Source organism: Ranitomeya imitator, chromosome 6 (assembly GCF_032444005.1).
Source record: "Ranitomeya imitator isolate aRanImi1 chromosome 6, aRanImi1.pri, whole genome shotgun sequence".
Lineage (NCBI taxonomy): Eukaryota > Metazoa > Chordata > Amphibia > Anura > Dendrobatidae > Ranitomeya > Ranitomeya imitator.
Genome location: NC_091287.1, coordinates 322,906,195 through 323,050,373, shown reverse-complemented (window position 1 = coordinate 323,050,373; position 144,179 = coordinate 322,906,195).

Here is a 144,179-nt window from a genome sequence, read left to right as displayed (position 1 = left end):
TACTTCTTTCTCATCAGATATTTCTTCAGTTGTGTCATTATTGGTTTTCTCATTTTTTGTTTCAACTGAAATCATAATATCTTCATTCAAATCTTCAATGAATGTCACACTGTTACTCACCGTAACTCTGTTTGTTTTGGGATCTAGGATTCTGTATCCTTTGCAATTTTCACTATATCCAACAAATATTCCTTCCATGGATCTGTTTTGAAGTTTGGAACGTTTTTCTGTTGGAATGAATATGAAAACTTTACATCCAAAAACTTTTAAATGATTGACACTTGGTTTCATACCTTGCCACAGTTCATATGGAGTTTTCGTCAGTTTTCTGGAAAAAAGTCTGTTCTGTAGATAAGTAGCTGTCATTGCTGCCTCACCCCAATATTTCTCTGGTAGTTTGGAATCTGTCAGTATACATCTTATCATCTCTGTTAGAGTTCTGTTTTTCCTTTCTGCTACTCCATTTTGTTCAGGTGTGTATGGAACAGTTTTCTGGTGTTCTATTCCATTTTGTCTTAAGTAGTCTTCTATTCTGTGACTTGTAAATTCACCTCCATTATCACTTCTGATGACAATTGGCTTCCTTTGAAATTTGTTACTTGATCTTGTTACATAGTCTACAAGTTTATCAAAAACTTCACTTTTGTTTTTAATTAAGTATGTGACTGTGTATCTTGAGTAATCGTCTATAAAAGTCAACATGTATCTATTGCCTCCTGATGTAGTCACTTTCATGGGTCCACATACGTCAGTATGCACCAAATCAAGTGGTCTTTCGCTTTTCATCTCACTTTCTTTTGGAATAGATATCCTTGTGGCTTTGGATTTTATACAACAATCACATCTTATGGTAATTGAGCAATCTGATCTCTTTAAATCTTTTGTCAATTCTTTTCTCTGTAGTTCCCTTATACTGTCAGGGTGTCTATGTCCTAGACGTCTATGCCACATGTGAATACAGTTTTTGTGATCATGTGTACATACCTTCATCTGTTCCTTTGGTGTGTCAAAATGATATAATTGTTCATTTGCCTTGACTTTGGTTATCACCTTATTTCCTGCAATAATTGCACACTCATTGTCTTTGAATTTCACTGTAAGTCCTTTTGCTGTTAAACGTTTCACAGATAATAATCCGCCTTCCATTTTTGGAACATACAACACATCTTGTACAAGTATCTTTGAATCTTGCCCGAACTTGTTTGAACAATTTAGCATACCTTGTCCGATACCTTCTGCGGTTATTTTTCTTCCATCTGCGAGATAAATGGCTTCTTTCTTATCTAAATCAAGATCAGTAAAGAAATTCTTGTCACTTGTCATATGACTCGTTGCTCCTGAATCAATAAACCAACCAAGTGATGATTTCTTGTCTGTTACTTTAAACGTGCCATTCCAATTATTCTCACATGAATCGGAAATTGTGTTTTTTACTTTCTCTGTATGCTTTTTATGTTGTAATTTTTGTTGTTCTGCTTTCCATATGGTACAGTCTTTCTTTAAAAGACCTTTTTTCTTACATCTGAAGCATTCTCTTGTCTCTTTATTATAGGGTTTTTGGAATTCTGTAGCTTTAAGAGCGTTTTCACTGTCCTTTTCAGTAGAAGAATCATTTCTTTGTTCTTTTCTTCTCTGATATTCATCTATTAGTCTTGTTTTCACAAAATCTAATGTAATGTCAGTTTCTGGTCTCGTCTCAAGGGCATTTATCAAGGATGTATACGAATCTGGTAAACTGCACAACAATATAGCTGCTACATGACTTTCTTTAACATCTTCACCAATAGATCTTAGTTGTGATATCACTTCCATCATTGAGAATATGTGCTTCTGCATATCGTCATTTGCACTCAATCTCATACTGTACAGCTTTCTTAATAAAAATAACTTGTGATTCAAGCTAGGTCTTTCATACAGTTTTCTTAATGCTTCCCACATTCCCTTAGCTGTTTCTTCATTTCTTATATGTATTAATTGAGCATCATCCACTAATAAGCTAATGGTGGCTCTCGCTTGTATATCCTTCTTATCCCATGTCTGATTATCTTGATCTGGTCTTGCTGTAACAATTACTTCCCATAGATCATCCTTAGATAACAACATCTCTACTTTGAATTTCCATAACTGATAATTTTCACTATTCAGTTTAGCTACTGTAAATTTCAGTTCTGTGTTACTCATCATCTTTATATAGTCTTACTTGTTTAGAGAGTTGTACTGAAGATATTCTCCTGTATGTCCTGTGAATTCTCTGCAATTATATCCAGCTCCTGGGATGCTGAATTCCTCTGTCACTCTGTATCTGGATTTAGTTCCTTCTGTTTACAGAGCTTATCTGTGTGCTCCGTTATCTGGGCTATAAACCAGGATCCTTCTGCCTGAGCTTGTAGTGCAGACCTGTAGTGTCTGGGGTGCCTGGGGTGATCTGGGGTGCCTGGGCCCATAACCTGTTGCAGAGTGCGTCTTCTTGCAGTCACCACTGTACTTAGGAGAGCTTCAATCAGCAAGATATCTTGAGTAAACAGTATTTACTTCATACTGGATAAACATGAGATACAATTCAGTGTCACACAGTCCGTGCACTGAAGACAACACATTCATGAAGAAAAGCAAAACCGAAAGTAAGAAAACAAACAACCACTGAGAGCTTCCCTCCCCACATTACAGCAAGTATCCTCTAAACTGCATGCTCGCAAACGCCAGAAGCCTGACAAACAAGATGGAAGAACTAGAAGCAGAAATATCTACAGGTAACTTTGACATAGTGGGAATAACCGAGACATGGTTAGATGAAAGCTATGACTGGGCAGTTAACTTACAGGGTTACAGTCTGTTTAGAAAGGATCGTAAAAATCGGAGAGGAGGAGGGGTTTGTCTCTATGTAAAGTCTTGTCTAAAGTCCACTTTAAGGGAGGATATTAGCGAAGGAAATGAGGATGTCGAGTCCATATGGGTCGAAATTCATGGAGCGAAAAATGGTAACAAAATTCTCATTGGGGTCTGTAACAAACCCCCAAATATAACAGAAACCATGGAAAGTCTACTTCTAAAGCAGATAGATGAAGCTGCAACCCATAATGAGGTCCTGGTTATGGGGGACTTTAACTACCCGGATATTAACTGGGAAACAGAAACCTGTGAAACCCATAAAGGCAACAGGTTTCTGCTAATAACCAAGAAAAATTATCTTTCACAATTGGTGCAGAATCCGACCAGAGGAGCAGCACTTTTAGACCTAATACTATCTAATAGGCCTGACAGAATAACAAATCTGCAGGTGGTTGGGCATCTAGGAAATAGCGACCACAATATTGTGCAGTTTCACCTGTCTTTCACTAGGGGGACTTGTCAGGGAATCACAAAAACACTGAACTTTAGGAAGGCAAAGTGTGACCAGCTTAGAGATGCCCTTAATCTGGTAGACTGGGACAATATCCTCAGAAATAAGAATACAGATAATAAATGGGAAATCTTTACGAACATCCTAAATAGGCAGTGTAAGCGGTTTATACCTTGTGGGAATAAAAGGACTAGAAATAGGAAAAACCCAATGTGGCTAAACAAAGAAGTAAGACAGGCAATTAACAGTAAAAAGAAAGCATTTGCACTACTAAAGCAGGATGGCACCATTGAAGCTCTAAAAAACTATAGGGAGAAAAATACTTTATCTAAAAAAACTAATTAAAGCTGCCAAAAAGGAAACAGAGAAGCACATTGCTAAGGAGAGTAAAACTAATCCCAAACTGTTCTTCAACTATATCAACAGTAAAAGAATAAAAACTGAAAATGTAGGCCCCTTAAAAAATAGTGAGGAAAGAATGGTTGTAGATGACGAGGAAAAAGCTAACATATTAAACACCTTCTTCTCCACGGTATTCACGGTGGAAAATGAAATGCTAGGTGAAATCCCAAGAAACAATGAAAACCCTATATTAAGGGTCACCAATCTAACCCAAGAAGAGGTGCGAAACCGGCTAAATAAGATTAAAATAGATAAATCTCCGGGTCCGGATGGCATACACCCACGAGTACTAAGAGAACTAAGTAATGTAATAGATAAACCATTATTTCTTATTTTTAGGGACTCTATAGCGACAGGGTCTGTTCCGCAGGACTGGCGCATAGCAAATGTGGTGCCAATATTCAAAAAGGGCTCTAAAAGTGAACCTGGAAATTATAGGCCAGTAAGTCTAACCTCTATTGTTGGTAAAATATTTGAAGGGTTTCTGAGGGATGTTATTCTGGATTATCTCAATGAGAATAACTGTTTAACTCCATATCAGCATGGGTTTATGAGAAATCGCTCCTGTCAAACCAATCTAATCAGTTTTTATGAAGAGGTAAGCTATAGGCTGGACCACGGTGAGTCATTGGACGTGGTATATCTCGATTTTTCCAAAGCGTTTGATACCGTGCCGCACAAGAGGTTGGTGCACAAAATGAGAATGCTTGGTCTGGGGGAAAATGTGTGTAAATGGGTTAGTAACTGGCTTAGTGATAGAAAGCAGAGGGTGGTTATAAATGGTATAGTCTCTAACTGGGTCGCTGTGACCAGTGGGGTACCGCAGGGGTCAGTATTGGGACCTGTTCTCTTCAACATATTCATTAATGATCTGGTAGAAGGTTTACACAGTAAAATATCGATATTTGCAGATGATACAAAACTATGTAAAGCAGTTAATACAAGAGAAGATAGTATTCTGCTACAGATGGATCTGGATAAGTTGGAAACTTGGGCTGAAAGGTGGCAGATGAGGTTTAACAATGATAAATGTAAGGTTATACACATGGGAAGAAGGAATCAATATCACCATTACACACTGAATGGGAAACCACTGGGTAAATCTGACAGGGAGAAGGACTTGGGGATCCTAGTTAATGATAAACTTACCTGGAGCAGCCAGTGCCAGGCAGCAGCTGCCAAGGCAAACAGGATCATGGGGTGCATTAAAAGAGGTCTGGATACACATGATGAGAGCATTATACTGCCTCTGTACAAATCCCTAGTTAGACCGCACATGGAGTACTGTGTCCAGTTTTGGGCACCGGTGCTCAGGAAGGATATAATGGAACTAGAGAGAGTACAAAGGAGGGCAACAAAATTAATAAAGGGGATGGGAGAACTACAATACACAGATAGATTAGCGAAATTAGGATTATTTAGTCTAGAAAAAAGACGACTGATGGGCGATCTAATAACCATGTATAAGTATATAAGGGGACAATACAAATATCTCGCTGAGGATCTGTTTATACCAAGGAAGGTGACGGGCACAAGGGGGCATTTTTTGCGTCTGGAGGAGAGAAGGTTTTTCCACCAACATAGAAGAGGATTCTTTACTGTTAGGGCAGTGAGAATCTGGAATTGCTTGCCTGAGGAGGTGGTGATGGCGAACTCAGTCGAGGGGTTCAAGAGAGGCCTGGATGTCTTCCTGGAGCAGAACAATATTGTATCATACAATTATTAGGTTCTGTAGAAGGACGTAGATCTGGGGATTTATTATGATGGAATATAGGCTGAACTGGATGGACAAATGTCTTTTTTCGGCCTTACTAACTATGTTACTATGTTACTATGTTACTTTACACACTATCGCCATCTGCTGTCTGGTTAGTATAAAGTCCTCCTTTCACTTATAATAAGTCCCAATCTGTTGCATATGCCAACAACAGACACCCCTTATCAGTCTAATGCTAAGTATTTCCTTCAACCACTAAAAGAGTGTAAAGTGCATACAATCGAATCCTCCTCATTAGGGTTGAGTGACTTTTACTTTTATAGGATCGGGTCGGGTTTCACGAAACCCGACTTTTTCAAAAGTCGGGTCGAGTGAAATCGGCCGATCCTATAAAAAAGTCGGGGTCGGGGTCGGCCGAAACACGAAACCCAATGCGGTGCATTGGGTTTCCAATGGTTCCCAGGGTCTGAAGGAGAGGAAACTCTCCTTCAGGCCCTGGGATCCATATTTAAGTGTAAAATAAAGAATTAAAATAAAAAATATTGCTATACTCACCCTCACGCGAGTATATTCCTATTAGGTATATACTCACCCTCGGACACGCCCTGCTTCTTTCCGGCAGCCTTCCTTCCTAAGAATCAGCGCTTGAAGGACCTTCGGTGACGTCGCGGCTTGTGATTGGTCACGTGAGCGGTCACATGGGCGGTCGCGCGACCAATCACAAGCCGCGACGTCATCTAAGGTCATTCACGCGCTGATTCTAAGGAAGGAAGGCTGCCGGTTAGTACCAGGGCGCGTCATAGGGTGAGTATAGCAATATTTTTTATTTTAATTCTTTATTTTCCACTTAAATATGGATTCCGATACCGATTTCCGATATTGCAAACATATCGGAACTCGGTATTGGAATTCCGATACCAGATTCAGAAGATCGCCGACCTCATGGCCGACCCCACACAGGGGTCGGGTTTCATGAAACCCGACTTTGCCAAAAGTCGGCGACTTCTGAAAATGGCCGACCCGTTTTGCTCAACCCTACTCCTCATATTACCTCAAATGAAGTCCCACCAACAATTCCTCTGCCGAGTGACTAGCCGTGCCTCCGGACCCCTACGCACGTTTCGCTGTTGCTTCTTCCTGGGGGTATGTAAAAATCAGAAAAGTAACTAAACCACAAAAGACAAATTGAAGAAAGGCCCTAATCGCTTGATGAATTTATCGCAAATCAAAAGACTCACCAATTGGTTGGTATTAACACCAACATGTCAAACATGCAATAATTAATTGGGTTCTCTGAGAGCATCTTTACAGCCTTATGAACACATATCTGCCATGTAAATGAAGCCTTAAGCATTTTTGCCTTCTATAAGTGACAAGAGAGACTCATTTTTACATCTACTCACTCTTACCATATTGTTATTGAGTATCTTGAAAAGATGAGTATTCCAGGTTCAGATTTCACTCTATTTTCAGGTCTCTGTTTTACAGTGTGGGATAATTTATTTTAAAAATTGTACAGTCCGACGGTTTTACATAATAAAACACTCAACTTACACTATAATACTAACGCAATGAGCAGAGTAGTACGGTAATTAAACTAATACAAATACATGTAATTCTGTACATTGTAAATTGGTTTAAAAGCCACAATTTCTTGTTGTCTTCATTTAAGTTTTACGTATTATTATTTACATAGCACCATTGATTCCATGGTGCTGTACATGAGACATTCATGCATCAAATTGTTCGCGTCATCAAATAGAACAACCTAATTCTTTTCATAATTTGTTCAAAATGTCTTGAAAGTCAGCAGATAACAGATCCTTCTTTCCATTTATATGTCTGGAGCATATTGGATGTGCCAGTATAGAGCACACACTATTCATGCACAATAATTTGTCAAGTACATTGTATGTCTGATGAAAAATACTCTGGGACAATACAATTCCAGGCTGTCAAAATGACTTGAAATATTTTCTGTTTAAAAGAAAAAAAGTTGAATGTTGTAACTAAAATATTTGCCATTCATAAATGAGCATGATTGTCACATAATGCCTTTGCAAGTAAGGTGACAGCTGACTGACTTTTCTCTTTAGCTATAAAGACTGTGTAGACAGGCAACAAGACATAAAAAAAAACAGTCTTAAAAATGTTTATTTTTGCTGATCTTTTTAGAAATTGGTACAATGGAGTATTTTTTGTGAGTGATGCCATAACTGTTATACTTTTTTAATGTTCATATAGTAACCTGGGACAAGCCGCATGCTTGTGTCTTCAACTATGCAGAATGCACCCTTGATAAAGGCTAATTAAGCCGAAACATTGGGATGTTCGCTTCTGCTAAGAAATTCTCTTCTGTTTATCTTTGGCTGCGAAATTCCGGATTTAAATTTGATGAAATAAAACTTTTTTCAACTGCAACCTGACTTCTCTACTGAATGTGTGCCCGAGGTTACCATATGAACATTATTCAGTTTTTTTCCCTCGGTGGCACCAACTTCGTTCATTGAGTGTGCAAATCTAGATCCTTACTTCCAGTGTTATACTTTTTTTATGCATGGAGACTCAGTGGATAGCATTCCCACAAAGGACAACATCTTCAAGGAGTTTCTATGTTCTCCCTGTGTTCGTGAGGTTTTCTTCTTGGTTCTCCGGTTTCCTCCCACACTCCAGTGAGATACTGATAGGGACAGTGATGATGATGTTTGTACAACGCTGTGGAAACAATGGCGCTATATAAGCGAGTGAAATGATTAAATATATTGTAATTTTTTTGTGCTCACATGCCCTTCAGATGTTATGCTGTCCTTTAGAGATGTGTTTGAGAACACGACAGAAAAAAAAGTTTTACCAAGAACATTCGGCATTTTGAAAAAACTTCAAAATCATTAAATATGCACAGACTCAAGAAACAATGCAAAGGTAGAGATACGTTTCAGATTTTTTGATTGCCGTATAGCTAACATCTGGAAGCAGCATTATTTGTTGTTAAAAAAAGATGCCACAAATGCACAGAATTTAATTAAAAAAATGCTGGAGATTTAGAACCACCTTAAAATTGTTTTTTAGCCCTCCCATTTTATTTGAAGGTTCCCAGGAAATTATTCTGAACACAGGGTGTTTCACTGTGATCAACTGAAATCTGCACTGGAACCTGGTAACAAGTGTTTAATTCTCCTACAATTCAATTGCAGGCCAAATAAAACATTACCATATGCCTATCAATGCAATTTACAAAGAATGCACAGACATGCTATGTTATCCAGTGAGGAAAACGTTCTGTTAAGCCAACTCTCCACTGGGGCTTATAGACAAGGGTCATGAATAAGAGACTGACCAATAATAACTCATATTGCCTAAAATATATTTTTCACTGGGATCAAATGATTATAATGTATTTCCCTAAACAAGTTTTCCAGGATCTGCCATAGTCTCTGTATGATATGTACTTCAGCCCCATTTGCAAGTTTGGACTTCAATACCAGAAGCAGCCTTTGAACAGATGGTCCGAGTGAACAACATAAAATGAAACTGATGTCACAGTGGAGCAGGACTTGTTAGATGGCACAATGGATCAACAGGTACCAGGACACCAGGTTATGCAGGATGACAGTGTGACGGGGTGTACGGCAGAGCAAGAAGGGACAACAGGCCAAGGGATGATTCCACAGATTTATTATCAAGAACGCTGGAACAACACATGCAGGTAGATCTACAGAGTCCACAATTAGTCCAACGGAACAGGTTCGGGGCACCTCCCGATAATCCTTGTGCCAGGTAACAAAACAATAGTCCACAATTAGTCCAATGGATCCCAAAACAATCTCACGAACGACGAGATATGTCCTCAGCTCAAATCTCGCCCCGTTCGCTTCCGCAGTCCCAGATGGGCGTGGGGTCTTGCCTCAGCTAAGAATTCCCACTCCTTCTCCTTCAAGGATCAACTCACATCTGATCTCAAAATAAGAATGGATTGTCTGAGCTCCTGGGATCCGCCCATGAAGGGGGGTAGGGGTCACACCTTCTATTCAATGGTTGGGTCCACCAGAAGATTCTAGACTGGTGGGCTCCACTTAATCTATGTAGTATGTACATTTGACTAGCCACCTGCTGTGAGGAAGAATGGCTATTCCTCCACTAGTGATGTTGACAAAGCTTAATTACATTAGAGCTTAGAGGTACCGTCACACAGTGCAATTTTCATCGCTACAACGGTACGATCCGTGACGCTCCAGCATCGTAACAATATCGCTCCAGCGTCGTAGACTGCTGTCACACTTTGCAATCTACGACGCTGGAGCGATAATTTCATGACGTATGTGCGATGTAGAAGCCGTTGGTTACTATGCGCACATCGTATATGATATATGTTACACCATGCGATCATGCTGCCACAGCGGGACACTAGACGACGAAAGAAAGTTTCAAACGATCTGCTACGACGTACGATTCTCAGCGGGGTCCCTGATCGCAGGAGCGTGTCAGACACTGCGATATCGTAACTATATCGCTCGAACGTCACGAATCGTGCCGTCGTAGCGATCAAAATTGCACTGTGTGACGGTACCCTAGGGCTGCAAGTATTGGGGGAAGGAGACATATTGTTACAGGTGATCTCCCAGCACAAGAAAATACATAAATTACAGCTAATAGAAACCAGAGAACAGTTACATACATCAAATGGCATATTATTCAAATACAGGACAGGGCAAAAGTACATATCATGACAGACAGCCAGACAAGTGGAGCCGGAAACACCAGAAGACACAGCCGGAAGTCTGGATATATTCAGGATGTTTTTGAGGGCCGCACAGCCGTCTATTTTCTCACCAGAGGTGGCCTGACTGCCATTAGGCACCAAGATGGGATCCTCAGACCCCTTGTGAAACCATATGCTGGTGCGGTTGGCCCTGGGTTCCTCGTAATGCAGAACAATGCCAGACTTCATGTGGCTGGAGTGTGTCAGCAGTTCCTGCAAGATGAAGGCATTGAAGCTATAATAATAATAATAATAATTTTTATTTATATAGCGCCAACAAATTCCGCAGCACTTTACAATTAAGCGGGGGCATGTACAGACAAATTCAGTACAAGTTAAGACAATTTAAACAGTGACATTAGGGGTGAGGTCCCTGCTCGCAAGCTTACAATCTACGAGGAAATGGGGGGACACAATAGGTGAAAAGTGCGTGTTATTTCAGGTCTGGCAATTATAATAAATAGGGATTTTCATATAAAGCTGCATGATCCGGTCATCAGCCCGTGTGTTTAAGTGCAATAGTCAAGCATCAAGTGCAGTTATCATGTGCATGGAGGGTGTGGAGACAGATGAATAGTAGGGTGCAGATTCACATGCAGATAATATTTGGAAGGAGGGAACAGGACAAAGTTAGTTTACAGAGTAGTTGATTTGGTAGGCTTGTTTGAAGAGATGGGTTTTTAAAGCGCGCTTGAATAGGTCGGGGTTAGGTATCAGTCTGATCGTCTGGGGAAGTGCATTCCAGAGAGCTGGCGCAGCACGAGAGAAGTCTTGAAGACGGAGGTGCGAGGTTCGGATAATGGGGGATGTTAGTCTTAGGTCATTTGTAGAACGGAGGGCACGTGTAGGGCGATAGACTGAGATGAGAGAGGAGATATAAGGCGGTGCAGAACTGTGGAGAGCTTTGTGGGTGAGAGAGATGAGTTTATACTGGACCCTGCAGCGAATGGGTAGCCAGTGTAATGACTGGCACAAGATGGAGGCATCAGTGAAGCGGCTGGACAGAAATATGACCCTGGCTGCCGCATTTAAGATGGATTGGAGAGGAGAAAGTTTGGAAAAAGGGAGACCGATCAGAAGAGAGTTGCAGTAGTCCAGACGGGAATGAATGAGAGCGACAGTAAGAGTCTTAGCAGTTTCCAAGGTGAGAAAAGGTCGGATTCTGGAGATGTTTTTAAGATGCAGGTGACAGGAGCGAGTGAGTGATCGGATATAGGGAGTAAAGGAAAGTTCGGTGTCAAATATCACCCCAAGACAGCGGGCATGCTGCTTGGGAGTTATGGTTGAACCCTCCAGGGTAATTTCGATGTTGGGTAGAGTGAGGTTAGTAGAAGGGAGAAACACAAGTAGTTCAGTTTTGGAGAGATTTAGTTTCAGATAGAGGGAGGACATGATGTTAGAGACAGCAGACAGACAATCCTTGGTATTTTGAATTAGGGTAGGGGTGATGTCGGGGTAAGAAGTGTATAATTGGGTGTCGTCAGCATAGAGATGGTACTGGAACCCAAATCTGCTGATTGTTTGTCCAATAGGGGCAGTGTATAGAGAGAAGAGGAGGGGGCCCAGGACTGAGCCCTGCGGAACCCCGATAGTAAGGGGACGAGGAGAGGAAGAGGAGGCGGCGAAAGATACAGTGAAGGAGCGGTCAGAGAGGTAGGAGGAGAACCAGGAGAAGGCTGTGTCCTTGAGGCCTATGGAGCGGAGCATGGTGAGAAGGAGCTGATGATCCACAGTGTCAAATGCGGCAGAGAGATCCAGGAGAATCAGCAGAGAGCAATGACCTTTGGATTTAGCTGTTATTAGATCATTAGAGACTTTAGTGAGGGCAGTTTCAGTGGAGTGTAAAGAGCGGAAACCAGATTGTAAGGGGTCAAGAAGAGAGTTATCCGAGAGATAGCGGATAAGACGGGAGTGGACCAAGCGTTCCAGGAGTTTAGAGATGAAGGAAAGGTTAGAGACAGGTCTGTAGTTAGCCGTGCAGTTCTGGTCCAGGGATGGCTTTTTAAGTAAAGGAGTAATGATGGCATGTTTAAATGAGGAGGGAAAGATGCCTGAGGAAAGAGAGAGGTTAAATATTTTAGTCAGGTGAGTGGTGACCACTGGTGAGAGAGACTGCAGGAGAGGTGAAGGAATGGGGTCACTATTGCAGGTTGTAGGCCGAGCAGAAGCGAGGAGCTTGGAAACTTCTTCTTCTGAAACAGGCTCAAAGATGTCTAGTGAGCTTGAGGTGCGGCAGGGAAGGGGATCCAGGCACTGAGGAGATTGGGCTGAGATATCCTGATGGATGTGGTTGATTTTTTCTAGGAAATAAGTGGCCAGATCCTCACCACTGAGATTGGAGATGGGGGCCTGTACTTTAGGTTTCAGGAGGGAGTTTAAGGTTTCAAAAAGTCGTTTTGGGTTGTTGGATAGTGAGGTGATGAGGGTGGTGAAGTAGGATTGTTTGGCCAGAGAAAGGGCCGAGTTATAGGTTTTGAACATGAACTTATAGTGGATGAAGTCTTCTGCTAAGAGAGATTTTCTCCACTGCCGCTCTGCACACCTTGAGCAGCGCTGAAGAAAGCGTGTTTGCATAGTGTGCCAGGGCTGCCGTTGTCTGTGTCGGGTCTTTCTGCGTGTAGAAGGTGCTGCTTTATCCAGGGCATTCTTCAGTGTAATATTGAAGTGTGACAATGCTAAGTCTAAACAGGAGAGTGAGGAGATGGGGGCTAAAGATGTGTGGAGGTTGTCCATAAGCTGCTGGGTATTAATAGTACGTGTATTCCGATAAGTGTGGTAAGTGGGGGTATACCGGGTGAGGAGACAATTCTTGACAGAGAAGGAAAGAAGGTTGTGGTCTGAGAGCGGGAGAGGGGAGTTAGTAAAGTCGTGCAGCGCTCCGGGACGGGAGAAAACCAGGTCCAGAGTATTCCCGTCCTCATGCGTTGGAGAATTAGTAAACTGTGAGAGGTTGAATGAAGAAGTTAGAGAGAGAAGATGAGAGGCAGATTGGGAGAGGGGATCATTGATGGGGATGTTAAAGTCTCCCATGATGAGGGCGGGGATGTCACAGGATAGGAAGTGAGTAAGCCAGGTGGCAAAGTGGTCTAGAAACAGGTGGGAGGAGCCTGGAGGGCGATAAACGACCGCCACCCGCAAGGGGAAGGGCTTAAAGAGTCTGATGGCGTGGACTTCAAAGGAAGGAAATGTAAGTGAGGGAACCGGGGGGATGACCTGGAAAGCACATTGTGATGAAAGGAGTAAACCAACACCTCCACCCTGTCTGTTCTCAGGTCTGGTGGTATGTGAAAATTTCAGCCCACCAAACGAGAGCGCGGCAGCAGCAGTGGTGTCTGAGTGCTGGATCCAGGTTTCTGTAATAGCCAGAAGGTTAAGGGAATTAGAGATGAAAAGATCATGAATGTAAGTTAGTTTGTTACACACAGACCGTGCATTCCAGAGAGCACAGTGGAAAGCAATAGGAGAAGGCATGCACGGAATGTTAATAAGATTAGCAGGGTTTCTATATGTAGCTGGAGGAGAGTAATGTATGTTGGTGGAGGGAGGTCCAGGGTTTAGGGAGATGTCACCTGCAACTAGTAGAAGGAGAAAAAACAGAAACAGCAGGTGGTGGGATGATTTGTATGAATGTTTTGAGTGCTGCATGGCGGTAGTGGCTGGTTTGGAGTGGGTAAAAAATGTCAGTAGAGCCGCAGAGTTCAACATAGGAGAGGGGAGAAGGGAGGGGTGGATATAGAGAGAGTGACCAGAGTGTGTTAAAGGGCGGGCGAGTTGTGAGAAAGCAGAAGTAAAAACAAATAAGCAGATTGATATGATCAATGCATAATGTATTATGACTGACCAAGAAGCATGATTGTGTGAAAAACTTATGCACCTTACCTGTCTCCTGCCCTGTCTAACTGCCATTGTATAACTGCCACGCACTTTAAACTGTCGCACTTAAAATCTGTTGCACACGCGAACCCGCACGCGTGCTATCCCAGCCACACTAAATATATATGAAATGGAGTGACTGCTAGCATCAGGAGCCAAATGGTCCCAATCAGCAATCAACCAATTAGCATAAGGCCAGAGCAGGCATTACTATAGAGGGTGAACAACCAATGCTGAACAAAGCCATAAAACAGTGGGAAAGAGGAATAAAGAGAAAAAAAAAAAAAAAAGCTTTGAACACTTTAAATCAGAAACCAAAAACAGAGGGAAAAAATTAAAAAATAAAAACACAGGAGTGATGGATGGATAAAATACCCTGAGCAAAGCTTGCTAGATATGAATCTGTTCACACTTGCGGTCAGCACACAAATGGATCGATGGATAAAATACCCTGAGCAAAGCTTGCTAGATATGAATCTGTTCACACTTGCGGTCAGCACACAAATGGATCGATGGATAAAATACCCTGAGCAAAGCTTGCTAGATATGAATCTGTTCACACTTGCGGTCAGCACACAAATGGATCGATGGATAAAATACCCTGAGCAAAGCTTGCTAGATATGAATCTGTTCACACTTGCGGTCAGCACACAAATGGATCGATGGATAAAATACCCTGAGCAAAGCTTGCTAGATATGAATCTGTTCACACTTGCGGTCAGCACACAAATGAATCGATGGATAAAATACCTGTGTGAAGAAGAGAAGAAGAGAGGAACATCAGCTTCAAGGCCATTGTATAACTGCCACGCACTTTAAACTGTCGCACTTAAAATCTGTTGCACACGCGAACCCGCACGCGTGCTATCCCAGCCACACTAAATATATATGGACTGGCCCGCCCATTCCCCAGACCTGAATCTGATTGAACAAATCTGGGACATCATGTCTCGCACCATCCACCAACGTCACGTTGCACCACAGACTTTCCAGGAGTTGGTGGATGCTTCAGTCCAGGTCTGGGAGGGAGACCATCCACCGCCTCATCAGGAGCATGCCCAGGCATTGCAGGAAGGTCATACAGGCACATGGAGGCCACACACACTACTGAGCATCATTTCCTTGTCTTGAGGCATTTCCACTGAAGTTGGATCAGCCTGTAACTTCATTTTCCACTTTGATTTTGAGCATTCCAACTCCAGACCTCCGTGGGATATTAATTGTGATTTATGTTGATCATTTTTAGGTTTTATTGTTCTCAACACATTCCACTCTGCAATGAATAAACTGGAATATTACATTCAGCGATATCTTGGGTGTGGGATTTTAGTGTTCTCTTTATTTTTTTGAGCAGTGTATTTATGAAGAACTTCCGTCAATAACCAATATTCAGTAATCTGTAAAACTGTTATTAAAGATGTTATCTATTACTAGGACAACCCTTTCTCAATTTGAATGTTTGCCCCTGTTAAAATAAAACCGCTTATATTTAACTCCAGTGCCTGCGCCATTCCAGTGGTGATGGTACTCCCGTTCCTGGGGCTCTTGTGAGGCTATTACATCACGTGACCCTTGTGCCCAATCAGCATGGGCTTCACTGGCCATGCCTTCGTAAGAATCGAACATTAACAGGAAGCCTGGGCTTTAATGTAACTATGTTGGCAGAGTTACATCAAAGAGCTTTCTCTGATTTCTAGTCATGTGACTAATTCCTTTATGAATTTGTTCCTTGGAGGTCAAAATAGAAAAACCAGCAAAGAGATATAAAAAATTGTTGTTGTTCGGGATTTTTTTTATTGTTTCAGAACAGGCAGGGTCAGCATTAGGGGTAGGCAGAACTGACAGCTGCCTAGGGCCCTGCTCCTCTTTTGGCCCCCAGCCAGTGGCACACCATGCAGCCTCTATGGGGCTCATGAGTAAGAGGTGCCTGGTGCTGCCCCTCTCCCGCATTGATACAGTTGAAAGCAGTGATGGAGGAGAGAGCGTCACCTGACACTCCCTCTCCCATCACTCTGACTCAGTTGAGCTGAGATGCTCTGCAGAGTGCAGAAGCCAGAGTAGGGGGGAACGAGGAGGAGAGTTAAGCATTTTGTGTGCGTGTCTGCTGCACTATACTCTAAGTGGGGGCTGCATTACACCGTGTTCCAAATTATTATGCAAATTGGATTTAAGTTTCATAAAGATTTAATTGTTTTGCTTTTCAAATAAACTCATAGATGGTATTGTGTCTCAGGGCTCAATGGATCACTGAAATCAATCATAAACACATGCGATTGTTAGTTTTCCAGGTGATTCTAATTAAAGGAAAACTAAATTTAAAAATGATGTTCCATATTATTAAGCAGGCCACAGTTTTCAAGTAACATGGGAAAGAAAAAGTATCTCTCTGCTGCCGAAAAGTATCAAATAGTGCAATGCCTTGGTCAAGGGATGAAAACATTAGACATTTCACAAAAACTTAAGAGGGAGTGAAGAGATTTGTGACTGAAACAGAGCACAGACAGAGTTCATGCAGATAAAGGCATAATGAGGAAGGTTTCTCCCAGACAAATTCATTAGATTAAGAGAGCAGATGCCAAAATACCATTACAAAGCAGCAAACAGATATTTGAAGCTGCTGGTCCTCTGGAGTCCCTCAAACCTTAAGGTGTAGGATCCTTCAAAGGCTTGCTGTGGTGCATAAACCCACTATTCGGCCACCCCAAACCGTGTTCACAAGCAGAAATGGATGCAGTGGGCTCAGACATACATAAAGACTAATTTTCAAAAAGTCTTGTTTTCTGATGAGTATCGAGCAACCCTGGATGGTCCAGATGGATGGAGTAGTTGATGGTTGGTGGATGGCCACCATGTCCCAACAAGGCTGCAACATCAGCAAGGAAGTGGAGGAGTCATGTTTTGGGCCGGATTCATAGGTAAACAGCTGGTAGGGCCCTTTATGGTTCCTGAAGGTGTGAAAATAACCTCTGCAAAGTATATAGAGTTTCTGACTGACAACTTTCTTCCATGGTATAGAAATAGAAACGTGCCTTCAAGAGCAAAATCAATTTCATGCATGACAATGCACCATCTCATGCTGCAAAGAATACCTCTGAGTCAATGGCTGCTATGGGCATAAAAGGCGATAAACTCATGGTGTGGCCACCATCTTCCCCTGACCTCAACCCTATAGAGAACCTTTGGAGTATCATCAACCAAAAGATCTATGAGGGTGAGAGGCAGTTCACATCAAAACAGCAACTCTGGGAGGCTATTCTGACTTCATGCAAAGAAATACAAGCAGAAATTCTCCAAAAACTCACAAGTTCAATGGATGCAAGAATTGTGAAGGTGATATCAAAGAAGGGGTCCTATGTTAACATGTAACTTGGCCTGTTAGGACGTTTGGAGTTAGCTTTTTGTTCAGTGAATGTGACCTCCTAATGCTGCAAATTCCACAAATGAGAATTTTCAGTTCTTTAAAACATATCAAATGTTTAGAAATTCTAATGTGCCTAATAATTTGAAACAGTGCATTTTGAGTTTTATTCATTTTGGAGTTATACTGTTATCATTGGGAGGTTGCTTCAATAAAATTCAATGTATACTCTAATGGGTGATGATGACTTTTATTAGACTGACTGTCATTTGCACCAACCATTTAGGAAAATCCGAGAAAAATATCATTTGCATAATAATTTGGAACATGGTGTGCACTGTGTGTGTGTCTGCTGCACTATAGTGTGTGTGTGTGGGTGGACTGCACTATATTGTGTCTGTGGGGCTGCATTATACTGTGTATGTGGGGGCTGCATTATACTGTGTGTGAAGGGGGCTGCATTATACTTTGTGTAGGGGACTGCATTATACTGTGTGTGGGGCTGCATTATACCTTGACGGGGCTGCTTTATACTCTGGGGCTGCACTATACTGTGTGTGGGGCTGCACTATATTGTGTATGTGGGGGGGGCTGCACTATACTGTGTGTGGGGGGGCTGCATTATACTGTGTGTGAGACTGCATTATACTCTGAGGGGCTGCTTTATAGTCTAGGGGGCTGCATTATACTGTGTGTGTGGGCGGCACTATGAGGGGGCTGAATTATACTCTGAAGGGTCTGCATTATACTGTGCATGTGGGGGGCTGCATTATACTGTGTGTTTCTGGGAGGCTGAATTATACTGTTTGGGGGGGCTACTTTATAAAGTGTGTGTGTGTTTGTAGGGGGGCTGAATTATACTGTCTGTGGGGGGGCTGCATTATACTGTGTGTTGGGTGCTGCATTATACTCCGTGGAGGCTGCTGTATACTCTGGTTGGCTGCATTATACTGTGTGTTGGGGGCTGCATTATACTGTGTGTGTGGGGGTGCATTATACTGTGAGGGTGCTGCATTATACTTTGTGTGTGGTGTGCATTATACTTGAGGGGGCTGCATTATACTGAGGGGTCTACATTATACTGTGTGTGGGAGGCTGCATTATACTCTGAGGGGACTATGATTGGGCTGCATTATACTCGGGGGGCTGCATTATGCTTTGAGGGGACTGCATTATAGTCTGTGAGGGGGTCTGCAGTATACTCTGAGGGGGACTGCATTATACTCTGTGAGCAGGGCTTCAATATACTCTGAGGAGCCTGCATTATGCTATATGTACTATATGGGACCTGCATTATACTGTATCGATGACTATCTGTACCCATAATTCTTCCTCAGCCGGTGTAAAGAGGCCAGAAAATAATGGTCGAATGACTTCAATATTGTCGATCGCGCTCGTTTAGCGGCCTGAACTCAGCAGATGTAAATACAACAGAAATGTTTCTGTGTGATGGTGCAATATGCCCAGGGCCCCACTTTGTCTAAAACCAGCCCTGAGAACAGGGAATATATTAAAACAAGTAAATCCCTGCTGTTCTAGGCACTTTTTGTACTGCTGGGCTTTGTTGACTTGTCCTGCATACTTGACCACTGCAGCCAATCATTGACATCTGTGCATTCATGTATAGCACAAGACCACTGAGGCTACTGATTGAGAATCCAGTCTCGTTCACATATATCGCATGTCTTCACTGCAGGATAAGATAGCAAAGACCAGTGGGACCACCAGAGTATATGGGTATTTACTGAGCAAGTAATATTTATTTTATCGCATACTATGACTTTAGGAAATAGAAAAAGAATTCTGGTCCTCTTCTTTAAACTACATTACTGAAAAAAAATAAGTAAATGCTTAAAGGGAACCTGTATCTCCATTCTTGCAGCCAAAACCACCAGGGGCAGCATGAATCAGAACCTGGCTGCACCGAGGCTATTGATTGAGTGCCCACTCACATCCACATGTATGGCCTGTTATCACTTCAGGACTAGTCAGCAAAGACCATTGGATCCACCAAAGCATCTGAGTATTTACTGAGCTGATCATATTTATTTTACCACATACCATGCTTTCAGGCAATAAGAAAAACCTTCTAGACAACTTCTTTAAACTACTATTTAAAAAAGGACACTTTGGTTTTTGCATCAGAAAAATCTGCAGCAAATACTCAACATGTTCACATACCTTTTAAAGAGAGGATATCTTCGGATGCATCAGTGTTTCTATAATGAATAAGTCCAGAGATGAGTTTGATATGCTTACAGCAGATGAATGGTTAATCAGCAGGTGTGTGCCAGGAAGTAGATGCAGATTGTAGAAACCACAGAAATTTGCAGAAAGATAGCCAGCTGGGAGAACTGATGGTGGAAAGGAGCACAAGGTCACTAAAGTGTAGCTTACACAATACTCATACACACATGGGTGAGAGAGTTGGCTTTGAGGGGCCTTAGGAGATGTCACTCACTGGCGTTCATCAGGCGATCTGTGAAAGTGGTGTAGACCACAGTAAAGTAAAGCGGTCATAGGAGAAGGGAGCAGGGGGCATCACCACAGCTGGGGCAGTAATACCCCTTAAACTTCATGGATGTTAATTTATCCTTAAGTGATTGTGAATCACCTTCTATCAACTGGTTTGGTGGCCAAGCACAATTACTCTTTTTATCTTTTCCAAATGATGTTTCTCTAGTTTAGCATTTTGCTAGTGTTCTTGTCACTAATACATTACATAATACATAATACATTCAAGTTGCTTTGCCAGTCCTGCTCATTCAGAATGGCACATCTATAGATGCAGCACGAGGTTTGCTGTGTCTTTTGACACAGTTTCAAGAACGTGGAGCAGATACCAGAACACAGGCCATTTCATGAGAACAGTCATACAGGGATGTTGAAGGGAATCAACTCAACAATACTGATATTTGCTCTTCTGTGAGGAGGAACAGGGGGAGCACTGCCAGAGGTGTACAGAATTATCTTTATATCTTCAGCAGGTTGCTGGTGTGCATGTTTCTGACTAACCTATCAGAAACAGACTCCATGAAGACATGATGTCCTGTAGGGGGACCTGTGCTCACAGCTTAGTACCATGAAGCCTGATTGGTTTTCAGAGAGAATGATAATATTATCCAGTCCACCATTGATACCCTGTCCTCTTCATAGATCAAAGCAGGTTCAACCTGAGCATATATGACAGATGTGAAATAGTCTGTAGTTCCCAGGGTGATTGTCATGCCTGAAACATAATACTGCATGAGCGGTTTGGCAATGGGTCAGTGATGGTCTGGGAAGGCATATCTTTCAGGGGTCTCATAAATCACTTAATAGACAACAGTACACTGACTGATGTTAGACACCAAGATGAAATACTTGGGCTGTTGTCAGTCCTTGCGTTGGGGCAGTGAGCCATGGTTCCTTCCTGGTACAGGACAATGATTGGCCTAGTGGCCAGAGCTTGTAGGCATTTCCAGGATTACAAAGGCATTGATACCATTTACTGGTCCTCAAATTGTCCAGACCTGAAAACAATTAAAATCCTCTGGGACATTAGATATGAGTACATCCAGCATTGCCAAGTAGTGCCACAACTTTCCAGAATCTCACTGATACCCTGATCCAAGTCTGGAAGGAGATTCCTCCCGACACCATATCTGCTGCTCTCATCAGGAACATGCTCAGACGTCAGGAGTGGCACAGGGGGATCATACTCACCACTGAGTTACAGTGTTGCCATAATTAAATTCACAAAAGATCTGCATATGATTTCAGCTTTTTTACTTTGATTTTTGGGGTGATTTGGAATCTAGCTCTCAATTGTTTAATAGCCTTTAGTTCCCACTGACTGTTCATACATCCTTTTGTTCTCAATCAAAATTTTTCACCTTGAACCTTTGAAATACTGAGATTTAATGTACGAATTAAGTGTTCGCTTCCTTTTTTTTCAGTTGTGTATACTTTTTTATATATGGAATTTTATTCTGGCTAATTATACAGTATTTTCTTGTAGTCTCTAATGTCTTATCTGTTATATCTGTAACTAGATGTTTCAACAAAGTGAATTATTTAAAACTTTTTTGAAATATTAATTGTTCTCTAGTATAACTAGAGAGCTATAAATGTTCTTTAACTACTTAATTAGGCATTTTTTTATAAGATATACACTGTGCTCCTTACTAGTGTTACAGTTACTGACTCAGTAGGAGGCAACTTCACATCATTATATGCAGTGTTTTTTTTTTCAAATGACACACACAGGTGCAAAGTAAACTGGAGATTTATAATTGATTACATTTGCATATCTGCCAGATGATGATATGTTAATTTAAAAGATGATTGTTATTAGCTACTGTTAAAAAGTTTTATGATTTTCTTTTTCATTGATAAGTAGAAAGTTCTGTAACTCTCCACCAGCTGTGGTGGAAGAGAAAAAAGTAGAGTGAGACCCCACAGACTGCTGAGGGTGACATACAGCTCTGTACCTCTTAGGCCGGCGTCACGCTTAGCGTAGGGAAATACGGTCCGTATTTTACAGGCGTAATACGCAGAAAAGTTCCTGAACAGTGATCAGTATTAAACGAGAGGATGCTATTTTTTTCTCTAAATATTATCCGTGTGTCATCCTTTTGGCATCCGTACATCGAGTTTTTCTCGGTGGCTTGCAAAATGGACATAGAATGGATCCATGGGCTCAAATATTCGTGAAAACATATATACAGTCTATATACAGTACAGACCAAAAGTTTGGACACACCTTCTCATTTAAAGATTTTTCTGTATTTTCATGACTATGAAAATTGTACATTCACACTGAAGGCATCAAAACTATGAATTAACACATGTGGAATTATATACTTAACAAAAAAGTGTGAAACAACTGAAAGTATGTCTTATATTCTAGGATCTTCAAAGTAGCCACCTTTTGCTTTGATGACTGCTTTGCACACTCTTGGCATTCTCTTGATGAGCTTCAAAAGGTAGTCACCGGGAATGGTCTTCCAACAATCATGAAGGAGTTCCCAGAGATGCTTAGCACTTGTTGGCCCTTTGCCTTCACTCTGCGGTCCAGCTCACCACAAACCATCTCGATTGGGTTCAGGTCTGGTGACTGTGGAGGCCAGGTCATCTGGTGTAGCACCCCATCACTCTCCTTCTTGGTCAAATAGCCCTTACACAGCCTGGAGGTGTGTTTGGGGTCATTGTCCTGTTGAAAAATAAATGATGGTGTGGTAGCCATGCTGGTTCAGTATGCCTTCAATTTTGAATAAATCCCAAACAGTGTCACCAGCAAAGCACCCCCACACCATCACACGTCCTCCGCCATGCTTCACGGTGGGAACCAGGCATGTAGAGTCCATCCGTTCACCTTTTCTGCGTCACACAAAGACACGGTGGTTGGAACCAAAGATCTCAAATTTGGACTCATCAGACCAAAGCACAGATTTCCACTGGTCTATTGTCCATTCCTTGTGTTCTGTAGCCCAAACAAGTCTCTTCTGCTTGTTGCCTGTCCTTAGTGGTTTCCTAGCAGCTATTTTATCATGAAGGCCTGCTGCACAAAGTCTCCTGTTAAGGCTGGGGACACACACAACGTATAAAAATACGGTCCGTTTTACACGGACAAGAATCGCACAAATGTTTACAAAACAGTGATCCGTGTGCAGTGCGAGGATGCGATTTCCTCGCATCAAATTATCCGTGTGACATCCGTATGGCATCCGTACGGCTTGCAAAACGGACATAGAATGGATCCATGGCCTCAAATATTAGTAAAAACATATATACAGTCTAAATATATATATATATATATGTCAGTGAGACACATGTATATACAGTACATATATTTATATTTCATATAGCGCTGGATAGCAGAAAAGCCGGTAATTCAATTGCTGGCTTTTGCTATCTCCTTCCCAAACCCGACAGGATATGAGACATGGTTACATACAGTAAACCATTTCATATCCCTTATTTTTTACTTATTCCACACTACTAATGTTAGTAGTGTGTCTGTGCAAATTTGGGGGCTCTAGCTGGTAAAATAAAGAGTTATATCGCTGAAAAAAACTGGCGTGGGCTCCCGCGCAATTTTCTCCGCCAGAGTGGTAAAGCCAGTGACTGAGGGTAGATATTAATAGCCTAGAGAGGGACCATATAATATAGGCCGCGGTCACACTATCAGTATTTGGTCAGTATTTTGCATCAGTATTTGTATTATAAAGGGAAAAAGAAAGTGATTGTCCCTTAAACCTAATAACTGGAAGGGCCACCCTTAGCAGTAAGAACTGCAATCAAGCTTTTGCAATAATTGGTAGTCTTTTACAATGCTCTGGAGGAATTTTGGCCCACTCATTGTTAGGAGTCGAGTTTCCTCTGCTGCACAGGGGGAATCTCGATCCGTCTCCGCTGCAGTCTCCCATTCTCCTCCAGCCGCAGTGGAGCCTGCTCAGCAGGGACGTCGATCCCAGCGTCTCGCTCAGTCTGACTCTGTGAGAAGAGTTACTGCTGCTTCTCCAGCTTCTGCCTTTAAAGCCAATACTGGTCAGCAGCGAGTGGACTTCTCTGGGACTAAGTCCTTGTCTGCGCACACTGAGCATGCCCAGGGCAAGATCTCCCGTTGGAGATCGAGGGTCATGTGCTCAGACTCTGCAGCGCATTCTATTGGTCCTCTTGGCAGGTCTTGGAAGGGCAAAGTTTCTGTGGCCGCTTCCTGTCCTGCAGCTATATAAACTGCGCATGACCGCACGGCCATGCGCTAGTGTACAACATTATACGTGTGTTTGTTGTGAGTGCAAGTCGTCCTTTAAATACCCCTACCCTACTGTATGATTGTTCGCGTATGGTGTATGGCTGCTATCTAGCGCCCGACTTAACACTCAACGTGTCACACACGTGTCAGCGTCCTCTGCTGTGACCGCCAGTGCGGCGCCACGCGCCTGTGTGCGCTTCCTGACCCATGTCTGGGTACTTAGTGGTGCCTGCCAGCACGGCACAGTTTGCACTTCGGTGCCTCTATTGTATATACTTTTCACACCCAGTTGTGGTGTAGTGCCAGCAAGGGTCTAATCGGACTACTATCCCTGTTGGGGTCTAGTTCGCTGACCACTTGCTCGCGCTCTATGTGCGGTACCGCGATCCTGTGACGCAACAGGATCGCTTTCTTCACGCTGGGTGAGGTTTAACCCACGCGTGTATACTTATGAGTACCGCCATATCGTCTGTCATGTCCTAGCAGCAGGTTTCACCTGCACGGTGGACCCCGGACTGCGAACGCATCCATTACATCTCTCTTGGTGCGTTCCGCCAGTCCTAACACTCATCTTTGCAAAATTGTTGTAATTCAGCCCCATTGGATGGTTTCCAAGCATGAAGTGCCTTTTTAGGTTATGACACAGCATCTCAATCAGAAAACGGCCAAGACTTTGACTAAGCCACTTCAAAATCTTAATTTTGTTTTTATAAGACATTAAGAGGTGGACTTGCTGGTATATTTTGGATCATTGTCCTGCTATATAACCCAAGTGCACTTCAGCTTGAGGTCACAAACAGATGGCCGGACATTCTCCTTCAGAATCTTTTGGTGAACAGCAGAATTCATGGTTGCATTTACCACAACAAGTCTTCGAGGCCCTGAAGCAGCAAAACAGCCCCAGTGTCATGATACGGGTCGGAGTTTGCTTTCTGTTTCTCCTACTCTGGCCTGGTCATGGTGGCCTCTATTTGATTTGGGAGTGGCTATTTCTTGGTGCTCTTGCTGGCAGCTTTTGTCAGTGATCGTTTTGGGCTTGCTGGGACTTTTAACCTGTTAGACCCCAAGTTTTTGGCTTGCTGGGACTTCTAACCTGTTAGACCCCAGTGTTCCTTTTGCCTCTGACCTCCCTTACCGGTGCCTGACCTGTCTCCTGTACCTGACCTAGTGTGACTCTGGTGTGTATCTCCTCTGTTTTTTGACTCGGCTTGAACTCTGACTTCGTCTCCTGCCTCCCGTCTTTGCTACCACACGTCTGTCTGGCTTTTGACCTTCTGGCTTACTCTGACTCCGTTCTCCGTCTCACATCTTTGGTACCTTTGCTTCTGGCTGGTTCTGACCCTCGGCTTGTATTTAGACTACAAATTCTGTTTTCCCCTTTAAACTGTACGCTTACCGACCGTTACTGACTTGGTTCGTTTTGACCACTCTCTGTTGCCACCTGTGTGTGTGTGGGCGGGGGCAATCACTTTGTCACACAGGGCCCATTTAAAAACTGCATTTTGTATTTACTTGTGTTATCTTTGTGTAATATTTAAATTTGTTTGGTGATCTGAAACATTTAAGTGTGACCAACATGCAAAAAATAGGAAATCAGGAAGTGTGGGAACACTTTTTGCACCCAACTGTATCTGTCTGATCGGCATCTTATACAAGTCTTACCATTGTGCTTTTAAAATACTAGGCATTCACTTGAGTGGTTGTTCATCAGTATTTTGCACCTGTGCTACCTCCATCATTTACCATGGGAGTCTGACTGCATTCTACAGTGAACTCGTATTTTAATCCATATATTTGTAAGCTTGGCATGTTACGCATCATTAGGATTCAGCAAGCTGTAGCTAGATGGACTGACAGAAGGAAAAATATGCCTAGTCTGGAAAACCCTGCATTCCTTTTGCCATACCCGAGTGGAGATATCCATTAAGGGGCCAGTGTATCCATACTATTTGAAGGGTTACACCACATCACCCGTTCATGAAAGGGTTGGATGGATGAAGAATTGTAGAAAGCAAGATACAAGAACTGTAAATCAGGACTGTTGTAGGCAAGGAGGCCTGTATGTAATGCTGTCACCATCTACTGGTGAGAGATGAGCATTACACAGTAGATATTCAGTTCACCTTTTACCAGCATGTGGCAGACAATATTGCACACAGACATCAGAGTAGTCGGACAGATGAGGAGGGAGAAGAGAATAGGTTTTCTTCATGATTTAGACTAGATGAGCCTGAGATAGTCACAGCTCCTCCTACAGGGGTGTATTTATCACAAGGGAAATTCAGTCACTATCTGTCGAATTTAAAAAAAAAAACAAATCCGGCGACTGATGCCGCCAGATCAGTTTTTTTCTCATCGACTTGTGTTAGCGATGGATGGCCTCACGTTTCATCTGTCGTTCGCCGAATCCGTCAAAAAATTGTTTGTCTGGCGGAGATGATGGACAGAGTAACGTTTTTGTGAACGTCGAAAAATCGGATCCGTCGCCGTCCGTCGTTTGCTTCAATGGAAGCCTATGGGCGCCGGATCCGTCAAATGATGGAATCCTGTTTTTTTACTGAGCGTGCTTCGATTTATTTAGGATCCAATTAGCCAGCCCCCCAATTTTTTTTGCTTTCATCCGAACATAGTAAAAAAAAACTTCTCGGGGTTTCCTCTCAACTCCATATACACTGTGTTCCAAATTATTATGCAAATTGGATTTAAGTGTCATAAAGATTTAATTGTTTTGTTTTTCAAATAAACTCGTGGATGGTATTGTCTCAGGGCTCAATGGATCACTGAAATCAATCTTAATCGCATGTGATAATTAGTTTTCCAGGTGATTCTAATTAAAGGGAAACTTAAAAATGATGTTCCACATTACTAAGCAGGCCACAGGTTTAAAGCAACATAGGAAATAAAAAGGATCTCTCTGCTGCTGGAAAGCATTAAATAGTGCAATGCCTTGGACAGGGTATGAAAACATTAGATATTTCACGAAAACTTAAGAGTGATCATCATACTGTGAAGAGATTTGTTACTGAAACAGAGCACAGGCAGAGTTCATGCAGATAAAGGCATAATGAGGAAGGTTTCTGCCAGACAAATTCATTGGATTAAGAGAGCAGCTGCCAAAATACCATTACAAAGCAGCAAACATTTATTTGAAGCTGCTGGTGCCTCTGGAGTCCCTCGAACCTCAAGGTATAGGATTCATCAAAGGCTTGCTGTGGTGCATAAACCTACTAATCGGCCACCCCTAAACAGCGCTCACAAGCAGAAACGGTTGCAGTGGGCCCAGACATACATGAAGACTAATTTTCAAACAGTCTTGTTTACTGATGAGTGTCGAGCAACCCTGGATGGTCCAGATGGATGGAGTAGTGGACGGTTGGTGGATGGCCACCATGTCGCAACAAGGCTGCGACGTCAGCAAGGAGGTGGAGGAGTCATGTTTTGGGCCGGAATCATGGGGAAACAGCTGGTAGGGCCCTTTAATGTTCCTGAAGGTGTGAAAATGACCTCTGCAAAGTATATGGAGTTTCTGACTGACAACTTCCATGGTATAAAAAGCAGAAATGTGCCTTCAGGAGCAAAATCATCTTCATGCATGACAATGCACCATCTCATGCTGCAAAGAATACCTCGGAGTCATTGGCTGCTATGGGCATAAAAGGAGATAAACTCATAGTGTGGCCACCATCTTCACCTGATCTCAACCGTACAGAGAACCTTTAGAGTATCATCCAGCACAAGATCTCTGAGGGTTGGAGGCAGTTCACATCAAAACAACAGCTTTGGGAGGCTATTGTGACTTCATGCAAAGAAATACAAGCAGAAACTCTCCAAAAACTCACAAGTTCAATGGATGCAAGAATTGTGAAGGTGATATCAAAGAAGGGTTCCTACGTTAACATGTAACTTGGCCTGTTAGGATCTTTTGGAGCTAAATAGCTTTTTTGTTCAGTGAATGTGACCTCCTAATGCTGCAGATTCCACAAATGAGCATTTTCAGTCCTTTAACAGTGCATTTTGAATTTTTACTCATTTTGGAGATTATACTGTTATCATTGGGAGGTTTCTTCAATAAAATTTGATGTATACTCTAACGGGTGATGACTTTTATTAGACTGACTCTCATTTGCACCGACCATTTAGGAAAATCCGAGAAAAATGTAATTTGCATAATAATTTCGAACATGGTGTATAACGTAGAATACCCCCCCACGTGTCATTCTCAGTGCAGTGATTGGGTGGATCCAAAAAGGACACCGGCGCATATGCATGATTCGCTGCCTTTCTTGCTCCTTTTCAAGAATGATCGCTTCCAAACGATTCGCCTCGAAAGTGAAATCCACATAGATCTTCAGAATGTTCGCAATCACACCTTCCATTTTTGCCACTTGCTCTACAACCTGTCAAAGATGGGGTGTAGAAACACTGTATATATAGGTTTTCATTAGCCAATAACGTTTGGTAGCCTCCCATTGGGTGTTTTTAAAAAACGGTTCCGTCGTAAAACGGAAGAAACGGATGAAAAACTGATGAGACGATCCGTTGAAAAAACGGATCCGTTGCACCAGTTTTTCATAAAACGGATCAGTCGATCTGTCAAGCCATCGGATTGTGACTGGAGACAAAAAAATGATGTGTGAAAGGGGCCTAAAGCACCACTCCAGTGTTTTTTTTTTTATTGCAGCACTGGACTGGTGTCAATAATCTAAGTTCCCTGACCCTAATATTATACTTATCAGCTGTTCCTGGCCCGCTTGAGTTGGTCTCCAGAAGGTTGTGACCTGCTGGAATTCTCCAGTGTTAGCTGAAAGTCTATGAGAGCCAGAACAAGGCCAGAATTAAGCTCTGATAGACTTATGCTTAGGCCGGCGTCACACTGGCGAATTGGATCCAATGCGAGATCATCGGATGCGATATGCTAATGATACTCGGCTCCTGCTTGCAGCAGAGCAGGAGCCGAGTGTCATGCGTCTGTGCTCCGATTCTCTCGCACAGGGAGGATTGGAGCACAGCTGCGGAGGAGGCGGAGAAATGAATTTCTCCATCTCCTCCATTGCTGGGGACCGCTTATAACGCACACCACTCGGATGATATCCGAGTGGTGTGCACTGTCTCACTCGCACCCATAGGCTTATATGGGTGCGAGTGAGCCAAGAGTTTTCCTCGGTCCGAGACAATCACAGCATGCTGCGATTGTCTAGGACTGAGGAAAACGGCCGACAAAAAGTTGCTGGGAGCTGCCCCATAGCTTAACATTGATCCGAGTGCAATGCGATTTTTTTTTTATCGCATTGCACTCGGCCGTTTAAAACGCCAGTGTGATGCCGGCCTTAGTCAGAAGTTGTGGTCACAAGTTGGCAGTCCAGGACAGGAACGGTGCTGGGAAGAGCTGAAGACAGCGGGTGGTAAGGATAAGACTAGGGGCAGGGAACTTAGATTAGTAGCACCACTCCAGCACTGAAATCTAAAAAAAAAATCTGTAGTGGTGCTTTACAGTCAGTTTTACGTGTGGCTGCATTGCTGCAATTTGCTCTAGATTTGCAGATAGCCTCTTCACAAAGTAAGAAGACTAAATATGGCACAATATTCGATAAATTTAACACATCTTTATAAATCACTCTACAGCTGTTTTTGTACTTTATACTCCACTCTTTCTGAAGAAATTTGACTTTTTGCAACTTTTAAAAAAATCATGATTCATAAATCTGACATAAACCTTTTGTGCATTGCGAACCAAGTCCACTTTCCTCTTTATAAAGTATAGACAACAGCAGTAAAATAATAAAAAGTCGAAAACTAATGGACATTATTGGTTTTGACAAGTTTTGTGACTTTTGAAGACAAAAAAATACTATTGAAATTGCCTGGGTACCCCAAATTTGCTTGATTGCACAATATCACTGACTGGACATTACTTGCACATGAAGACCCAAGAAGAAAAACTGTGTGGTACCTAATTAAAATCTTACTCTTTATTTTATTACACATGCAAGATATACTTTTCACAAGCAAAGGAAGCAAAATTGCATGGATAACAGGTGTTTCATTATTCTGGTTTTGTTAAGGGTTAAGAATGGTAGTGGTCTCAAAACTTTGTCGAGGATACTGTGTGATGGTTCCTTTATTCCAATTGAAAAGTGATCCTGAGGATATGCTATAATTTTATAACATGTGAATACCCCCTTTACTCTTCAGCTATTTGTGCTGTAACACTTTTCTGTGAGCTAGAACCAGACAGGCTAGCCTTTATTTCGCATACATGTGATGAGTGTAATTGGAGTGATTGGGTAAGCAGGAAAGGTTATTGGGTGACACCATGCAGAATTCACCACCAAGTTAGTGGAGGCCTAACAGTGAAACAGAAGAGAGTTACACTCATCAATCTTGGCCATTGTCTGGTCTTCTGACAGCTCTTTTGCCTCTTCTTCCTGAATCTGTGTTAATCCAGCATTCTTGAGTGATATAGCAGTACAGGGCAAGTAATCCATGTAGGGTGGGGAACAGCCTGATATTAAAGAGAATGGTAGCGGTGGTCCAACACTTGTGCTGACACAGATCCAAAGTGTACAATGGCATGTAAAAGTTTGGGCATCCTTTTTCAAAATTACTCTTATTGTGAACAGTAGAGATGGGCAGACCCCTGGATGTTCAGGTCCGGCAGGTTCGGCCGAGTAGTTAATAAAGTTTGGGTTCAGGTACCAGAACACTACCCGGATGCCATTTACTTGAATGGGTAGCCTGAACACCCAGTGTTTGCTACACTGTCAAGTGAATGTCACTGCTTCTTATCGGCAGTAAAATCATTACCGCTGGTCACCAGTCGCGGTTCTCAAGCTGTCAAATAAATAAAGTTTATCTCAGGTCACTGGCGTGGGCTTAGAGGACTACTGCTCCCATCTGTCTATGCTGCCACTAATAGCAAGAGCAGGAGCAGCTGATGGGAGTATTCGCGAAACGCGTTGGTCGTATCATGTACCCAATCATTTGCTGTACCACTATGAAATAAGGATTTTAATGGATTTGTCTGAATAAATTGAACTTTTATTCAAGTTTCACGCTGGAGATTTACTTTCTTTTTTTTCTGTTGTAGACAACGTCTCTGATCCAGGCACCTCCTTGCGTGAATTACATTCTGAATCAATCAATACTTTTGTTCCTGAGCAAACTTGCACACAATAACTTCTGCTTCAAACTGGTGAGCTGAATTTTTTCCCCTTCCCTTTTTTCCTTTGCATACACATTAAAACAATGATATATGTAGCGCATATCAGCATGTGTTCATTACGCTGCTTTTCCAGAATATTTCCCAAAAATCGGGTCAAATTAAGATTTTAGATTTTTACTTCAATCTTATCTCGAAATATCTGTTTTTTGCATGTAATCCAACAGGCAGAAAATATCGGCTTTCAATAAGTATCTAAGAAATAAGTATCTAAGACTTGCACATTCATCAAGCAACATTGCCTGAAATCTCCCCATTGCCCTGTTATCATTTTTTTAAATCCACGAAGTTTTATCCATAATGATATAGCAATTATATTATATGGATATCAGATGCCATCCAATAATATAAATAGACAAATTTTATGATTAATATACCAATGGGAACCATAAACAGATTGGTGGTAATCTTACGCAATTATTTTTGAAAAACAGGTCACAACATACTGAAAAATTGATCATTAATTCTTAGACAATTAATTAAGCAATAACTTGCAATATATTTGTTGTTCCTATGGTCCCTTGTGCAGAAATGTTAACTGTAGGGTTGAGCGACCTTGACCTTTTTAGAGTCGAGTCGGGTTTCGCGAAACCCGACTATCTCAAAAGTCGAGTCGAGTGGAATCGGCCGATTATCGCGAAAAGTCGGGGATCGACCGAAACACGAAACCCAATGCAAGTCAATGGGGGAGCATAGTCGGCAGTGAGTAGAGGCCAGGAAAACATGTACAGAGCCCATTTTAATGGCAAAAACATCCATTCTTGTTACTGAAGCTTGTCAATCTTAATTTATCTTATAATAATTGTAAGGCATTTGAAATTGGGGGTCATTTGGCTAAAGTTGTGGGGGGTAGGGCTGGTTCAAGTAATTAGTGGGCCCAGTAAATCTGGACCACGTCACGGCAGTGGAGCAGGGAGAGGTAAGTACAGTTAGGTCCATATATATTTGGACAGACACAACATTTTTCTAATTTTAGTAATAGACATTACCACAATGAATTTTAAACAAAACAATTCAGATGCAGTTGAAGTTCAGACTTTCAGCTTTCATTTAAGGGTATCCACATTAAAATTGGATGAAGGATTTAGGAGTTTCAGCTCCATAACATGTGCCACGCTGTTTTTAAAGGGAACAAAAGTAATTGGTCAGATTCAATAATTTTAAATAAAATGTTCATTATTACTACTTGTTTGAAAACCCTTTGTTGGCATTGACTGCCTGAAGTCTTGAACGCATGGACATCACCAGATGCTGTGTTTCCTCCATTTTGATGCTCTGCCAGGCCTTCACTGCGGTGGTTTTCAGTTGCTGTTTGTTTGTGGGCCTTTCTGTCTGAAGTTTAGTCTTTAACAAGTGAAATGCATACTCAATTGGGTTGAGATCAGATGACTGACTTGGCCATTCAAGAATATTCCACTTCTTTGCTTTAATAAACTCCTGGGTTGCTTTGGCATTATGTTTTGGGTCATTGTCCATCCGTAGTATGAAACGACGACCAATCAGTTTTGCTGCATTTGGCTGGATCTGAGCACACAGTATGTTTCTGAATACCTCAGAATTCATTCGGCTGCTTCTGTCCTGTGTCACATCATCAATAAACACTAGTGACCCAGTGCTACTGGCAGCCATGCATGCCCAAGCCATCACACAGCCTCCGCCGTGTTTTACAGTTGATGTGGTATGCTTTGGATCATGAGATGTACCACGCCTTCACCATACTTTTCTCTTTCCATCATTCTGGTAGAGGTTGATCTTTGTTTCATCTGTCCAAAGAATGTTCTTCCAGAACAGTGCTGGCTTTTTTAGATGTTTCTTAGCGAAGTCCAGTCTAGCCTTTTTATTCTTGATGCTTATGAGTGGCTTGCACCGTGCAGTGAACCCTCTGTATTTACTTTCATGCAGTCTTCTCTTTATGGTAGATTTGGATATTGATACGCCGACCTCCTGGAGAGTGTTGTTCACTTGGTTGGCTGTTGTGAAGGGGTTTCTCTTCACCATGGAGATTATTCTTCGATCATCCACCACTGTTGTCTACCGTGGGCGCCCAGGTCTTTTTGCATTGATGAGTTCACCAGTGCTTTCTTTCTTTCTCAGGATGTACCAAACTGTAGATTTTGCCACTCCTAATATTGCAGCAATTTCTCGGATGGGTTTTCTCTGTTTTCTCAGCTTAAGGATGGCTTGTTTCACCTGCATGGAGAGCCCCTGTGACCGCATGTTTACTTCACAGCAAAGCCTTCCAAATGCAAGCACCACACCTCAAATCAACTCCAGGCCTTTTATCTGCTTAATTGACAATGACATAACGAAGGGATTGCCAACACCTGTCCATGAAATAGCCTTGGAGTCAATTGTCCAATTACTTTTGGTCCCTTTAAAAACAGAGTGGCACATGTTAAGGAGCTGAAACTCCTAAACCCTTCATCCAATTTTAATGTGGATACCCTCAAATGAAAGCTGAAAGTCTGAACTTCACCTGCATCTGAATTGTTTTGTTTAAAATTCATTGTGGTAATGTCTGTAACCAAAATTAGAAAAATGTTGTCTCTGTCCAAATACATATGGACCTAACTGTATTTCAACTTTGCAAGTGCTGTGATCCTGAGAAAGCAGGGGGGGCCCACTCGTTGGCATTGGCACTGGCACAGGGCCCCCTCAAAGTACAGCGGTGTGTTTGCACGGCGGGGGCGCCTCCCATCGGCAGCAACACTTTTGCGTACTATGAGGGGCCCTGTGCCAGTGACGTCACCAACGAGTATTCCTCCCCCCACCTGATGAAGGAACCTGCACCTTCATCTGCACCTTCCTCTTTGTCCCCGTGTAAGGTGGTATGCGGGAAGGGGCACCTGACTTTCAGCAGGGTCACAATCTTGCAGTGTAGCGTGCATGGGGAATGTTGCGTTATGGGTCAATGTACCAGCAGACTCATCTATCACTGGCTGGGCAATGGGCAGGATGAGGGGGAAACAGATATGGGCCCAAAGAATAAAGTGGGCTAAATGCAGTTCAAAATTGGTAACAGGACTAACCAGGGGGCATTGTTTTGTTCAGTGGAGGACAACTGGAATGAGAGGCTGACACAGAGAGTAGGCCCAAATCAGTAAGTATTCTAAATGCAGTTCAAAATTGGCAACAGTAGTAAACCGGCGGCACAGCTTTGTTCACAGTAGGAGAACAGCAAGGAGCGGCAGACACAGATAGAAGGCCCCAACCCAACTAGTAGGCCTAATGCAGTGTTGTTTTCAACAACTACTAAACGAGAGCCAGAAGATCGAAGCAATGGAGAGGAAACCTGGGGAACACCTTGGAGTGGAAGACACCGTCTCTACACCCCAGACCCAACTTGTAGGCCTAATGCAGTGTTGTTTTCAACAACTACTAAAGTAGAGCCAGAAGATCGAAGAAATGGAGACTGGAGAGGAAACCTGGGGAACACCTTGGAGTGGAACACACCGTCCCTACACCCCATACCCAACTTGTAGGCCGAATGCAGTGTTGTTTTCAACAACTACTTAAGAAGAGCTAGAAGATCGAAGCAATGGAGAGGAAACCTGGAGAACACCTTGGAGTGGAAGACACCGTCTCTACAACCCAGACCCAACTTGTAGGCCTAATGCAGTGTTGTTTTCAACAACTACTAAACGAGAGCCAGAAGATCGAAGCAATGGAGAGGCAACCTGGAGAACACCTTGGAGTGGAACACACCGTCTCAACACCCCAGACCCAACTTGTAGGCCTAATGCAGTGTTGTTTTCAACAACTACTAAACAAGAGCTAGAAGCTCGAAGCTATGGAGAGGAAACCTGGGGAACACCTTGGAGTGGAAGACACCGTCTCTACAACCCAGACCCAACTTGTAGGCCTAATGCAGTGTTGTTTTCAACAACTACTTAAGAAAAGCTAGAAGATCGAAGCAATGGAGAGGCAACCTGGGGAACACCTTGGAGTGGAACACACCGTCTCTACAACCCAGACCCAACTTGTAGGCCTAATGCAGTGTTGTTTTCAACAACTACTTAAGAAGAGCTAGAAGATTGAAGCAATGGAGAGGCAACCTGGGGAACACCTTGGAGTGGAACACACCGTCTCTACAACCCAGACCCAACTTGTAGGCCTAATGCAGTGTTGTTTTCAACAACTACTAAACGAGAGCCAGAAGATCGAAGCAATGGAGAGGCAACCTGGGGAACACCTTAGAGTGGAACACACCGTCTCAACACCCCAGACCCAACTTGTAGGCCTAATGCAGTGTTGTTTTCAACAACTACTAAACGAGAGCTAGAAGCTGGAAGCTATGGAGAGGAAACCTGGGGAACATCTTGGAATGGAAGACACCGTCTCTACAACCCAGACCCAACTTGTTGGCCTAATGCAGTGTTGTTTTCAACAACTACTAAACGAGAGCTTTAAGATTGAAGCAATGGAGAGAAAACCTGGAGAACACCTTGTAGCGGAAGACACCATCTCTACAACCCACACCCAACTTGTAGGCCTAATGCAGTGTTGTTTTCAAAAACTACTAAACGAGAGCCAGAAGATCGCAGCAATGGAGAGGAAACCTGGGGAACACCTTGAAGCGGAAGACACCGTTAGTAGGCCCTAGCGAAGTAGTAGCCCCAATGCAGTTTTCAAATTCCTATAGGCTTAAAACCAGACTATTGACGCTCAGCTTTTTTAAAAGGAGGACAGCTGTATTGAGTGGCGCACACAGACACAGGTAGTAGGCCTTAAACAAAAAATTTGGCTCAATGCAGTTTAAAAAAGGTTACAGGGGTACACGGGCAGCAGTGGTCTGGTCAGTGGAGGACTAGTGGAAGGAGGGACTGCAGACAGGCTTAGTAGGCCTAACATAACAAAAGTTGGCTGTAGGCACTTAAAATAGCTTCCAGGGGTACACGGGCAGCAGTGGTCTGGTCAGTGGAGGACTAGTGGAAGTATGGACCGCAGACAGGCGTAGTAGGCCTAACATAACAAAATTAGGCAGTAGGCACTTTAAAATTGGTTCCAGGGGTACACGGGCAGCAGTGGTCTGGTCAGTGGAGGACTAGTGGAAGGAGGGACCGCAGACAGGCGTAGTAGGCCTAACATAACAAAAGTTGGCTGTAGGCACTTTAAAATAGCTTCCAGGGGTACACGGGCAGCAGTGGTCTGGTCAGTGGAGGACTAGTGGAAGGATGGACCGCAGACAGGCGTAGTAGGCCTAACATAACAAAATTAGGCAGTAGGCACTTTAAAATTGGTTCCAGGGGTACACGGGCAGCAGTGGTCTGGTCAGTGGAGGACTAGTGGAAAAATGGACCGCAGACAGGCGTAGTAGGCCTAACATAACAAAATTAGGCAGTAGGCACTTTAAAATTGGTTCCAGGGGTACACGGGCAGCAGTGGTCTGGTCAGTGGAGGACTAGTGGAAGGATGGACCGCAGACAGGCGTAGGAGGCCTAACATAACAAAATTAGGCTGTAGGCACTTTAAAATTGGTTCCAGGGGTACACGGGCAGCAGTGGTCTGGTCAGTGGAGGACTAGTGGAAGCAGGGACCGCAGACAGGCGTAGTAGGCCTAACATAACAAAAGTTGGCTGTAGGCACTTTAAAATTGGTTCCAGGGGTACACGGGCAGCAGTGGTGTGGTCAGTGGAGGACTATTGGAAGGAGAGACCGCAGACAGGCTTAGTAGGCCTAACATAACAAAAGTGGGCTGTAGACACTTGGAATTCTCTTGCAGGGGTACACAGGCAGCATTGGTGTTGTCAGCGGAGGCCGATTTTAATGAGTGTCTGCCAGTTAGTACTCCCAAAAAATAAATAGATGTTAATGTCTCGCATTACACCAAAACCAAAACACAAAAGGGTGGAATACTTAGGTACAGGGGTGGGCTCCTCTGCTGAGTTTCAGACCTAGTAATTTGGCGCAAAGTATGTACTGGTGTAAATATAGGACACTGCCCCTGACTATGTTAAGTACCATCATACATGTCAACACAATGGTATTGTCAGTGCCAGGCATTGAAGGATGTCAGCGCATAGACTAAACATTGGTGGAACTGTGAGAGATAATTTTGCAAGTGGTAGAGCAATGTTTGAGCTGGGGGGGGAACTCTCTTGTGGCTGGCGGTACAGGCCCAGGGCCCCTCATGTTACAACGGTGTGTCTGACGTTGGGTGCGCACCACCACCGCCAGAGACACTTTATTGTACTATGAGGGACCCAGAGGCAGTGCCGTCGACCAAAAGCGGGCACACCCACCTCTTTAGACAAACGGCACTCTCACGGGTGCTTGCGCCAAGTGGCGAGACCACGGCCCCGTGGGGGGAGTTTGGCCATTTAGGGTGGTGTAAACATGTCGTATGCTGGACAAACAGCTGCTGCAAATTACGAGATTGGAAAAGTCAGTCAGAGTACTCCACAAGCAAGAACTATTCATAGGAAAGCTAGGTGTCAGCTGGGCAAGGTGGGGCAAAAGAATTCGAAATCCAGTTGTGGTTCATTTTAATGAAGGTTAGATCATCAACATTTTGGGTAGCCAGACGAGTCCTTTTTTTGGTTAATATTGAACCTGCAGCACTGAATACTCTTTCTGATAGGACACTAGCTGCCGGGCAAGCAAGCTCCTGCAATGCATATTCTACCAATTCTGGCCAGGTGTCTAATTTGGATGCCCAGTAATCAAATGGGAATGACGGTTGAGGGAGAACATCGATAAGGGATGAAAAATAGTTTGTAACCATACTGGACAAATGTTGTCTCCTGTCACTTTGAATTGATGCTGCAGTACCTGTCCTGTCTGCGGTCATAGCAAAATCACTCCACAACCTGGTCATAAAACCCCTCTGTCCAACGCCACTTGTGATTTGTGCACCTCTAACACCTCTGGCCTGCTGACCTCTGCAGCTCGTGTGATAACGATCACCGGTGCTGTGTGCTGGGAATGCCTGAATCAAACGGTCAACAAAAGTTGATTGTTTGGTTGCTAATATTTGTTCCAGGTTCTCATGTGGCATAATATTTTGCAATTTGCCTTTATAACGAGGATCAAGGAGACAGGCCAACCAGTAATCGTCATCGCCCATCATTTTACAAATGCGTGTGTCCCTTTTGAGGATACGTAAGGCATAATCCGCCATGTGGGCCAAAGTTCCAGTTGTCAAATCTGCGGTTGTGCTGGGTTGAGGTGCAGTTTCAGGGACATCTAAGTCACTTGTCTCCCTAAAAAAACCTGACCCCGGCCTTGCAACGCCACCAGTTGCTATTGGCCCCATAGAAGCTTCCTTATTACAAAAATAATCATCCCCATCATCCTCCTCGTCCTCCTCCTCCTCCTGTTCGCCCGCTACCTCGTCCTGTACACTGCCCTGACCAGACAATGGCTGACTGTCATCAAGGCTTTCCTCTTCCTCTGCTGCAGACGCCTGCTCCTTTATGTGCGTCAGACTCTGCATCAGCAGACGCATTAGGGGGATGCTCATGCTTATTATGGCGTTGTCTGCACTAACCAGCCGTGTGCATTCCTCAAAACACTGAAGGACTTGACACATGTCTTGTATCTTCGACCACTGAACACCTGACAACTCCATGTCTGCCATCCTACTGCCTGCCCGTGTATGTGTATCCTCCCTGTTGTGAATTCTGTGATCAAGCTCCCTCCTGTGGTCACAAGTGGTACTGCGGCTTCTGAGTTTCCTTCCTCAGGTGTGAGGCCTAATGCAGTGTTGTTTTCAACAACTACTAAACGAGAGCTAGAAGCTCGAAGCTATGGAGAGGAAACCTGGGGAACACCTTGGAGTGGAAGACACCGTCTCTACAACCCAGACCCAACTTGTAGGCCTAATGCAGTGTTGTTTTCAACAACTACTTAAGAAAAGCTAGAAGATCGAAGCAATGGAGAGGCAACCTGGGGAACACCTTGGAGTGGAAGACACCGTCTCTACAACCCAGACCCAACTTGTAGGCCTAATGCAGTGTTGTTTTGAACAATTACTAAACGAGAGCTTTAAAGGGAACCTGTCACCCCGTTTTTGAAAGATGAGATATAAATAGTGTGAAATAGGGGCAGAGCTGGGCTTTACATTAGTGTCCTTTTGGTGCCTTTATTCCCCTGGGATGCTGCTGAAATACCTTTGTGAAGTGTCCGTTTTGTCCTGTCAGTCAAGTTGGTCAGGTCGAATGGGCGTTGTAAAATAGCGGTTCCTCCCCCTGATTCTCGGCTTGTCTTTCGTAAACGCGATCTGTGAATAGCACAGATCGCGCTTTTTCTTAGCGCCTGCGCAGTGAATTTGCCTCCGGCGCCTGCGCATTATGTTTTGCCCATCTGTGGGCAAAGCATAATTGACATCATTGCGCATGCGCGGGCCTTCACTTTAGCCGGGGTGCCCCGGAAGTTGTCATATCGGCAAAGTGTTATTCTGGATGCCGTATCTCATCCCACACTGCGAGCGTAAGGCAGGCGAGCGATCTTGGCACAAAACTTACGCTCGCAGTGTGGGATGAGATACGGCATCCAGAATAACACTTTGCCGATATGACAACTTCCGGGGCACCCCGGCTAAAGTGAAGGCCCGCGCATGCGCAATGATGTCAATTATGCTTTGCCCACAGATTGCCGGAGGCAAATTCACTGCGCAAGCGCTAAACATAACGCCAACGGCGGAACTAAACTTCGCAGGGAATTGCATGAGGTGGGGGAGGAACCGCTATTTTACAACGCCCATTCGACCTGACCAACTTGACTGACAGGACAAAACGGACACTTCACAAAGGTATTTCAGCAGCATCCCGGGGGAATAAAGGCACCAAAAGGACACTAATGTAAAGCCCAGCTCTGCCCCTATTTCACACTATTTATATCTCATCTTTCAAAAACGGGGTGACAGGTTCCCTTTAAGATTGAAGCAATGGAGAGGAAACCTGGAGAACACCTTTGAGTGGAACACACCGTCTCTACAACCCAGACCCAACTTGTAGGCCTAATGCAGTGTTGTTTTCAACAACTACTTAAGAAGAGCTAGAAGATCGAAGCAATGGAGAGGCAACCTGGGGAACACCTTGGAGTGGAACACACCGTCTCTACAACCCAGACCCAACTTGTAGGCCTAATGCAGTGTTGTTTTCAACAACTACTAAACGAGAGCCAGAAGATCGAAGCAATGGAGAGGCAACCTGGGGAACACCTTGGAGTGGAACACACCGTCTCAACACCCCAGACCCAACTTGTAGGCCTAATGCAGTGTTGTTTTCAACAACTACTAAACGAGAGCTAGAAGCTGGAAGCTATGGAGAGGAAACCTGGGGAACATCTTGGAATGGAAGACACCGTCTCTACAACCCAGACCCAACTTGTTGGCCTAATGCAGTGTTGTTTTCAACAACTACTAAACGAGAGCTTTAAGATTGAAGCAATGGAGAGAAAACCTGGAGAACACCTTGTAGCGGAAGACACCATCTCTACAACCCACACCCAACTTGTAGGCCTAATGCAGTGTTGTTTTCAAAAACTACTAAACGAGAGCCAGAAGATCGCAGCAATGGAGAGGAAACCTGGGGAACACCTTGAAGCGGAAGACACCGTTAGTAGGCCCTAGCGAAGTAGTAGCCCCAATGCAGTTTTCAAATTCCTATAGGCTTAAAACCAGACTATTGACGCTCAGCTTTTTTAAAAGGAGGACAGCTGTATTGAGTGGCGCACACAGACACAGGTAGTAGGCCTTAAACAAAAAATTTGGCTCAATGCAGTTTAAAAAAGGTTACAGGGGTACACGGGCAGCAGTGGTCTGGTCAGTGGAGGACTAGTGGAAGGAGGGACTGCAGACAGGCTTAGTAGGCCTAACATAACAAAAGTTGGCTGTAGGCACTTAAAATAGCTTCCAGGGGTACACGGGCAGCAGTGGTCTGGTCAGTGGAGGACTAGTGGAAGTATGGACCGCAGACAGGCGTAGGAGGCCTAACATAACAAAATTAGGCAGTAGGCACTTTAAAATTGGTTCCAGGGGTACACGGGCAGCAGTGGTCTGGTCAGTGGAGGACTAGTGGAAGGAGGGACCGCAGACAGGCGTAGTAGGCCTAACATAACAAAAGTTGGCTGTAGGCACTTTAAAATAGCTTCCAGGGGTACACGGGCAGCAGTGGTCTGGTCAGTGGAGGACTAGTGGAAGGATGGACCGCAGACAGGCGTAGTAGGCCTAACATAACAAAATTAGGCAGTAGGCACTTTAAAATTGGTTCCAGGGGTACACGGGCAGCAGTGGTCTGGTCAGTGGAGGACTAGTGGAAAAATGGACCGCAGACAGGCGTAGTAGGCCTAACATAACAAAATTAGGCAGTAGGCACTTTAAAATTGGTTCCAGGGGTACACGGGCAGCAGTGGTCTGGTCAGTGGAGGACTAGTGGAAGGATGGACCGCAGACAGGCGTAGGAGGCCTAACATAACAAAATTAGGCTGTAGGCACTTTAAAATTGGTTCCAGGGGTACACGGGCAGCAGTGGTCTGGTCAGTGGAGGACTAGTGGAAGCAGGGACCGCAGACAGGCGTAGTAGGCCTAACATAACAAAAGTTTGCTGTAGGCACTTTAAAATTGGTTCCAGGGGTACACGGGCAGCAGTGGTGTGGTCAGTAGAGGACTATTGGAAGGAGAGACCGCAGACAGGCTTAGTAGGCCTAACATAACAAAAGTGGGCTGTAGACACTTGGAATTCTCTTGCAGGGGTACACAGGCAGCATTGGTGTTGTCAGCGGAGGCCGATTTTAATGAGTGTCTGCCAGTTAGTACTCCCAAAAAATAAATAGATGTTAATGTCTCGCATTACACCAAAACCAAAACACAAAAGGGTGGAATACTTAGGTACAGGGGTGGGCTCCTCTGCTGAGTTTCAGACCTAGTAATTTGGCACAAAGTATGTACTGGTGTAAATATAGGACACTGCCCCTGACTATGTTAAGTACCATCATACATGTCAACACAATGGTATTGTCAGTGCCAGGCATTGAAGGATGTCAGCGCATAGACTAAACATTGGTGGAACTGTGAGAGATAATTTTGCAAGTGGTAGAGCAATGTTTGAACTGGGGGGGGAACTCTCTTGTGGCCGGCGGTACAGGCCCAGGGCCCCTCATGTTACAACGGTGTGTCTGACATTGGGTGCGCACCACCACCGCCAGAGACACTTTATTGTACTATGAGGGACCCAGAGGCAGTGCCGTCGACCAAAAGCGGGCACACCCACCTCTTTAGACAAACGGCACTCTCACGGGTGCTTGCGCCAAGTGGCGAGACCACGGCCCCGTGGGGGGAGTTTGGCCATTTAGGATGGTGTAAACATGTCGTATGCTGGACAAACAGCTGCTGCAAATTACGAGATTGGAAAAGTCAGTCAGAGTACTCCACAAGCAAGAACTATTCATAGGAAAGCTAGGTGTCAGCTGGGCAAGGTGGGGCAAAAGAATTCGAAATCCAGTTGTGGTTCATTTTAATGAAGGTTAGATCATCAACATTTTGGGTAGCCAGACGAGTCCTTTTTTTGGTTAATATTGAACCTGCAGCACTGAATACTCTTTCTGATAGGACACTAGCTGCCGGGCAAGCAAGCTCCTGCAATGCATATTCTACCAATTCTGGCCAGGTGTCTAATTTGGATGCCCAGTAATCAAATGGGAATGACGGTTGAGGGAGAACATCGATAAGGGATGAAAAATAGTTTGTAACCATACTGGACAAATGTTGTCTCCTATCACTTTGAATTGATGCTGCAGTACCTGTCCTGTCTGCGGTCATAGCAAAATCACTCCAGAACCTGGTCATAAAACCCCTCTGTCTAACGCCACTTGTGATTTGTGCACCTCTAACACCTCTGGCCTGCTGACCTCTGCAGCTCGTGTGATAACGATCACCGGTGCTGTGTGCTGGGAATGCCTGAATCAAACGGTCAACAAAAGTTGATTGTTTGGTTGCTAATATTTGTTCCAGGTTCTCATGTGGCATAATATTTTGCAATTTGCCTTTATAACGAGGATCAAGGAGGCAGGCCAACCAGTAATCGTCATCGCCCATCATTTTACAAATGCGTGTGTCCCTTTTGAGGATACGTAAGGCATAATCCGCCATGTGGGCCAAAGTTCCAGTTGTCAAATCTGCGGTTGTGCTGGGTTGAGGTGCAGTTTCAGGGACATCTAAGTCACTTGTCTCCCTAAAAAAACCTGACCCCGGCCTTGCAACGCCACCAGTTGCTATTGGCCCCATAGAAGCTTCCTTATTACAAAAATAATCATCCCCATCATCCTCCTCGTCCTCCTCCTCCTCCTGTTCGCCCGCTACCTCGTCCTGTACACTGCCCTGACCAGACAATGGCTGACTGTCATCAAGACTTTCCTCTTCCTCTGCTGCAGACGCCTGCTCCTTTATGTGCGTCAGACTCTGCATCAGCAGACGCATTAGGGGGATGCTCATGCTTATTATGGCGTTGTCTGCACTAACCAGCCGTGTGCATTCCTCAAAACACTGAAGGACTTGACACATGTCTTGTATTTTCGACCACTGAACACCTGACAACTCCATGTCTGCCATCCTACTGCCTGCCCGTGTATGTGTATCCTCCCTGTTGTGAATTCTGTGATCAAGCTCCCTCCTGTGGTCACAAGTGGTACTGCGGCTTCTGAGTTTCCTTCCTCAGGTGATGAGGTTAAGTCGTTAGGTGCTGCTCTATTTAACTCCACCTAGTGCTTTGATCCTGGCCTCCAGTCAATGTTCTAGTATTGGTCTTGCTTCCTCCTGGATCGTTCCTGTGGCCTGTCTGCTCAGCATAAGCTAAGTTCTGCTTGTGTCGTTTTGTTGCTATATTTTCTGTCCAGCTTGCTTTTTTGGTTATGCTTGCTTGCTGTAAGCTCTGAGACGCAGAGGGAGCACCTCCGTACCGTTAGTCGGTGTGGAGGGTCTTTTTGCCCCTCTGCGTGGTTGTTTGTAGGTTTTTGTGTTGACCGCAAAGCTATCTTTCCTATCCTCGGTCTATTCAGTAAGTCGGGCCTCACTTTGCTAAATCTATTTCATCTCTGTGTTTGTATTTTCATCTTAACTCACAGTCATTATATGTGGGGGGTTGCCTTTTCCTTTGGGGAATTTCTTTGAGGCAAGGTAGGCTTATTTTTCTATCTTCAGGACTAGCTAGTTTCTCAGGCTGTGCCGAGTTGCATAGGGAGCGTTAGGCGCAATCCACGGCTACCTCTAGTGTGGTTTGATAGGTTTAAGGATTGCGGTCAGCAGAGTTTCCACGTCTCAGAGCTCGTCCTATGTTTTGTGGTTTTTGTCAGGTCACTTGTGTGCTCTGAACTTCAAGGTCCATTGTGGTTCTGAATTACCTATTCATAACAGTACTGGAGGCCCAAAGTACTATGCTTCTCAATAGAGGGAAAAAAGAAGTTCTGAGACCATTTTTTTTCTTTGCACTGTGTTTTGCCTTTTTTTCCCCTAGACATTTGGGTGGTTCAGGACACAGGTGTGGTGATGGACATTAAAGGTCTGTCTTCATGTGTGGATCTTCTCACTGCAAGAGTACAAAATATTCGAGACTTTGTGGCTCAGAATTCTATGTTAGAACCAAGAATTCCTATTCCTGATTTGTTTTCTGGAGATAGAGCTAAATTTCTGAGTTTCAAAAATAATTGCAAACTGTTTCTGGCGTTGAAACCTCACTCCTCTGGTGACCCAGTTCAACAAGTTAAGATCATTATTTCTTTATTACGTGGCGACCCTCAAGACTGGGCATTTTCCCTTGCGCCAGGAGATCCTGCATTATGTAATATTGATGCGTTTTTTCTGGCGCTCGGATTACTGTACGATGAACCTAATTCAGTGGATCAGGCAGAGAAAAATTTGCTGGCTCTGTGTCAGGGTCAGGATGAGATAGAGATTTATTGTCAGAAGTTTAGAAAGTGGTCTGTGCTCACTCAATGGAATGAATGTGCTTTGGCAGCAATCTTCAGAAAGGGTCTCTCTGAAGCCCTTAAGGATGTCATGGTGGGATTTCCTATGCCTGCTGGTCTGAATGAGTCTATGTCTTTGGCCATTCAGATCGGTCGACGCTTGCGTGAGCGTAAATCTGTGCACCATTTGGCGGTATTATCTGAGCATAAACCTGAGCCTATGCAGTGCGATAGGACTTTGACCAGAGCTGAAAGGCAGGAACACAGACGTCAGAATGGGCTGTGTTTCTACTGTGGTGATTCCACTCATGCTATCTCCGATTGTCCTAAGCGCACTAAGCGGTTCGCTAAGTCTGCCACCATTGGTACGGTACAGTCGAAATTTCTTTTGTCCGTTACTTTGATCTGCTCTTTGTCTTCCTATTCTGTCATGGCATTTGTGGATTCAGGCGCTGCCCTGAATTTGATGGACTTGGAGTTTGCTAGGCGCTGTGGGTTTGTCTTGGAGCCCTTGCAGTGTCTTATTCCATTGAGAGGAATTGATGCTACGCCTTTGGCCAAGAATAAGCCTCAGTATTGGACCCAGCTGACCATGTGCATGGCTCCTGCGCACCAGGAGGATATTCGCTTTCTGGTGTTGCAAAATCTGCATGATGTGGTCGTGTTGGGGTTGCCATGGCTACAAGTCCATAACCCAGTATTAGATTGGAAATCAATGTCTGTGTCCAGCTGGGGTTGTCAGGGGGTACATGGTGATGTTCCATTTCTGTCTATCTCATCATCCACCCCTTCTGAGGTCCCAGAGTTCTTGTCTGATTACCGGGATGTATTCTATGAGCCCAAGACCAATGCCCTACCTCCGCATAGGGATTGTGATTGTGCTATCGAGTTGATTCCTGGTAGTAAGTTTCCTAAGGGTCGACTGTTTAATTTATCTGTACCTGAGCACGCCGCTATGCGGAGTTATGTAAAAGAATCTTTAGAGAAGGGTCATATTCGCCCGTCGTCATCGCCATTGGGAGCAGGGTTCTTTTTTGTGGCCAAGAAGGATGGTTCGCTGAGACCTTGTATTGATTACCGTCTTCTAAATAAAATCACGGTCAAATTTCAGTACCCCTTGCCGCTGTTATCTGATTTGTTTGCTCGGATTAAGGGGGCTAGTTGGTTCACCAAGATAGATCTTCGTGGTGCATATAATCTTGTGCGTATTAAACGGGGCGATGAATGGAAAACTGCATTTAATACGCCCGAGGGCCATTTTGAGTACCTAGTTATGCCATTCGGACTTGCCAATGCTCCATCGGTATTTCAGTCCTTTATGCATGACATCTTCCGAGAGTACCTGGATAAATTCCTGATTGTATACTTGGATGATATTTTGGTCTTCTCGGATGATTGGGAGTCTCATGTGAAGCAGGTCAGAATGGTGTTCCAGGTCCTGCGTGCTAATTCTTTGTTTGTGAAGGGATCAAAGTGTCTCTTTGGTGTTCAGAAGGTTTCATTTTTGGGGTTCATTTTTTCCCCTTCTACTATCGAGATGGATCCTGTTAAGGTCCAGGCCATTTATGATTGGACTCAGCCGACATCTCTGAAGAGTCTGCAAAAGTTCCTTGGCTTTGCTAATTTTTATCGTCGCTTCATCTGTAATTTCTCTAGTATTGCTAAACCATTGACCGATTTGACCAAGAAGGGTGCTGATGTGGTCAATTGGTCTTCTGCTGCTGTGGAAGCTTTTCAAGAGTTAAAGCGTCGTTTTTCTTCTGCCCCTGTGTTGTGTTAACCAGATGTTTCGCTTCCGTTCCAGGTTGAGGTTGATGCTTCTGAAATTGGAGCAGGGGCTGTTTTGTCGCAAAGAGGTGCTGATTGCTCGGTGATGAAGCCATGCGCCTTCTTTTCCAGGAAGTTTTCGCCTGCTGAGCGAAATTATGATGTTGGCAATCGAGAGTTGCTGGCCATGAAGTGGGCATTCGAGGAGTGGCGTCATTGGCTTGAAGGAGCTAAGCATCGCGTGGTGGTCTTGACTGATCACAAGAACTTGACTTATCTCGAGTCTGCCAAACGGTTGAATCCTAGACAGGCTCGTTGGTCGCTGTTTTTCTCCCGTTTTGACTTTGTGGTTTCGTACCTTCCGGGCTCTAAAAATGTGAAGGCGGATGCCCTGTCTAGGAGTTTTGTGCCCGACTCTCCGGGTTTGCCTGAGCCGGCGGGTATTCTCAAAGAGGGAGTAATTGTGTCTGCCATCTCCCCTGATTTGCGGCGGGTGCTGCAAATATTTCAGGCTCATAAACCTGATCGTTGCCCAGCGGAGAAACTGTTTGTCCCTGATAGGTGGACGAATAAAGTTATCTCTGAGGTTCATTGTTCGGTGTTGGCTGGTCATCCTGGAATCTTTGGTACCAGAGATTTAGTGGCTAGATCCTTTTGGTGGCCGTCTCTGTCGCGGGATGTGCGTTCTTTTGTGCAGTCCTGTGGGATTTGTGCTCAGGCTAAGCTCTGCTGTTCTCGTGCCAGTGGGTTGCTTTTGCCCTTGCCGGTCCCGAAGGGGCCTTGGACACATATCTCTATGGATTTTATTTCGGATCTCCCCGTCTCTCAAAAAATGTCGGTCATTTGGGTAGTTTGTGATCGCTTCTCTAAGATGGTCCATTTGATACCCTTGTCTAAATTGCCTTCCTCCTCTGATTTGGTGCCGTTGTTCTTCCAGCATGTGGTTCGTTTACATGGCATTCCAGAGAACATCGTTTCTGACAGAGGTTCCCAGTTTGTTTCGAGGTTTTGGCGAGCATTTTGTGCTAGGATGGGCATTGATTTGTCTTTTTCCTCGGCTTTCCATCCTCAGACAAATGGCCAAACTGAACGAACCAATCAGACCTTGGAAACATATCTGAGATGTTTTGTTTCTGCTGATCAGGATGATTGGGTGTCCTTTTTGCCGTTGGCTGAGTTCGCCCTTAATAATCGGGCCAGCTCGGCTACCTTGGTTTCGCCGTTTTTCTGCAATTCTGGGTTCCATCCTCATTTCTCTTCAGGGCAGGTTGAGTCTTCGGACTGTCCTGGTGTGGATACTGTGGTGGACAGGTTGCAGCGGATTTGGACTCATGTAGTGGACAATTTGACCTTGTCCCAGGAGAAGGCTCAACGTTTCGCTAATCGCAGACGCTGTGTGGGTCCCCGACTTCGTGTTGGGGATTTGGTTTGGTTGTCATCTCGTTATATTCCTATGAAGGTTTCCTCTCCTAAGTTTAAGCCTCGTTTCATTGGTCCGTATAGGATTTCTGAGGTTCTTAATCCTGTGTCTTTTCGTTTGACCCTTCCTGATTCTTTTTCCATCCATAACGTATTCCATAGGTCATTGTTGCGGAGATACGTGGCACCTATGGTTCCATCTGTTGATCCTCCTGCCCCGGTTTTGGTGGAGGGGGAGTTGGAGTATATAGTGGAGAAGATTTTGGATTCTCGTGTTTCGAGATGGAAACTCCAGTATCTGGTTAAGTGGAAGGGTTATGGTCAGGAAGATAATTCCTGGGTCTTTGCCTCTGATGTCCATGCTGCCGATCTTGTTCGTGCCTTTCATATGGCTCATCCTGGTCGGCCTGGGGGCTCTGGTGAGGGTTCGGTGACCCCTCCTCAAGGGGGGGGGTACTGTTGTGAATTCTGTGATCAAGCTCCCTCCTGTGGTCACAAGTGGTACTGCGGCTTCTGAGTTTCCTTCCTCAGGTGATGAGGTTAAGTCGTTAGGTGCTGCTCTATTTAACTCCACCTAGTGCTTTGATCCTGGCCTCCAGTCACTGCTCTAGTATTGGTCTTGCTTCCTCCTGGATCGTTCCTGTGGCCTGTCTGCTCAGCATAAGCTAAGTTCTGCTTGTGTCCTTTTGTTGCTATATTTTCTGTCCAGCTTGCTTTTTTGGTTATGCTTGCTTGCTGGAAGCTCTGAGACGCAGAGGGAGCACCTCCGTACCGTTAGTCGGTGCGGAGGGTCTTTTTGCCCCTCTGTGTGGTTGTTTGTAGGTTTTTGTGTTGACCGCAAAGCTATCTTTCCTATCCTCGGTCTATTCAGTAAGTCGGGCCTCACTTTGCTAAATCTATTTCATCTCTGTGTTTGTATTTTCATCTTAACTGACAGTCATTATATGTGGGGGACTGCCTTTTCCTTTGGGGAATTTCTCTGAGGCAAAGTAGGCTTAATTTTCTATCTTCAGGACTAGCTAGTTTCTCAGGCTGTGCCGAGTTGCATAGGGAGCGTTAGGCGCAATCCACGGCTACCTCTAGTGTGGTTTAATAGGTTTAGGGATTGCGGTCAGCAGAGTTTCCACGTCTCAGAGCTCGTCCTATGTTTTGTGGTTTTTGTCAGGTCACTTGAGTGCTCTGAACTTCAAGGTCCATTGTGGTTCTGAATTACCTATTCATAACACCTCCCACAAATACATAACAGCACGCCTCTGTTCGCACAGTCTCTGAAGCATGTGCAGTGTTGAGTTCCACCTTGTTGCAACGTCTATGATTAGGCGATGCAGGGGAAGGTTCAAAGACCGCTGATAGGTCTGCATACGGCTGGAGTGTACGGGCGAACGGCGGATATGCGAGCAAAGTCCGCGCACTTTGAGTAGCAGGTCGGATAACCCCGGATAACTTTTCAGGAAGCACTGCACCACCAGGTTTAAGGTGTGAGCCAGGCAAGGAATGTGTTTCAGTTGGGAAAGGGAGATGGCAGCCATGAAATTCCTTCCGTTATCACTCACTACCTTGCCTGCCTCAAGATCTACAGTGCCCAGCCACGACTGCGTTTCTTTCTGCAAGAACTCGGACAGAACTTCCGCGGTGTGTCTGTTGTCGCCCAAACACTTCATAGCCAATACAGCCTGCTGACGCTTGCCAGTAGCTGCCCCATAATGGGACAACTGGTGTGCAACAGTGGCAGCTGCGGATGGAGTGGTTGGGCGACTGCGGTCTGTGGACGAGCTCTCGCTTCTGCTGGAGGACAAGGAGGAGGAGGAGGGGGTGCGAACGGCTACAGCCAACTGTTTCCTAGACCGTGGGCTAGGCAGAACAGTCCCAAAATTGCTGTCCCCTGTGGACCCTGCATCCACCACATTCACCCAGTGTGCCGTGATGGACACGTAACGTCCCTGGCCATGCCTACTGGTCCATGCATCTGTTGTCAGGTGCACCTTTGTACTCACAGATTGCCTGAGTGCATGGACGATGCGCTCTTTAACATGCTGGTGGAGGGCTGGGATGGCTTTTCTCGAAAAGAAGTGTCGACTGGGTAGCTCGTAGCGTGGTACAGCGTAGTCCATCATGGCTTTGAAAGCTTCGCTTTCAACTAACCGGTAGGGCATCATCTCTAACGAGATTATTCTAGCTATGTGGGCGTTCAAACCCTGTGTACGCAGATGCGAGGCTCTAAGTACTTCCTTTTTCTAACCAGAGTCTCATGTAGGGTGAGCTGGACTGGAGAGCTGGAGATCGTGGAACTAGCGGGGGTGCCGGTGGACATGGCAGACTGAGAGACGGTTGGAGACGGTATTGTTGCCGCCGGTGCCCTAGATGCAGTGTTTCCTACTACGAAACTGGTGATTCCCTGACCCTGACTGCTTTGGCCTGGCAAAGAAACCTGCACAGATACTGCAGGTGGTGCGGAAAATGGTGGCCTTACAGTGACGGAAGGGATGTAGTGTTGCTGACTAGCTTCATTGGCCGAGGGTGCTACAACCTTAAGGGACGTTTGGTAGTTAGTCCAGGCTTGCAAATGCATGGTGGTTAAATGTCTATGCATGCAACTTGTATTTAGACTTTTCAGATTCTGACCTCTGCTTAAGGTAGTTGAACATTTTTGACAGATGACTTTGCGCTGATCAATTGGATGTTGTTTAAAAAAATGCAAGACTGCACTCTTTCTAGCATCGGATCCCTTTTCAGGCATTGCAGACTGAGCTTTAACCGGATGGCCACGCTGTCCTCCAACAGGTTTTGGCTTTGCCACGCGTTTTGGGCCAGATAAGGGCCCGGCAGATGGAACCTGTTGCGATGTTGATGCCTGCTGCGGCCCCTCCTCCTCCGCTTCAGAACTACTGCCGCCTGCACCGTGTTCCCCCAATGGCTGCCAATCGGGGTCAACAACTGGGTCATCTATAACCTCCTCTTCTAGCTCGTGTGCAACTTCGTCTGTGTCACCGTGTAAGTCGGTGGTATAGCGTTCATGACGGGGCACCATAGTCTCATCAGGGTCTGATTCTGGATCAGTACCCTGTGAGGGCAATGTTGTGGTCTGAGTCAAAGGACCAGCATAGTAGTCTGGCTGTGGCTGTGCATCAGTGCACTCCATGTCAGATTCAACTTGTAATGGGCATGGCCTGTTAACTGTTTCACTTTCTAAGCCAGGGACGTTATGTGTAAAGAGCTCCATGGAGTAACCCGTTGTGTCGCCTGCTGCATCCTTCTCTGTTGCTGTTTTTGCTGAAGAGGACAAGGAAGCGACTTGTCCCTGACCGTGAACATCCACTAACGACGCGCTGCTTTTACATTTACCAGTTTCAGAAGAGGAGGCAAAAGAGCTAGAGGCTGAGTCAGCAAGGTAAGCCAAAACTTGCTCTTGCTGCTCCGGCTTTAAAAGCGGTTTTCCTACTCCCAGAAAAGGGAGCGTTCAAGGCCTTGTGTAGCCAGACGACGAACCTGGCTCCACAGCTCGAGACTTAGGTGCTATATTGTTTTTCCCACGACCACCCGATGCTCCACTACCACTGCCATCATTACCAGCTGGCAATGAACGCCCACGGCCACGACCTCTTCCACCAGACTTCCTCATTGTTTTTTTTTAAAACGTCACCAAACTAACGGTATTTGTTACTGTCAAACAACTTACAAGGTGAACTCTAACTTCTGTATGATTTAGATATCCCTTTATAGGTGGGTGAGACCCCAAGGAAAATCAGGCACGATGTTACACACTCTGTTTTCTGTGGCACCAAATGAGAGAGATGCCACACACGCAGGACTATCACTCAAGCACAAATGTCAATATTAATCTCCCACTGTTTCTTTTTTTTTCAGGGAGAATTTAATAACCAAAAACAGGCACTAGGCTTTCTGTGGCCCACTAATTCTGAGAGATGGCACACACGACTGGCACAGAAGCACAAAGGCCAATATTAATCTCCCACTGTTTTTTTTTTATTTTTTCAGGGAGAATTTAGAAACCAAATTTAAAAAAAAAACAACACTAGGCTTTCTATGGCCCACTATTTAAGAGAGATGGCACACTCAGGACTGGCACACAAGCAGAAATGCCAATATTAATCTCCCACTGTTTTTTTTATTTTTTCAGAGAGGGAGAATTTAGAAACCAAATTTAAAAAAAAAAACACTAGGCTTTCTATGGCCCACTACTTAAGAGAGATGGCACACTCAGGACTGGCACAAGAGCACAAAGGCCAATATTAATCTCCCACTGTTTTTTTTTTTTTTTCAGGGAGAATTTAGAAACCAATTTAAAAAAAAAACACTAGGCATTCTATGGCCCACTATTTAAGAGAGATGGCACACTCAGGACTGGCCCACAAGCAGAAAGGCCAATATTAATCTCCCACTGTTTTTTTTATTTTTTCAGGGAGAATTTAGAAACCAAATTTAAAAAAAAAACACTAGGCTTTCTATGGCCCACTATTTAAGAGAGATGGCACACTCAGGACTGGCACACAAGCAGAAAAGGCCAATATTAATCTCCCACTGTTTTTTTTATTTTTTCAGGGAGAATTTAGAAACCAATTTTTAAAAAAAAAACACTAGGCTTTCTATGGCCCACTATTTAAGAGAGATGGCACACTCAGGACTGGCACACAAGCAGAAAGGCCAATATTAATCTCCCACTGTTTTTTTTATTTTTTCAGGGAGAATTTAGAAACCAAATTTAAAAAAAAAACCACTAGGCTTTCTATGGCCCACTATTTAAGAGAGATGGCACACTCAGGACTGGCAGACAAGCAGAAAGGCCAATATTAATCTCCCACTGTTTTTTTTTTTTTTAGGGAGAATGTAGAAACCAATTTTTTTTTTAAAAAAACACTAGGCTTTCTATGGCCCACTATTTAAGAGAGATGGCACACTCAGGACTGGCACACAAGCACAAAGGCCAATATTAATCTCCCACTGTTTTTTTTATTTTTTCAGGGAGAATTTAGAAACCAAATTTAAAAAAAAAAAACACTAGGCTTTCTATGGCCCACTATTTAAGAGAGATGGCACACTCAGGACTGGCACACAAGCACAAAGGCCAATATTAATTTCCCACTGTTTTTTTTATTTTTTCAGGGAGAATTTAGAAACCAAATTTAAAAAAAAAAACACTAGGCTTTCTATGGCCCACTATTTAAGAGAGCTGGCACACTCAGGACTGGCACACAAGCACAAAGGCCAATATTAATCTCCCACTGTTTTTTTTATTTTTTCAGGGAGAATTTATAAACCAAATTTAAAAAAAAAAAAAAAAAAAAGGCTTTCTATGGCCCACTATGTGAGAGAGATGGCACACACAGGGATGGCACTCTAGCAGAAATGCCAATCTTAATCTCCCACAACTTATTTTTTTAGGTAGAATAAAAAAAAAAAAAGGGACTGTCCTACAATTACTATCTCCCTGCAGTAATCTCAGCCAGGTATGGCAGGCAGCAATAAGAAGGAGTGGACTGCTGCACAAATTAATTCAAAAGTGTGGACAAACAAAAAAGATAGCTGTGCAGAAAGGAAGGAACAACAGGATTTGTGCTTTGAAAAAAGCAGTTGGTTTGCACAGCGGCGTACACACAGCAATGCAGCTATCAGGAAGCCTTCTAGAGCAGCCCAATGAGCTACAGCGCTGAGGGAAAAAAAATGTAGCTTCCACTGTCCCTGCAAACAAAAGGTGGTGTTCGACAGTGGAAATCGCTACAGCACAAGCAGTTTGGTAGTTAATGGACCCTGCCTAACGCTATCCCTGCTTCTGACGAAGCGGCAGCAACCTCTCCCTATGCTCAGATCAGCAGCAGTAAGATGGCGGTCGGCGGGAACGCCTCTTTATAGCCCCTGTGACGCCGCAGACAGCAAGCCAATCACTGCAATGCCCTTCTCTAAGATGGTGGGGACCAGGACCTATGTCATCACGCTGCCCACACTCTGCGTCCACCTTCATTGGCTGAGAAATGGCGCTTTTAGCATCATTGAAACGCGACTTTGGCGCGAAAGTCGCGTACCGCATGGGCGACCCCACACAGGGGTCGGGTCGGGTTTCGTGAAACCCGACTGTGCCAAAAGTCGGCGACTTTTGAAAATGAACGATCCGTTTCGCTCAACCCTAGTTAACTGCTGTTACAAAAAAAAAAATGTAATAAAATTCAGCTTATGCTCTGAATAATCATTTTCAAATTTTATATGAAACTCCTCTGCGGTGGTTCCTGCCGTCTGAAATCGTGCTCTTTTATAACACCTTTGGGAGACATTTGTCAAGCTGAATGTGCCTTAACTCTAATGCACTTTCACCAAAAAACAATCAATAGGGGGACTGTAGATGTATGATGCCACCTTGACAATGATTGGCTGAGATGGATGTTTTTAAATAATAATAGGGGCAATACATGGGATTAATAAATGGAGTTTGCATAGGGTTTATATAGCCAAAAGTGCAGGAAAGAATGCCATTTTGGGATCATGTAACAATATTTGAGAACCCTACACACAAAAGTGACCCTACCTTATGGACAATTTGGGATGCTGCTGGCTTTAGGAGAGAAGTGTGGTTGCAGGAACAAGTTGCGGGCATGCTGGTGTGCGGCAGCAGGATGTTCCTGAGGAGGGGTCCAGCCGGTGGGCGAGGGTAAGGCCGCCGGAGCGTCTCAGTCCTGAATTCACCCCTCACTGCAGGCGCAAGCTCAGGAGACCCTGTGTGTGGTAGGGGCAGTACAGTGGCTACTGACTGGCACCTGAGACTCAGCAGAAATCTTTCCAGCCAGGCTGTGTCTGCGAGAGTGATAAGCCGCAGCCTATACCAGAAGTGCGGCTTACTTCTCACCATCCTCAGGTAACCTGCATCCTTGCGGCAGGCCAGCCTAGTGATGTTCCATTTGGGAGACCTGCTAGGCGGAGCAGCAGAGAAGGTTCCCAGATCATCAAGGTGGCAGGTATGGGTGGGCCACACGATGGACCGGATGCGCGACCTGTTTCCCTCCAAGAGACCAGATGTGTGCAATCCAATTGAAGATGGCAGATGGACTTCGGGCCTGAATAACACTGAGACTGTTGCTAACATTCAGGTCTCCTCTGTCTTGACGGGGCGCAGGCTGAGAACATCCTGCGAATTTGGAGGAATCTTATGCCAGAACTGAGCTGTGCATGGATGCTGGTTCTGTGGCTGGTGGTTTCAGATCGCCTGTGCAGACTGGTGAGTATGCTTCTATGTCTTGTCTGTTTCCACTTAGAATTAGATCAGAGAAGCGTAGTAATGGTTGGGCGGTTGGGCCCGTTTTTTCCAATAATGAGGATCGCAATGAGTCAGATGTATTATTGGCCATTGGTGCCCAATTGATTTTCTTTATCCAGTTTCCTAGGGCACTTACCAGGACAATACCTCATTTTTTTATATACTATGAAAATTATTTCTTCACACACTGTATATTGTACTGTAGATTTCTTTGAATTTGTGGTGAGGACTCTGCACCTCAAATCCACATTAATTCCACTATGTCTTGGCTAAACCTTACTTGGGTATTCTTATATTGTGCATTTATGCCTTATCAATGGATATTTCATAATCAATGGTATATGTGGATCTCAGAGATAGGACCCACATATATATTGAGAATGAGGCACTGTTACTTTTCCAGAGAGGTGGTATAAATTACTATACACATGAATTGAAATTCTGCTGTCTCTTGGCCGAAAGCAGCATATGTCATAGCCCAGTTAGTGAGATCCGCATCAACTACAGTGGGGGAAATAAGTATTTGATCCCTTGCTGATTTTGTAAGTTTGCCCACTAGCGAAGACATGAACAGTCTATAATTTTAAGATAGGTTAATTTTAACATTGAGAGATAGAATATCACAAATAAAATCTAGAAAATCACATTGTATAAATTATATAAATAAACCAGTTAGACGCTCCTAATCAACTTGTTACCTGCATTAAGGACAGCTGTCTTACATAGTCACCTTTTATAAAAAGTCTCCTGTCCACAGACTCAATTAATCAGTCAGACTCTAACCTCTACAACATGGGCAAGACCAAAGAGCTTTCTAAAGATGTCAGGAACAAGATCATAGACCAGCACAAAGCTGGAATGGGCTACAAAACCATACGTAAGGGTGAGAAGGAGACAACTTTTGGTGCAATAGTAAGAAAATGGAAGAAATACAAAATGACTGTCAATCCACATCGATCTCTGGCACCATGCAAAATCTCACCTTGTTGGGTATCCTTGATCATGAGGAAGGTAAGAGATAAGCCTAAAACTACACGGGGGAACTTGTTAATGATCTCAAGGCAGCTGGGACCACAGTCACCAAGAAAACCATTGCTAACACATTACGCCGTAAAGGTTTAAAATCCTGCAGTGCCTGCAAGGTCCCCATGCTCAAGAAGGCCCATGTGCAGGCCCATCTGAAGTTTGCCAGTGAACACCTGGAGGATTCTGTGAGTGATTGGGAGAAGATGCTGTGGACCTATGAGACAAAAATTGAGGTATTTGGCATGAACTCAACTTGCGTGTTTGAAGAAAGAGAAATGCTGCCTATGACTCAAGAACACCATTCCCACTGGCAAGCATGGAGGTGGAAACATTATGTTTTGGGGGTGTTTCTCTGCTAATGGCACAGGACTATTTCACTGCATCAATTGGAGAATGGATGGAGCCATGTACAATAAAATCCTGAGTGATAACCTCCTTCCTTCCACCAGGACATTAAAAATGGGTCGAGGCAGGGTCTTCCAGCAAGACACTGACCCAAAACATACAGCCTAGGCAGCAAATGATTGGCTCAAAAAGAAGCACATAGAGGTCATGAAGTGTCCTAGTCAATCTCCAGACCTTAATTCCATAAAAAAACTTATGAAGGGAGTTGAAGCTCCGAGTTGCCAAGTGACAGCCTCAAAATCTTAATGATTTAGAGATGATCTGCAAAGAGGAGTGGACCAAAATTCCCCCTGACATGAGTGCAAACCTCATCAACTACAAAAAATGTCTGACTGCTGTGCTTGCCAACAAGGGTTTTGCCACCAAGTATTAAGTCTTGTTTGCCAGAGGGATCAAATACTTATTTCTCACTGCAAAGTGAAAATATGTATAATTTATACAATGTGAGTTTCTGGATTTTATTTTTGGTATTCTGTCTCTCAATGGTAAAATTAACCTACCATTAAAATTACAGACTGTTCGTGTCTTTGTTAGTGGGCAGACTTACAAAATCAGCTAGGGATCAAACACTTATTTCCCCACTGTAACATACATAGTAACATAGTAACATAGTTAGTAAGGCCGAAAAAAGACATTTGTCCATCCAGTTCAGCCTATATTCCATCATAATAAATACCCAGATCTACGTCCTTCTACAGAACCTAATAATTGTATGATACAATATTGTTCTGCTCCAGGAAGACATCCAGGCCTCTCTTGAACCCCTCGACTGAGTTCGCCATCACCACCTCCTCAGGCAAGCAATTCCAGATTCTCACTGCCCTAACAGTAAAGAATCCTCTTCTATGTTGGTGGAAAAACCTTCTCTCCTCCAGACGCAAAGAATGCCCCCTTGTGCTCGTCACCTTCCTTGGTATAAACAGATCCTCAGCGACATATTTGTATTGTCCCCTTATATACTTATACATGGTTATTAGATCGCCCCTCAGTCGTCTTTTTTCTAGACTAAATAATCCTAATTTCGCTAATCTATCTGGGTATTGTAGTTCTCCCATCCCCTTTATTAATTTTGTTGCCCTCCTTTGTACTCTCTCTAGTTCCATTATATCCTTCCTGAGCACCGGTGCCCAAAACTGGACACAGTACTCCATGTGCGGTCTAACTAGGGATTTGTACAGAGGCAGTATAATGCTCTCATCATGTGTATCCAGACCTCTTTTAATGCACCCCATGATCCTGTTTGCCTTGGCAGCTGCTGCCTGGCACTGGCTGCTCCAGGTAAGTTTATCATTAACTAGGATCCCCAAGTCCTTCTCCCTGTCAGATTTACCCAGTGGTTTCCCGTTCAGTGTGTAATGGTGATATTGATTCCCTCTTCCCATGTGTATAACCTTACATTTATCATTGTTAAACCTCATCTGCCACCTTTCAGCCCAAGTTTCCAATTTATCCAGATCCATCTGTAGCAGAATATTATCTTCTCTTGTATTAACTGCTTTACATAGTTTTGTATCATCTGCAAATATCGATATTTTACTGTGTAAACCTTCTACCAGATCATTAATGAATATGTTGAAGAGAACAGGTCCCAATACTGACCCCTGCGGTACCCCACTGGTCACAGCGACCCAGTTAGAGACTATACCATTTATAACCACCCTCTGCTTTCTATCACTAAGCCAGTTACTAACCCATTTACACACATTTTCCCCCAGACCAAGCATTCTCATTTTGTGTACCAACCTCTTGTGCGGCACGGTATCAAACGCTTTGGAAAAATCGAGATATACCACGTCCAATGACTCACCGTGGTCCAGTCTATAGCTTACCTCTTCATAAAAACTGATTAGATTGGTTTGACAGGAGCGATTTCTCATAAACCCATGCTGATATGGAGTTAAACAGTTATTCTCATTGAGATAATCCAGAATAACATCCCTCAGAAACCCTTCAAATATTTTACCAACAATAGAGGTTAGACTTACTGGCCTATAATTTCCAGGTTCACTTTTAGAGCCCTTTTTGAATATTGGCACCACATTTGCTATGCGCCAGTCCTGCGGAACAGACCCTGTCGCTATAGAGTCACTAAAAATAAGAAATAATGGTTTATCTATTACATTACTTAGTTCTCTTAGTACTCGTGGGTGTATGCCATCCGGACCCGGAGATTTATCTATTTTAATCTTATTTAGCCGGTTTCGCACCTCTTCTTGGGTTAGATTGGTGACCCTTAATATAGGGTTTTCATTGTTTCTTGGGATTTCACCTAGCATTTCATTTTCCACCGTGAATACCGTGGAGAAGAAGGTGTTTAATATGTTAGCTTTTTCCTCGTCATCTACAACCATTCTTTCCTCATTATTTTTTAAGGGGCCTACATTTTCAGTTTTTATTCTTTTACTATTGATATAGTTGAAGAACAGTTTGGGATTAGTTTTACTCTCCTTAGCAATGTGCTTCTCTGTTTCCTTTTTGGCAGCTTTAATTAGTTTTTTAGATAAAGTATTTTTCTCCCTATAGTTTTTTAGAGCTTCAATGGTGCCATCCTGCTTTAGTAGTGCAAATGCTTTCTTTTTACTGTTAATTGCCTGTCTTACTTCTTTGTTTAGCCACATTGGGTTTTTCCTATTTCTAGTCCTTTTATTCCCACAAGGTATAAACCGCTTACACTGCCTATTTAGGATGTTCTTAAACATTTCCCATTTATTATCTGTATTCTCATTTCTGAGGATATTGTCCCAGTCTACCAGATTAAGGGCATCTCTAAGCTGTTCAAACTTTGCCTTCCTAAAGTTCAATGTTTTTGTGACATGTATGTACCTTTCTACTATAGAAGATGACACATGATGTAGCTGGGCCACTACTCTACTGATCACAGCTAAAATTCAGCCCTGGCATTTGAAATCACACAGGTCCATGTTGTCCCTGTGGTGTCTGATACTGCAGACTTTTATTTCTTGGCTGCAAGCTTTCGCTATCTTAACTAGTGCAGTTGGTGAAATGGCGCCCAAGAGCTGTTCCCCTCTTTTTTGCTATATAGATGCGATAGGGGAAGCACACAGAACTTATGGTGGAAAGGTTTGGCTGCAGTATGATGAGCAATTTCGTCAGATTAAAGGAATTCTGATTCATTAGCTTTGTAACGCTCGTGCCCAGACTAGATGACACGAGCGAGGATTGTGGCCCCACTGTGTCATAAACCAGACTCACCCTGGAGGGGCGTGACTAAGCAGCTACCTTGGTATTCAATGGAGCCTCTAGTGGTGAGGTCAGGCTTGTGCGGCAGGTAGTTGCCAGGTGACACTCCAGGACAGTATCTTGCAGTAGCAGCTAGCCCCACAGGGGGACAGGACGCTGCAACAACAAGCAAAGTTCAGGCTGGAGGAACAGGAACTATTTGGAAAGTACTGGAACACTGGCAGGTATGAGTGAGAAACAGGGACGGGTAGGACCCTGTTCAGACTGGATGAGCAGGAATAGGTTCAGGCAAGTACTGGCGGGCACGGGTGACGTGCAGACAGGCGGGCATGGCTGACACCCTGGCAGGCAGGCAAAGTTCAGACTGGAGGAACAGGAACTGTTTGGAAAGTACTGGAACACAGGCAGGTATGAGTGGATACAGGGATGGGCAAAACCCTGTTCAGACTAGGAACAGTTTCAGAAGAACTTGGACAAAGGCAGTCATGAGACAAATACAGGAGCAGATAAGACCCAGTTCAGACTATACAAATAAGGAGCTGCAGATGCAGGATGGGAGCAGAGCCGCAGATGCGGGACGGAATCAGAGCCGCAGATGCAGGACGGGATCAGAGCCACAGATGCGGGACGGTAGCAGAGACGCAGATGCAGGATGAGAGCAAAGATGAAGATGTGGGACAGTAGCAGAGACACAGCGGCGGAGCAAGAGCAGAGCTGCAGATGTGGAGAAGGAGCAGAGCCGCAGGTGCAGAGCAGAAGCAGACAGGACCAGATTCACACTAGTACTTACAATGAAGTAACATGTGTACACCAAGGTCACAAACATTGTGCAGAGACAACAGAACAGAGCTAGGTGCAGATACTGCAAGTTAAAGGAGTCGGAACAAGGATAGATACAGCAGGGTAGGGAAGGCTCCAGACAAGGATACAAACAGGTTCAGGTATAGGACTTCAGACAAGATTAGACACTGGAAAAAGTTCAGAATTTAGTAATCAGGCCTGGGTATGCAGCCCCCAGGGTGGCGGAAAAAAGACAGGTAGGATACAGGTGCGGACCCGGGTATACAGCCCCCATGGTGGCAGAAACAAGACAGGTAAAGACTTGGGTATACAGCCCCCAGGGCAGCAGAAACAAGACAGGACCTGGCATCTCAGTAGCTGGACACAGACTGAGAGAGACTATTGCTTAGGCATCTCCCCATTGATGGAGATGCCTTAACCCTGCTGTTCTGTTCGGGTCATAGTGACCCGAACCGACTTTTTGCGGCCCTGTAGATTTTTTTCTGTAAGTCTATAAAACTTGAGACTCCTTGACTTTTCCTCATTTGGGGGGACCTACCTATGAGTATTTTTTTTTTTTTTTTCCGCTTACTTTTTGCTACACGCAAAAAGTTACACTGGTTGTGTTCGGGTCATAGTGACCCGACATCGTTTTTTACAGCTGTGAGGCCATATTTTCAGTGAAATAAAAGAGTTATATCCTCAGTTGGGTCTATTTATTGCATCTACTATTGTATATCAATTGATTTATTTCCTAAATTATTTCAATGGGGTCGTACACGCGCTCTACCGGGGGTATGCATTGAGATCTGCGCACCATAAAAATGGCTTTATATTGATTATTTTTGGTGCGCAGTCTATTCTAAAATGTAGAGTGCATCCGGAGAGATCACTAGGTGTGCACTACACGTGTATATTATGCGCAGAACGGACTGCTCAGAACGCGCTGTCTAAGACTTTTTTTTGTAAAGCTGAGCTGTAAAGTCTTGCAAATAATTTTTTTTTGCTAAGTCTGTCTTCCTGGCTTATCTGCTTGTTTTCAGAAGGGTTCTTATCTTCTCTGCCCTTATCAGTACACATATGCTAGCCCAGACATGTTACCTTTCAGTTTCTTTGGAGAGCAGCTGTGTACATACCTCTGTTCCAGGATATCTCTGTTCCAGGCAGTATCTTTGTTTTCTACAGGTATGTTGCTTGTTATGCTTTTACTGATCAATTCTATTGATAGATTGTATATTGGAAAGGAATACTGTTATTTTATTTTAATACATGTAATTAGTGTTATTACTGTGTGATACACTGCTCTACACTTAGCATGATAGATTGCTGGATATTGAGCACTGGTATGCTTTGATGTAGTATAGAAGCTCTTATTGTTTTTGAAGCTGTTTTTTTTCTCAGACTTTATTATTATTGTTTACTTACAAAGTTTTTTTTTATTACAAAATATGTGTAGTTTTCTATTTTCGTTTTGCTCATTGATCTGTTTTTTCAGAATAAAAACAAAAAAAAAATTTCTAGTTCATTTTTCTTTTTTTTTTTACTACCAAACATGTTCACAAACAGTCTAGTAAGCAAAAAGTATTAAAAAAAAGGAGCTAGAGTGTCTAAAATCAAGGTTTAATAAGCCGGGTCATAGTGGCCCGGAACACTACAAGTGTATAGTAAATGCGAACAAAACAGCAGGGTTAAGTACCAGGTGCCACTTGAAAATAGGTTGGGGACACATTAGGAATGCGCACACTGTCTCTTTAAGAATCAGTGTAAGCAGGCGCCACCGACCTAAGCATACAGCCAGGAAGTATGCACACAGCAAGCAGAGAACACATGGTTTACAGTAGTCAGTAGTGTTGAGCATTCCGATACCGCAAGTATCGGGTATCGGCCGATACTTGCGGTATCGGAATTCCGATACCGAGATCCGATACTTTTGTGATATCGGGTATCGGTATCGGATCAATAGGGATGTGTAAAATAAAGAATTAAAATAAAAAATATTGATATGCTCACCTCTCCGGCGGCCCCTGGACATCACGCTGCTAACCGGGAGGCTTCTTTGTTTAAAATGCGCGCCTTTAGGACCTGCGAATGACGTCCCGGCTTCTGATTGGTCGCGTGCCGCCCATGTGACCGGCACGCGACCAATCAGAAGCCGTGACGTCATTCGCAGGTCCTCAATTCCTAGAATTAGGAGTTTAGTGAATGAGAATGACGTCGCGGCTTCTGATTGGTCGCGTGCCGCCCATGTGACCGGCACGCGACCAATCAGAAGCCGCGACGTCATTCTCATTCACAAAAACTCCTAATTCTAGGAATTAAGGACCTGCGAATGACGTCGCGGCTTCTGATTGGTCGCGTGCCGGTCACATGGGCGGCACGCGACCAATCAGAAGCCGGGACGTCATTCGCAGGTCCTAAAGGCGCGCATTTTAAACATAGAAGCCTCCCGGTTAGCAGCGTGATGTCCAGGGGCCGCCGGAGAGGTGAGCATATCAATATTTTTTATTTTAATTCTTTATTTTACACATCCCTATGGATCCCAGGGCCTGAAGGAGAGTTTCCTCTCCTTCAGACCCTGGGAACCATGAGAATACCTTCCGATACTTGATGTCCCATTGACTTGTATTGGTATCGGATATCGGTATCGGCGATATCCGATATTTTTCGGGTATCGGCCGATACTATCCGATACCGATACTTTCAAGTATCGGACGGTATCGCTCAACACTAGTAGTCAGGAAGCAGAGCGCAGAAGTCACTGCATGGCCCTGAGTGGTGAGTAAGTTTGTGCATCAGCATGGTGGGAGATGGGAAGCCATGCAGTGATGCTGGCAGGGATGTTACAATCTTTACAACCCAAAGGGATAATCCGTTAATGATGGAATTGACCCTGAATTGTGTTCGGTTGTTTATACTTCATTTGCAGCGGTACAGTGGGTTCAGTGATCTGGACAGGGGTAGTTGGCAGAAACAGACATTGAATCAGCATTTAAGTTTTTACCAGTATACCCAGACAGTATCAGGCAGTTGAGTTGCTACTGGATGTTGAGTAATATTTGGACAGGTGTTTACCCATGAGTTATGCGATTTTTGTTTGTTGTTTGAGGTGTTTAGTTATTTTTTGTAGTTATTCATCTGGATAATGTTTTGTTTCTAGGTCCACCCGATTTGTTAGTTTGTCATAATTTACTGCTAACAAACACCGAAACATACCTCTCTGCAGACACAGCTCGTCTACCCACAAGTCACTGTGTTTTCCAAACAAACTACATCCATCAGACGGCGGCGGGGATGGACAATCCAACTACAGCGAAGGAGTATCGGACTACACAAAGATGGCCGCCAGAGCCTCACACACTAGGTCCGTTTCTTTAAGTGTGTGTGACTTAGTGACAGCTGCTAGTATTGTGTCTCTGAAGCACCATATTTGAAGTATTCGCCATTTTGGTTTTTGGAAAACGGGAAAGAGTGAATCTGTATATCACCAACAGAAACGTGAGAGGAGGAGGAGGATGGCGCCGGGGGCCAAGGGTGACCCTCTTGATCTTACCACATCTTTATCAAAGATATGGAGCTGGGTGAGGGTTCAATTTTTGCACCCCGAGCTGACGTTTTTATTGACACCATTTTGGATACAATAGATACAATACAATGTTTTAATCGCCTGTTATTGCATTTTATTGCAATGTTGCGTCAGACAACAAAACTTAATTTTTGTGTTTTTTTTTTTTCTCGTTACACTGTTAACTGATCTGAATAATTTATTTTAAATTTAACAATGGAATGGGTAGCCAACCATTTTGGGATCACTTTAGCTAAGGAAAATACAGGCAACTGCATGCTTGATTTTTAGGGGCATTTTCATTGATTCGGTTAGTATGGAATGTCGTTTACCCGAGGATACATTGACGGCTTTACAGCTAGAAGTATCCAGGGAGCAAAGACAACGGAAAGTGGCTAGGTTGCAACCACTGTTCGGGAAGTTAAAGTTTGCTTGTAAGATTATACCAATGGGAAAGATTTTCTGTTGCAGATTGGCTGTGGCAACCGCAAGGGTTAAGTCTCTGAATCATTATATCTGTTTGAATATTGATCATAGGGAGGATTTGTTTGTTTGGAAAAAATTCCTTGAGAGGTACAATAAGAGGTCATTAATACAAGTCAAAGGTAGTGGACAATTTTTATTTGGAAATTTACATGGACACTGCAGGTGGAGTAAGACATGGATCTTATTGTAAGGGGCAGTGGAGTGCAGGTTAATGGCCCAAGTTTTGGAACGTTCAAGGTTTTCTTAAAAATATGTCATTGCTCGAATTATTCCCGATTGTTGTTGTGGTATCTATATGGGGAAAGGTTTTAATAATCGTAAGGTGTGATTTCATTGCATTTAACATGGGCATGGTTTCGATTATTGATAGCCTCTCAGCCTCATCACTATCAGTAATCAGGCTAGTTAGGGAGTTAGGTTCGCAGTGTCTGGAGTTGAATGCATGGATTATTGTTTTGAATGTTCCTGGGGTTCAAAACTCCATTGCAGATTCCTTATCTTGTTTCCAGTGGGATTGTTTCCGCATGCTGGTGCTGGAATCTGAAATTTTGGGAATGGAATATTCTTCACATCTATGGAAGCTGGTTATGGAGGAGCTGGACAACTGATTTGTAATTCAATTATGCATCAGGCCTGGGCTCATGTGATGTTATCTCGGACAAGGATAGGATGTTGCCAGTTCTATATTTTGTTGCTAGAGCGTCTGATATGGGCTGTACAGTAGCAAAAATTACCAGGTTTGTTACTGGTCTTGTTTTTGGATTTAAACTAATAGGTCAAAGAAATACAACTAAGTTTTTTCTGGTTAGACAGGCTTTGAAAGGTTTTAGGAGAGGGCATAGCAAGATGTATCATCAAAGGCCCATGTATTTTGGGGTTTTGGAAAGGTTAGGGGAAGTATTGCAACAAATTTGTATTTCAGGTATTGAGTCAGAATATGGGAAAGTGTTTTTATTTCCTGAGGATGTTAATTTTTGGGTTGGGGGTACTGATTTTTGGATTAGAAGATCTAAATTGGATCAATTAGGTAGAAGCAGACGTGTGGTGCTGGGAACAGTTGAAGGTGCTTTGATGTGCCCAAGGCGGTGTGTTGAGGTATATTGGCGGTTATACTTTGCACAAGAAAGTGGAAGAATGCGGCACTCACCCAGGTTGCGAAGTGAATATCTTTAATCTGTCTTTAATCCATGTACAGACTTTTCATAAAAGACAAGCGGAGACGACGAGGGTGCAGGGAGAGTAAGCTAGACGACGGCCGTTTCGCACAATTAGCGCTTCCACGGGTCCATGACGGTTATAGTCAGGCAGACTAGGCCCATTACTTTGTAATGTGGATAGATTTTTCCTGTCTCATTTTCAGTGGTTATAAAAAATGGTTTATTGGAATTAGGTCTTGACCCGTCTGTGCACGCTTCTCATTCGTTCAGAATTGGTGCAGCAACTGAAGGAGCAAATAAGGGCTTGTGTCCTGAAGAAATTAAAATAATTGGGAGGTGCAGTTCAAATAGCTATTTGTTTTTATATAAGGCTTTAATTTAGTTAGTGATATCTTGAATGGTGATTCTTTTAAACAAGCTGCTTAATTTTGTTTTGTGATTATTCCTCGCTGACTTCGGTCCATATTTTGCTTGGAGTTTTGGACATTCGTTCATGCACTTGGGGCATTGCATGCTGACATCAGACCAGATGGTAGGCAGTAAGGTTTTAGGAGAGAGCTGGTGGTAATCAAGTGGCTCGGATTTAGGGATATTGTTTGCTGTAGAGTTTTGTCAGAAATACATAGGGCGGCGCGTTGGAACAGAATGCCAGAGATTTTGGTCCTGCATATGGGTGGGAATGATTTGGGGGCGAGAGCAGTCAGAGAACTGATTAGGGATATTCATTTTGATCTTTTTTGGTTTTGGTTATCATTGCTAAACATTGTAACAGTTTGAACTGATATTGTGCTGAGGAAAAAATGGAGAAAAGCAAGATTGGAAAGAGTTATTAATAAGGCTAGGATTAAGTTGAACACTGCCATATTGACCTTCATAATTTGCAACAGCTGAGTCTGTGTTCGTTTCCATGAATTGTAATCTAGACAAGGAAATTCTTAGCTAAATGATGGTGATGGGGTGTACTTGACTATGATAGGCATAAATTTGTGGGCACTCACTCTGCAATAAGGTATTGAGAGACTTTTTGGTTTGGACAGCTCACAAGCTTGAGGTGTCAGCGCTGTTCATCCTTTGAGTTTGCTATGTAATTGGTGGATGGTTCCCTTGAGTAATAATAATAATAATTTTTATTTATATAGCGCCAACATATTCCGCAGCGCTTTACAAATTATAGAGGGGACTTGTACAGACAATAGACATTACAGCATAACAGAAATACAGTTCAAAACAGATACCAGGAGGAGTGAGGGCCCTGCTCGCAAGCTTACAAACTATGGGATTGAGTAGGGGTTAATCTGGCACTTGGTTTGGGCTCTGCCCTGTGTTCCCCTTCCCCCCCGGAGCTTGTGGTGTGGTTAATCTATCACATATAGTGGTAGTATGGTGCCCTTGAGCTGCGGTTTCTACGTCTGAGTGTAAATAATGGTCAGTTGGAAATGTAAGAAATTTGGTGTTATCATCAGTAAGAGGGTAGGTAATGGGGTATACATATAGAACCAAGTTGGCCACACCTGGTCAAGACTTGTACTCTATTTATGTGATTTGGACACCTTCTACAGCTTTTTGAAAAGGTGGCATAATCTATCATGTAACACCATGTGCTAACATTTGTGTCACAAATTAAGTTAACTATAAAGTAATGTAAACTAGACTTCCAAAAGATGAGCCAGATTTATCAAACAACATGGACCCCCCTAAGAAAACTAGCACATTTCAAGACCCAATAGTCTAAATGCACCCATACACATAAAACTAATGTTGACCAAACTTGTCAATATCGATGACAATCTAATGTGTGTGGCGTAACAACTCTGCCAGCATCACTGCATGGCCTCCCATCCCTCACACACCATCTTACCCACTCATCCCGGTCATGTTGTGGTATCTGTCTGCTGCCGGCTCCATGCTCTGTTTCTCTTGCTTTCTGCCTGCTCTCTGCATGCTTCCTGGCTGTGTGCATAGGGGGGCTGCGCCAGAACTCTCTGGTTCTTATGGAATCAGGGTACACCTGCCTAATGTGTCCCTGACCAATTACCAAGAGGCTTCTAGTATTTAGGGCAGCTCCACCCTGTGGACTGGGCCTGTGCAATGTGTTAACTCAGTTAGTGTTTTGCTTCTGAGCTGCCAGGCCTTGCGCTATGTCTTGCCTTCTCTGAAGGCTCTTCTCCTTGCTTTGCCTTGTACCTGTCTGTCTGCCCTCCAGGAGGCTATATATCCTGGTCCCTGTGTCTTTGTTCTAGTACCTTGTCTCGTTCCATTACCTTGTCTGAACTCTGCCCTACTACTGTCTCCTTGTCTGTATTTCTTTCCCTACTGTGTCCTTACTTGTGTTCACTCTGAACCACTTTTCTACCTCTGCTCTGCACTCCTACGATTCTGCTCCGTTCCACTCTGCTGCTGCAGAATCTCTTGCTGCAGCTTCTCTCTGCATACCTTGCGGTTTCGCTCTGCTCCTGCTGCTGCAGAATCTCTTGCTGCAGCTCCTCTCTGCATACCTTGTGGTTTCACTCTGCTCTTGCTGCTACAGAATCTCTTGCTGCAGCTCCTCTCTGCGTACCTTGTGGTTTTGCTCTGCTCTGCTCTTGCTGCTGCAGAATCTCTTGCTGCAGCTCCTCTTCGCTTACCTTGTGGTTTCGTTCTGCTTTGCTCTTACTGTTGCAGAATCTCTTGCTGCAGCTCCTCTCCACATACCTTGCAGTTTCACTCTGCTCTTGCTGCTGCAGAATCTCTTGCTGCAGCTCCTCTTCGCAAACCTTGTGTTTTCGCTCTGCTTTGCTCTTGCTGTTGCCGAATCTCTTGCTGCAGCTCCTCTCCGCATACCTTGCTGTTTCACTCTGCTCTTGTTGCAGCTCCTCTCCGCATACCTTGCTGTTTCGCTCTGCTCTTGCTGCTGCAGAATCTCTTGCTGCAGCTCCTCTTCGCATGCCTTGCGGTTCACCCCCTGTGTGAACAGGTCCCAACCTGTTCCTTCCTGCTTGCATCCGTACCTGCACCTCCTGTGTGAACAGGTCCCAACCTGTTCCTTCATACTTTATTCCTTCCTGCTTGTTTCCTTACCTGCACCTCCTGTGTGAACAGGTCCCAACCTGTTCCTTCATTCTTCATATCCGAACCTGTTCCTTCATACACCACACCAACCTGCCCTGTGTCTCTGCCGTTCCTGCCAGCCCTGTGTCTCTGACATTCCTGCCAGCCCTGTGTCTCTGCTGTGCCTGCCAGCCCTGTGTCTCTGCCGTACCTGCCAGCCCTGTGTCTCTGCCGTACCTGCCAGCCCTGTGTCTCTGCCGTACCTGCCAGCCCTGTGTCTCTGCCGTACCTGCCAGCCCTGTGTCTCTGCTGTACCTGCCAGCTCTGTGTCTCTGCCATACCTGCCAGCCCTGTGTCTCTGTCGTACCTGCCAGCCCTGTGTCTCTGACATACCTGCCAGCTTTGTGTCTCTGCCGTTCCTGCCAGTCCTGTGTCTCAGCTGTGCCAGCCTACTCTTCTGAGTTTTAGTCATGCTCTTCTGCCAGTCCTTTCTGATGCCCGCACCAGTCCTAGTGTTCCTGTTCTCCAAGTGGGATCAGCAGCCACAGCCAGACACCACCCAGGAGTAGCATCTGACAGCTGCCTGCCGCACAAGTCTGACCTCACCATCAGAGGCTCCAGAGGAAACCAAGGCAGCTTTCATAGTCACGCCCCTTCCAGGGTAGTTTGGTTCGTGGCACAGTGGGGCCACAAAGCCCATGGCTCACACCCACCAGTCAGGGCGTGAGTGTGACATGTGGGAGCCCAGGACAACTGAGTGTGGGAATAGATAACAATTGGGAATGTATGATTTCGGACTGCACATCTGTTTGTTCACCAGAGATAAGCTTACACCAGCTATATCTATTTTATAGACACCACAGAAGTGCTTGGCCAAACATGCGCTGAAGTGTTTGGGAGAGCCAGCCGAGATGGTCAAACAATTTGACTGACAATCATCTAACGTGTATGGCGGACTTAAGACTGCACTGACAAAGACAGTATTGATAAAAATGCCCCTTTGTGTTTTTATTCTAAGTCCAAAATTCTGTAGGTATTCATTTTCTAGCATATCTGTATAGTGGTCAGAGCTCCGTGTTCATGATATGTGGCTGCTAATGTATAAACATATTATTAAATGATGCCACCGAAAGGAGGAGCAGAGATTTATCTATGTCTATAAAAGTAGTTCTGTATCCATACATTCTATCACCTGTGCTATTTTATTTTTAAACCTTCTTGTTTAATTCATGTATAAGTTAGGCTGTCGTCACACTAGCAGTATTTGGTCAGTATTTTACATCAGTATTTGTAAGCCAAAACCAGGAGTGGGTGATAAATACAGAAGTGGTGCATATGTTTCTATTATACTTTTCCTCTAATTGTTCCACTCCTGGTTTTGGCTTACAAATACTGATGTAAAATACTGACCAAATACTGCTAGTGTGAACGCAGCCTTATACCGTTTTTTCATGAGCAATTAATCGTCCTTCACTAAAGTTCTGCTTATCATGACTCTGTAACAAATCCTGTCCTGAAGGAACAGTTTAAAGATCAATATTGTGCTATTCTTAGTTGCCTGTAACCTCAATCTTCCATTGCAGAAAGCATTCAAATGTTTAACTGGGTAAAACAGATTTTGCTATAATCTAAATAGGATACTTGTGTAATGAGATGAGAACTTCCAAAGCGTCCATTACAGATTAGAGGTGCATTATCTAGAGACAAGAGATTTATTTCCACTTCCAGTGTCAAATAGCTGCACAGTAATATGTAGGGTCATAAGTAACATTTCATGAAAAAATATGTTTCATTTATAATATAACGCTGGGAGCGTCACTCTGTCCAAAGCCTTTATAGACTGCGCAGGCGCGACGCTCCTAGCGTTACATTATAGTGTCAGGAAAAAAAAATGGTGCCGGAAGGCGCGGACTGCAAGGGGTCGGGAGCAGGGGGACACCGTGCACATATTTGCGCCCTGATTATGCTGTGGCACTTCATACCACAGCAATTTGTTACTTACGCCATTCCTTTCCGCCCCGCCCATTTTCTTCGTCCTCCTGCTGCCGGAATCGGCGCCTGCGCAGTCCGTGCTTTCCGGTATGATTTTCTTGAAGACACACTGCAGGTGTGTCTTCAAGAAAATGGCGCCGGAAAGCGCGGACTGCGCAGGCGCCGATTCCGGCAGCAGGAGGATGAAGAAAATGGGCGGAAAGGAATGGCGTAAGTAACAAATTGCTGTGGCATGAAGCTGTGGCACTTCATGCCACAGCAATTTGTTACTTACGCCGCCTGATTCCTTTGTCCTGCTGCTGGAATCGGCGCCTGCGTCCTGCAGTGTGTCTTCAAGAAAATGGCGCCGGAAAGCGTGGACTGCGCAGGTGCCGATTCCTGCTGCCGGGATCGGCGCCTGCGCAGTCCGCGCTTTCCGGCGCCATTTTCTTGAAGACACACTGCAGTGTGCGGCTGCATGTATTGCTATGCGGCCGCACTCTCCGCTCCTGAGTGACGGCGGCAATGCCGGGTATTACCATGCAAGACTCGGATTTGTTTCTCGCATGTGTAATCCCGGCCTAAAAGATAAAGCTCTTCCAGCTTTCATTCCTCCGTTGCAGATATTCCTGGTAGGAATATATAGTAGGCAACAATCTGGGACAGGGTTTTGTTGCTGGCACCTTGGAGGCAGAGGTGTGTTTTGACACTCATGATTCCTAATGCAACTTTGTGACAGGGCTACTTGTGATCTACTGGTTTATATGTTCACTAGTTATTTCCATCTTTAATCAACTTTGGGATAATAAATATGGAAATAACATGGTCCAGTACAAGATCCATTCCACTATATCTTCTCATCCTGGTCCGAGATGAAGTTCCTTGCACCTGCGTTTGATCGGTGAGCTGGCTGTGGCTTTTTAGCCCAAACTTTTTTTGCTTATTGCAAGATCCATTCACTTGAATGGGAACGGAAAATTTAAAAAATGTCTTCCTTTCGCCCTCTTCCCATCTGCTATCCATTTTTTAGAATGTCCAAAAATACAGTCTGCATAACTTTTTTTGTCCATCCAAAAACAGGTAGCAAACCGTAACATCTGTGCTGGGTTCTGCGTCTGCTGCTAGGCCTTTGTTGCGGGTGATGGACATTATCAGTCCTTTTTTATTACTGGGACTTTTGGTGCAATGGGATCTGGGAACTATGGGGTTAATTGTCTGGTTTTGAGTGCTACTTTCTGATAGCCCTGAGTGGTGCTGTCTGCTATTTAAACACCTGGGTCTCTGACTTTGACTGCCAGTCGATTAGCTTTGCTACCTGGCTTGTACTAAACATTTCTTGTATTATTTTCCTGATTCCTCTTGTTTTCTGATGTCAGCATGAAATTTGACTATCCTCTAGTGTTTCGATTTTGTTCCTGATGTGACCTCTTGGCTTTGACCCTGCTTGGCGTCCCTTCCTGCCTCCAGAAAACAAGAAAAGACAAAAGAAGTGTGTATAAAATGGTAAGGATCACCAAAATATAATGCAATTAAGTTTATTAAGAAAAAGAACCAGCAACAATTAAAAACAAAATGTGCAATGAATGGAAGCCCATGTAAAGGCTGACTATCCTCCTCCGCTGTGCGTACTTGAACAAGCGATGAAGAACCTGCTACGTAATGACTAAAACATCAGATGGGCGCACAATTGTGGAAAATGTATGACAAGGTATAAATGGGAATATCAGAAATAACAAACGGTAACTATATTCAAGAACATATGCAGATGCACCAAAAAAAAAAGAAAATAATTATGTAATAGAGAAGTGCATGAAAAGGCAGCCTAAAGCATGGAATAAAGAAAGGCTGTTATGAAATAAGCAGGTCACAGAAATAGCAGGGCTATATACAACCTGTTGGTTGGAATAAAAGAGAACACAGTACAAGCATGGTGCAGGGAGAAGAGAGCCCCATGCTTATAGATACTAAGCGTGGCTTCCTCAGGGGAGATAGCGGCAAGGCATGATGTCTACCTTATGCATAAAAGAATAAACATTAGGGATGAATGAGTGTACACGTTGCTCGGGTTTTCCCGAGCATGCTTGGGTGACCTCCGAGTATTTATGACTGCTCGGAGATTTAGTTTTCATCACGGCAACTGAATGATTTACATCTGTTAGCCAGCTTGATTACATGTGAGGATTTCCTAGCCACCAGGCAACCCCCACATGTACTCAGCCTGGCTACTAGCTGTAAATCATTCAGCCACCGCAATGAAAACTAAATCTCCGAGTAGTCATAAATACTCGGAGGTCACCCGAGCATGCTCGGGAAAACCCGAGCTACGAGTACACTCGCTCATCACTAATAAACATGAATAATTACAGAGGCAGCAGGTGTGTAGGTGACCTGGAATGATCGCGTCCATAATAAACAATCATGCATGCGTGCAAGATGCTTGATGGTATTCAGGGGTGCGCATGCGCACTATGGACCAAGTCCAGGAGATCGCATAATACGGCTCCTTTGGGTGCGTGTGTGCAGCAAAGCAAAGCGCAACAGCGCATGTGCCAAAGGGAAAAGAGTATATGATAGACATGCATGTGCTTTCACAATAAAGCATGGAGACAGCTCATGCATCAAGACAAAGTACATAGCTTATGCTTACAAAGCTTAAGGCCGGGTCACACTTGCGAGTGCAATGCGAGAAACTCGCACGAGTCTCTCACCTCAATAACCGGCACTGCCGCCGACCGTTCGGACGGAGCGTACAGCTGCTTAGAAATACATGCAGCTGCATGCTCCAGTGCCGGGTATTGATACGAGAGACTCGCACGAGTCTCTTTCATTGTACTCGCAAGTGTGACCCACGGCCTAATAGCAATATTAGTGCAGGCAACTTAGAAGAAAAAGTTTTACCCCAAACTGCTGAAGTTTTGTGTTATTCCCCCTTCACAGTTGTTTTATGCATGGCTGTGTACCCCCCTGCTGGATGGAGGGACTGTGAACCGCTTAAGGGTCTCAAACACTTTTTGCCCCTGTGGATTGTGCACATGCCCCATTGACTCGGACCCATCTACCCATGAACTCTGTGTCTTATTTTTCCATAAAATATACCCCAAAGGACATGTTGTGTCAGTGTCTCAAAACTAGTGAGATTCTGTTCATGTGGACACATGGTGACAAATTGACAACCCGTTGTCCCTAAAGAATTGAAGAAACTGGACTATTTCCATGGACTGTTGGGCAACTATTGTTTGGGCCTGGGGTCCATTGTTTTACAGGAAACATGGACTCGGATATTAGAAAAAACAAACAAAAAAGAAGCACCAGCCGAAGACCACAGGGTGTCTACACTGGAAGATGGGGAGTCGAAAGATTGAAGCTCCACTTACTTCGTAGTGCGGAGAAAGATTCACATACCCCAATCTTCCAGGTCAGCCTCTCTTCCTTGCACATAGACCAATGTAGTGGTAGATAAACCGTATATGTGAGTAATTGCCAAGCCAGCAAGAGACTTGCAGAATTAATTTAATGGATAATAGACTATTTACAACTCAATAGCAAAGAGGGAATGCAATTGTCTTTATCCAAATCCCTAAGATCATTCAAAACCATATCATAAAAAATATTGATACCTGGGCCTTTACTATCCACATGATAAAAAAATTACTTTTTCTTTAGTGTAGTGTGAATAGAACCATTGCAAAGATATTCTAGAATTGCACAATCCACTAATTTCTAGCCTATCACATCCTTTGATTTATCTTTAAACTTCCTTTGATGATTTCATAATGCCTAGTGACCATCAGTGCCGGCTTCAGGTTTTTGTGGGCCCCTTTAACACATACCACATTTCATGAGGCACAGAAATATAGGTGTGTTCCAATACCAAAGATTTCACTTCTTTCATTAGTGATATCGATTGTAAATTCTACTATAGCTCAGAAACCGGACAGTATAGTCCTCCATAAAGTATTATGGGCACTACATAGTGCTCCATACAGAATATTGTGCCCCATATAATGCGCAATATAGTATCATGGGCACCACATAGTGCTCCATCCAGAATAATGTGCCCCATATAATGCGTCATATAGTATTCTGGGCACCACTTAGTGCACCATAAAGTATAATGAGCCCCATAGATTGCTCCATACAGAATAATGGACCCTATACAATGCTCCATACAGTATATTGAGCCACATACAGTGAAGGAAATAATTATTTGAGCCCTTGCTGATTTTGTAAGTTTGCCACAAAGACATGACATGTGTGCAAACATCATCAACTACAAAAAACGTGACTGCTATGCTTGCTAACAAGAGTTTTGCCGCCAAGTATTAATTCTTTTTTGACAGAGGAATCAAATACTTATTTCTCACTGCAAAATTAAAATAAAATCATATAATTTATACAATGTGATTTTCTGGATTTTATTTTTGATATTCTATCTCTCAATGTTAAAATTAACCTACCCTTAAAATTATAGACTGTTTATCTTTGTTAGCGGGAAAACTTACAAAATCAGCAAGGGATCAAATAATTATTTCCTTCACTGTATATTGGTCCACACAGTATAATGAGCCCCATATATTGCTCCATGCAGTATAATGGGCCCCATATAATGCTCCAAACAGTATAGGATGAACTCCATACAGTACAATGGACCCCATATATGATGCTCCAGTGTATGATGGGCTCCATATGAAGCTCCAAACATTTAAATAAAAATAAAAAATTAAATACTCACCTCTCCTCACTGGCCCCTGCTCTGCTCCAGATTCCTCCACATTGCTGTCATCTGGCTCTCTGCACTGTGACTGCTCAGGCAGAGGGTGCACATCATTGCACCCTCTGACCTTAATGTCACAGTCAGGAGACGCGGAAGGGGTGGAACTGGAAGAGGTAAGTATTGTAAGTACCGAGGCCCTGAGCAAGTGTGGGGCCCACTCATAGGCATTGTCACAAGCACCGGGCCACCATAACACCCTGGTGTCCCTGATGACAAGTGAGGGGCCCCCCATCTGCTCAGAGCCACAGCACATGCCCGGGTGCACCTAGTGTTGACGCCGGCCTTGCCCACCATTGTAAGTTGTTCTTCATCAGAGATCCCCCAACTACTATTTATTCCTTTAATTCCCTTTGCCTTTTTATTGGAGTGTACCAGGAGTGGCATAAGGTCACCCAAAAGCAGTGTTAAAGACTGGTGGAAAGCATGCCAAGACGCATGAAAGCTGTGATTAAAAATCATGGTTATTCCACAAAATATTGATTTCTGAACTCTTCTTGAGTTAAAACATTAGTTTTGTTGTTTCTAAATGATTATGATCTTGTTTTTGTTTTTTTTGCATTATTTGAGGTCTGGAAGCAATGCCTTTTTTTGCTATTTTGACAGTTTCTCATATTCAGAAAATAAATACAAAATGTATTGCTTAGAACTTCGAAGACATGTTGTCAGTAGTTTAGACAATAAAAGAACAATTTACATTTTACTCAAACATATACCTAAGAGAAAAATCAGACAAAACTGAAAATTTTGCAGTGGTCTCTTAATTTTTGCCAGAGCTGTATATAGTATAACTAGATGGTGGCCCGATTCTAACGCATCGGATATTCTAGAATATGTATGTATGTAAATAGCAGCCACATAGTATATAGCACAGGCCACGTACCAAACAGCATATAACACAGCCCAAGCAGTATATAACATTGCCCACGTAGTATACAACAGCCACGTAGTATATAGCACAGCCCACGTAGTATATAACACAGCCCACGCAGTATATAACACTGCCCACGTAGTATATAACACTTCCCACGCAGTATATAACATTGCTCACGTAGTATTGCCCACGTAGTATATAACACTGCCCACGTAGTATTGCCCACGCAGTATATAACACAGGCCACACAGTATATAACACTGCCCATGTAATATATAGCACAGCCCATGCAGTATATTACACAGGCCACATAGTATATAACACAGCCCACGCAGTATCTAACACTGGCCACATAGTATATAGCAGCCATGCAGTATATAACACAGCCCACATAGTATATAGCAGCCACGCAGTATGTAACACAGCCCACGTAGTATATAGCAGTGTGGACACCATATCCCTGTTTAAAAAAAAAATGTAAATAAAAAATAGTTCTATACTCACCCTCCGTCGTCCAGCGCAGCTGTGTCGATGAGCGTGCGGCTGCCGCCAGCTTCCATTCCCAGCGATGCATTGCAAAATTACCCAGATGACTTGGCCGGACTGTGTCCGTCGCTGATTGGTCGCAGCAGCCAGGACAGGCAGCTGGCGAGACCAATCAGTGACGCAGGATTTCCGAGACAGACAGAAAGACAGACAGACAAGACAGACAGACGGAAGTACCCATTAGACAATTATATAGTAGATATATATATGTGTGTGTGTGTAAAAAAAAATATATATATATATATATCTACAGATCTCTGTCCTTATAAAGAACCTAATAACTGTAAGATACAATATTGCGCTCCAGAAAGACATCCAGGCCTCTCTTGAACCCATTGACTGACTGAGTTCACCATCAACCCCTTCTCAGGCAAGGAATTACAGATTCTCACTGCCCTAACAGTAGAGAATCCTCTTCTATGTTGGTGGAAAAAACATATTATAAAAAAAACTTCCTTTTTTTGGGGGGTAGTCTTTTTTTTTGTATTTTCTCATTCTCTGGTCATCTACTAGAGACCTGGGAATTTGAGGGTTCTGTGCAGGATCTTAGTTGTTCCCAGCATTGTGCTTTTCTGGACAGAGGGCTCAGATGTTGCTCCTGGATCTGTTGTAGCAATTTTCCCAACTTAGGGCTTTGTGCACACGTTCAGGTTTTTTCGCGTTTTTTTTGCAGTAAAAACGCTATAAAAACATTAAAAATGCATACATTATGCATCCTATCATTTAGAATGCATTATGCATGTTTTGTGCACATGATGCGTTTTTTTCCGTGAAAAAAAATGCATCGCGGTAAAAAAGCAGCATGTTCATTAATTTTGCGGATTTTCTGAATTTTTCCCGCTATTCTATGCATTTGGGGAAAAACGCGTCAAAAACGTGGTAAAATGGCGGTAAAAATGCATGCGGCTTTCTGGCAGAAATGTCCGGTTTTTGTCAGGAAAATTTCTGCAAGAAATCCTGACATGTGCACAGGGGCAGCACGGTGGCGCAGTGGTTAGCACAGCAGCCTTGCAGCGCTGGGGTCCTGGGTTCTAATCCCACCCAGGACAACATCTGCAAAGAGTTTGTATGTTCTCTCCGTGTTTGCGTGGGTTTCCTCTGGGCACTCCGGTTTCCTCCCACATTCCAAAGACATACTGATAGGAATTCTAGATTGTGAGCCCAATCGGGGACAGTGATGATAATGCGTGCAAACTGTAAAGCGCTGCGGAATATGTTAGCGCTATATAAAAATATAGATTATTATTATTACCCTAAGGGTCACTGCTCCAAGTGCTCCCATCACCACTGGAATCACTGTTGCATTCATCTTCTCCAGTTCTCCTTTCCTTCTTCCCTGGTATTTCTCCTCCATCTACTCATATTCCTCCTTTCTGATGTTGCTATTACTTGGTACTGCCACATCTATTATCATTGCTGTCCTCCGATCCTGGACTACTATCACAATGTCTGGTTGGTTAGCCAACACCTGCTTATCCATCTGGATCTTGAAATCCCACAGGATCTTAGCCCTTTCATTCTCTACCACTTTCTCTGGGGTCTTCCACTTGGACTTAGGGGGACTTAGCCCATATGCTGTGCAGATGTCCTGTATACAATTCTACAATAATACTCTGTTTCTGATTGCATTTTTCATCCTGCCACTATGTGTTAGACTGTTTCTGAGTTTTTTTTTGCATAGTCTGCACCTTGGGTCTTGTCTTGTGTAGTAGATTCATGCTTCTATGGATCTGGTACCTAGTGCTTGCTCTTGTGCCGTTATGATTAGTGCCTCTGCAAAAATGTCTGCAAGAGTGCAAAGTGGAAAAAGTGATTTGAAGGAGAGCTGTGATAGCTACCCCTGAGGATGACATCTTGTGTCTATACGCGTGGGGTTCCACACACAGGATGGATTGCACTTTGTGTGCATCGGGACATTTACCATACTTGGTATAAGTATTGTTTGTAGCTGTTCTCTGACTTGCTATCTTGCTAGTGGAGCGCCCCCAAGGGCAGCGGAGTACTCGGTTCCGGGTCCTTCGGTTCTCACGGGGGATGTCACGGTGGCTGACCCGGTCCGTGGCCCTCGGGACGTCCGTGTAAAAGGGAAAGGTCTTTAAAGGGAAAATGTTCGTGACACCACCTGTGGTATTCGGTCAGGGTGACCGACGCTGCTTTAAGGGGTCCGCTGGGATGATGTTATGGCAGCTAGATGGTATACCTTCCCATAGGTGAAGTATGTCCCCAGGGCTTCCCAGTGTGTAAGATGTTAGATGGTGAGAGTGAAGAACGAGGACACAAGTCCAGGGCACCAGATCACAGGGCAGGCAGAGTCCGGCCGGTTTGGAGGCAAATCCAGGGTCCCCTTATCCAGGTGGAAATCAGTAGCCTTCCTCTAGCGCCGTGTGTTGTAGTACCTTACTGCTAAGCGTCTCATAAGGTCCTCACAACTGTTGTAGATGTTATGTCTCTCTCTGTCCCCCAGATGGATAGGACAAACCCATATGACCGGTGGCTTGAGGCGTTTTACAGGGACTCTACCATGCCCCAGCCTCTCTTAGGTGCCACCTTGCCTCCTGGGTATAAGGCAGGCAGGTAACGTGAAATTAGCTGTCCTGCCGGTCGTGCAATATGACTTAGGATAAAAGCCAAATCAGTATCTCAATTCGCAGACACGGTGTTTCGGGCTGTTGGCCCTCGTCAGTGCAAAGCATGAGAACTGATTTGGCTAGGTGAGAGGCTCTGGACTGGACTTGAGATACTGATTTGGCTTTTATCCTAAGTCATATTGCACAACTCGTTAAAGGGTTGATTGTCACTTGTAGGATCGCTACTTCCAACAGGTGGCGCTATAGAGTTTAAGTCCTTTTTTACTCAGAAGAGGCAATTTGCATATTTAATTTCCCAGAGGAGCATTGCACGGCGAATAAGCCTCCTTACCTTGACAAGCCAGCTGGTATGTCACTCTCCATAAGGAGAAACGTTAACCCTTAGACCCCAGTCCAGAGCCTCTCACCTAGCCAAATCAGTTCAGCCAACAGCCCAAAACACCGTGTCTGGGAATTGAGATACTGATTTGGCTTTTATCCTAAGTCATATTGCATGACTCGTTAAAGGGTTGATTGTAACTTGTAGGATCGCTACTTCCAACAGGTGGCGCTATAGAGTTTAAGTCCTCTTTTTCTCACAAGAGGCAATTTGCATGCTTCTGTAATGGTGACTGGTTCTTGCTCTAGGTGGTTGCTATGATTCATTCTCAGATCTTGCAGCCACATTGCACTGGTGTTGTGTGTTTTTTTTCCTTCTCCCACATATTCCTCCAGTACTGTTCAGTCTCTGCTATTGATGGAGTTGCATCCTTTGTGCTGTTACTCTGTAGGTGGGAGTACACCTTGAATGGTTCTTTAGAGAACAGGGCATTTATCTTCTTTGCCTCAGCTTGTCTAGTGTATCTCCCTAGTCTTGTAGCGAGTGTTGTGAGCCTTTGTTTAGCAGTCTCTATTTCTTCAGTTGGGGTCAGACCTTTGTACTTGTCCAGCTTGGTCTTATTTTTGATCTTTACACCCTTCTGTATTTCAGTTAGTTGGCTGACTTCCCTTCATGTCACCTTGATCTTTATCTCCAGTCTTCTTTTCCAAGGAGGCATGTACTTCAGTGAAGGAGTAGAACCATCTCAAGGAGGATCACAAGGAAATGGACAGCATGCAACTTAAATATGAGTGTCTGTGCAAAGGGTCTGAATACTTATGACCATGTGATATTTCAGTTTTTCTTTTTTAATAAATTTGCAAAAATTATTACATTTCTGTGTTTTTCAGTCAAGATGGGATGCAGAGTGTACATTAATGAGAAAAAAAATGAACTTTTTTTGAATTTACCAAATGGCTGCAAGGAAGCAAAGAGTGAAAATGTAAAGGGTATGAATAATTTCTGTACCCACTGTACATTAATCTGTGCTTCTAATTGAGAGGACGGTCTAATTAAAATATTGTGCTGAATGAGAACGTGGTAAGCGCACAAGGACTGTTAGGCTGTTAGCATGTCTGCCTACAAGCCCAAAAACTTGAGCTCTTCTATTCCAGGGTCAGCGCTCACCGGAAACAGAAACTTTATACCCTGGGAAGAGGAGACTACTGGTTTTATGTTAATTTTGCATGCTGAGTGTTGTCTTCCAGGTTTCAGAATGGTTGAGGACAACCATGTACAAAGAGGGGAGGAATGTAGTAATGAAGGACTGCTCTGCTGCTCTCCTACCCCTGAAGACAACAAGCATACTATATGTGGTGTCATGTGGTTTTACTTGTTATGTGTTATTGTAATGTACCGCATGTAAGTAATGTAAAGTGTTAATGTACAATGTGCAGAGTGCAGGGTATGCACAGGATTAGACCAAGGATAAGATTAGTACTGTTTATATAGTAAGTGGTATAGCAATGGTATAGGACAAGGACAATAGGTTTAGTATATAGGATAGGATAGTTAATAATAGAGCTAGTCAGTAGGTAGGAACTAGTGTTAATAAAAGGTTGGCACTTCCTGATAGTAAGGAAATAGAGCACAGTGACAAGTCGAAGTTCAAGCTAAGTGGGCTGCTATGGTCAGCATGTGTCTACCATTCGAGGCAGTGGGGTGCCGTACTGGAGTCCTGAGCGTACTCTCCTATCGTGCCTGGAGCCCATTGTTTGACATAGGGGACTGCCGGGCACATTGTGTCCTTTGGAGTACAAGGAAAGATGGACAGCGGCCCGCCAAAATGGAAGTAATAGATCCCGGGTGCACAGCTGAACAGGAAGGGAGATCCCTGGGGCTAACAGAGCCAATGGGCAAAGGGATGCTCAAGGAGGAATGAATGCTAGGGCTGAAGATGTGTTGTGCTAAGAAAATAAGGAATATGAATTTCTTTGCCCTATCCCAAGTGTTACCACTTGATGAACTTGGCCTGATTAGTAAACATTTGTTTGTTGCAATGATCTTGGTGACCACTGAATTGTGTGTGTCAGCTCTTGGACCAAATGTAAACACAATTGTTAAAGCTTACTTGGTTAGGTGGATTCACAATGCCATAATTCAGGGTGCACACAGAGACCCATCGCAATGACACAGCAGACAGGAACTTAGATCAGTAAAAGCCAGACAATACAATATTGAGGCAGGATACACTGAAAGCCACAGGTCCATGAGGGCAGATGAAAACAGCAGGGATGAAGAGAACTTATCTGTTAGTTGTAAAATTCACAGAAGATTCTAGCGAAATATGAGCAGACTCTCATACCAGTTTGTAATGCTAGCAGCTGGAAGAGGTGTGGACTTGACTGTCACATTCCTACCCCTGAAGATACCATTCACGTTGTAATGTGTATTGTATAATGTGAATAGTGTCATGCATCTTTTGTATATGTTGTGTCATGTGATATGTGCCTGTGTAATTTGTAGTAATGCATAATTTAGGATGTAATAACATAGGATAGCATAGGGTAAGACATTGATTAGGGATTAGGACATAAGATAGATAGTTGATTGTAGTAAGGATTCGATGTGAGGAAAGAATGCTTTATACTTTAGAAGAAACCATAAGACTTTGTACCTGCTATCCCTTGTTTATATCGTTTGCCAAATTATCATTCAGTAAAGACTCTATGTTTCAATGGCAGTCTCCTTTATTGGACTGTGGAACCTTTGGTCCTGGCAAGACCTAACCACTAGCTGTAGACAGCCTTCACGGTCGCAAGGCCCGCAAAACACCAACTCCCAGCCATGACCCATTCATTCATGTAGCAATCTGCACAGCAAACAATGGGCGAATCATCAGGACACAGAAGCAGAAGAAACAAGTTGAAGAATCGCCAGTAGATTGCAACATAATGTGAACAGCCTCTAATAACAGTTTATAATGCATGCAGCAAATGATAAGTTAACTGACAAATCCAGGTCTTGTGGAGCAGTGGGTGCAAATTGTAGCAATCATAGGAGTCAGAGAAGATGAAAGCAACAGAAGAAACTGGATGGTGGCAAACTGCAACTGAACACATTACAGTCTCAATTGTTATGACCTGGTGGTCAGGACAATAATGGACCTGGTGGTTAAGAGCACACGGAATGACCTGATAGTTACTGATAATAAAGGACGAGCTCTGGGACGTGGGAACTCTGCTGACCGCAATCCCTAATCCTATCAAACACACTAGAAATAGCCGTGGATTGCGCCTAACGCTCCCTATGCAACTCGGCACAGCCTAAGGAACTAGCTAGCCCTGAAAATAGAAAAATAAAGCCTACCTTGCCTCAGAGAAATTCCCCAAAGGAAAAGGCAGCCCCCCTCATATAATGACTGTGAGTAAAGATGAAAATACAAACACAGAGATGAAATAGATTAAGCAAAGTGAGGCCCGACTTACTGAATAGACCGAGGACAGGAAAGGTTACTTTGCGGTCAGCACAAAAACCTACAAAAAGACCACGCAGAGGGCGCAAAAAAAGACCCTCCGCACCGGCTCACGGTGCGGAGGCGCTCCCTCTGCGTCCCAGAGCTTCCAGCAAGCAAGACAACAATAAAAATAGCAAGCTGGACAGAAAAATAGCAAACCAAAGAAATACAAGCTGGAACTTAGCTTCTGCTGGGAAGACAGGTCACAAGAACGATCCAGGAGTGAACTAGACCAATACTGGAACATTGACAGGTGGCATGGAGCAAAGATCTAAGTGGAGTTAAATAGAGCAGCCCGCTAACGAATTAACCTCGTCACCTGTGGAAGGAAACTCAGAAACACCCACCAGAGGAAGTCCATGGACAGAACCAGCCGAAGTACCATTCATGACCACAGGAGGGAGCCCGACAACAGAATTCACAACACTCAATACACAGACATAGGACTGTGTCAAGGTGTGCCTCAAAAACGTCTTAGGAGATGTCACTGAGAAATACTGGACCACTTGTAACACCCGATGTGGAGAAGGGCAAGGGCAGTGGCCATAGGGAAAGATAATGTGAAGACAATGCAGCTGCATAACAGTTATACTAAAGCTTAACTTTTTACATACTTTTTCTAACCCCGAATAGGGTTAGGGCTAAGGTTAGGAATAGTGATAGGAATAGCACTAGGCATGGGGTTAGGTTTAAGGGAATGTTGCTAAAATAGTTACATAAAAATACGAATGTAATAAAACATGGATAAAAAAATATAAACAATATCTAACTTTATTTGTAAAATTTCTTGGCTATGATCCACCAATCATGGTGCAAAATACTTTCCATTCCCCGGGTGCTGGCAATCACATAATTCAGTCCAATAGTGTTCCCATAAAAGTGTAAATGCATTCAGGGTCTATATTCATATGTTCATTTTTATGTCTTTTTTGGCAAGTTAAGCGTTGTTGTAACATAGTAACATAGTAACATAGTAACATAGTTAGTAAGGCCGAAAAAAGACATTTGTCCATCCAGTTCAGCCTATATTCCATCATAATAAATCCCCAGATCTACGTCCTTCTACAGAACCTAATAATTGTATGATACAATATTGTTCTGCTCCAGGAAGACATCCAGGCCTCTCTTGAACCCCTCGACTGAGTTCGCCATCACCACCTCCTCAGGCAAGCAATTCCAGATTCTCACTGCCCTAACAGTAAAGAATCCTCTTCTATGTTGGTGGAAAAACCTTCTCTCCTCCAGACGCAAAGAATGCCCCCTTGTGCCCGTCACCTTCCTTGGTATAAACAGATCCTCAGCGAGATATTTGTATTGTCCCCTTATATACTTATACATGGTTATTAGATCGCCCCTCAGTCGTCTTTTTTCTAGACTAAATAATCCTAATTTCGCTAATCTATCTGGGTATTGTAGTTCTCCCATCCCCTTTATTAATTTTGTTGCCCTCCTTTGTACTCTCTCTAGTTCCATTATATCCTTCCTGAGCACCGGTGCCCAAAACTGGACACAGTACTCCATGTGCGGTCTAACTAGGGATTTGTACAGAGGCAGTATAATGCTCTCATCATGTGTATCCAGACCTCTTTTAATGCACCCCATGATCCTGTTTGCCTTGGCAGCTGCTGCCTGGCACTGGCTGCTCCAGGTAAGTTTATCATTAACTAGGATCCCCAAGTCCTTCTCCCTGTCAGATTTACCCAGTGTTTTCCCGTTCAGTGTATAATGTTGATATTGATTCCTTCTTCCCATGTGTATAACCTTACATTTATCATTGTTAAACCTCATCTGCCACCTTTCAGCCCAAGTTTCCAACTTATCCAGATCCATCTGTAGCATAATACTATCTTAGTAGTTAGTAGTAGTAGTTTTAGAATACTTACTTTAGACTACTTAGTAGTAGTAGTTTTAGAATACTGCTTCAAGCATTGTTAATTACTAAACTCCATATGACTGACTTACTTGGTTACTCATTTAACTATTTTTAGCAAAAGTAAACCGTTATAAAAGCCACTAAACAATAGCACATATTAAATAAATATATTCATAAGAAATCTGCTAGTTTCAAGAGTCAGTCTAAAATTAAATTTAACCCTTAAGTAAGCACTCCTCCCAATAAAGTTTTTATCCTCTTAATATATTGCAGTCATCATACTATATAACAGTAGATGGTGGCCCGATTCTAACGCATCGGGTATTCTAGAATATGTATGTATACGTAGTTTATTTATGAAGATTTAAGAATAATGCAATGAATACACAGGATTTTCCAGGTAAAATATATACATTATCAGCGAAGCGGTGTTTAAATCCCACGCCAATATCGCTGATTGGTCGTGGCTGGGCACGACCAATTAGCGAAGCGTGGTTCAAATCCCGGGCCAATTCAAGGCCGGACTGCACCTGTCGTGCCCGGCCAGCCAATCAGCGAAGCGTGGTTCAAATCCCGTGTAAATTTGCGGCCGGACTGCACCAATATCGCTGATTGGTCGCACCTGGCTGGCCGCGACCAATCAGCGAAGCGTGGTTCTAATCCCATGTCAATTCACGGCCAGACTGTGCCTGTCACTGATTGGTCTAGCCAGAGACAAACAGACAGAATTAGACAAATATATAGTAGATACCCGATGCATTAGAATCGGGCCACCATCTAGTATTTATATGAACATTGGTGCTTACTAGTGTTGAGCGATACCGTCCGATACTTGAAAGTATCGGTATCGGATAGTATCGGCCGATACCCGAAAAATATCGGATATCGCCGATACCGATATCCGATACCAATACAAGTCAATGTGACATCAAATATCGGAATGTATCCTGATGGTTCCCAGGGTCTGAAGGAGAGGAAACTCTCCTTCAGGCCCTGGGATCCATAGTGAGGTGTAAAATAAAGAATTAAAATAAAAAATATTGATATGCTCACCTCTCCGGCGCCCCTGGACATCACGCTGGTAACCGGCCGGCTTCTTTGTTTAAAATGAGCGCGTTTAGGACCTGCGAATGACGTCGCGGCTTCTGATTGGTCGCGTGCCGCTCATGTGACCGCCACGCGACCAATCAGAAGCCGTGACGTCATTCGCAGGTCCTTAATTCCTAGAATTAGGAGTTAAGTCAATGAGAATGACGTCGCGGCTTCTTATTGGTCTCGTGGCGGTCACATGAGCTGCACGCGACCAATCAGAAGCCACGACATCATTCGCAGGTCCTAAACGCGCTCATTTTAAACAAAGAAGCCGGCCGGTTACCAGCGTGATGTCCAGGGGCCGCCGGAGAGGTGAGCATATCAATATTTTTTATTTTAATTCTTTATTTTACACATCCCTATTGATCCGATACCAATACCCGATACCACAAAAGTATCGGATCTCGGTATCGGAATTCCGATACCGCAAGTATCGGCCGATACCCGATACTTGCGGTATCAGAATGCTCAACACTAGGGTTGAGCGAAACGGGTCGAACATTTTCAAAAGTCGCCGACTTTTGGCGAAGTCGAGTTTCATGAAACCCGATCCGACCCCTGTGCGTTGTCGGCCATGCGGTATGCGACTTTCGCGCCAAAGTCGCGTTTCAATGACGCGAAAAGCGCCATTTCTCAGCCAATGAAGGTAAACGCAGAGTGTGGGCAGCGTGATGACATAGGTCCTGGTCCCCACCATCTTAGAGAAGGGTATTGCAGTGATTGGCTTGCTGTCTGCGGTGTCACAGGGGCTATAAAGGGGCGTTCCCGCCGACCGCCATCTTACTGCTGCTGATCTGAGCTTAGGGAGAGGTTGCTGCCGCTTCGTCAGAAGCAGGGATAGCGTTAGGCAGGGTACATTAACCACCAAACCGCTTGTGCTGTAGCGATTTGCACTGTCCAACACCACCTTCGCTGTGCAGGAATAGTGGAAGCTACATTTTTTTTTTTTTTCTCAGCGCTGTAGCTCATTGGGCTGCCCTAGAAGGCTCCCTGATAGCTGCATTGCTGTGTGTACGCCGCTGTGCAAACCAACTGCTTTTTTCAAAGCACAAATCCTCTTGTTCCTTCCTTTCTGCACAGCTATCTTGTTTGTTTGTCCACACTTTTTATTTAATTTGTGCATCAGTCCACTCCTTATTGCTGCCTGCCATACCTGGCTGAGATTACTGCAGGGAGATAGTAATTGAAGGACAGTTCCTTTTTTTTTTTTTTTTTTTTTTTTTTGTGGGAGATTAAGATTGGCATTTCTGCCAGAGTGCCATCCCTGTCTGAGTCATCTCTCACTCAGTGGGCCATAGAAAGCCTATTTATTTTTTTGCTTGATTTGGGTTCTAAAATCTACCTGAAAAAATCACTACATCAATCAGTGGGAGAAAAATATTGGCCTCAGGGCTTGTGTGCCACTCCTGACTCCTGTGTGTGCCATCTCTCAGTCAGTAGGCCATAGAAAGCCTATTTATTTTTTTGCTTGATTTGGGTTCCAAAATCTACCTGACAAAATCACTACATCAATCAGTGGGAGAAAAATATTGGCCTCAGGGCTTGTGTGCCACTCCTGACTCCTGTGTGCATCATCACTCACTCAGTGGGCTATAGAAAGCCTATTTTTTTTTTTTTTTTTGCTTTATTTGGGTTCTAAATTCTACCTGAAAAAAATCAATAAATCAATCAGTGGGAGATTAATATTGGCCTTTGGGCTTGTGTGCCAGTCCTAAGCGTGCCATCTCTCTCACAAATAGTGGGCCATAGAAAGCCTATTTATTTATTTTTTTTTGGTTTTATAAATTCTCCCTGAAAAAAAAAAGGGAGATTAATATTGGCCTTTGGGCTTGTGTGCCAGTCCTAAGCGTGCCATCTCTCTCTCTCAGATAGTGGGCCATAGAAAGCCTATTTATTATTTTTTTTATTGGGTTCATAAATTCTCCCTGAAAAAAAAGGGAGATTAATATTGCCCTTTCTGCTTGTGTGCCAGTCTTGACTCCTGGGTGTGCCATCTCTCTCTCTCTCTCTCTCCAATTGTGGGCCATAGAAAGCCTATTATTTTTTTAGCTTGATTTGGGTTCCAAAATCTACCTGAAAAAATCACTACATCAATCATTGGGAGAAAAATATTGGCCTCTGGGCTTGTGTGCCACTCCTGACTCCTGTGTGCGTCATCTCTCACTCAGTGGGCCATAGAAAGCCTTTTTTTGTTTTATTTGTTTTCTAAATTCTCCCTGAAAAAAATCATTTTATTTTATTTGGTTTCTAAATTCTTCCTGAAAAAATCATTTTATTTTATTTTGTTTCTAAAGTCTCCCTGAAAAAAAATAAAAAAAAATAAAAAAAAACAGTGGGAGATTAATATTTACATTTGTGCTTCAGTGACAGTCCTGCGTGTGTGGCATCTCTCTCATTTGTTGCCACCAAAAACAGAGTGTGTAACATTGTGCCTGATTTTCGTTGTGGTCTCACCCACCTGTAAAGGGGTAGCTAAGTCATACTGAAGTTATAGCTCACCGTGTAAGTTGTGTGACAGCAACAAATACCGTTAGTTTGGTTACGTTTTTAAAACAATGAGGAAGTCTGGTGGAAGAGGTCGTGGCCGGGGGCGTTCATTGTCAGCTGGTAATGAGGGTAGTGGTAGTGGTGGAGCATCAGGTGGTCGTGGGAAAAAAAATATTGCACCTAAGTCTGGAGCTGTGGAGCCAGGTTCGTCGTCTGGCAACACAAGGCCTCGAACGCTCCCTTTTCTGGGAGTAGGAAAACCGCTTTTAAAGCCGGAGCAGCAAGAGCAAGTTTTGGCTTATCTTGCTGACTCAGCCTCTAGCTCTTTTGCCTCCTCTCATGAAACTGGTAAATGTAAAAGCAGCGCGTCGTTAGTGGATGTTCACGGTCAGGGACAAGTCGCTTCCTTGTCCTCTTCAGCAAAAACAACAACAGAGAAGAATGCAGCAGGCGACACAACGGGTTACTCCATGGAGCTCTTTACACATACCGTCCCTGGCTTAGAAAGTGAAGCAGTTAACAGTCCATGCCCATTACAAGTTGAATCTGACATGGAGTGCACTGATGCACAGCCACAGCCAGACTACTATGCTGGTCCTTTGACTCAGACCACAACATTGCCCTCGCAGGGTAATGATCAAGAATCAGACCCTGATGAGACTATGTTGCCCCATCACGAACGCTATACCACCGACCGACACGGTGACACAGACGAAGTTGCACACGAGCTACAAGAAGAGGTAATAGATGACCCAGTTGTTGACCCCGATTGGCAGCCATTGGGGGAACAGGGTGCAGGCGGCAGCAGTTCTGAAACGGAGGAGGAGGGGCCGCAGCAGGCATCAACATCGCAACAGGTTCCATCTGCCGGGCCCGTATCTTGCCCAAAACGTGTGGCAAAGCCAAAACCTGTTGGAGGACAGCGTGGCCATCCGGTTAAAGCTCAGTCTGCAATGCCTGAAAAGGTATCCGATGCTAGAAAGAGTACAGTCTGGCATTTTTTTAAACAACATCCAATTGATCAGCGCAAAGTCATCTGTCAAAAATGTTCAACTACCTTAAGCAGAGGGCAGAATCTGAAAAGTCTCAATACAAGTTGCATGCATAGACATTTAACCACCATGCATTTGCAAGCTTGGACTAACTACCAAACGTCCCTTAAGGTTGTAGCACCCTCGGCCAAAGAAGCTAGTCATCAACGCAACATCCCTTCCGGCAGTGTAGGGCCACCATTTTCCGCACCACCTGCAGTATCTGTGCAGGTTTCTTTGCCAGGCCAAAGCAGTCAGGGTCAGGGAATCACCAGTTTCGTAGTAGGAAACACTGCATCTAGGGCACCGGCACCCCCGCTAGTTCCACAATCTCCAGCTCTCCAGTCCAGCTCACCCTACATGAGACTATGGTTAGAAAAAGGAAGTACTTAGCCTCGCATCCACGTACACAGGGTTTGAACACCCACATAGCTAGACTAATCTCGTTAGAGATGATGCCCTACCGGTTAGTTGAAAGCGAAGCTTTCAAAGCCCTGATGGACTACGCTGTACCACGCTACGAGCTACCCAGTCGACACTTTTTTTCCAGAAAAGCCATCCCAGCCCTCCACCAGCATGTTAAAGAGCGCATCGTCCATGCACTCAGGCAATCTGTGAGTACAAAGGTGCACCTGACAACAGATGCATGGACCAGTAGGCATGGCCAGGGACGTTACGTGTCCATCACGGCACACTGGGTGAATGTTGTGGATGCAGGGTCCACAGGGGACAGCAATTTTGGGACAGTTCTGCCTAGCCCACGGTCTAGGAAACAGTTGGCTGTAGCCGTTCGCACACCCTCCTCCTCCTCCTCGTCCTCCTGCAGAAGCGAGAGCTCGTCCACAGACCGCAGTCGCACAACCACTCCATCCGCAGCTGCCACTGTTGCACACCAGGTCTCCCATTATGGGGCAGCTACTGGCAAACGTCAGCAGGCTGTATTGGCTATGAAGTGTTTGGGCGACAACAGACACACCACGGAAGTTCTGTCCAAGTTCTTGCAGAAAGAAACGCAGTCGTGGCTGGGCACTGTAGATCTTGAGGCAGGCAAGGTAGTGAGTGATAACGGAAGGAATTTCATGGCTGCCATCTCCCTTTCCCAACTGAAACACATTCCTTGCCTGGCTCACACCTTAAACCTGGTGGTGCAGTGCTTCCTGAAAAGTTATCCGGGGTTATCCGACCTGCTCCTCAAAGTGCGTGGACTTTGCTCACATATCCGCCGTTCGCCCGTACACTCCAGCCGTATGCAGACCTATCAGCGTTCTTTGAACCTTCCCCAGCATCGCCTAATCATAGACGTTGCAACAAGGTGGAACTCAACACTGCACATGCTTCAGAGACTGTGCGAACAGAGGCGGGCTGTTATGTTTTTGTGGGAGGATACACATACATGGGCAGGCAGTAGGATGGCAGACATGGAGTTGTCAGGTGTGCAGTGGTCGAAGATTCAAGACATGTGTCAAGTCCTTCAGTGTTTTGAGGAATGCACACGGCTGGTTAGTGCAGACAACGCCATAATAAGCATGAGCATCCCCCTAATGCGTCTGCTGATGCAAAGTTTGATGCACATAAAGGATCAGGCGTCTGCAGCTGAGGAAGAGGAAAGCCTTGATGACAGTCAGCCATTGTCTGGCCAGGGCAGTGTACAGTACGAGGTAGCGGGCGAAGAGGAGGAGGAGGACGAGGAGGATGATGGGGATGATTATATTTTTAATGAGGAAGCTTTTCCGGGGCCACTGGAAATTGTTGGCGCGGCAAGGCCGGGTTCTGGTTTTTAAAGGGACACAAGTGACGTGGATTTGCCTGAAACTGCCCCTCAACCAAGCACAACCACAGATTTGAGAACTGGAACTTTGGCCCACATGGCGGATTATGCCTTACGTATCCTCAAAAGGGACACACGCATTACTAAAATGATGAACGATGATGATTACTGGTTGGCCTGCCTCCTTGATCCTCGCTATAAAGGCAAATTGCAAAATATAATGCCACATGAGAACTTGGAAATAATATTAGCAACCAAACAATCAACTCTTGTTGACCGTTTGCTTCTGGCATTCCCTGCACACAGCGCCCGTGATTGTTCTCACACGAGCTGCAGGGGCCAGCAGACCAGAGGTGTTAGAGGGGCAGAAATCAGAAGTGGCGTTGGCCAGAGGGGTTTTCTGACCAGGTTGTGGAGTGATTTTGCTATGACCGCAGACAGGACAGGTACTGCAGCATCAATTCAAAGTGACAGGAGACAACATTTGTCCAGTATGGTTACAAACTATTTTTCATCCCTTATCGACGTTCTCCCTCAACCGTCATTCCCATTTGATTACTGGGCATCCAAATTAGACACCTGGCCAGAATTGGCAGAATATGCATTGCAGGAGCTTGCTTGCCCGGCAGCTAGTGTCCTATCAGAAAGAGTATTCAGTGCTGCAGGTTCAATACTAACAGAAAAAAGGACTCGTCTGGCTACCCAAAATGTAGATGATCTAACCTTCATTAAAATTAACCACAACTGGATTTCGAAATCTTTTGCCCCACCTTGCCCGGCTGACACCTAGCTTTCCTATGAAAAGGTCTTGCCTGTGGACTATTATGAATGACTTTTCCAATATCGTAATTTGCTGCACCTGATTGTCCAGCATATGACATGTTTACACCTCCCTAAATGGCCAAACTCCCCACACGGGGCCGTGGTATCGCCATTTGGCGCCAGCACCCGTGAGATTGCTGTTTTTTTTCTGAAGAGGTGGGTGTGCCCGCTTTTGGTCGACGGCACTGCCACTGGGTCCCTCATAGTACAATAAAGTGTCTCTGGCGGTGGTGGTGCGCACCCAATGTCAGACACACCGTTGTAATATGAGGGGCCCTGGGCCTGTACCGCCGGCCACAAGACAGTTCCCCCCCCTCCCCAGCTCAAACAGTGCTCTACCACTTGCAAAATTATCTCTCACAGCTCCACCAATGTTTAGTCTATGCGCTGACATCCTTCAATGCCTGGCACTGACAATACCATTGTATTGACATTTTTGTTATGTTAGGCCTTCGAAGCCTGTCTGCGGTCCCTCCTTCCACTAGGCCTCCACTGACCATTGTACTGCTGCCCGTGTACCCCTGGAACCAATTTTAAATTGCCAACAGCCCAATTTTGTTATGTTAGGTCTTCGAAGCCTGTCTGCAGTCCCTTCTTTCTACTACTACTACACTGACCAGACCACTGCTGCCCGTGTACCCCTGGAACCAATGTTAAATTGCCTGCACCCCTATTTTTGCTTTGTTAGGCCTTCGAAGCCTGTCTGCGGTCCCTCCTTCCACTAGGCCTCCACTGACCATTGTACTGCTGCCCGTGTACCCCTGGAACCAATTTTAAATTGCCAACAGCCCAATTTTGTTATGTTAGGCCTTCGAAGCCTGTCTGCAGTCCCTTCTTTCTACTACTACTACACTGACCAGACCACTGCTGCCCGTGTACCTCTGGAACCAATGTTAAATTGCCTGCACCCCTATTTTGGTTATGTTAGGCCTTCGAAGCCTGTCTGCGGTCGCTCCTTCCACTAGGCCTCCACTGACCATTGTACTGCTGCCCGTGTACCCCTGGAACCAATTTTAAATTGCCAACAGCCCAATTTTGTTATGTTAGGCCTTCGAAGCCTGTCTGCAGTCCCTTCTTTCTACTACTACTACACTGACCAGACCACTGCTGCCCGTGTACCCCTGGAACCAATGTTAAATTGCCTGCACCCCTATTTTTGTTATGTTAGGCCTTCGAAGCCTGTCTGCGGTCCCTCCTTCCACTAGGCCTCCACTGACCATTGTACTGCTGCCCGTGTACCCCTGGAACCAATTTTAAATTGCCAACAGCCCAATTTTGTTATGTTAGGCCTTCGAAGCCTGTCTGCAGTCCCTTCTTTCTACTACTACTACACTGACCAGACCACTGCTGCCCGTGTACCCCTGGAACCAATGTTAAATTGCCTGCACCCCTATTTTTGTTATGTTAGGCCTTCGAAGCCTGTCTGCGATCCCTCCTTCCACTAGGCCTCCACTGACCATTGTACTGCTGCCCGTGTACCCCTGGAACCAATTTTAAATTGCCAACAGCCCTATTTTTTTATGTTAGGCCTTCGGAGCCTGTCTGCGGTCCCTCCTTCCACTTGGCCTCCACTGACCATTGTACTGCTGCCCGTGTACCCCTGGAACCAATGTAAAAGTGCCTACAGCCTGTCCAATTTGTTATGTTAGGCCTTTGAAGCCTGTCTGCGGTCCCTTCTTTCTACTACAACTACACTGATCAGACCACTGCCGCCCGTGTACCCCTGTAACCTATTTTAAAGTGCATACAGCCAATTTTTTTTCTCTATTTTACAATTATAAAGCCCAGATGGACTACGCTGTACCACGGTAAGAGCTACCCAGTCATCACTTCTTTTGCAAGAAAAGCCATCCCAGCACTACAGCATCATGTAAAAATCTGCATTGTCCATGCTCTCTGGCTATCTAATAGTAGAAAGGTGCACCTGACAACAGATGCATGGACCAGTAGGCATGTCCACGAAAGGTTAGATGTCCATTACGGCGCACTGGGTTAATGTTGCGGATGCATGGTCCACAGGGGACAGCCTACAAAGTCTGTCTGCAGTCCCAAATATAAATTGTCCTCCGCTTACCACACCAATGCTGCCTGTGTACCCCTGGAACATTTCATAAACTCCATTGACCAAAATTTGGGGTTTACAGCCTACTACCAGTGTCTGCCGCTCCAAGGTGTTCCCCGGGTTGCCTTTTCTGAGCTTTGATCTTCAGGCTCTTCTTAAGTAGTTGTTGAAAACAACACTGCATTCGGCCTACAAGTTGGGTCTGGGGTGTAGAGATGGTGTGTTCCACTCCAAGGTGTTCCCCAGGTTTCCTCGCCATTGCTGCGATCTTAATGCTCTCGTTTAGTAGTTGTTGGAAACTACAGTGCATTAGGCCTACAAATTGGGTATGGGGTGTAGAGAGATGGTGTGTTCCACTCCAAGGTGTTCCCCAGGTTTCCTCTCCATTGCTTCGATCTTCCTGCTCTCGTTTAGTAGTTGTTGGAAACTACAGTGCATTAGGCCTACAAATTGGGTATGGGGTGTAGAGAGATGGTGTGTTCCACTCCAAGGTGTTCCCCAGGTTTCCTCGCCATTGCTGCGATCTTAATGCTCTCGTTTAGTAGATGTTGGAAACTACAGTGCATTAGGCCTACAAATTGGGTATGGAGTGTAGAGAGATGGTGTGTTCCACTCCAAGGTGTTCCCCAGGTTTCCTCGCCATTGCTGCGATCTTAATGCTCTTGTTTAGTAGTTGTTGGAAATTACAGTGCATTAGGCCTACAAATTGGGTATGGGGTGTAGAGAGATGGTGTGTTCCACTCCAAAGGGGTTCCCCAGGTTTCCTCGCCATTGCTTCGATCTTCCTGCTCTCGTTTAGTAGTTGTTGGAAACTACACTGCATTAGGCCTACAAATTGGGTATGGGGTGTAGAGAGATGGTGTGTTCCACTCCAAGGTGTTCCCCAGGTTTCCTCGCCATTGCTTCGATCTTCCTGCTCTCGTTTAGTAGTTGTTGGAAACTACACTGCATTAGGCCTACAAATTGGGTATGGGGTGTAGAGAGATGGTGTGTTCCACTCCAAGGTGCTCCCCAGGTTTCCTCGCCATTGCTTCGATCTTCCTGCTCTCGTTTAGTAGTTGTTGGAAACTACAGTGCATTAGGCCTACAAATTGGGTATGGGGTGTAGAGAGATGGTGTGTTACACAAGGTGTTCTCCAGGTTGCCTTTCCTGAGCTTCTATCTTCAGGCTCTCATTAAATTGTGGTTAAATGGAACAACTGCATTTGGCGTACTAGTTGGGTTGGGGCCTACTATCGGTGTCTGCCACTCCTTGCTGTTCTCCTGGTTTCCTGTCCTGAAATTCCATTTTCAGGCTCTCGTTAAGTAGTTGTTAATGTTAGACTGCATTTGGCCTACTAGTTGGGTTGGGGCCTACTATCGGTGTCTGCCACTCCTTGCTGTTCTCCTCCACTGAACAAAGCTGTGCCGCCTGTTTACTACGGTTGCCAATTTTGAACTGCATTTCGACTACTTACTGATTTGGGCCTACTCTCTGTGTCAGCCTCTCATTCCAGTTGTCCTCCACTGCAATGCCCCCTGGTTAGTCCTGTGTTACCAATTTTGAACTGCATTTAGCCCACTTTATTCTTTGGGCCTATATCTGTGTTTCCTCCTCATCCTGCCCATTGCCCAGCCAGTGATAGATGAGTCTGCTGGTACATTGACCCATAACGCTAAATTCCCCGTGCACGCTACACAGCAAGATTGTGACCCTGCTGAAAGTCAGGTTCCTCTTCCCGCATACCATACCACCTTACACGGGGACAAAGAGGAAGGTGCAGATGAAAGTGCAGGTTCCTTCATCAGGTGGGGGGAGGAATACTAGTTGGCGACGTCACTGGCACAGGGCCTCTCATAGTACACAAAAGTGTTGCTGCCGGTGGGAGGCGCCCCCGCCGTACAAACACACCGCTGTACTTTGAGGGGCCCTGTGCCAGTGCCAGTGCCAACGAGTGGGCCCCCCCTGCTTGCTCAGGATCACAGCACTTGCAAAGTTGAAATACTTTCCTCTCCCTGCTCCACTGCCGTGACGCGTTCCAGATTTCCTGGGCCCACTAATTACTTGAACCAGCCCTACCCCCCACAACTTTAGCCAAATGACCCCCAATTTCAAATGCCTTCCAATTATTATAAGATAAATTACGATTGACAAGCTTCAGTAAAAAGAATGGATGTTTTTGCCATTAAAATGGGCAGTGTAGGTGTTTTCCTGGCCTCCACTCACTGCCGACTATGCTCCCCCATTGACTTGCATTGGGTTTCGTGTTTCGGGCGATACCCAACTTTTTGCGATAATCGGCCGATTCCTCTCAACTCGACTTCTAAGATAGTCGGGTTTCGCGAAACATGACTCGACTCTAAAAAGGTCAAGGTCGCTCAACCCTACTCAACACTAGTGCTTACATTAATGTTTTAACCCATTGGACACACTGCCATTGTTTTTCTCCTGTCTTTATTTTAAGAGACAAAATTTTATTGGTCATCTATCGCTGTATGACAGCTTGTTTTCTACAGGATGACTTATAGTTTTCAAAGACACCATTTATAAAACCATATGATAAACTTAAAAACGGGGAAAAAAAATTATTCTCTCCCTTACACACTGTCATCCATGTTGTTCTCTCCCTCACACACTGTCCTCCATGTTATTCTCTCCCTCACACATTGTCCTCCATGTTATAATCTCCCTCATAGGCTGTCCTCCATGTTATACTCTCCCTCACAGACTGTCCTCCATCTTATTCTCTCCCTGACAGACTGTCCTCCATGTTATTCTCTCCCTCACATACTGTCCATGTTATTTTCTCCCTCACAGACTGTCCTCCATGTTATTCTCTCCCTCACAGACTGTCATCCATGTTAGTCTCACCCTGACACACTGTCCTCCATGTTATTCTCTCCCTCACAGACTGTCCTCCATGTTTGAAAAAGACCCTTGTGGTTGAAACGTTGCACTTTGGCAAATAAAGAAATCCTTTTTTTTAACATTTCACCTGGATTGGATGCTGTTCTTCATTGTCTTCTCGGTATGTACATTTTCCATGGGGGTCCAGTGGAGCTAGGACGTGCATTCACATGTCTAATGTGCTGTCGGCCATTTGCTATTTTTTTGTCCTCCATGTTATTCTCTCCCACAGACTGTCCTTCATGTTATTCTCTCCCTCACAGACAGTCCTCCATGTTATTCTCTCCCTCACACACTGTCCTCCATGTTATTCTCTCCCTCACAGAATGTCCTCCATGTTGTTCTCTCCCTCACACATTGTCCTCCATGTTATTCTCTCCCTCACAGACTGACCTCCATGTTATTCTCGCCCTCACAGACTGTCCTCCATGTTATTCTCGCCCTCACAGACTGACCTCTGTTGTGAATTCTGCTCTTGGGTTCCCTCCAGTGGTTGTAGATGGGAATGCAATTGTCTCTGAGTCACAGTCCTGGCCAGGTGTATCTGCTAATTGCTGTTCTGACTGGGATATTTAAGTGTGCAGGATTCATTAGCCCTTGCCAGTTGTCAATGTTTCTTTGGAAGTATTGGATCTCTGCCTGGCCTCACCTGCTTAGCTGCCAGTTCAGCAAAGATAAGTGTCTGTTTCTTTTTCTGAAGCACACTTGCTCTGTGCTTATTTTCAGTGCTGATCTTTTGTTACTATTTGTCCAGCTTAGACTGTGTCAGTTGTTTTTCTCAGTCTGGTTGGATTCTCTGGAGTTGCAGTTATACTCTCCACATCTTTAGTTAGGTGGTGGAGTTTTGTATTTTCTGCTGTGGATATTTTTGTAGTATTTTTATGCTGACCGTTTAGTATCCTGTCCAGTCCTTTTCTATTTAGCTAGAAGTGGCCTCCTTTGCTAAGCCTGTTTTCTGCCTGCGTGTGTCTTTTCCTCTCCAACTCACAGTCAATATTTGTGGGGGGCTGCCTATCCTTTGGGGGTCTACTCTGAGGCAAGATAGTTTTCCTATTTCCATCTTTAGGGGTATTTAGTCCTCCGGCTGTGTCGAGGTGTCTAGGTTTTGTTAGGCACACCCCACGGCTACTTCTAGTTGCGGTGATAAGATCAGGGTTTGTGGTCAGTATAAGTTACCACCTACTCCAGTGAAGGTTTTCATGCTGCTCCAAGGCCACCTGATCATAACAGACCTCCATGTTATTCTCTCCCTTACAGACTGTCCTCCATGTTATTCTCTCCCTCACAGACTATCCTCCATGTCATTCTCTCCCTCACAGACTGTCCTCCATGTCATTCTCTCCCTCACACACTGTCCTCCATGTTATTCTCTCCCTCACAGACTGTCCTACATGTTATTCTCGCCCTCACAGACTGACCTTCATGTTATTCTCTTCCTCACAGTGTCCTTCATGTTATTCTTGTTGTAGTATATGTATGTAATTTTTTTTATGAACGCTGATTTGTCGAGAGTTGCCAGGCGCGACCAATCAGCGATGTGGTATTTCGGTTTCAGACAGACAGATATAGCTAGTGGTTGGATGGAACTGCCAATAGGAGGCCCGATGCCCTATCTGACTAACAGTGATACACTTTGGGTTATGATATTATTGCTCTGACCTGGATTTTAGAGTGACTATTATTTTGAATTAACCTTTTTGATGCCTGCTCTGGTTTGACATCTAATTGTTTGACTACTTTCTGTTTATTCTCCCTGACCTCCTAGTTCCTGACCCAGCTATCCCCACTAGATTTTTTAATCTTATTCTTCTCTTGTTATTCATTCACTCCTGATTTAACAGTTGACAGTATCGAACTTACGTAATTCAAGTCCTAAATTATGGCTGACAGTAAGCAGGTTGTTAAAGAAACCCTCTCACAACTCTGTTCTCCCAGAATTGTGTTGCTCACTTTGAGGATATTGCTTTTTAAGGCTCATACACTAAGATTTACTGAATGCTATCAAACTTTAAATAGTTAATAGTGGTCTTCAAAGCTCCTAATAGGGGGGCAATGTAAAAATCCTAACAGACTGGTAATGTCTGCCTGTGCATGCATTTCATTACTTTGAAAAAAACACTACTTACCCTCCTATTTATACTGTGAGCACAATTATTGGGCAACTCATATTATTGATGATTCGTTTTATTATTGAACAATTACAGTCAGTCTAACGAAAATGTTAATAAACCTGAATATTTAAAAAATTAGAGATTAGATTTTGTCCTTAAGAAAATATGTGTATAGGGATGCCTCTTATCAAGCGTCAAGGTTTTGTTTGCTTACTATTATTGTTTTGGCACAAGTGTCTATCGTTGCTGTGACTAACTGGTCACATCAGCCCTGTTCCCACATGCTTCTTCTCATTAATAGGCAGCTCACTGTTAATGAAGTTTGTATATACAGAGCCTGGTGTGAGCGAGGTTAGCTTTCTCAGCTCTGCTTCATTGCTAAATCTAAAATCTCTGATTGTGTGAGAAGTGATACATCATTGAATTCAACTTCTTTACCTACATCATGTTGCTCTCAGATGGTAGCAAATCCTGCTGACAAATTCCCTTTAAGACCTTTACTGACTAGCCAACTAGTGGAGTAATTCAAAGTATGTGATGGAGAACTGTCCTGCATAAAAATCATGGTTTTTGTAATGGGATGAGTGATGGAGCCATTGTGCCGTGGCCCGAGGAGAATATAGAGGGGTGTGACTAAGCGAACACCCAACTCTTTGCAAGAGCCCCTTATGGTGGTGTTTGACTTGACTCTGGATGGATGACTGGTGATACTCCAGGACAGACCTCGGACACATGGCAGCTGACCTCCCCAAAGCGGCAGCTAGCTGGAATAGCCAGGAGTAGGTAGAACCAGCTGGTATAAATAGGTACAGCTGCTATACAGGCAGGCACGACAGGTGCAGACAGGTATGGCTGATATACAGGCAGGTATGGCTGGTACACAGACTGGCATGGCAGATGCAGTCAGGCACAGCTGGTAAACATACTGGCATGGCAGGTGCAGGCATGTACGGCTGGTATACAGGCAAGCATAGCAGGTACATGTAGGGACGAATACCACCACACCATGATCAGACCACATATTACCACCACATAGTGACCAAATATTAGCACATACAAGGAACAAATACTGCCACACCATGGTCGGATAACATATTACCACCACATAGTGAATGAATACTAAAATACTGATCAGTAATAAAAAAAACCACAATACTAATATCACCATAAGTGCCATTATACACACGAGATCTGTACTTAGTATGCAGTGTCTGTGTACAGTTAATACATTGATCACTGGTGACATTGTACACAGGATCACTGTACATAGTACACAGTGTATAGTGTCAGTGTACAGGTAACACACTGACTCACCAGTGACATCTCTAGATGAAGTCCTTCATCTTCACATTTTCATCTTCCCTTGGAGACAAGGGGCAACATTCAGAAGGTGGAATTGAAGGTCCCTATTAAAGGCGAGGCAAAGACTTTTGCAACATCTATCCACTCTAGATTACTGTTGTTGACTGTCGAGAGCATCCCTGCGGGATGAACAGTACCGGTTTTCAACTTTTGAGTCTTCCTCTTGATATGGACTTGGGTCATGTATAGGGTTGAGCGACCTTCACTGTTATAGGATCGGGTCGGGTTTCACGAAACCCGACTTTTGGAAAAGTTGGGTCGAGTGAAATCGGCCGATCCTATAAAAAAGTCGGGGTCGGCCGAAACTCGAAACCCAATGCAGTGCATTGGGTTTCCATGGTTCCCAGGGTCTGAAGGAGCGGAAACTCTCCTTCAGGCCCTGGGATCCATATTTAAGTGTAAAATATAGAATTAAAATAAAAAATATCCTTATACTTACCCTCTGACGCGCCCTGGTACTAACCGGGAACCTTCCTTCCTTAGAATCAGCCTTCCAGGACCTTCGGTGACGTCGCGGGTGACGTCGCGGCTTGTGATTGGCCGCGCGGCCGCCCATGTGACCGCTCGCGCGGCCAATCACAAGCCGCGACGTCACCCGCGACGTCACCGAAGGTCCTGGAAGGGCTGATTCTTAGGAAGGAAGGCTGTCGGAAGGAAGCAGGGCGCTTCCGAGGGTGAGTATATTCCTATTAGGTATATACTCACCCTCGGAAGCGCCCTGCTTCCTTCCGACAGCCTTCCTTCCTAAGAATCAGCCCTTCCAGGACCTTTGGTGACGTCGCGGCTTGTGATTGGCCGCGCGAGCGGTCACATGGGCGGCTGCGTGGCCAATCACAAGCCGCGACGTCACCGCGACGTCACGGCAAGGTCCTAGAAGCGCGGATTCGAAGGAGGAAGGCTGCCGGTTAGTACCAGGGCGCGTCAGAGGGTAAGTATTGCAATATTTTTTATTTTAATTCTATATTTTACACTTTAATCTGAATTCCGATACCAATTCCCGATATCTTAAACATATCGGGAATCGGGATCGGAATTCCGATTCCAGATTCAAAAGATCGCCGACTTCATGGCCGACCCCCCACTGGTGTCGGGTCGGGTTTCATGAAACCCGACCTTGCCAAAAGTCGGCGACTTTTGAACAATTTCGACCCGTTTCGCTCAACCCTAGTCATGTATAATGTTGCATTTTGGCATGCTTTATCTTTACAGATTGTTTTGTTATGGAATCTAGTAGTGAAATCCCCAAAGTGAATTTCAGACGGGGAGTGTGCTGTTCCCTTCATATCCTTTTGATATCTTTGATTTTACTGTTGTATTATTAACTTGTTTTCATGCCTGTCTGGAAAGAATTTTGTCAACACTCAGTAGTGGCTTCAGGGGTGAAAACCCACAAGACAGCCACAGGAACGGCTACTTGTACCAACCGCATCGTACCACCTCATGTCTTTGGGTCATTGTTCAAATAAACCACCACTGATTCATCTCTCTGCATACATGTTTAAATCCATCCACCCAGGAGCGACACCTGGTCCTGTCTGCCCTGCTTTAAGGGCACGAAGGTAGGACTTCTCACACCATCACCTTACTACACACCTTCAATCTCTTTAAGTGGGGGCAGAACACAGAGATGCAGTTCCAGCTACTGCTGCTGCTTCTGAAAGTGAACTTGTCAGTTAACTAGATAGAATCCTGTCTTGAGTGAAATCGATCTTCTAGCATCTAACTAGATTGTGCAAAAACTGAGTGGCAGTCTCAGGAGTCCCCATTTGCTAATCCAAATAATTTGTGATAAAACTGTGTTTCAGTGATAAATCAGAAGGCCAGATTTCCACTTAAAACTCGTTAGGACTAATATTGGGGTGAAGCCAGGAGGCCCAATTAGCGAATCCAAATCTTTTGTGATAAAAATGTGTTTCAGTGAGAAATCAGAAGGCCAGATTTCCACTTAAAAATCATTAGGTATAACAATGTTGTTCAGGCACAATATCTAAGAAAATAAATTGTGATTATTCATTTAGTGACAGGTGACTGACAGCAGTGGGCCTAAGGTTGTGAAACAGCAGGTTACAAGAGGGGAAGGCTACATGCAACATGAGTGAGAGAAAGTGAGGATGTGGTGGAAGGGGGAATAGACTTTACGTGGGTTAGGTTAATGTTAATGAAAGCTCAACTGAGCAAACAGTCTCATCCTATCCAAAGACCACTTTCAACATCTGTTACTGGGCGGGCTACTCAACTCCCTTTCGTTGTTAGCTGCTCAGCGGTACGCCGTGTAGATGAGGCTCAGAAAGAGCAAGTGCTCCAGTTAATGGCAAGCGCTGCATTAAGTGGCATATCCTACTCTTCCTCCATCTTAATGTCACACACAGTACAATCCTCAGAGGTGGCACCTTAATCACACTTTTTTTTCCCTCCCATGTCACAAATTTCCAAAGGACCTCAAATGGGCCATTCTGTAGAGCTGTTCACACATTTTATTCCAGGGGCATCAGAGATCTGCTCCAAAGAATCACAGAATCCTGAAGGCTGAGAGGCCTGTTAAATATGCTTATTTCACACATTTATTTAATCAGGACTCTTCACCAGGTACGATACTCTTAAAGAAAAAATATTGTGATATTTTCATAAAAAATGTAGTGGTTTATTGAATTGTTCACAGAAAAACCACATTGCAGCAAAACATTAAAATAGGTGAAATAGTTGCGAACAGATTGTCCATTTGTTCATATCAGCGTTTGTTCTTCATCGTTTCTGAGATGAAGTAGAGGTCATCTTTTTGTCATGGAGTAAAATCATGGCTACCAGCTGTTCATTCCTAGTGTGAGTTTCCTGGATAATGATGGTGAAGGCCGGAGGTGACAGGCTCCACGTGACCACCCCCATCCTCCTATTTATATGTACCACAGACCACGTATCCTCTCTATATGGTGTTAATGTATACTCTGAGCTATATATACATAAATAACTTTTGTAACGTCAGCGAAAGACAATGTGTTCAGTACAGAATTGAGAATAAGAATAATTCAATTAATAATTAATATTTAACAAGGCCCCTTTCACTAGCACCAGTGAAACAAAGTGCTGCCAGCCTGATAGGATTGTCACCAGTTCCTTGTTTGATATAAGCATGTTCCGTTAACGGGATTATATTGGGCCAGAAACCAGCCCTTTTAGAATGAAAAGTTAAAGCGAGAATACATATATGTTAATTCGTTGAGCGAGATAAAAGAGCAGCCCAAAGTTAAATGATATATTTAATCACCTTAAGGTCACACTGGAAAATACAGTATATACATAATGGTAATTCATATTCAGTGGTCAAATATGCAAATATAAATAGTGGTAGTACAAAAGATATAAGCAGATGGATCATGTCAATTACTGGTTTGATGTTTGACCATGTGTGTGCTAGGCCACAGGGGGCATGAGCTGCCAGAAGGTTCTTAGTTCCTTCTAAGCACATTACTGGGGTAGTCCCCACTTTCAAAGTGAACTGCAACCATTACAGAGAGAGACCATATGGCCTTACACTAGCCTTTATCACCTTGGAGTCACTCCCATCCTTCCCTCTGGGCTGAACCCCTCCCCTTGCCTCTATTAGCTAAAAATGCCAAAATCTGAGATGGGTCACAACTCTTTGATGAATGGTCCTAGGGAGGTGGTTTTGGTGCTATAGGATCTGGCTTGGCCCCTGCTATGCTTTGAGAACAAACACAGCTTTGCTACCTGGCTCCTACTAGCCATTCTATGTATCTTCACATCTTCCGGTACTTGAACGAACTGAGTGTTAGGGGTCGAGTTCCCGCCTCTGCACGGGGGGAATCTCGGGCAGTCTCCGCTGCGGTCTCCCATTCTTCTCCTGCCGCAGTGGAGTCTGCTCAGCGGATACGTCGGTCCCAGCGTCTTGCTCAGTCCCACTCTGTACAGAGAGTTACTGCTGCTTTTCCTGCTTCTGCTATTGAAGTCAGTGTTGGGCAGCGGCGAGAAGATGCTTTTGGGACTAAGTCCTGCTTTTCTCCTTCTGAGCATGCCCAGGGCAAGATCTGATCTCCCGTTGGAGATCGAGGGTCACATGCTCAGATACTGCAGCACATCCCATTGGTCCTCCAGGAAGGTCCTGAAAGTGCTAAACTTCGGTGGCAGCTTCCCATTGCTCCTTTATTGGAAGGTCCTGAACGTGCTGCAACTATATAATCTTTGCATGACCGCACGGCCATGCGCTAGTATTGACTTGATAATGTGTGTGTGTAGATGGATGTATGTCAATGGATAATAGCTCCTAAATCATTCCCATACCTTGTGTTGATGACTGTTCGCGAATGATGGAAGCTATCTAGCGCCCGACTAAGCCATCAGCACATAACACATATTACAGCGTCTTATTGCTGTGACCGCCAGTGCGGCACCGTGCGCTTTCTCAGCGCTTTCCTGACCCAAGCCTGGGTGGTTAGTGGCGTCCGCCAGTGCGGCACCGCACGCACTCTCGTGCATCTAAAATATAATTATTTCTGTTACTCTGACACCCCATTAGCGGTGTCGAGCGCATGAGGTTTTTATGAACTCAAATCCTGTGTCTTGGGATTGAGTTCTGAGACTCCTTGCTTGCACTCTTGGTGCGGTACCGCGGCCCTGTGACGCAACAGGGTTCGCTTCCTTCACACAGGGTGAGGTTAACCCGTGTGTGTATTCACATTGTGCCGCCATATCGTCCGTCATTACTAGCAGCAGGTTTTCACCTGCACGGTGGACCTCGGACTGCGAACGCACCTAATACTATTTTCATCTTAAACTTGGAGCGTTACGCCAGTCCTAACACTGAGACCCTGGAAGACATTCAGTTCGTTCCAGAGATCTCATAAAATGTAACCGGTGTGTGACCAGCACTTACAATAAGTCCATATTCTCCTTACGAAACCATAGCTGACTCAACAAAGCAGTAAGACCGTATGATATCTACAGGGGCTCTTCCTATAAGACCTTAATACTAGCTAGCTGGTGGGAATATGAATTTCGTCTATGAAGCTGAGAAGGCTGGACCCCCTGCTGAGCCAGGTGTCCTGTTACAACTGCACAAAGGAAGGGGGTTTACAATACCATGCCAAATAGGAAACAAATGATTGACATAAAATTATATTTCCAATATTCTTCACAGCAGGAAACCCAGGAGGACCTCACTGCTGACGCAGACAAAAAAATAGCTAGACTGCAGTTTGCCAAAATGTATATGAATAAGCCAAAATCTTTCTGGGGAAGTGTCTTGGGGACAGATGAGACTAAGAGCTTTTTTGCAAAGCATATCATTCTACTGTTTACCAAAAATGGAATAAGGCCTACAAAGAAACAAATGCAGTACCTACAGTCAAACATGGTGTAGATTCAAAGATGTTTTGGGGGTGTTTTGCTTCCTCTGGCACTGGGTGCCTTGACATTATGCAAGGCATCATGAAATCTTAAGATTGCCAAAGAAGAGTGGTTCAAAATTCCAGTTAATTGTTACAAGATTGTTGATGTTTATAGGAAGTGATTTGTTCCAAAGGGTGTGCAACCAAATATTAAGTGAAGGGTGCTTACAATTTTTCCAACCTATTTTGGGGGTTTTGTTAGAACTTATATCCAATTTGCCCTTTTTTCTTAGTTTTTTTTTGTGCTGTTCCAATACACACAAAGGAAATAAATGTGTATAACAAAACGTGTAATTGCATTCATTTTCTGTGCGAAATACTTAATTTTCTGGAGCAATTTGAATTGTCATGACAATATGTATATGGGTGTATTTTTTTTATTTTATTTTTTCTGGATTATTAGTTGTAATAGCTTGTTTATCAATGGGATCCTATTCTGCTTCCTATTATGGTTAATATATATATTTACATATATGTATAATATATATATATATGTATATATATATATATATATATATTTATTTACTGTTTATGTCACAGCTATAAAAAGGCTGTGTCACTAATTTGTATGCATTTTAAGAAGGGGAAGGATTGTTCCTGAAACTCATAGTGCCATTAGATGTCTCATCTTGTGAATAGACCCAGAACATACCTGCCCCTTCTTTTTCCTTTTTTCTCCTGAATTATAAACCATTTCAGGGAAGGCTAGGTCAGTGACATGATTTCTGAATATGGCATGGACCCTCATTTGGTGGGCATGTGCATGTGGAGTGTGCATGTGCAGTGTGCCCACCAATCTCTGCCAGATGGTACCTGGCAACAATAGATTTTTCTTATTGGCTCATTTTGATCACTGTGACAGACCTATCACAGTGATCAAAATAAAAATAATAGTAAATCAAGCTCCCCTTTGTCACCCAGTTAGGTAAAAATACTTAAAATAATTATTTATTTTTAATCAACTTGATAGGTCAATTCACGGACTTCTCTTTATATTTTCATATGGACATGTTCTTTCAGTTCTGCCATTTGCAACATACCAAACAGCATACAGAAATAGTCCATTCTGTCTCCAGCCAAGCAAAGAAAAAGGATATGGAATACTCAATGCATTGTTCCATTAAGCGATTATTAACAGCATAAAAATGTCACTGAAACTTTTGATCTTCTTTTTCCTATGTTCTCTTTTTTATATCATCTGCATTAGAGCAGAAGCGGTATGCTTGGTTACTGATGGATGTCCACTGAGATCACCAGCTGCCAGTAATTGACACAATGATGGAAGCTGTTACCTTCCCACTGTCACAGTCTAATAGTTTCTGAATTTTGACTGCTGTGCTTTCCTTTTTGTCTTTTGAAATTTTATAGAAAAAGTTAAGACTTACCCACACGTAAATATTTATTAAGCTGAAACATAAAGCCGATTTTCCTGAGATGAGAAAATATTCCCAGTTAATACAAGTTTCACAGATTCATTTTTCATTTGATCTCTTAGCTAATATGATGCATTGGGAAATTTTGTCACCATGTTCCGATTCACTTTCTATACGAACTATGTGAACGGATTTCTATACACAAGCAAATCTGATGAATTGTAAAATTGAGACACGGACAACTAATTAACTCATTTATACTCAACATAAACATTTCAGGTCCAGAAAGACCAGAGGTTTCAAGTATTAAAACACAGATTACACTGAATCTTTAGAATGATTTTTCATGGTTACAAATTCCCTTTAATTCTTAATGTTTTTTTTTAAAAATAGCAATATCAAAATCATCCACACCCCTGTCAAAGTGCCAAGTTGTTGTCATGTAGAAAAAAATAATACCAAGAAGAATTATTTCTGTACTTTTTCTACCTTTGATGTCACCTACAATCTGTACAATTTAATTTGAAAGGTAAACTAAGATCTTTTCAGGTGTAAAAAGACTGAAAAACTAAAATAATATATTTGCCTAAATATGCAAACCATTCAACTAATACTTTGTTGAAGTTTCCTTTGAATTTATGACAGCATTCAGTCTTTTGCATTGAGTTGATCAGCATGGTGCATCTATAATTGGTAATCTCTGCCCACTCTTCATAGCAGTAGTGCAATCTTTCTGATTGCTAGGACATCTTCTGTGTTCAGCGCCTTCTTCAGGTCATCCCTTTAAATTTTAAATTTGATTCCAGTCTGGGCTCTGGCAGTGCCACTTTAAATGTTTGATGTTATGGGGAAGCCATTCTTTTGTTGATTTGGATGTACAGGGTCATTGTCATGTTGAAAGGTAAAAATTCTCTTCAGGATTTTAGCAGAGATCTAAAGGTTTTGTTGCAAAATTGACTAATATTTGGAACTGTTTATAATTCACTGCACCTTGACTAAAGCCCCAAGTCCAAAAGTTGAAATCTACCCAGAGATGCAGGATAATTGGTATTTGAACAATAGATGTTTGTTAATATTTTGATTATACATTGTTCAGGCCAGTTAGTTTATGGATTAAATAAACAATGCAAGTTAATTTAACCCCTTCATGACCCAGCCTATTTTGACCTTAAAGACCTTGCCGTTTTTTGCAATTCTGACCAGTGTCCCTTTATGAGGTAATAACTCAGGAACGCTTCAACGGATCCTAGCGGTTCTGAGATTGTTTTTTCGTGACATATTGGGCTCCATGTTAGTGGTAAATTTAGGTCAATAAATTCTGCGTTTATTTGTGATAAAAACGGAAATTTGGCGAAAATTTTGAAAATTTCGCAATTTTCACATTTTGAATTTTTATTCTGTTAAACCAGAGAGTTATGTGACACAAAATAGTTAATAAATAACATTTCCCACATGTATACTTTACATCAGCACAATTTTGGAAACAAAATGTTTTTTTGCTAGGAAGTTATAAGGGTTAAAATTTCACCAGCGATTTCTCATTTTTACAACGAAATTTACAAAACCATTTTTTTTAGGGACCACCTCACATTTGAAGTCAGTTTGAGGGGTCTATATGGCTGAAAATACCCAAAAGTGACACCATTCTAAAAACTGCACCCCTCAAGGTACTCAAAACCACATTCAAGAAGTTTATTAACCCTTCAGTTGCTTCACAGCAGCAGAAGCAACATGGAAGGAAAAAATGAACATTTAACTTTTTAGTCACAAAAATTATCTTTTAGCAACAATTTTTTTATTTTCCCAGTGGTAAAAGGAGAAACTGAACCACGAAAGTTGTTGTTCAATTTGTCCTGAGTACGCTGATACCTCATATGTGGGGGTAAACCACTGTTTGGGCGCACGGCAGGGCTTGAAAGGGAAGGAGCGCCGTTTGACTTTTTGAATTAAAAATTGGCTCCACTCTTTAGCGGACACCATGTCACGTTTGGAGAGCCCCCGTGTGCCTAAAAATTGGAGCTCCCCCACAAGTGACCCCATTTTGGAAACTAGACGCCCCAAGGAACTTATCTAAATGCATACTGAGCACTTTGAACCCCCAGGTGCTTCACAAATTGATCCGTAAAAATGAAAAAGTACTTTTTTTTCACAAAAAAATTCTTTTAGCCTCAATTTTTTTTATTTTCACATGGGCAACAGGATAAAATGGATCCTAAAATTTGTTGGGCAATTTCTCCTGAGTACACCAATACCTGACATGTTGAGGTAAACCACTGTTTGGGCACATGTTAAGGCTCGGAAGGGAAGGAGCGCCATTTGACTTTTTGAATGAAAAATTATCTCCATCGTTAGCGGACACCATGTCGCGTTTGGAGAGCCCCCGTGTGCCTAAACATTGGCGCTCCCCCACAAGTGACCCCATTTTGGAAACTAGACGCCCCAAGGAACTTGTCTAGATGCATAGTGAGCACTTTGAACCCTCAGGTGCTTCACAAATTGATCCGTAAAAATGAAAAAGTACTTTTTTTTCACAAAAAAATTCTTTTCGCCTCAATTTTTTCATTTTCACATGGGCAATAGGATAAAATGGATCATAAAATTTGTTGGGCAATTTCTCCCGAGTACGCCGATACCTCATATGTGGGGGTAAACCACTGTTTGGGCACACGGCAGGGCTCGGAAGGGAAGGCGCGCCATTTGACTTTTTGAAGGGAAAATTAGCTCCAATTGTTAGCGGACACCATGTCGCGTTTGGAGAGCCCCTGTGTGCCTAAACATTGGAGCTCCCCCACAAGTGACCCCATTTTGGAAACTAGACCCCCCAAGGAACTTATCTAGATGCATACTGAGCACTTTAAACCCCCAGGTGCTTCACAGAAGTTTATAACGCAGAGCCATGAAAATAAAAAATAATTTTTCTTTCCTCAAAAATGATCTTTTAGCCCGCAATTTTTTATTTTTCCAAGGGTAACAGAAGAAATTTTACCCCAAAAGTTGTTGTCCAGTTTCTCCTGAGTATGCTGATACCCCATATGTGGGGGTAAACTACTGTTTGGGCACATGCCGGGGCTCGGAAGTGAAGTAGTGACGTTTTGAAATGCAGACTTTGATGGAATGCTCTGTGGGCGTCACGTTGCGTTTGCAGAGCCCCTGATGTGGCTAAACAGTAAAAAAAAAACACAAGTGACCCCATTTTGGAAACTAGACCCCGAAAGGAACTTATCTAGATGTGTGGTGAGCACTTTGAACCCCCAAGTGCTTCACAGAAGTTTATAATGCAGAGCCGTGAAAATAATAAATACGTTTTCTTTCCTCAAAAATAATTATTTAGCCCAGAATTTTTTATTTTCCCAAGGGTTACAGGAGAAATTGGACCCCAAAAGTTGTTGTCCAGTTTCTCCTGAGTACGCTGATATCCCATGTGTGGAGGTAAACCACTGTTTGGGCACACGTCGGGGCTCAGAAGGGAAGTAGTGACTTTTGAAATGCAGACATTGATGGAATGGTCTGCGGGCATCACGTTGCATTTGCAGAGCCCCTGGTGTGCCTAAACAGTAGAAACCCCCCACAAGTGACCCCATTTTAGAAACTAGACCCCCCAAGGAACTTATCTAGATATGTGGTGAGCACTTTGAACCCCCAAGTGCTTCACAGACGTTTACAACACAGAGCCGTGAAAATAAAAAATCATTTTTCTTTCCTCAAAAATGATGTTTTAGCAAGCATTTTTTTATTTTCACAAGGGTAACAGGAGAAATTGGACCCCAGAAATTGTTGCGCAGTTTATCCTGAGTATGCTGGTACCCCATATGTGGGGGTAAACCACTGTTTGGGCACACATCGGGGCTCGGAATTGAGGGAGCACCATTTGACTTTTTGAATACGAGATTGGCTGGAATCAATGGTGGCGCCATGTTGCGTTTAGAGACCCCTGATGTGCCTAAACAGTGGAAACCCCCTCAATTCTACCTCCAACACTAACCCCAACACACCCCTAACCCTTATCCCAACTGTAGCCACAACCCTAATCACAACCCTAACCACAACCCTAATTCCAACCCTAACCCTAAGGCTATGTGCCCACGTTGCGGATTCGTGTGAGATTTTTCAGCATCATTTTTGAAACATTAGTGTTTCCAGCCATGACCGATGATAGTGCAGCATCGGCCATGGCTGGATTGTAATATTTCACCAGTTATAATAGGTGAAATATTACAAATCGCTCTGATTGGCAGTTTCACTTTCAACAGCCAATCAGAGTGATCGTAGCCACGGGGGGGTGAAGCCACCCCCCCTGGGCTAAACTACCACTCCCTCTGTCCCTGCAGATCGGGTGAAATGGGAGTTAACCCTTTCACCCGATCTGCAGGGACGCGATCTTTCCATGACGCCACATAGGCGTCATGGGTCGGATTGGCACCGACTTTCATGACGCCTACGTGGCGTCATGGGTCGGGAAGGGGTTAATCACATCTTCCTCTTTATTTCTGGTTGATGGATTGAAGGACAACAATTGTCTGCTATATAAGTTGGATATACCTCTGTAATAGTTTATCCAGAGATCCAAAGAACCAGAGATTTTTTACAAAAACAAAGAAAGGAACACTCTACAAGACAGTAGCCAAGACATCATGGCTCCATTACATGAGACACAGATTTGACATTCTACAGGATGTCAGCTTAGGGGACCATGGCCCCAGCTGACAGAATACTGATCTTCTCCATTGACTATGGATACATTTGGGGTAATTGAGATCGGGACCCACCGGCCACCTGAGTCCCATAGATACATTTGGGAAAGCCATGATTGGGACCAACTGGTCACCTGCCTCCAAGGAGTTGTTCAGGGAAGCCAGGTTGTGGCCCTCTGGTCACTAGCCTTGTACCTCAATGGACTGTCAGCTTCCTAAGCTAGTCATTGCCTCCTCTCTGTGCGTGCCACAAGTGGGGGTACTCAGCCCTGGATGCTCTGAATTCCCAGCTGCTCTTATCCTGGCGAGTCAGTGGAAGGGTGAGACTCTGTGATTTTGCCCAATCTTGTTTTTTTGCTGGGACTTTTCTATGTGTTTTTTGCCTGTTTTGTGGTTCAATAAAGTATTGCCACACTATTTTACCCCCACCCTTTGTTGTCTGAGTAGTATATTACCCATGGTAAAAGAAGAGAGGACATTCGATGTGATGAGACCTGATGCATGCGTTTTCGGGCTAGCAGACTAGAGCACCCGTTGAGCTCCCATGTCTCCACACCCACATATCACTATATCACCGAGAAAATAAGAGCTATGGTCTGTCATAAATTCCAAAACTGTCTGTGACAACAATGAGTTAAATATGGTTGAAATTTGCATATTTTACATAAGGATAATAGTTGAGAAGCCAAAAGATGGGCTTCCATTAGAAAGAATCCCAAGAAGACCAATAAAGTGCAATGCAACTCCATTAAGTAAAATCACAAATTTATTCAGAAAAAGTGTAAAACATGATTATTAGTGATGAGCGAGTATATTTGTTGCTCGGGTTTTCCCGAGCACACTCAGGTGGTCTCTGAGTATTTGTGAGTGCTTGGAGATTTAGTTTTCATCCCCGCAGCTGCATGATTTGTGACTGCTAGACAGCTTGAATACATGTTGGGATTCCCTAGCAACCAGGCAACCCCCACATGTACTTAGGCTGGCTAGCAGCTGTAAATCATGCAGCTGTGTAAACAAAAACTAAATCTCCGAGCACTCACAAATATTCAGAGATCACCCGAGTGTGCTCAGGGAAAACCCGAGCAACGAGTATACTCGCTCATCACTAATGATTATATTCAGCAGAAAAAATGATAAAAAGTAACAATACCTCACAAATATCAAACCACAATGGTGTCAGTATAAAATAAATTATATCATGCATATGTGTATAAGTAAATGATATGCATATATGTGTAATGAATATCATATATACATGATAGTAGACCAAATACAATTAACTGCCTCCAAATTACCTACATTTATCACAACATGTCTTAATACATAGATGAATAAAGTGCTTGGGAAATAAATCCTCTAAATACCAATGATACTAGTAATTATAAAGATTTCTATTAATGAAAGATCACAAATATTGGAAAAGGAAATAAAGTTATTTTAAACAACCTTACTTCACAAAATTGCTCAGCCATGACACGCCTTTCACCCTGCTTCCTCAGGTTGTAAGTGTAAAAACCCTGCTGGCATCACTGCATGGCCTCCCATCCCGCACATGCATTACACTAAAACTCACTTCTCTGGGCCTTGTTGTGACTCCTCTGTCTGCTGCCAGCTCCATGCTGTGTGCCTCATGTCTGCTTTTTGCTCTGTCTGTGTGCATAAAGGGGCGGCGTCGGCAACTCCTGTGTCTTATTGAGTCTGTGTGCACCTTGTTATTGTGTCCCCGGCCAATTGCCATGAGGCTTCCTGTATTTAAGACATCCCCACCCATTGATGGGGGCCTGGGCAACTTACTCCCTCAGTCAGATCTTTGCTGCTGAGGTGCCAGGCCCTGTCTCTGTGACTCTTGTGTCCGCCACTCAGTGGGGTGTTGTACCCCAGTCTGTGTCCTGTGTTTTCCACCCAGTGGGGCGTAGTACCCTGGCTTGTGTAGCCACCCAGTGGGGCTTTGTACCCTGGCCTGTGTCTGCCACCCAGTGGGGCATCATACCCTGGCTTGTGTCTGTGTCTCTGTGCCTTGTCCTGTTCCTGACTCTGTCTTAGTCTTACCCTGTTCCTGTGTTCATTTATATCCCTGTCTTGGTTTGCTTTCTCAGCTCTGCACTCTGTCTTGCTTTGCTCTGCTTTCAGCTCTGCTCTCTGCGACCTTGCTTTGCTCCTTGCTCTGCATTCTGTGACCTTGCTCTGCACTGTGGTTTTACTCTTAGATCTGCACTCTCTCTTGCTCTGCACTCAGCTCTGCACCCTGACTTCACTCTGCTCTCAGCTCTGCTCTCTGTGGCTTTGCTTTGCACTCAGCTCTCTATGCTGACTTTGCTCTGCTCTCAGCTCTGCACTCTGTGGCTTTGCTCTGCTGCTCCGCTCAGCTCTCGCTCTGTGGCTCCGCTCCTTGTGGTTCTTCCCTGCTCCGCCTCCTGCATCTTTGCTCTTGGCTCCACCTCCTACACTTGGCTCTGCTTCCTGCTCTTGGCTCTGCCTCCTGAGTTTCCGCACTTGGCTCCACCTTCTGCTCTTGGCTCCGCCTCATGCGTTTCTGTGCTTGGCTCCGCCTTCTGCTCTTGGCTCCACCTCCTGCATATGCATTTCTGTTCTTGGCTCTAGCTCCTGTGCTACCACTTTGCATCCGCTCTTGCGGTCTTTCTCTACCTATTCATAAGCCCTGTCTGAACAGGTTCTTACCTGTTTTACATACCTGCCTGCAGACTGGTCCCTACAGGTTCTTCCAGTATACCAGCCTTGTCCGCCTGTCCTGCTAGAGAGCCAGCCATACCTGCCTGCCAACCAGAGAGCCAGCCGTTCCCGCCTGCCTGCCAGTGTCTCTGTTGTACCCCTCTGCTTGCCTGTGTCCCAGCCGTGCCTGCCTGTCTGCCAGAGTGCCAGCCATGCCCGCCTGCCTATCTATGTTCCGTTCCCCCGGTGGGATCAGCAGCCACAGCCAGACGCCACCCTGGAGTGGTACCTGGTAGCTTCCTGCCGCACAAGCCTGACCTCACCATCAGAGGCTCCAGCGAAGACCAAGGAAGCTATTAGTTATGCCCCTTCCAGGGTAGTCTGGTCTGTGGCACAGTGGGGCCACACCCTCGCACGCCTACCAGTCTGGGCGCGAGCGTGACAGTAAGGTATAAGTGATGTCTTTCTTTGTACCATCTGTTTATGTTCCATCTGTGGTAAACATTTCTCAAGTCTGTAAAATACTCTAATGTGTAGCTACAAGGCATTTTTCATGAGGTCAAAGATTTCCTTCAATCTAAAATGCTAAATCGTTCTCAGTTTGTTTAAACTCTTCAAACTAAGATACTTACAGTTGAAACCAGAAGTTTACATATACTATATAAAAAGACACAAATGCATGTTTTTCTCAATATCTGACATGAAATCAAAATAAACCTTTCCCGTTTTAGGTAAATTAGGATTACCATAATTATTAATCTTTGCCAAATGCCAGAATAATGAGAGAGAATGTTTTAAGGCATTTTTATTACTTACTGCAAAGTCAAACATTTACATACATTTAATTAGATATGAAATATCAAAAACCACTCTGGTGCTATATATACTCAGAGCCAAAAGAAAAGAAAGCTGGTATTTAGACAGAGACTGTGCCACCTTCTGCCAGTTATATATAAATGAATACTGATGAATAGAAAATACCGCGCTATAAGGAATCTAATTGAAGCTGGTTGCTTGGATAACAAAATGTACACGCTTATTCACTAGTGTAATTCAGATTAAACACTGTTGCCCAATACCATTCAGTGGTTCTTTTCCAGAACTATACTAGCTAATACTTTGTATGCCAATTCCGTTAGTAATTGCACATCAACATGTTCCACATACTTTTTTAGTGAATTTTTCCAGCCTGGTAGGGAAGTTGGACAATGTGTAAATACACACCGCTGTACTCCAAGTAGATGGAAGTTTGCTGTAGGTTCATGCAGAGCTGGATGGGTGAATACTATGTGTGTGCCGCCTAGGGATTTGTGCAATAGGCGGAAAAAAATTGCCGATGCGTGCAGAGCCAGAGACGGCCCGGCCGGTGGCATCCCTGGTTTGACGAGCAAGGAAAAAAGATGGCTGATACTGCTCAGCCGCTCGACCGCATGTGACGTCACTGGTCTACCGAGTCTAGTTAGGGCCAGAAACTACCAACGCGTTTCGAAGTGTCTCGTACTTCTTTGCCAGTGTTACGGCCCCCTATCAGTAACTCTGTTTATATAGTGGGATCGGTCTCATTTCCTGCCTACCACCATTAACCCTCCATATACCATAACTAACATTTTAGCTCTGCAGCAAACGGAGTTGCTTAATATACTACCTACTTAGATTGAATATTTGATTGATTATTTAATTAACAAATTTAAAATATACCTTTATTATAATAAGAATAAAAATAAGAATAAAATTCTCTAAAAAATGCTGTAATTAAATTTTGTTTAAAAATTACAATTGCATAAAGAATATGCCTGCTGCTTTAAGTATTATCTAAAAATAACCCCTTAAATTAATGCAACATTGGAAGGGGAAAAAAGGTTATACATGTATAAATACCAGGTTATTTGTGCCTATAATTTAATGCCTATCCAGGATGACAGTCACAATTATGTTGCTACATTATTTTATTATTTTAATTTATTTTGCCAGTTATACTGGCGATCTAAATGGTGTTCATAATTTTCATACTATTGGTTACATCTTGCTTTGTCCAAAATGTCAGTTGACTGTATCCAAATACATTATGGTGTGTTTTTTAGTGTAGCGATGCTCATTATTTCAGGTAGTGTTTAAAAGGCATATAGTTCCAATTCACAATTAAAGCCTTTAGGGACTAGGCTGTCTAGGATAAAAATCCATTCAGATTCTCTTCTGGACATTTGTTTAATAAAATCCCCCCTCCAGTTTTGATGCACCACCTGAGTTCCACAGAATTGGAAGTGATTGTCCATGTTTTTCTTTAAAATGACGTGGGAGAGGGTGTCCCTTAACCCCTTAGTGACAGAGCCAATTTGGTACTTAATGACCAGGCCAATTTTTGCAATTCTGACCACTGTCACTTTATGAGGTTATAACTCTGGAACGCTTCAACAGATCCCGCTGATTCTGAGATTGTTTTTTCGTGACATATTGTACTTCATGTTAGTGGTAACATTTCTTCGATATTACTTGCGATTATTTATGAAAAAAACGGAAATATGGCGAAAATTTTTAAAATTTTGCAATTTTCAAACTTTGTATTTTTATGCCCTTAAATCAGAGAGATATGTCATGAAAAATAGTTAATAAATAACATTTCCCACATGTCTACTTTACATCAGCACAATTTTGGAAACAAAATTTTTTTTTGTTAGGGAGTTATAAGGGTTAAAAGTTGACCAGCAATTTCTCATTTTTACAACACCATTTTTTTTTAGGGACCACATCACATTTGAAGTCATTTTGAGGGGTCTATATGATAGAAAATAATGAAGTGTGACACCATTCTAAAAACTACACCCCTCAAGGTTCTCAAAACCACATTCAAGAAGTTTATTAACCCTTTACGTGCTTCACAGGAACTGAAACAATGTGGAAGGAAAAAATGAACATTTAACTTTTTTTTGCAAACATCTTAATTCAGAACCATTTTTTTATTTTCACAAGTGTAAAAACAGAAATGTAACCATAAATTTTGTTATGCAATTTCTCCTGAATACGCCAATACCCCATATGTGGGGGTAAACCACTGTTAGAGCGCACCCCAGAACTTAGAAATGAAGGAGCGCCGTTTGACTTTTTCAATGCAGAATTGGCTGGAATTGAGATCGGACACCATGTCACATTTAGAGAGCCCCTAATGTACCTAAACAGTGGAAACTCCCCACAAGTGACACCATTTTGGAAACTAGACCCCTTAAGGAACTTATCTAGATGTGTGGTGAGCACTTTGAACCCCCAAGTGCTTCACAGAAGTTTATAACGTAGAGCCGTGAAAATAAAAAATCGCTTTTGTTTACACAAAAATGATCTTTTCGCCCACAAATTCTTATTTTCACAAGGGTAACAGGAGAAATTAGACCACAAAAGTTGTTGAGCAATTTCTCCTGAGTACGCTGATACCCAATATGTGGGGGTAAACAACTGTTAGGGCGCACCGCAGAGCTTGGAAGAGAAGGAGTGCCGTTTTACTTTTTCAATGTAGAATTGGCTGGAATTGAGATTGGACGCCATGTCGCGTTTGGAGAGCCCCTGATGTGCCTAAACAGTGGAAACCCCCCACAAGTGACACCATTTTGGAAACTAGACCCCTTAAGGAACTTATCTAGATGTGTGGCGAGCACTTTGAACCCCCATGTGCTTCACAGAAGTTTATAACATATAGCCGTGAAAAAAAAAAAATTCCATTTTTTCTACAAAAATGATCTTTTTGCCCACAAATTTTTATTTTCACAAGGGTAACAGGAGAAATTAGACCACTAAAGTTGTTGTGCAATTTCTCCTGAGTACGTCGATACCCAATATGTGGGGGTAAACCACTGTTTGGGCGCACCGCAGAGCTTGGAAGAGAAAGAGTGCCGTTTTACTTTTTCAATGTAGAATTGGCTGGAATTGAGATCGGACGCCATGTCGCGTTTGGAGAGCCCCTGATGTGCCTAAACAGTAGAAATCCCCCACAAGTGACCCCATTTTGGAAACTAGACCCCCCATGGAACTTATCTAGATGTGTGGTGAGAACCTTGAATGCCCAAGTGCTTCACAGAAGTTTATAATGCAGAGCCGTGAAAATAAAAAATATTTTTTTTTTCCACAAAAAAGATTTTTTAGCCACCAAATTTTTATTTTCACAAGGGTAACAAGAGAAACTGGACCCCAAAAGTTGTTGTCCAATTTGTCCTGAGTATGCTGGTACCCCATATGTGGGGGTAAACCACTGTTTGGGCGCACGGCAGAGCTCGGAAGGAAGGAGCGCCGTTTTGGAATGCAGACTTTGATAGAATGGTCTGCGGGTATTATGTTGCGTTTGCAGAGCCCCTGATGTACCTAACCAGTAGAAACCCTCCACAAGTGACCCCATTTTGGAAACTAGACCCCCAAGGAACTTATCTAGATGTGTGGTGAGAACTTTGAATGCCCAAGTGCTTCACAGAAGTTTAGAATGCAGAGTCGTGAAAATAAAAAATATTTTTTTTTCCACAAAAAAGATATTGTAGCCCCCAAGTTTTTATTTTCACAAGGGTAACAGGAGAAATTGGACTGCAATAGTTGTTGTCCAATTTATCCCGAGTACGCTGATGCACCATATGTGGGGGTAAACCACTGTTTGGGCGCACGGCAGAGCTCGGAAGGGAAGGAGCGCCTTTTTGGAATGCAGACTTTGATAGAATGGTCTGTGGGCATTATGTAGCGATTGCAGAGCCCCTGATGTACCTAAACTGTAGTAACCCCCGACAAGTGACCCCATTTTGGAAACTAGACCCCCCAAGGAACTTATCTAGATGTGTGGTGAGAACTTTGAATGCCCAAGTGCTTCACAGAAGTTTAGAATGCAGAGTCGTGAAAATAAAAAAATATTTTTTTTTTCACAAAAAAGATTTTGTAGCCCCCAAGTTTTTATTTTCACAAGGGTAACAAGAGAAATTGGACCCCAGAAGTTGTTGTCCAATTTATCCCGAGTACGCTGATGCCCCATATGTGGGGGTAACCCACTGTTTGGGCGCACGGCAGAGCTCAGAAGGGAGGGAGCACCATTTGACTTTTTGAGCGCAAAATTGGCTGTCGTGTTTGGAGACCCCCTGATGTACCTAAACAGTGGAAACCCCCCAATTCTAGCTCCAACCCTAACCCCAACACACCCCTAACCCTAATCCCAACCTCATCCATAATCTTAATCACAACCCTAACCATAATCACAACCCTTACCCCAAAACAACCCTAATGTCAACCCTAACCATAACCCTAATCAAAACCCTAAATCCAACACACCCCTAATCCTAATCTCAACCCTAACCTCAAACCTAACCCTAATCCCAATACACCCCTAATCACAACCCTAACCTTAACCCTAATCCCAAACCTAACCCTAATCCCAAGCATAACCCTAATGCCAACCCTAACCCTAATCCAAACCCTAACCCTAATCCCAGCTCTAACCCTAACTTTAGCCCCAACCCTAGCCCCAACTTTAGCCCCAACCCTAACCCTAGCCCTAGGGCTACTTTCACACTTGCGTCGTTTGGCATTCCGTCGCAATCCGTCGTTTTGGACAAGAAACGGATCCTGCAAATGTGCCCGCAGGATGCGTTTTTTGCCCATAGACTTGTATTGCCGACGGATCGTGACGGATGGCCACACGTCGCGTCCGTCGTGCACTGGATCAGTTGTGTTTTGGCGGAGCGTCGGCACAAAAAAACGTTCAATGAAACGTTTTTTTTGTACGTCGCATCCGCCATTTCTGACCGCGCATGCGTGGCCGTAACTCCGCCCCCTCGTCCCCAGGACATAGATTGGGCAGCGGATGTGTTGAAAAACTACAGCTGCTGCCCACGTTGTGCACAATTTTCACAACGTGCGTCGGTATGTCGGGCCGACGCATTGCGACGGCCCCGTACCGACGTAAGTGTGAAAGAAGCCTAACCCTAAGTTTAGCCCCAACCCTAACCCTAAATTTAGCCCCAACCCTAGCCCTACCCCTAACCTAACCCTACCCCTAACCCTAACCCTAACCTAACCCTACCCCTACCCCTAACCCTACCCCTAACCTAACCCTAACCTAACCCTACCCCTAACCCTACCCCTAACCCTACCCCTAACCTAACCCTAACCCTACCCCTAACCCTACCCCTAACCCTAACCCTAACCCTACCCCTACCCCTACCCCTAACCCTACCCCAACCCTAACCCTACCCCTGACCCTAACCCTACCCCTAACCCTAATTTTAGCCCCAACTGCTGTTCTCCTGCCGGCCGGCAGATGGAGACAGATGGCGGGCGCACTGGGCATGCGTCCGCCATGTTCTGCTGCCGGCAGCCAGGAGGAGCAGCAAGAGGATCCAGGGACCTAGGTGAGTATGCTAGGGTCCCCGAATCCCCCTATTTCTCTGTCCTCTGATGTGCGATCACATCAGAGGACAGAGAATTACACTTTACTTTTTTTTTTTTTTTTTTTTTTGCGGTCGCCGGTAAACAGTTAATTACCGGCGATCGCAAAACAGGGGTCGGTAATACCGACCCCGATCGTGCTCTTTGGGGTCTCGGCTACCCCCGGCAGCCGAGACCCCAAAGATTCTCCCGGTGCCGGCCGGCATTTTGAAGATGGCGGCGCCCACCGGGAGACACGAGGAGCATCGGGGGAGCTAGGTGAGTATTGGGGGGCCACCTGGGACCCCTTTTCTCTGTCCTCCGATGTGCGATCACATCGGAGGACAGAGAAATTAAAGAGATCGCTTTTTTTTTTTTTTTTGCGATCGCCGGTAAACGGTTAATTACCGGCGATCGCAAATGCGGGGTGGGTTAAAAACCCCCCGAATCATGTTCTCTGGGGTCTCGGCTACCCTCGGCAGCCGAGACCCCGGAGAAAATCGGCCTCTGGGGGGCGCTATGGACTTTTTCCACAGCGCCGTTAATTAACGGCGCTGTGGTTTAAGTACCCTTAGCGGCCGCCGTTAAAAGGCGTATCGGCGGTCGCTAAGGGGTTAAAGCCTTTTAAAATATTCTTAAAATGCTCCTTCTTGCGTTCACTGAGTTGTCGTTTCGTACGGCCCACATAAAGCTTTTTACGCGGGTATTGGATTATATAAATTACTCCCTTAGAGTTGCAGGATATATGATCTTTAATAACAAATTACTTAATTCCATCCAAATCTAAGAATGTCTTATTTTCTTGAACGTAGTGTGTACATATACAAAGCAAACCCCACAAGGTAGATATCCAATTTTTGATTTATCTAGAATTCCTGAATTATCCACCCTTCTCGTGGGCGTCATCTTAGTTGTGGGGGCTATAATATGGCTCAGCGATTGAGTTTTCCCATATATAAACCTGGGATTGGTGGGGGAGAAGTTCTACTATTTTATCCTTTTTTAGAATTGGCCAATGTTTCTGTATAATGTTGACAAATTTTTTGTAGCCTGCATGGAACTGTGTAATAAATGGTAGTTTTAGAATTTGTTCTTGCAGGTTCCCATTGCTAACAACATTCTTCCTTTCATTATCATAATTCTTACTACTACTATTATTACTATTTCTATTTTTCTTCACCAGAGATTCCCTTAATAAAAGGGCTACGTCTCTCTGTGCTTTTTCCAATAGGGGCCTAGAGAGTACCCTTTATCTATAAATTGTGTTAAATGGTTATATTCCACCATATTGGAACAGTTGTGTCTTACTCTAGTGTACTGACTTTTCGGTATATTGTAATAGTATGCAGGTACTGTGTCACCACGGAACATAGTGGATGCTTTCCAAAAACGGAAAGTACTTGCAAGCAGCATAATACAAAGAATAGCAGGTTTACCCAGAATCCTTTGCAGTAGGCGGAGCTATGCAAATCATCTCTTTCCACCCCAGTCTAATCCACAGCGCTTGGAACCGCCAAGCGTGCAATGCTGCGGATTAGTTTCTAAATTTACACAGCCAACCAATTCCTACCTGTGGACACGTGTTTCGGGCTTTAGGCCCTCATCAGCACAGGGCTGGAATTGGTTGGCTGTATGGAGTGGGGCTCGGTGAGCAAGCGATACATATATGCTAGCCACCTTAGGGAGAGACCAAAGTTGGGCTAAATGTAGCGGGATGAAAGAGACCGAAAAGCACTATGTATTTCCTTTAAGTAGAGGGCTTTTCGGTCTGTTTCATCCCGCTACATTTAGCCCAACTTTGGTCTCTCCCTAAGGTGGCTAGCATATATGTATCACCACGGAACAGACAGACCAACAGTTGAGGGGTTTATTAACAGGAATCAGGTTCTCCTCGCAGGGAGGAAGCAGTGGAATATAACTAACAATATAACAGTGCAAAAATATGGGATTCAAACAGTGTAACAGTAGAAAACTAAATTTCTTGGAAAAAACACTTATCAGTCTGATGAGGACTTGCTTGAAGGGTCGTCTTCTCCAACATAGGTGCCGAGATACAGCGACACTTGTTGTCACTCTGTTGTCCGTGGGCTGAGCAGTCTGTAGGAGCCCGCTGCCTGGGGTTTTGGGAGTTAATGTGGTATACACCGGCTCTTAGTCTTTAACTTTTACAGCACAGCCTATCCTGGGAAAACGATGGTCAGTCTATTATTAAGTCTCTCAACAGGAATCAAGGGCTCTGCACTGGTACCATGGGTACCAGGGGTCACAGTCTCTGCACGGGCCACTGTCTCTGCACGGGTGTCAAAATGCCCCTCTCCAGTCACAGCAGAGTCTGCCTTCATGTACTCACAAGGTGCAGTCTTTTTGGGCGATCTCCCTGTCTTTGTCCTCTGGCCGGGAGCTCTCTTTCCCGGAGTGCAGCTGCATACTCCTCTGACCGCTGCTCTGACCCTTAACGTTGGTAGTACTAGTATTTGGTGTAAATTCTAGGCCATACTGATTGTTATTAAGGCCTGAAAAAAAAGTATTTAACCCCTTAGCGACCGCCGATACGCCTTTTAACGGCGGCCGCTAAGGGTACTTAAACCACAGCGCCGTTAATTAACGGCGCTGTGGAAAAAGTGAATAGCGCCCCCCAGATGCCGATTTTCTCCGGGGTCTCGACTGCCGGGGGTAGCCGAGACCCCAGAGAACATGATTTGGGGGGTTTTTAACCCACCCCGCATTTGCGATCGCCGGTAATTAACCGTTTAATGCCGATCACAAAAAAAAAAAACGCGATCTCTTTTTAATTTCTCTGTCCTCCGATGTGATCGCACATTGGAGGACAGAGAAAAGGGGTCCCAGGTAGCCCCCCAATACTCACCTATCTCCCCCGATGCGCCTCGTGTCTCCCGGTGGGCGCCGCCATCTTCAAAATGGTGGGCGCATGTGCAGTGCAGTATAGGGTTAGGGGTTGGGTTAGGGGTAGGGTTAGGGTTAGGGGTAGGGTTAGGGGTAGGGTTAGGGGTAGGGGTAGGGGTAGGGTTAGGGTTAGGGCTAGGGTTAGGGCTAGGGTTAGGGTTAGGGCTAGGGTTGGGGCTAAATTTAGGGTTAGGGTTGGGGCTAATTTTAGGGTTAGGCTTCTTTCACACTTACGTCGGTACAGGGCCGTCGCAAGGTTAGGGGTAGGGTTAGGGGTAGGGTTAGGGGTAGGGTTAGGGGTAGGGGTAGGGTTAGGGTTAGGGCTAGGGTTAGGGCTAGGGTTAGGGCTAGGGTTGGGGCTAAATTTAGGGTTAGGGTTGGGGCTAAATTTAGGGTTAGGCTTCTTTCACACTTACGTCGGTACAGGGCCGTCGCAATGCGTCGGCCCGACATACCGACGCACGTTGTGAAAATTGTGCACAACGTGGGCAGCAGCTGTAGTTTTTCAACGCATCCGCTGCCCAATCTATGTCCTGGGGAGGAGGGGGCGGAGTTACGGCCACGCATGCGCGGTCAGAAATGGCGGATGCGACGTACAAAAAAACGTTTCATTGAACGTTTTTTGTGCCGACGGTCCGCCAAAACACAACTGATCCAGTGCACGACGGACGCGACGTGTGGCCATCCGTCACGATCCGTCGGCAATACAAGTCTATGGGCAAAAAACGCATCCTGCGGGCACATTTGCAGGATCCGTTTCTTGTCCAAAACAACGGATTGCGACGGAATGCCAAACGACGCAAGTGTGAAAGTAGCCTTAGGGCTAGGGTTAGGGTTGGGGCTAAAGTTAGGGCTGGGGTTGGGGCTAAAGTTAGGGTTAGAGCTGGGATTAGGGTTAGGGTTTGGATTGGGGTTGGTATTAGGGTTAGGGTTGGCATTAGGGTTACGCTTGGGATTAGGGTTAGGTTTGGGATTAGGGTTAAGGTTAGGGTTGTGATTAGGGGTGTATTGGGATTAGGGTTAGGTTTGAGGTTAGGGTTGAGATTAGGATTAGGGGTGTGTTGGATTTAGGGTTTTGATTAGGGTTATAGTTAGGGTTGACATTAGGGTTGTTTTGGGGTAAGGGTTGTGATTATGGTTAGGGTTAGTGATTAGGATTATGGATCAGGTTGGGATTAGGGTTAGGGGTGTGTTGGGGTTAGGGTTGGAGCTAGAATTGGGGGGTTTCCACTGTTTAGGTACATCAGCGGGTCTCCAAACACGACAGCCAATTTTGCGCTCAAAAAGTCAAATGGTGCTCCCTCCCTTCTGAGCTCTGCCATGCACCCAAACAGTGGGTTACCCCCACATATGGGGCATCAGCGTACTCGGGATAAATTAAACAACAACTTCTGGGGTCCAATTTCTCTTGTTACCCTTGTGAAAATAAAAACTTGGGGGCTAAAATATCTTTTTTATGAAAAAAAAATATTTTTTATTTTCACGACTCTGCATTCTAAACTTCTGTGAAGCACTTGGGCATTCAAAGTTCTCACCACACATCTAGATAAGTTCCTTGGGGGGTCTAGTTTCCAAAATGGGGTCACTTGTGGAGGGTTTCTACTGGTTAGTGTTGTGAGTTCTGTTTTTGGGCTCCCTCTGGTGGTTACTGATGGTACTGGGTGATTTGTGTTCTGCTGTCTCTGGTGTCCACCTGTTCTATTAGGATTTGGGAGTTTCCTATTTAACCGGGCTTTCTTGTCATTTCCCCGCCGGCTATCAAGGTTATCAGAGTGTTTTGTTACCTCAGCTTCTGGCTTCAGTAATCTTCAGGACAAGCTAAGTTTTTGATTTTCTTGTTTCTCGTTTTGCTTTATTTTTGTCTTGTCCAGCTTGCATGTAATTGTTAATTTGCTGCTGGTTGCTCTAGTGGGCTGTAATTGCTCCTCATGTTCCATGAGTTGGAACATGAGTTCAAGTAATTACAGGATGGTTTTTTGTAGGGTTTTTTGCTGACCGCGCAGTTTACTTTTGTATCCTCTGCTATCTAGTTTTAGCGGGCCTCATTTTGCTAAATCTGTTTTCATACTGTGTATGTGCCTTCCTCTCATTTCACCGTCATTATATGTGGGGGGCTGCTATTTCTGTGGGGTATTTCTCTGGAGGCAAGAGAGGTCTGTGTTTCTTCTAATAGGGGAAGTTAGATCTTCGGCTGGTGCGAGACGTCTAGGATCAACGTAGGCACGTTCCCCGGCTATTGTTATTTGTGTGTTCAGGTATAGGGTCGCGGTCAGCTCAGGTTCCATCACCCTAGAGCTCGTGGGTGCTTGTCCTTTTGTGATTCCCTGCCATTGGAATCATGACAGTATAGCCGGCCAAAAATGTTTGAGCTGAAGTAGGAGGAAAAGTAGTCTGAGGAAGTTTTTTTTTTTTTTTTTCTCTCTCCTCTGAGGTTGCTGCCTAGCCTTAATTGCAGCCTGGCTGATTTTTTTTTTTTTTTTCCTCCTCTTAATCCTTGAATGGCTCTGACCTTTGCTGTTTATCATGGACGTCCATAGTTTAGCTTCCAGCTTGAATAATCTTGCTGCTAAGGTTCAAAATATACAAGATTTTGTTGTACATGCTCCTATGTCTGAACCTAGAATTCCTATTCCAGAGTTCTTTGCTGGAGATAGATCTAGTTTTCTGAATTTTAGGAACAATTGCAAGCTGTTCCTTTCTTTGAAATTTCGCTCTTCTGGAGACCCTGCTCAGCAGGTTAAGATTATTATATCTTTCCTGCGGGGTGACCCTCAAAATTGGGCATTTGCATTGGCACCAGGGGATCCTGCGTTGCTTAATGTGGATGCGTTTTTTCTGGCATTGGGTTTGCTCTATGAGGAACCTAACCAGGAGATTCAGGCTGAAAAAGCTTTATTAGCTCTCTCTCAGGGGCAAGATGAAGCAGAAATATATTGTCAAAAATTTCGGAAATGGTCAGTGCTTACTCAGTGGAATGAGTGCGCCCTGGCTGCAAAGTTCAGAGATGGCCTTTCTGAGGCCATTAAAGATGTTATGGTGGGGTTCCCTGCGCCTACGGGTCTGAATGAGTCTATGACTATGGCTATTCAGATTGATCGGCGTTTACGGGAGCGCAAACCTGTGCACCATTTGGCGGTGTCTTCTGAACAGGCACTTGAGACAATGCAATGTGATAGAGTTCAGTCTAGAAGTGAACGGCAAAACTATAGGCGGAAAAATGGGTTGTGCTTTTATTGTGGTGATTCAGCTCATGTTATATCAGCATGCTCTAAACGCACAAAAAAGGTTGATAAGTCTGTTGCCATTAGTACGTTACAGTCTAAGTTCATTCTGTCTGTGACTCTGATTTGCTCATTATCATCCATTTCCGTCGATGCCTATGTAGATTCAGGCGCTGCCCTGAGTCTTATGGATTGGTCATTTGCCAAGCGATGTGGGTTTAGTCTTGAGCCTCTGGAAGTCCCTATTCCTTTGAAGGGAATTGACTCTACACCTTTAGCTATGAATAAACCTCAGTACTGGACACAAGTGACCATGCGTATGACTCCCGTTCATCAGGAGGTGATTCGCTTCCTGGTATTGTATAATTTACATGATGTTCTAGTACTTGGCCTGCCATGGTTACAAACTCATTATCCAGTCCTTGACTGGAAAACAATGTCTGTGTTAAGCTGGGGATGTCAGGGGGTTCATGATGATGCACCTCCGATTTCTATCGCTTCATCTACTCCTTCTGAGGTTCCTGTATTTTTGTCTGATTATCGGGATGTTTTTGAGGAGCCTAAGCTCAGTTCGCTTCCTCCTCACAGGGATTGCGATTGTGCTATAGATTTAATTCCTGGTAGTAAATTTCCTAAAGGTCGTTTGTTCAATCTGTCAGTGCCAGAGCATACTGCTATGCGGGATTATGTTAAGGAGTCCTTGGAAAAGGGACATATCCGTCCATCTTCGTCCCCTTTGGGAGCAGGTTTTTTTTTCGTGGCCAAAAAAGATGGTTCCTTGAGGCCTTGTATAGATTATCGTCTTTTGAATAAGATTACCGTAAAATATCAGTATCCTTTGCCTTTGTTGACTGATTTGTTTGCTCGCATTAAGGGGGCTAAATGGTTCACTAAGATTGATCTTCGGGGTGCGTATAATCTTATACGAATAAAGCAAGGTGATGAGTGGAAAACCGCATTTAATACGCCTGAGGGCCATTTTGAGTATTTGGTAATGCCTTTCGGACTTTCTAATGCTCCTTCAGTCTTCCAGTCCTTTATGCACGATATTTTCCGTGAATATCTGGATAAATTTATGATTGTGTATTTGGATGATATTTTGGTTTTTTCTGATGACTGGGAGTCTCATGTTCAGCAGGTCAGGAAGGTGTTTCAGGTCCTGCGGGCTAATTCCTTGTTTGTAAAGGGCTCAAAGTGTCTCTTTGGAGTCCAGAAGATTTCTTTCTTGGGGTATATTTTTTCCCCTTCTACTATTGAGATGGATCCCGTCAAGGTTCGGGCTATTTGTGACTGGACGCAGCCTGCATCTCTTAAGAGTCTGCAGAAGTTCTTGGGCTTTGCTAATTTCTATCGTCGTTTTATAACTAATTTTTCTAGTGTTGTTAAGCCTTTGACGGATTTGACTAAGAAGGGTGCTGATGTTGCTGATTGGTCTCCTGCGGCTGTGGAGGCCTTTCAGGAACTTAAACGCCGGTTTTCTTCTGCTCCTGTGTTGCGTCAGCCTGATGTTTCGCTTCCTTTCCAAGTTGAGGTTGATGCTTCCGAGATTGGAGCGGGGGCGGTTTTGTCACAGAGAAGCTCCGATTGCTCGGTGATGAAGCCATGTGCGTTCTTTTCTAGAAAATTTTCGCCCGCTGAGCGGAATTATGATGTGGGTAATCGGGAACTTTTGGCCATGAAGTGGGCATTTGAGGAGTGGCGTCATTGGCTGGAGGGTGCTAGACATCGTGTGGTGGTCTTGACTGTTCACAAAAATCTGATTTACCTTGAGTCTGCCAGGCGTCTGAATCCTAGACAGGCTCGTTGGTCACTGTTTTTCTCTCGTTTCAATTTTGTGGTTTCATACCTGCCAGGTTCAAAGAATGTGAAGGCGGATGCTCTTTCTAGGAGTTTTGTGCCTGACTCCCCTGGAAATTCTGAGCCCACTGGTATCCTTAGGAATGGGGTGATTTTGTCGGCCGTCTTCCCAGACTTGCGAAGTGCTTTGCAGGAGTTTCAGGCGGGTAAACCTGATCGTTGTCCGCCTGAGAGACTGTTTGTTCCGGATAGTTGGACCAGTAGAGTCATCTCCGAGGTCCATTCTTCTGCGTTGGCAGGTCATCCTGGAATATTTGGTACTAGAGACTTGGTGGCCAGGTCTTTTTGGTGGCCTTCCTTGTCGAGGGATGTGCGTTCTTTTGTGCAGTCTTGTGAGGTTTGTGCTCGGGCTAAGCCTTGCTGTTCTCGAGCCAGTGGATTGTTGTCACCTTTGCCTATCCCGAAGAGGCCTTGGACGCACATTTCCATGGACTTTATTTCGGATCTCCCTGTCTCTCAAAAAATGTCCGTCATCTGGGTTGTGTGTGACCGCTTTTCTAAAATGGTTCATCTTGTGCCCTTGCCTAAGTTGCCTTCCTCCTCTGAGTTGGTCCCTCTGTTTTTCCAGAACGTGGTTCGTTTGCATGGGATTCCGGAGAACATCGTTTCTGACAGGGGATCCCAGTTTGTGTCTAGATTTTGGCGGACGTTCTGTGCTAAGATGGGCATTGATTTGTCCTTTTCGTCTGCATTCCACCCTCAGACGAATGGCCAGACGGAGCGAACTAATCAGACCTTGGAAACTTATTTGAGGTGTTTTGTTTCTGCTGATCAGGATGACTGGGTTACCTTTTTGCCGCTGGCCGAGTTTGCCCTTAATAATCGGGCTAGTTCTGCTACCTTGGTTTCTCCTTTCTTTTGTAATTCGGGGTTTCATCCTCGTTTTTCCTCTGGTCAGGTGGAGCCTTCTGATTGTCTTGGAGTGGACATGGTGGTGGATGGGTTGCATCGGATTTGAAGTCATGTGGTGGACAATTTGAAGTTGTCCCAGGAGAAGGCTCAGCAGTTTGCTAATCGCCGTCGCTGCGTGGGTCCTCGACTTCGTGTTGGGGACTTGGTGTGGTTGTCTTCTCGTTTTGTTCCTATGAAGGTCTCTTCTCCTAAGTTTAAGCCTCGGTTCATCGGTCCTTATAGGATCTTGGAAATTCTTAACCCTGTGTCGTTTCGTTTGGATCTCCCGGCATCGTTTGCTATTCATAATGTGTTCCATCGGTCGTTGTTGCGGAGGTATGAGGTACCTGTTGTTCCTTCGCCTGAGCCTCCTGCTCCGGTGCTGGTGGAGGGAGAATTGGAGTATGTTGTGGAGAAGATCTTGGATTCTCGTGTTTCCAGACGGAAACTCCAATATTTGGTCAAGTGGAAGGGTTATGGTCAGGAGGATAATTCTTGGGTGGTTGCCTCTGATGTTCATGCTGATGATTTGGTCCGCGCTTTTCATAGGGCTCATCCTGGTCGCCCTGGTGGTTCTCGTGAGGGTTCGGTGACCCCTCCTCAAGGGGGGGGTACTGTTGTGAGTTCTGTTTTTGGGCTCCCTCTGGTGGTTACTGATGGTACTGGGTGATTTGTGTTCTGCTGTCTCTGGTGTCCACCTGTTCTATTAGGATTTGGGAGTTTCCTATTTAACCGGGCTTTCTTGTCATTTCCCCGCCGGCTATCAAGGTTATCAGAGTGTTTTGTTACCTCAGCTTCTGGCTTCAGTAATCTTCAGGACAAGCTAAGTTTTTGATTTTCTTGTTTCTCGTCTTGCTTTATTTTTGTCTTGTCCAGCTTGCATGTAATTGTTTCTTTGCTGCTGGTTGCTCTAGTGGGCTGTAATTGCTCCTCATGTTCCATGAGTTGGAACATGAGTTCAAGTAATTACAGGATGGTTTTTTGTAGGGTTTTTTGCTGACCGCGCAGTTTACTTTTGTATCCTCTGCTATCTAGTTTTAGCGGGCCTCATTTTGCTAAATCTGTTTTCATACTGTGTATGTGCCTTCCTCTCATTTCACCGTCATTATATGTGGGGGGCTGCTATTTCTGTGGGGTATTTCTCTGGAGGCAAGAGAGGTCTGTGTTTCTTCTAATAGGGGAAGTTAGATCTTCGGCTGGTGCGAGACGTCTAGGATCAACGTAGGCACGTTCCCCGGCTATTGTTATTTGTGTGTTCAGGTTTAGGGTCGCGGTCAGCTCAGGTTCCATCACCCTAGAGCTCGTGGGTGCTTGTCCTTTTGTGATTCCCTGCCATTGGAATCATGACAGGTTAGGTACATCAGGGGCTCTGCAAACGCAACATAATACCCGCAGACCATTCTATCAAAGTCTGCATTCCAAAACGGCGCTCCTTCCTTCCGAGCTCTGCCGTGCGCCCAAACAGTGGTTTACCCCCACATATGGGGTACCAGCATACTCAGGACAAATTGGACAACAACTTTTGGGGTCCAATTTCTCTTGTTACCCTTGTGAAAATAAAAACTTGGGGGCTAAAAAATCTTTTTTGTGGAAAAAAAAAATATTTTTTATTTTCACGGCTCTGCATTATAAACTTCTGTGAAGCACTTGGGTATTCAAGGTTCTCACCACACATCTAGATAAGTTCCATGGGGGGTCTAGTTTGCAAAATGGGGTCACTTGTGGGGGATTTCTACTGTTTAGGCACATCAGGGGCTCTCCAAACGCGACATGGCGTCCGATCTCAATTCCAGCCAATTCTACATTGAAAAAATAAAACGGCACTCTTTCTCTTCCAAGCTCTGCGGTGCGCCCAAACAGTGGTTTACCCCCACATATTGGGTATTGACGTACTCAGGAGAAATTGCACAACAACTTTTGTGGTCTAATTTCTCCTGTTGCCCTTGTGAAAATAAAAATTTGTGGGCAAAAAATCATTTTTGTAGAAAAAATGCAATTTTTTTTTTTCACGGCTCTACGTTATAAACTTCTGTGAAGCACATGGGGGTTCAAAGTGCTCACCACACATCTAGATATGTTCCTTAAGGGGTCTAGTTTCCAAAATGGGGTCACTTGTGGGGGGTTTCCACTGTTTAGGCACATCAGAGGCTCTCCAAACGCGACATGGCGTCCAATCTCAATTCCAGCCAATTCTACATTGAAAAAGTAAAACGGCGCTCCTTCACTTCCAAGCTCTGCGGTGCGCCCAAACAGTGGTTTACCCTCACATATGGGGTATCGACGTATTCAGGAGAAATCGCACAACAACTTTTGTGGTCTAATTTCTCCTGTTACCCTTGTGAAAATAAGAATTTGTGGGCGAAAAGATCATTTTTGTGTAAACAAAAGCGATTTTTTATTTTCACGGCTCTACGTTATAAACTTCTGTGAAGCACTTGGGGGTTCAAAGTGCTCACCACACATCTAGATAAGTTCCTTAAGGGGTCTAGTTTCCAAAATGGTGTCACTTGTGGGGAGTTTCTACTGTTTAGGCACATCAGGGGCTCCCTAAACGTGACATGGCATCCGATCTCAATTCCAGCCAATTCTGCATTGAAAAAGTCAAACAGCGCTCCTTCACTTCTAAGTTCTGTGGTGCGCCCAAAAAGTGGTTTACCCCCACATATGGGGTATTGGCGTTTTCAGGAGAAATTGCATAACAAAATTTATGGTTACATTTCTGTTTTTACACTTGTGAAAATAAAAAAAATGGTTCTGAATTAAGATGTTTGCAAAAAAAAGTTAAATGTTAATTTTTTCCTTCCACATTGTTTCAGTTCCTGTGAAGCACGTAAAGGGTTAATAAACTTCTTGAATTTGGTGAGGGGTGTAGTTTTTAGAATGGTGTCACACTTCATTATTTTCTATCATATAGACCCCTCAAAATGACTTCAAATGTGATGTGGTCCCTAAAAAAAAATGGTGTTGTAAAAATGAGAAATTGCTGGTCAACTTTTAACCCTTATAACTCCCTAACAAAAAAAAATTTTGTTTCCAAAATTGTGCTGATGTAAAGTAGACATGTGGGAAATGTTATTTATTAACTATTTTTTGTGACATATCTCTCTGATTTAAGGGCATAAAAATACAAAGTTTGAAAATTGCAAAATTTTCACCATATTTCCGTTTTTTTCATAAATAATCGCAAGTAATATCGAAGAAATGTTACCACTAACATGAAGTACAATATGTCACGAAAAAACAATCTCAGAATCAGCAGGATCCGTTGAAGCGTTCCAGAGTTATAACCTCATAAAGTGACAGTGGTCAGAATTGCAAAAATTGGCCTGGTCATTAAGTACCAAATTGGCTCTGTCACTAAGGGGTTAAGTCAGTTTGGGAGCCTTCCCATATGTCATCTATGTCGTTTATGAATTAACACCATATAACTAGGCCTGAGTGCAGCTGTCCTGCTCCGTATACTGTTCAGTATAAAATAAATTATACCATGCATATGTGTATAAGTAAATGATATGCATATATGTCATGAGCAGAAAGAAAGCGGCAGCACTCACCGATCTTCAAAACAGGTAACTCTTTATTGCGATAAAATCTTCACGGCTCGGGGGTGTACATGCAACAGAATGTATAGGTCCAAACGACGGCCGTTTTGCGCCGCTCCGTCGCTTCTACGGGTTTGCAGATGGACGGACATGACGCAAGAAGAAGTATGTGCTCAAGGCACAACTCCTCCCTACTTCACCCCACCCATCCACTACACGAAATACTAAAAACAACTAAAAACAAATATATTACCTACATGCTGTGTTAAACTTGTATTGGACTTATATTGACACAATATTACTTACATTATTACTTATAAGAGATAAAATTACTTCCCCATAATTTTAGATGGTATTATAACCATTACTCTTCGGTACATACCTCGATTTTCTCTGGAACTCAAGCGGACTACTATGAGAGCAGTATTCCAAAATAATCTTATATGCAACCGAACAATAAAACATTGCTGAATTACTATTATACCAACCAACATGATAAATATAGAGCACGGACAGAAATATCATTCCAAAAAATCTAACAAGAAAAACACACATTTGTGAAAATATGATAAGTAACGACAGTATGGATCATACCATTTATAAGAATATCGACATGTCTACCCTGTCGTTCAAACCTATAGGACCCATAGCCCCTGTCTGCATTATCCATCTGGCCTCCCGCCTCAGTAAGAGATTATGGAGATCCCCTCCTCTTATAAGTCGCACCACTTTCTCAATGCCAGCTAAAGTCATCACATTGGGATCCCCCCATGGGCTTCTCGAATGCGGCTAATGAGCCTGGGTTCCCCCTTGCCTGATGCAACTGATTTAAAATGTTCCCTAAACCGTATATAAAGATGCCGTATCGTTTTGCCTATATAGTAACGCCCACAGGGGCAGAACACCACATATATGACATAATCAGTTTTGCAGGATATGAATTGTGTCACTTTGTGGGTAACCGGTCTTACATGCGAGACCTGGTCTGTGACATGATATTTGCAATATGAACAGTGTCCACAACGATAATTTCCATTTGGGGCACCCTGCTCAAGCCAATTATTTCTTTCTTTTGTGATGCAATTTCGTGCCAAAATATCTCTTACCCTTGTACTACGTCTGTTAGAGATCAAAGGACTTCTAGAGAGGGGGTAGAGTCAGTAAGACAAATTTTGAGTACCACCAATAGGGATCGCAATTTTATTGATTTTGTTTGCGATGGCCTCATGTTTATTTTGACACACAATGCTTTTACCTTTATAGACCTCTGGTACATCCAGAAAGTCAGGACTGCCATGGGGACTCTGGCAGCATGTACATTTGCTAATTTATATTTAGGCCATTTTGAGGAAAAATATATATATTCAGCTGACAACACATTTCTGAGGCATATGAGTTCTTGAGTGTTAGCTACTCTGTAGATAGTTAAAATAGGAGGGGTTAGATGGGGAGTAAGATAGCCGGACTTCCTGAGGTTTAGTCAGTAGGGGCGGGAAGCCCGTAGTGCTCAGGTGGGCAATATGCCCGAGCCACCTAGCACCCCGCAACGTTGAAGCATAAGCCCAGCCATCCAGAGACAGTGGGTCACCTAGGGGAGTGACAGATGCAAAGAGAAGAGATTGAAGGAACAAAGGATTGAGTTTCCCCAGGAAGAATACTGCAGTACAGAATGCGGCAGGACAGACGGGCGAGTCACTCAGAATGTGGAGATTGCTAACATGGGTGGACTCCCTTGGTGCCAGGGCGAAATGGATGAGGGAGCCACTGCATACAGTGAGCGTACACAACGAGGACGCTGGGAAAACATACAGTGAGGTACGACCCGATCTCGAGCTGTGTGACAGGGAGAAAAGAGATGGGAGAGATGCAGTATCGTGCAACATGGAAACTATTGTTGTTGATGGAATGTAACTGGATGTGCTGCGAACATCAGAAAGTAAAGTTTTGCATTTTGAGTTATATGTGGACTGTGTCTTTGTTCATTCAAATGAAGCCAAAGGCGACCCCACTAAAAAGAGGGTAGGCCCTGTCGATGCCAGGAATGAAGAAGCAAGTAGAGTACCAGAGAAATGTGAATTTTCTGTAAGGGGAGGCCAGAGTATATCTTGCCAGAGAGACCCAGCCACGACTACTGTCCTGGCCGACCTTTACATATACATTCATTCAAGCCATCTGGCTTGACAGTAGAAACCTTGAAAGTCAACAATTATGTAAATTTTCTGGTATATGTGTAAGGAGGTGGCAGAGAACCTCACGTGCCTTCTCTCTCCCGGGCGCTGTTCACACAGACACCTGCGGCACCTCATGGCTTATTAATATAAGTGTGGTTCTCCAATGTTATTGATGTAATATGTAATGTTTACATATTGTGATGTAATGTACTGTTTGTAGGATAGGGCTAGAATAGGAACTTAGGTAATATAGGACAGTAGTGGGATAGAATAGATTAGAGGTAGGAAATAGCATAGAATAGTATAGGAGATAGGCAGCACAGGAGTTAACTAGATGGAAGGAGCAACACAGAGCAGGGACTTGTAGTTGGGTTGCTTTCTGGTTTCAGTCAGTTGCCCAGGCAACCTGCCCACAGGCAGGACATGTGAGCAGTGATAGATCAGAGGATTATAGCTGCGGGGATTAAGCTGCTGTAGCAGTAAGGGGCCCCAGGCCATGAACAGTGCAGAAGGGCACAAGCTCGATAGGACCATCCCCAATCAGGATCTGAGGTCTATGACCAGGATGGGCACTGTAGTGAAAGCGTTCCTGGCACCTCTTCCCACTGGAGCCTGACAATGGTCTGATATGGAGCTGGTGACAGGAAAAGAACAGGAGGGGCATGGATTGTCCAAAAGATATGGCTGGGATTACCAGGCAGAGGAAGCTGCTAGTCAGAACAAGGTCTGTCCAGATGACAGGGAAAGAAAGGAAGATTACTCTGTATGTGATGTCTTTATCTTGGCAGCACACTATTTTAATATTCAGTAATGCTACACTGTTGATCAAGAAAATGGAGTACAGGGTGATTTATGGTACTCATGCATCATAAACTGAAGTAACAGGGATCATGGAGACTCTACCAGCTGAATTGAGTACAGTATTGAGTGCAGAGCTGACAGGACTTGTTGTTTTATCTTTGAGGCACCAGGGTGTGGGAACAGTACAGCCAGTTGCCACGACTACCACCCTGACTGCCTTACAGATGTTCAATTATAATTAGTTTCAAATTAATGGGATCTATTGTGTTCAGTTGCAAAGAGTCTGAAGAGGCTATGCTGTTAGAATCTGTTTAGTTTGTGACCATCCACCATTTTCTTGTGGAGTTCTGGCTGCTGGTCTTTTTCCTCTGGTGCTGGGTTTGTCTTGGGTCAGGTGTTTGTTTCACTCTTTATTAACCAGCACCTGCCTCCCAGTCCTTGCTGGACAACAGTGTTTATCTGCTTGAGCTCTAGCTTGGTGCATTGCTTTATCTTCTGTTGTGTGTTATTTGTGCAGTGCTGGTACCTCTGGTTCTGCTAGCCTTAGTTTCTGTTTTCTATTGGTTTCTGCAGCCTTCTCTTTGTTTTCTACTAGGAGGTGACCCATTTTTGTACCCAGTCCTTAGTTCTTTTAGGGAACCCCTTCCCCTTTCTATAGGTCTTTGCTTTAGATTAACTTAGGATCGTTGGTGGGTCTATTCGCAAGGAATGGGTTGTCCACTCCATCGTAGGGTTTCAGCCTATTCATAGTGCAGGGTCAGTTTTCTTCCTTCTACCTTAGTCCTGTGTTGCAGATCCGTAACATATGTTGCATGACACCTGTTTTGATATTGTGTCTGTGTCCATTCATTCTATTATGTATAGCCTGTGTTGTGCATCCCACGTACTGCAATCCATACCCGCATTCAAGTAGATAATTTACGTAGTTGGAATTGTAGTGCACAAACTGTTCTATGGGGAAATAGTCCCATTTTGAGACTGAGGACTATCTTGTAACATGATGAGACATGGATAACAAAGTTTAACAGTTTTTCCATTTGTTGGCTGTGATAAAGATCTCTTGGAGATCGAAACGCTTCGCTGATTCCTTTTCTTATGTGCTTGTATTTATTTTATACAAGGATTTCTACCAATCTAATTGAAGTTTTAAATGGACCAATAAAGTTTTTTCAATTTTAAGGAGCTGGAACAATTCATCTTTTTTCTTCTCATCGCTGCACGTCCAGTCAAGACGGAGTTCCGCGCACCTGTGGTGGTCAGTGAGCTGGCTGAGGCTTCATTGCCTTATATATTTTTCCTTAGTTTTTTCCATTGCATCAAAAGGAATCTACAATTTCTCTTAGAGGTAGTGGATAAAGAAATAGAAAAAGGTTTATCTGACTGAGGAGCTCTTGTTCTGTTGGGAGCTACATGGTTTTATAGATTTATGTTTCACCAAAAAATGATTACCTGAATATTACCTGATAATATGGGGTCATTGGTAAGTAATCTTCCTTGATTTAAAGATCTTCAAAGGGGAACATGACTCCATTTTGACTTCAACCTTTTTCAAAAGTGTTGACGTAAACAGTTACCTAGAATTTAATAGTGGGCATTACCCCAAATGGATTACAAATATTCCATATGGACAATATAGAAGAATACGAAAGAATTGCACTGACAACGCTGATTTTTTAAAAGATGCTCGTATTCTAAAAAAAGGTTTATATAAAAACAATATCCATAAAAGTAAATAAATGATGCTTTCAAATTAACTGTGAAGATGCAGCAAAATAAGTGTCTAGAAAAATTAGTAAAATCAAAAATGCGACCAACATAAAACAGTATTAATGAAATTGAGAACAGAATCAATATAGTCTTCTAACTTCTTTCCATCAGTCCCATAAGAGAGGTCCTAACAAAACATTGGAGATTACTTACCAATTACCCTATATTATCAGGTAATATTCCTGTGCAGATTCCTTTCGATGCAATGGAAAAAACTGTTTACGTTGGAACATGATGAGACATGGGGAGCAAAGTTTTTCCTCAGTCTCAAAAGGGAAACTTTTCCCCCAAAAAAAAACGGTTTGTAAACTACAATTCCAACTATGTAATTTATAGACTTGAATATGTGGGTGTAGATTGAAGTTCGTGGAACGCAAAACGCAGGCTATACATAATAGAATGAATGGACACAGACACAATATCAAAACAGGTGTCATGCAACATAGCCTCCAGACACTTTGCAACTGAACTCAACAGGGATCCCATTAATTTGAAACTATAATTGAACAGATATCAGAAAATTCACATAATACTCTACAAAGATTGATCAATAGAGAATCTTACTGGATTTTCAAGTTTTCTACACTCAAGCCAGATGGCTTGAATGAATGTATAGAAAATACAGGATAATACTGGATGGATTGAGACTCTTGTGCACCTTTTAAAGGAAATCAGCAATAAGCAACTTTATATATACTATACTCGTTGCTCGGGTTTTCCCGAGCACACTTGTGTAACCTCCGAGTATTTGTTAGTGTTCAGAGATTTAGTTTTCATCAACTCAGCCGAATGATTTACAGCTACTACCCAGCTTGAGTAGATGTGGGGGTTTCCTGGCTGCTAGGGAATCCTCACATGTAATCAAGCTGGCTAATAGCTGTAAATCATTCAGCTGCAGTGATGAAAACTAAATCTCCAAACACTAACAAATATTAGGAGACCATCCGAGCGTGCTCGGGAAAACCCGAGCAATGAGTATACTCTCTCATCACTACTATCCAGCTTTAATCAGTGTTGTGCCTCAGCTGTGCAACCACTATACTGTAGTTGACCACCTTTCTAATCGCTTAACAGCTTCTAGTCTTCGGTGATCCGCACTGGGTGGGCTGTCCTCTCTTTTTTTCTTGGCACCTCATTGTAAGGTTTAGCTATTCTAGATCACACTGGGACCGTCACCTAACGTGCACTTGATACAACATTCTCATAAAATCACCTGAGGCATTGAAGATCACACAGACTAAAGTATTAATCTTATCATGTGTAGCACACAAAAGGAATATAAATATAGTAGAGGTAGAATAAAAAGGAAACTTATTACACCAGTCATTTCAAGGTGATTTCATAAAAGAGATCATTGTGAGAAGAGAAGAGAAATTAATCTAGTGAAAGGCATAGTTATTATACTTCAGTATGAATACCAATAATCATCTGATATGCTTACATGTGGAAAATTTTAATTACACTAAAGGTTTTTATTCTATGTGTGCACTGACCTCTGTGTCTTGAGACCTCATGTACATCTACCCCTGCCTACAATTGTATTAATATAAATAGAACAGTTATGTGAGCTATAATAACAAAAAAAATCTATGGATATGTTAACTATAATTTAGAAAAAGGTTACAAAATCTATCTACACTTCTATCAATTGTGAGGCAGTGAAGGGGATCATATGCGAGGGTTGATATGTGTCCCCCATTCTTATTAAACCCGCTGGAGTGCTTTGTGTTGATGGCAGGAAGCCTGTGAATCACAAGGCAAAATTAAAGAAAGTGTGGATTGGATCCAAGTAGTTGGCCCAGTCAGATTTTTTAGGAAAACCCGTTAAGGGCTTTTAGTTTTGGAGTGAACTACAGGATGGTAGTGGGCCGGTTCACACTCTCCAGCCAGGTCTTAACCCCTTAGCGACCGCCGATACGCCTTTTAACGGCGGCCGCTAAGGGTACTTAAACCACAGCGCCGTTAATTAACGGCGCTGTGGAAAAAGTGAATAGCGCCCCCAGAGTCGGATTTTCTCCGGGGTCTCGGCTGCCGGGGGTAGCCGAGACCCCAGAGAACATGATTCGGGGGGGGTTTTACCCACCCCGCATTTGCGATTGCCGGTAATTAACCGTTTACCGGCAATCGCAAAAAAAAATGCGATCTTTTTAATTTCTCTGTCCTCCGATGTGATCGCACATCGGAGGACAAAGAAAAGGGGTCCCAGGTAGCCTACCAATACTCACCTATCTCCCCCGGTGCTCCTCGTGGCTCCCGGTGGGCGCCGCCATCTTCAAAATGGCGGGCGCATGCGCAGTGCGCCCGCCGGCCGGCCCCGCTAGAATCTTTGGGGTCTCGGCTGCCAGGGGTAGCCGAGACCCCAAAGAGCATGATCGGGGTCGGTTTTACCGACCCCTGTTTTGCGATCGCCGGTAATTAACTGTTTACCGGCGACAGCAAAAAAAAAAAAAAAAAGTAAAGTGTAATTCTCTGTCCTCTGATGTGATCGCACATCAGAGGACAGAGAAATAGGGGAATTCGGGGACCCTGTCATACTCACCTGTGTCCCTGGATCCTCCTGCTGCTCCTCCTGGCCGCCGGCAAAAGAAAATGGCGGGCGCATGCGCAGTGCACCCGCCATCTGTCTCCATCTGCTGGCCGGCAGGAGAACAGCAGTTGGGGCTAAAATTAGGGTTAGGGCTATGGTTAGGGTTAGGGCTAGAGTTAGGGCTAGGGTTAAGGCTAGGGTTAGGGCTAGGGTTAGGGTTGGGGTTAGGGTTAGGGCTAGGGTTACGGCTAGGGTTAGGGTTAGGGTTAGGGCTAGGGTTAGGGCTAGGGTTAGGGCTAGGGTTAGGGTTAGGGCTAGGGTTGGGGCTAAATTTAGGGTTAGGGTTGGGGCTAAATTTAGGGTTCGGGTTGGGGCTAAATTTAGGGTTAGGCTTCTTTCACACTTACGTCGGTACGGGGCCGTCGCAATGCGTCGGTCCGACATACCGATGCACGTTGTGAAAATTGTGCACAACGTGGGCAGCGGCTGTAGTTTTTCAACGCATCCGCTGCCCAATCTATGTCCTGGGGAGGAGGGGGCGGAGTTACGGCCACGCATGCGCGGTCAGAAATGGCGGATGCGACGTACAAAAAAACGTTTCATTGAACGTTTTTTTGTGCCGATGGTCCGCCAAAACACAACTGATCCAGTGCACGACGGACACGACGTGTGGCCAACCGTCACGATTCGTCGGCAATACAAGTCTATGGGCAAAAAACGCATCCTGCGGGCACATTTGCAGGATCCGTTTCTTGTCCAAAACGACGGATTGCGACGGATGCCAAACGATGCAAGTGTGAAAGTAGCCTTAGGGCTAGGGTTAGGGTTAGAGTTGGGATTAGGGTTAGGGTTTGGATTAGGGTTGGTATTAGGGTTAGGGTTGGAATTAGGGTTACGCTTGGGATTAGGGTTAGGTTTGGGATTAGGGTTAAGGTTAGGGTTGTGATTAGGGGTGTATTGGGATTAGGGTTAGGTTTGAGGTTAGGGTTGAGATTAGGATTAGGGGTGTGTTGGATTTAGGGTTTTGATTAGGGTTATGGTTAGGGTTGACATTAGGGTTGTTTTGGGGTAAGGGTTGTGATTATGGTTAGGGTTAGTGATTAGCATTATGGATCAGGTTGAGATTAGGGTTAGGAGTGTGTTGGGGTTAGGGTTGGAGCTAGAATTGGGGGGTTTCCACTGTTTAGGTACATCAGGGGGTCTCCAAACACGACAGCCAATTTTGCGCTCAAAAAGTCAAATGGTGCTCCCTCCCTTCTGAGCTCTGCCGTGCGCCCAAACAGTTGGTTACCCCCACATATGGGGCATCAGCGTACTCGGGATAAATTGGACAACAACTTCTGGGGTCCAATTTCTCTTGTTACCCTTGTGAAAATAAAAACTTGGGGGCTACAAAATCTTTTTTGTGGAAAAATATATATATTTATTTTTTTTATGACTCTGCATTCTAAACTTCTGTGAAGCACTTGGGCATTCAAAGTTCTCACCACACATCTAGATAAGTTCCTTGGGGGGTCTAGTTTCCAAAACGGGGTCACTTGTGGGGGGTTACTACTGTTTAGGTACATCAGGGGCTCTGCAAATGCAACATAACGCCCACAGACCATTCTATCTAAGTCTGCATTCCAAAACGGCGCTCCTTCCCTTCCGAGCTCTGCCGTGCGCCCAAACAGTGATTTACCCCCACATATGGGGCATCAGCGTACTCGGGATAAATTGGACAACAACGATTGCAGTCTAATTTCTCCTGTTACCCTTGTGAAAATAAAAACTTGGGGGCTACAATATCTTTTTTGTGGAAAAAAAAATATTTTTTATTTTCACGACTCTGCATTCTAAACTTCTGTGAAGCACTTGGGCATTCAAAGTTCTCACCACACATCTAGATAAGTTCCTTGGGGGGTCTAGTTTCCAAAATGGGGTCACTTGTGGAGGGTTTCTACTGGTTAGGTACATCAGGGGCTCTGCAAACGCAACATAATGCCCGCAGACCATTCTATCAAAGTCTGCATTCCAAAACGGCGCTCCTTCCTTCCGAGCTCTGCCGTGCGCCCAAACAGTGGTTTACCCCCACATATGGGGTACCAGCATACTCAGGACAAATTGGACAACAACTTTTGGGGTCCAATTTCTTTTGTTACCCTTGTGAAAATAAAAACTTGGGGGCTAAAAAATCTTTTTTGTGGAAAAAAAATATTTTTTATTTTCACGACTCTGCATTATAAATTTCTGTGAAGCACTTGGGCATTCAAAGTTCTCACCACACATCTAGATAAGTTCCATGGGGGGTCTAGTTTCCAAAATGGGGTCACTTGTGGGGGATTTCTACTGTTTAGGCACATCAGGGGCTCTCCAAACGCGACATGGCGTCCGATCTCAATTCCAGCCAATTCTACATTGAAAAAGTAAAATGGCACTCCTTCTCTTCCAAGCTCTGCGGTGCTCCCAAACAGTGGTTTACCCCCAAATATTGGGTATCGACGTACTCAGGAGAAATTGCACAACAACTTTAGTGGTCTAA